Raw genomic sequence first — 144,179 nt, 5'->3', positions numbered from 1 at the left:
GAGTCTGAAGTCGCTGTGTGTGCAGACTCGAGTCCTCATCTCTGGTGCTCATACAGAGTTTATTCTGCCCACCAGGCTTTCTGTGCCACTGATGCCACTGGAAACTAATACAGGCGCCTTGATTGGTCAGCAGAGGCCGCACTTGCACCGGCGACAAAAAACCTCGTGTCAGTCACTGTCCCATCTCCTACAGACTCACGGCCAACCGTGTGTCTGTGTAGGTGCCCGGCTGACCGATAGCAGAGCTATTTTAACCACATCTTTTGTTGTGTTACCCCGAGGTTAAAGACTGCACGACGAGACTGCCGTGCAGACAATGCTGCTCCAGCTAGATGTGATGGAGACCTGGCTTGTTTGCACCGAAGATGTCAAGAACTCACTACGGACTTTATCACAGACAAATAATGAAGACAACTCCAAATATTTTTTGCTAGTTATAACTTAGTTTCATTTCATTTTGTGTATGTATGATTTGTGTGAATCCTATTTATTTAAATTATCCTTCAGGCCACAGAAGGAGGACGGAGGTCCCTGCTGAGTCTGGTTCCTCTTAGGGTTTCTTCCTGTAATTTTAAGGGAGTTTTTCCTTGCCACTGTCGCCCTTGGCTTGCTCAACAAGGGTTTGGTCTGTAGGTCCTGGATTCTGTAAAGTTGCTTTGAGACGATGTTCATTGTTATTTTTTTTTTTTATACACCAGTGCCCCTCATACCACTACAGTAAATGCAGGAAAGAGTGGACATTTCCTCACATCCAGTTTTTTCATGCACACACTGGTGCTAAACGTCCAAAAATAAGATGGTCCATGTCACCATTTCTATAATCTGAGAAACGTCATGCCAGAGACAGGCTCGGATGATCTGGGACCGAACAAGATGGCCATGATTGATGTCTTCTCGCTTTACCAGTCGGCACAGTGAGCGCTGGCAGACTGGGCTTCACTCCACTGGATTCACACATACACACACACACACACACACACACACACACACACACACACACACACATACACACACACACACACACCAGGGAGAACATCACTGTCATTCAACCTAAATGCTGGAGCGAGAGCGCTTTGCTCTGAAATTCTCCCTCCGGGCACGAGTTCCCCTCCACAGTACTGAAATCAAGAAAACCTCCCTCAGATCTGCTCAGGATTTAAGAAGAGGAGTCAAACCGGCTCACCACTCCTCTATATACACCAATCAGTCATAACATTAAAACCACCTCCTTGTTTCTACACTCACTGTCCATTTTATCAGCTCCACTTACCATATAGAAGCACTTTGTAGTTCTACAATTACTGAATGTAGTCCATCTGTTTCTCTGCATGCTTTGTTACCCCCTTTCATGCTGTTCTTCAGTGGTCAGGACCCCCACAGGACCACAACAGAGCAGGTATTATTTAGGTGGTGGATCATTCTCAGCACTGCAGTGACACTGACATGGTGGTGGTGTGTTAGTGTGTGTTGTGCTGGTATGAGTGGATCAGACACTGCTGGACTGAGAATAGTCCACCAACCAAAAATATCCAGCCAACAGCACCCCGTGGGCAGCGTCCTGTGACCACTGATGAAGGTCTAGAAGATGACCGACTCAAACAGCAGCAATAGATGAGCGATCGTCTCTGACTTTACATCTGCAAGGTGGACCAACTAGGTAGAACAGTAAGTGGACACGGTGTTTAAAAACTCCAGCAGCGCTGCTGTGTCTGATCCACTCATACCAGCACAACACACACTAACACACCACCACCATGACAGTGTCACTGCAGTGCTGAGAATGATCCACCACCTAAATAATACCTGCTCTGTGGGGGTCCTGACCATTGAAGAACAGGGTGAAAGCAGGCTAAAAAGGTATGTAGAGAAATTGATGGACTACAGTCAGTAATTGTAGAACTACAAACTACAAAGGTTCAGTGGGTTCTGGGTTTGATTCCCAGGTGGAGTGGGTCAGATCCTTTCAGTGTGCATGTTCTCCCCGTGTCAGTGATGTCGCGATGTGAGGAGCCTTTCCAGCTGCTGGTACCGCTGAGCTGCTTCACTGTGAAAGTTACTGTAGCGTTTTCATCTGGCTAATTCACTGATTTAAAAATCAAAAATTTGTTTGATTGTATAAACAAAGCAAGAGAACAAAGAAAAACTCGAGACAGAAAGGTATTTATATCCCATAATGCTCTCTGACTGACAGATTCCATCTTGCACCCAGAACGGCACGCCGAATCTCAGCACGTCAATGCCGATTTCACAGATGGAGCACGTTCGGGATTCAGACACGAGGGACAAAGAGCAGCGGAGGACAAAAAGACCAGAAAGAAAAAAACGAAAATTATTGATCAGACAAAGACGTTGCGAGTGATTACAGCATAAAAGAGAAGATGCAGAGAGGCATTTATGAGATTAAATTAAATATTGATCAGCAGAATGAAAAAGTGCAGAGGGAAAAGTTTCAAACCGTGACAGAATGTCTGCGGGGATCAAAAAGAATAGAAAAGAAAAGACGATAAAGAACGTTCGTATTTGGTTTCTTCATCTTTAAGAACCACTTCATTCTGACCGGGGTCACTGTGTGTCCAGACCAACCATAACCGCCGGGAGCAATCGAGGAACATGCCAATTAATCAGTGGGTAACATTAATTGCCCACTATGTGGAGTACCCAGAGGAGAACATTTCAAACTTCTCAAGAGACCAAAGGTGAGGTTCAAACCCGGGTCCCAGGGACCCTGCACGGCTGCAACACTCAGAAACACAGAGCTGCTGGTAGGAGATAGACACGAGGAACTGTGTGGATTACTGAACGCCTGTGTGAGACATTTATAAGGACGATACCTAAAATCACAGCTACACAACATGACCAAAAGTAATTGGACGCCTGACCATGAGCTTGTTGGACGTCTCATTTCAAAAACAAAAGGTATTAAACAGGTAGAGTGACCTCTGTGTGATCTTTCTGCTAGAATAACAGCCGATCTTCTGAGAAGGTTTCTGACAAGACTTTAAAGTATGGTACAGTATGTCTGTGGGAATTTCTGCCCATTCTTTCTAAGGGTGACAGTATTTGTATGGCTGGGCACTGATGTTGATGTTCCAGTTCATTCCAGAGCTGTTGAGTGTACTCTATGCAGGACACTAAAGTTTCTTCAAGTCTTTATAGTGCTCACTTTGAAAGGGCCTTCCCTAAACTGTTGCTGCAAAGTTGGAAGCATATATTTCCTTTTATATCATTGATTCATTCCATCTGTTAGCGATTGAAGTGGATGTAGAAGGGGTGTCCCAATACTTTTGTCCATGTGACCACGGCTTTCCTCCAGGTATGCCAGAGTCTACCCACCTACCCTACCCCCCCCCCCCCCCCACACACACTTCTCAAAAGCATGCAAAAGGTGGATTGGCTTTGTTAAACGATGACCTGCAATGAATTGTGCCTGGTGTTTCAAGTCTGAAATCTGATCAGCATAAAGCAGCCTTTAAAAATAAAATATAAAATTAATAAAACCTTTTTACAGAGACTTTCAGAGATTAAAAAGTGCGAGTGATCACATTTATTCGTGTTAATATTTTACTTTTGCAAATCTGACAGCCGTCGGACGCAATGAAGGCGCTCGCTCGACTCCCAGGCGTATATTAGGGTTCGAGGGGAAGATAGAAAGTGAATAAGTGGAAAGAAACGTAGTGAGAGTTATGAGTCTAAATTAAATATTGATTGCAAATTAAAGGCTTTTTTTTTTACCACAGTACAATAAATCTGCTCATTCCACTCAAAGCGGTAAAGCAGCTGGAAGAGTGGGTGCCGCACGTCAAGATGAAGTAGATCCTGAAAATCTGGGTTCTTAAGTCAAGTCAAGTCAAATTTATTTACATAGTGCTTTTTATAATATACATCGTCTTAAAGCAACTTTACAGAATCCAGGACCGACAGACCAAAACCCCCGTTGAGCAAGCAGAGGGCGACAGTGGCAAGAAAAAACTTCCTTAAAATTACAGGAAGAAACCTTGAGAGGAACCAGAACTCAGGAACTCAGCAGGGACCTCTGGTCACCGCCTGTTAGGAGTTTGGTATGCTCTCCTGGTGTCTATATGTCTTCCAGAACATGCAGAAGGTGGACTGGCTGCTCTGAATTGTTCCTCAGTATTTCCAAGAATGGGCATCTTCTCCAAAATGAAAATTATTGGTGCATGATGGGCGTGTCCTGCTTGCTTTGAAGCTCTTTTTGATTTGGTTTGATAATATTACCTATTCATTTGGAACCCATTCATATTTTTGAACTAGCTACACCTAAACTAAAAGTATCTGGACGCCTGACCATGAGCTTATTGAACATCCCATTTCAAAAACACTCATTTTCTTAACTGCTTATCCAATTAGAGTCTCACAGGGGAGGTTGCTGGAGCCTATTCCAGCTTTTCAATGGGCGCAAGGCACACAGTAACACCCTGGATGGTGTGCCAGTCCATCGCAGGACAGACATGCATACACACACACACATTCACCTATAGGGCAATTCAGTGTCTCCAATTAACCTGACTGCATGTTTTTGGACTGTGGGAGGAAACCGGAGCTCCCGGAGGAAACCCACACGGACACGGGGAGAACATGCAACACTGGAGACACTGGAGTTTCTTTACACTGAGCTTTTCTTGCTTTGTGCACAGGGGACAGTCATGCTGGACCATGACCTTCCCTATACTGTTGCTGCAAAGCTGTAAGCATATACGTTAGATTTACATTATAAATCTTATTAATTTATTAATAAGGGCTTAAAGACGTGCATTAAACAATAAAAGGGGTGTCCCAATACTTTTGTCCACATAATGTAAAATCGGTCAGCTAGAGCTCCAGATTGGCAATTTAATTGATATAATAAATTTATAAAGTACTTCGCATAATTAGATATTAACAAAATATTAAATATTAACAATATTATCCAGAAATATCGGGTCGTTTCTTTTCCCTTTAACTCCAGAAATCTGTCAGTGACTCACACTGGTAATTGTGCCAGTAATTTGGAGACATAAATCAGGTTTTATGTGTATGTACCGTTTTGTAACGTTTGTTTTGGGAGCTTGTTGGGAAATTATCCTGCTTTTCAACCCGTTTGCTAGTGAATTAGGTACAATACACAGCCAAAAGTATGTGGACATGAGCCATGTGCATTAATATAGAGTTGATTTCCCTCTGTGTAACTGAAACGTATTCTGGAACATGTTGGGGGATTAAAATTCATTCATTCATTTTCTTATCCGCTTATCCAATTAGGGTCTTGGGGGGTGCTGGAGCCTATCCCAGCTTTTCAATGGGCGTAAGGCACACAGTAACACCCTGGACGGGACGCCAGTCCATCGCAGGGCAGACACACACACACACACACACACACACACACACACACACACACACACACACATACACAACCATTGGCGGTCACTGAAGCAAAGCTGTGTTCTATAAGTCAGGGATTCACATTTAAGAGGGTATAGTTCACACTAACCACCTTAAGTCCTTATCTGTGAGAAGTTTCACTGTAACGAAGGTTGTTTCCAATGAGAAACGGATCTAAAGAGAAGCGAGAGCAAGTTTAGCTGATAATAAAGCAGGGACCGGACATTACAGTGGACAGATGCTTGGCTGCAGCGGGGTATTGACGAGACTCCAGACCCCTGCTTCGACTGTCATCTGCGGTCAGTGGGAGGCTGAGGATGACGAGGGAAGGAAGAAAACGGGGCAAAACAGAGCAGCAGTGTAAAATTTAGTGGGAATCATCCACTCATCCATGTCAGTCTGGTTAGAAAGGTGTGATCACGGGTGTGGATGAGTGTGTTGAATGTAGCACCTAGTACAGAGTCGTATTTCATTTTGCATTCACTAAGAGAATTTGGATCAATAGGTAGACTTCATTTTTCTGAAAACACACATTCGAAGTACCTAAAATAAATGTGATTGTTATTTTATTTATTTATTTATTTATATTTTAACCCTTACAGAAAGGACCTGGATCATTCCACCTGGGAATCGAACACAGAACCTTCTTACTGTGAGGCAACAGTGCTACCCACCGCCCCCTGTTTTAAAACACTCACTCACTCTCTTACTTTCTTAATCGCAGACACACACACACACACATTCAGCTATAGGGCAATTCAGTGTCTCCAATTAACCTGACTGCATGTTTTTGGACTGTGGGTGAAAACCGGAGCTCCCAGAGGAAACCCTTCCAGAAAGGACCCAGACCACTTTACCTGGGAATCGAACCCAGGACCTTCTTGCTGTGCTACCCACCGTGCCACCCAGGGAATTGTTAACATTTTGGCTTTTTGTTAGTGTGAAAAACGCTTTACAGTGCATGAGTGTAACGGGTAGAGGCTCACCTTAATACATTAATAATTTTGCTTAATATTGCAATTTGTAAATATCATTACTGATAATGATCCTGCTTTTTCTTTGTTAGTTTCTTAAAATGGAGAGTTGCAACACAGCTAGTCATGATGTTTGGGAAATGAAAATGTCTCCTTATTGGCAGAAAATGTTTCTATTTCTCTGGTTGGGACTTTAGCCCACCAAATTAAGAGCTGGACTTTAATCTGATTAAATATCACCCAGATAATCTGGAAACAAATGTTGTAAACCAAATTTATTTGAAAAACATCGCAATATCACTCAGTGCTAGCTAACAGGGAAACAATGAACACAGCCATCCAGCGCGGGAAACGAAGTCGGCTGTGCTGTAGAGCCTGAGGTAAACAGACGGCGTGTGATTAAACAACACAGTACCGGAGAAATCCTCTCTATCTGCGAACGCGATCAGCCCTCGGATGTCCGACAGCACTGATCGGTTCTGTTTCTCTTTAATAACGCTCATCCCTCGTTTAATCTCGAAATTAAAAGGCGGATCGCACCGAACCGGCTTCTTCTTACAACGTGCACAGACTAGGCACAGAGTTGCGGCACCAGCCTGGCTTTAATGCTTCCACACAGCTGATCACAATGATTGCTGATTAGTATTAGGACTCTGGGGTGTGAACTAAGTCCTCAAACATACACCAGCCTCGCCCACACCTTCCTCTGCTGTACCGGGACGTTACAATGAGAACTGAACTCTGAATGCAATGCACTACAGTTGGGTTCATCCCAGCTAACAAAATTACATTCTATGTAATGAGGGTTACACTTGATAAAATACAACTTGTGTTGAAGCAATTTGGTGAATAATTTAAAAGCTATTGAAGTTAATAATATGCTGAATACTTTAAATGCTATTGAAGTTATGAATAAAAATCTGTTTTTTATTATGTAAAAAAGGGTAAAAGTGTCAGTATAATAGTTGTAGTATATAATGTGGGTTACACTTGATAAAATACAACTTGTTTTAGTGAAATTTGATGAATATTTTAAAAGCTATTGAAGTTATTATTATGCTGAATACTTTAAATGCTATTGAAGTTATGAATAAAAATATGTTTTTTATTATGTAATAAAGGGTAAAAGTGTCAGTTTAAGAGTTGTAGTATGTAATGTCGGTTACACTTGATAAAATACAACTTGTTTTGGAGCAATTTGATATCACACACATACTCCTTTAAATTTTTGTTAATTTAAAAACATTAAAAGAACGTTCATATAACGTTACACATCAAACAGAACATTTATCAAGGTCACATAACGTTTATAGAATGTTCTATTAACGTTATTGTGAGAACGTTTGCTTATAACATTAGGAGAACTTTTACATAACGTAAGTGAAAGTTGTGGGAACGTTCCCTGTTAGCTGGGATGGTGTATTAGTGCAGTGGTTCTCGACCAGGGGGCAGCAAGTCCAAAGTGGGGTACTTTTGCTTTGTATTAAAGAACAGAAAATCAATAGGCTGTATGAGCGATTACTTGTGATGTCATATAAATATACACTGATCAGCCATAACATTAAAACCACCTCCTTGTTTCTACACTCACTGTCCATTTTATCAGCTCCACTTACCATATAATTTAGAAGCATTTTGTGGTTCTACAATTACATTTAACTTATGTATTAGTTATATATTAATCTCTTACTGTGGGAATCCCCCAGCCTTAGGCTATATAAATGCACTTTTGACTAAACAGGCACACATTCCAACAGATATACTGTCCTTCAGAGTCTCGTGAGAAGCCTTCTCAGAAGAGCGGATGCTCTTCCAGCTAAAAGATCACACAGACGTCGCTCTACTTGAATACAATTCGCTTTTGAAATGGGACGTCCATCACACACACACACACACACACACACAAAAGCTTGCGTCTTTATTTCTATGTACATATTTCTATAGATAAAATCCTCCCGCCTGCATTTTTACCCGCCTTTGAGGATCGACTTTGGCATTCAAGGTTCTTCTTTCACAGCGTTGTTCTAGCAGGCAGGAAAATATAATGTGTTTAACGTGAATTCACTAATAAAGTGTGTGTGTGTGTGTGTGTGTGTGTGTGTGTGTGTGTGATAGTTGAAATTGTATTAATTCTTCCCCTATTTTCTATTTTTCCTTTACTTTCGGCTGCTCCCTTTAGAGGTCACCACAACAGATCTGCGTCTCCATCTCGCCCCGTCCTGAACATCCTTCTCTGTCACGCCCGACCACCTGCATGTCCTCCACCGCACCCACCTCATCCAGCGCATCCTCCTCGATTTCCTGGATTCCTTTTACTGGCTGTTCCTGAATGCAGCTGCATGAAGCGTCTGTGTCAAAACGCACATCATGTTGAAGATGCGATCTGGTGATTTTTTTTTTCTCCCTTTCATGTTTCTGTCAAGAGGCCACGTGAGCATCGTGTCAGATACTTCTGATAAGAAATGCCAGCCGGTGCCATTTCGACACGCCAACGCTGGCATCCTTTTCCGTACAGACAGATGTTTCATAACATAAGCGCTCGGTTTTGGTGAAAATGACGTTTTTTAGCATTTAGCAGATGCTTTTATCCAAGGTGACTTACAGTAATGTGACAGTTTATAGTCTGAGCAATTGAGGGTAAAGGGCCTTGCTCAGGGTCCCAACAATGGCAACCTGGCAGTAGTGGGGCTTGAACCAGCGTTCTTTTGTTTACTAGTCCAGTACCTTAACCACTAAGCTACAACTGGAATGATATTAAAATGTTTTTTTAAGAGGATTCACCCATTCACCTATTGGGCAATTCAGTGTCTCCAATTTACCTGACTGCATGTTTTTGGACTGTGGGAGGAAACCGGCGCTCCCGGAGGAAACCCACACGGACACGGGGAGAACATGCAAACTCTGCACAGAAAGGACCACCTCGCCTGGGGATCGAACCCAGGACCTTCTTGCTGTTTCAAAAACAAATGCTATTAAAACAGAGTGAACTCAGTGTGTGATCATTTCAGCTACAACAACAGCCTTTTCACAAGACTTTGAAGTGCAGTATGTCTGTGGGAATTTGTGCCGATTCAATCCGTATGGCTGGGTACTGATGTTGGTCTAGGAAGCCTCCGTCGATGTTCCGGTTCATTCCAGAGCTGCTGAGTGAGGCTGAGGTCAGGGATCTGTGCAGGACACTGGGGTTTCTTATAGAGCTTTGCTTTGTGCACAGGGGCACAGTAATGCTGGAACAGGAAAGGGCCTTCCCTAAACTGTTGCTGCAACATTGAAAGCATATAATTTCTTGTATATAATTGATTAATTACACCTGTTAGCAATTGGTGTGGCTGAAAGTTTATAATTTAGAGGGGTGACGATAACTGGGTGGGGCACACTTGGGTGCTTGCACGCTATTCACATGTTCCAGTCCTGGCCAGGCGTCCACACAAACATAATTGGTCGTGTTTGAGGGAGGAAAGGTCGAATGGGGTCTCAAATCGGCTCTGTCTGAGAAACAAGCTCTGGAAGGTGAAAAGAAGTGGCTGCAGATTGGACACGTGTTGCAGGGGCGTGTGATGATCCAGCAGTCCTTGATATCAGACCAAGAGTTGGGAAGAAAGGGAGATACAGGGGGAAAGATAACAAAAAAGAGAATTTGCACGGGTATCCACATACTTTTGGTCATATGGTGTATGTAATCGTGAACATGGTAAACAAATGATGGCTAATAAGGAAATAATGTGAGATTTGTTCTTTCTTTCACAGATTTGACTCTGTTGGACATAATCCAGGCTTTGCGTTTGTTAATATGACTGTTCTCTTTTTTTTTTACAGCCTGGACTTAGCAGGAAACGCCATCCACCATCCACGGCTCGCTCATAGACAATAAAGCCGACTGTATTGGAGTGTTCTGTGTGAAGAGAGCCTGCAAACAGCAGGCTGTTGTTCCATTCCTTCGTCAAGGACATCTAGAGGTCGGCGAGCCCATTCACACTCCAATTTACATTGATCAGCTCCCTCAAGTGCTGCTTATGGTGTTTATACGGCACCAATTTCGGCGCGAGCAGGCTATAAATCACCCGAGGACCGATCCTGAATTAAATAAAACAGCTCCCCGGGGGTAATGGAGCAAAAAAAAAAAAAACTAAACGTGGGTCTGCTTGTTTGATACACAGGAGTGCAGGATATAGAAACGTTGTATAGGAGAAATTATTTATAGAAATAAACGTACATGAAAGATTAGAGACCTCTAATAGCTGCTATCTACAATATCTGTTCATTCATTCAGTCTGTTTTATCACCGCTTTATCCTGGTCAGGGTTGTGGTGGGTTTGATGAACTGGAAACCGGAGCATTCGGAGGAAACCCCAAACAGACAGAGGGAGAACATGCAAACTCCACACATAAAGGACCCTGGCTACCTAGACGGAAAATCAAACCCAGGACCTATTAGTTGGGAGTCATATATAGTTATATAAAGGAAATTACAGCTGTACCTCGTAACTAAACGTCCCCTAAACTCGGCTTGAGTGGTGCAGTAAATCATCATCAAAGTGCAAGCATGAGCTGAATCTGCATTAGTGTGGAATAAGCGTCAGATCCAGGGTTACAGCTCCACATGTATCTGTGTTTATCTGGATTTTCCTCCCTGTTTCACTTTTAAACTTGTGTTACAGCTCCAGCTTCTGAGAAATTGTGAGAATCAGAATCAGCTTCTCCCAGAGTCTAAAACGCTTCTGGTTCAAAATAAAGCTTAACGTGGTTTAATGTAGTAAAAGAAGGAGACAGGAGCACTAAACTTCTCTTCATTATTACTGCTCATAAGTTCTCTGTGCTAATGAAATTCCTAGCTTATTGTTTTAGTACAATAAGTCACGTTAAGATAAGATAAGATAAGACTTTATTGATCCCTTTAGGAAAATTAACTTGTTACAGCAGTATGAGGACAGGAAAAAACAGAAGGAAATACAACTAAGTAAAAAATATTGCACACATAGTGTGTAGTTATTTACTCTTAAAAAAATATCAAAAAAGTAATATATACAAAAGTATATATATATAAAAGCTTTAAAAGTGGTTTTACATTTACATTTACTTCTTCTGCATTTAGCAGATGCTCTTCACACGTGCTTCCATAGTAAACATTTCATTTCTCAAGTTTTAGTAAACAACAGTCGAAGAACAAATCTGCTGAAACCTGTTAGAACCAAAGTGTGTGTTTTTTGTTTTTTGTTTTTTTGTTTTTGGAAAATGGAAGAAAAATGTTAGTAAATAAGTACAAGTCAGCTTAAGTGCTTAATAAAAAGGTGGGTTTTTAATCGTTTTTTAAAGACAGCAAGAGACTCAGATGTTCGGACAGACAGAGGAAGTTCATTCCACCACTTGGGTGCTAGAACAGAGAAGAGCCTTGAGGCTTGTCTTCCTTTAGTCCTGGGTGGAGGATCAAGTCGGGCGAGACTAGTGGCTCGGAGGTTGCGTGGTACAGAGCGGGGTTTGATTAGACCACGAAGGTAGCTCGGGGCTGGTCCATTTTTGGCTTTGTAGGCGAGCATCAGTGTTTTAAACTGAATGCGTGCAGCTACAGGAAGCCAGTGAAGAGAACGCAGCAGTGGGGTGATGATGTGGCAGCAGTGGGGTGATGATGTGGCAGCAGTGGGGTGATGTGGCAGTGTTTGGGCTGGTTAAAAAACAGACGGGCAGCTGCATTTTGAATGAGCTGCAAGGGTTTAATAGTGGACATGGGAGCTCCTGCCAGGAGGGAGTTGCAGTCGTCCAACCGTGAGATTACAAGTGATTGGACCAGAATCTGGGTAGCTTCCCTGGAGAGAAATGGTCGAATCTGGTTTTGTCGCTTCTCATGTGAATGCGCCGGTACTGAACGGAATACGGTCAAAAACAACCTCATTATTTTACATGAGCCTAAAATATCTGCAGCTCCACGGGACCATGGACGCATTAACAGGTTTCCCAAACATCCTTATGGGAAAAAATACCTTGAAACTCGACGTCTTTTAAACTCGATGCCGCTCCCAGAGTTTCAAGGTAGCGCTGTATTTGCTTCTGATTTTGTAGCAACAGTTTAGGGATGGTCCTGTTCCTGTTCCAGCATGACTACACCACTGTGCACAGCTCTGGAATGAACCGAAACATCAACATCAGTGACCAGTCATACAAATGCTGTCATGTTTTCACCGACCGGGCACAAATTCCCATACACAGACATACTGTACCTTAAAGTCTTGTGATTACATAGAGGTCACTCAAATGGGATGTCCAGCAAGCTCATGGTCAGGTATTCACATATTTATTTGGACCAATGAAACTAATCAGACTTGTGTTTACGACTTTACCCTAAGTAAGCAGAACTTGGCAGTTTTACATGAATCACCCACAGAATATCAGGAGCGTATGGTGCCGCCACGCTGTTTGTTTTCGCTTCATTAATGGTAGCGTCGTTGTGCAAGAAACGTGGATAATTAGCGTGTTAATTACAGCTGACCTTCTCCCGTGCTGAAGGAGGCGTCGAGTCTCACAACATCTGCCGGTGCGCTCCGTTTTAACCAACATTTAACGAACTTGCTGCTTTCGTGTGCGTACCGAGTGTAATATACAGAGGATACCTGACCGAGGGGGCGGTCGGCGGCCCTACTGAGCTTAGTGTTCCCCGGAAGACTCTCTGTGCCAGAGACGCTGGCACTCAGCAGATCTCAGCACAACGTGAGGCTACAAATCTACAGTAATAAGCAGCCTGCTGTGCTGCAAATGTTTTCTGCTGAAAAGTGTCGAATCGACACTCCGGCGAGCAGGGTTTCCTCGAAACTGAGCGGCGTCAGTGCTGAGAGTGTGGTCTGATCTCCCAGAGCCGCTCGGATCTCGGGCCGTATGTTCGACCTTGAAACCGGAGACCGGAGGGATGGACAGAGACAGACTGCTCGGAGAAGCCAAGCATGCAAAAACCGCTGATACACCGATCAGCCATAACATTAAAACCACCACCTTGTTTCTACACTCACTGTCCATTTGATCAGCTCCACTTACCATATAGAAGCACTTTGTAGTTCTACAATTACTGACTGTAGTCCATCTGTTCCTCTGCATGCTTTGTTACCCCCCTTTCATGCTGTTCTTCAATGGTCAAGACCCCCACAGGACCACCACAGAGCAGGTATTATTTAGGTGGTGGATCATTCTCAGCACTGCAATGACACTGACATGGTGGTGGTGTGTTAGTGTGTGTTGTGCTGGTATGAGTGGAGTTTTCAAACACTGTGTCCACTCACTGTCCACTCTATTAGACACTCCTACCTAGTTGGTCCACCTTGTAGATGTAAAGTCAGAGACGATCGCTCATCTATTGCTGCTGTTTGAGTCGGTCATCTTCTAGACCTTCATCAGTGGTCACAGGATGCTGCCCACGGGGCGCTGTTGGCTGCATGTTTTTGGTTGGTGGACTATTCTCAGTCCAGCAGTGACAGTAATGTGTTTAAAAAAGTCAAAAGAGCATTTTTGTAGTCATTCCAATTCATCCCAAAGGTTTTGAAAGCTGAATTGAGGTCAGGGCTCTGAGCAGCCCACTGGAGATCCTGCAGATTATTTCTTTTATAAAGTAGATTTTATAAAGTCGACATCTTAAGTGGGGTGTCTACACACTTTTGGCAATGGTGTATAATTGGCTGAAAACATTCATGGCTTTTATTTTAAACCAGTCGCATTTTATTCATTTATTTTTACCAAGCGCTTCATTCAAGCTCTTACAGAATGTTTGGGATGAACTGGAGCCCCAACTGCTACCCGATAGCTCTCAGAGCCTCACCTCAGCGAAATCTAGCTCTAAGTGTTTTAAGTCTGGACGTTATTCTCACTGTAATACGAGGATCAAATCCATAATAACGGCTGTGAGTTTAAATGCGATTTGAATGCGATTCGATGCGACACACGACACGTGATGATTCACGACGGAACGATCGGCGCCGCCCGAGCGTCCACATACATTTGGCCGTGCTGTGCACTCGACCGCCTGAATAAAATGGAAGAAGTGCCGATCGATGAGGTGTCTGGGACTGACAGGAAGAGCAACCGATGATGATAGAGGCGAGGCGAAACCTCATTGATTGGCACGGCAGGAGCTCTCGACTACGTCAGCACTAATAAGTTCGATTGCTCGCCGATCGAGCCGCCGGCCCCGGGACGTGTTTAATTAATGACCGGGAGAACATTTCTGTTTAGGGTTTTAACGGGAAGCAGGGAGGTGAAGCAGCGACCCCTCGATCCGTCTGGCCTGGCAGAGAGAGAGAGAGAGCGAGGGCGTGATCGATAGATAAATTGAAGAAACGTGATAGCAGCGCCGATCATTCAGAGATGCTAATGAGAATACGGATTGCTCTGCTAGCACCGCTACAGCTGTTTCTTCTCTCGTCTGTTCTGGCCTGCAGAAAGCATCGACTGTGCATCGTCCAGACGACCAAACCATGATGTTTACGAAAAACAGGAGCGCAAGAACCGAAATCAAACGCTTAAAATCAAGGACTTCAGATAAACAGACGGATTTGAATCTGTTCCAGCAAGATTGTGCTTCTTTGTTGATATTATTATTATTGTTATTATTTTTAATATCATTAATGCAGCCCTGGGATGTCCCGCTCTTCCAAAAATAAAGATCTCTCTCTATTCTTTCCCTCCGAGCCTTTATCCGAGACTCAGGGCCACCCCACGAGCGAGCGCATTTAACCCTGATTAAATGGAGTGCTTAGCAATAGATGTCTCATCGACCCAGACCATCGCTCTTAATTCTACGCCGATATGCACTAAACAATTCATCTTAAAATATGCAATTCGTCTCAATTATTAGCGGAACGAACCTGATTTATGGAAGTGGACGAACAGAAGCCGTGCATAATCTCAGGGACCCTGCGCTCCCGCTAATGGCTCTTCTGAGTAGGAAAAAAATAAAGTAAATAAATTAATCTGACAAAGACTCAAATCTTTTTAGTCGTTTTTAACATTTAATTTTGCCTTTCTGTTCTCATTTCTCAACCTTTTATTCTCTTAGTTGACCTGTCTGTCTACTGATCTGTCTACATAGACGAGAAGAGGGCGTGTCTAAATTCTTAGATTCCTAAAAATGCTCTTACTGAGACGCCTTAATTCTGAGTGATGATCTGACCAAAAAACGAGGGAGCGTCCGATGTTTCCTCAGCACTAAAGACAATCCCAGCATTCAGCACGGTACGACTTTTCTCACATAAAACTACAAACGTGGCAGATGAATGAAATGCAGAGCAACCGACGGAGCTCTTTTCAAATATAAATAAAACTGTCGTTGATTTTTAATTTGTATAAAGGTGTACACTGATCAGCCATACCATTAAAACCTTACCACATAGAAGCATTTTATAGTTCTTCAATTACTGACTGTAGTCCATCTGTTTCTCTATATGCTTTCATGCTGTTCTTCAATGGTCAGGACCCACACAGGACCCCCACAGAGCAGGTATTATTTAGGTGGTGGATCATTCTCAGCACTGCAGTGACACTGACATGGTGGTGGTGTGTTAGTGTGTGTTGTGCTGGTATGAGTGGATCAGACACAGCAGCGCTACTGGAGTTTTTAAACACCTCACTGTCACTGCTGGACTGAGAATAGTCCACCAACCAAATATATGCAGTAAACAGCGACCCGTGGGCAGCGTCCTGTGACCACTGATGAAAGTCTAGAAGATGACCAACTCAAACAGCAGCAATAGATGAGCGATCGTCTCTGACTTTACATCTACAAGGTGGACCAACTAGGTAGGAGTGTCTAATAGAGTGGACAGTGAGTGGACACGGTATTTAAAAACTCCAGCAGCGCTGCTGTGTCTGATCCATCATACCAGCACACCACACACTAACACACCACCACCATGTCAGTGTCACTGCAGTGCTGAGAATGATCCACCACCTAAATAATACCTGCTCTGTGGTGGTCCTGTGGGGGTCCTGACCACTGAAGAACAACATGAAAGGGGGCTAACAAAGCATGCAGAGAAACAGATGGACTACAGTCAGTAATTGTAGAACTACAAAGTGCTTCTATATGGTAAGTGGAGCTGATAAAATGGACAATGTTATGGTTGATTAGTGTAATTATACGAGTTCAGGCTCGTCAGGGACAGTTTAACCGTTTTCGGTACATGGAGGGAGACGTTACGTTATGGGTTGTGCCGCCTCAGCCCGTCGGTTTGAATGGTCTGAGGCTAACAGTGTTAGCTTAGTAAGCTAAAACTGTAGTGCGTCTAAATAATCTGCCTTATGAGTTCCATGTCTTATTAAAATCCTCTCTACTGAGGTAGTGAGGCAGCTCACCAGGTTTTCAGACAGACCTTAGGATTCGAACCTTGTATCTCCAGATCTCATCAGCGCAGGGCTAGAGTACTTTACAGCTGTGCCGGTGTAGCGCCACGCTATCCTCCTTGCATCTGTCAGGTCAGGTTCGATTATAAGACTGAGCGATAATAGAGCATGATTTATTACTCCAGAGATCTCCAGAGTGTTTCCAGCGTTTCAAAGCTCAAAGCTCCGGTCGACGCCTGGCATTGAGAAGCTGTTTGATCAAGAAAACTCTAAACTCCAACCCAACAAACTCCAGAAGACCTTGAGCTGAAGTTGCTTCCTGATGGAGTTTGGATCTCGTGTGTGTTGTTGGCTCCAGATGTTTGCAGATGAGTGCACACACATTTGACTGGGGCGTCCAAATATTTATGGGCACCTTAATATAAGCTTGTTGGACACATTTAAATGTACATACCATTGCCCTCTTCTTAACCCCTTTTTGCATCCATAACAGTCTTCACTTTTCTGTTAGGCCTTTTTAAAAAATTTTGGAACATGTCTTTGAGGATTTGTTCACATTCAGCCACTGATGTTGGGTTCTGTCCTCTGAGGAGGTCACTGAGTCGTGGTGGGTCTGATTCGGTGGGGGAAAAGGCCAAAAGCGCCCCGGACAGGTCGCCAATCAATCACACGCTCAATCTCTAGTAACTCCAATTGACCTCACTGCATGTCTTTGAACTGTGGGAGAAAACCCACAGGGAGAACATGCAAACTCCCCACAGAAAGGGAATTGAACCCAGGACCTTCTTGCTGCGAGGTGACAGCCCTACCCACTGCGCCACTGCTCCGCCAATCGATACCAGATTATTCGACCTGATCACCTGATCGATGTAATAGAAGCTTTTCTTTCCTTTATGCTTTTCTGTGACTGAACCCAGCAGTCTGAGGAACCCAGAGGAACCAACATCGATTTTCTTCCACCGCTTGGAGCCGCAGGACAAATCGGACATTAGAACAAAGCTCCGTGACTCCCCGCTGGCTGATTTCTCAGAAAGTCTGATTAACCAATCTACAGATGAACAAACTGTAACTCCAGTGCCATCTGTGGGAGCTGCAATCACACACAAAGCCACTGAAGGTGGAATGTTGGGAAGAAAAGAGCCAGAAATCAATTTAATTGCTCGAGGGGTCGATTTTTATGGCTCGGCAAGCAACGCCAAGCTTCACCTCATGACTCTGAGGTATTTTTATTATTACTATTATTATTATTATTGTTATTATTACTACTACTATTATTGTTATTAATATTACTACTGTTAATATTACTTTTGTTATTATTGTTATATTTATTATTATTATTATTATTATTATTATTATATTACTATTATTATTATTATTATTACTTTTATTAATATTATTACTAGTATTATTATTATTATAACTATTATTATTATTATAAATATTATTATTACTTTTATTATTATTATTTTTTCTATATTATTATTATTAATATATTATTATTATTATTATTATTATGATTTATATTATTATCATTATCATTTATATTATTATTAATATTATTATTAATATTAATATTATTATTATTATTATCATTAATATTATTATTAATATTATTATTATTACTACTACTAATATTATAATTATTATAATTATTATTATTATTACTATTAATATTACCACTGTTAATATTACTTTTATTATTATTATTGTTATTATTTTTATTATTATTGTTGTTAGTGCTATTACTATTATTATTATTATTATTATTTTATTTACCAATGTTATTACAATTAGTATTATTTTAATTATTAATGTTATTATTATTATTTTTTTTATAACTATTATTATTATTACTATTATTATTATTATTACCTTTATTGTTGTTATTATTATTAACATTACTACTATTACTTGTATTATTATAATAATAAAATCAAAAATTTTAAATCTGGACGTCCATTCCTTATCAACATCGTTACACCTGCTGAGGAGTGATGGTGCACAGCAGGGTGCACGAAACCCTGATGGGCAGATTTTTGGAAAGCAACCAAAGAGAAATGTCTTAATACTTATAATAACAGCCACAGATTTTTATCTTTATTATCTTTTACCTTTTAGTACGATGACACCCCGATTGTACATCGTCCAATACACTGGATTGTCTAACACATGCAGGAAATGGGAATTTCCACTCTATATGATAAAATGTGCTGGGCGCCAGCGTCCCATCAGCATCAGATCGAGCTTTTGTTGCAGAACTCGGCGGAAAGAGCTGGAAGAGGGAGGAAGGTGAGGTAAGAGAGGCATTTTGGATGAGTGACAGTATGCCGGGGGTAAAGACAGAGAGAGAGAGAGAGAGAGAGATCAGGAGAGATATTGATGGATGCTGAGGATGGCGAGGGGGGGGGGGGTATGGCTGTTTTTACGATAAGACATGTTGGAATCAATCCCATCCAAATACAGGAAAAAAGAACAAGAGAGAGAGAGAGAGAGAGAGAGAGAGAGAGAGAGGGTAGCTGGGTGTGTGAACTACGATTCAAAAGTATTTCAAATTATTGAATTTATGCATTTCAGCCACAACTGTCGCTAACAGGTGAAATAAATCAATTACATAAAGAAAATCTATGCATCCAACTTTGCAGCAACAGTTTAGGGAAGACCCTTAATTCATTGTAAGAGGGTGCAGGTGGTAGACTGGCCTGTCTGCAGTTCTCTCACTAAAAACATGTGGTTAGGCCTTTCATCGTACTAAAAGGTAAAAGATAATAAAGATAAAAATCTGTGGCTGTTATTATTATTAAGACATTTCTCTTTGGTTGCTTTTCAAAAATCTGCCCATCAGGGTATCGTGCAGCCTACTGTGCACCATCACTCCTCAGCAGGTGTAACGATGTTGATAAGGAATGGACGTCCAGATTTTAAATTTTACATTTTATTATTATAATAATACAAGTAATAGTAGTAATGTTAATAATAATACAAATAATAATAGCAATAATAAAGGTAATAATATTTATAATAATTAATAATATAGTAATAGTAATATTAACATTAATAATAGTAAAAATAATAATAAAAAATCTGCACTCTCTTACTATGAAGCCTAGCCACATGTTTTTATTGAGAGAACTGCAGACAGGTCAGGAAAACTGTGGCTAGGCTTCATAGTAAGAGAGTGCAGGTGGTAGACTGACTTGCCTGCAGTCTCACTGAAATGTAAGACACAATATGCCAACCTGTTATAAAGGCTGGAGATATTTTCAAGCAAAAACATTAAAACTATGCAGGGGTGTAAGAAATGGCACAGGGCGCACGGAGAGTGCCCATGTCGACCCGGGTAGGGGAGCAGGGATGTGGGTATTAATGGACTCCAAGATTCCCAGCGTGTAATGACTCCGATTGATGGGTTATATATGGAAGAGTTGTGCATTACCTGGTTCCGGTCTCGACTTCTTTGGTATTTGGAGATAATGGACAGGAAACAAACAATAATGCATCACCTCTCTGAACTTCTGGATATAATCGACACAAGGCACGACTTTGTTTATGGCTGAGTCAGAGGCTAATGCATTAGCGGGCACCGAACACACGTAAAGTGCAGCATGCCGCCTCACGTTCGACTGCCGCGGACAGTAAAGAGGCGTGTTAGCCTATTCCATCGATTTGATCCAATTTTCCGTTGCCGCTCTATCCGGAGTGGAATCCCATTAATCTGCTCGGAGGCTGAAGGTAAGCGGCTTCCGAGGCGGCATCAAAAGGTGGGTACGTCTCCCTCAAAAACATGCTTTAAACAACCAGCGGTCAAATATGATGTGATTCAGAGCTACTGTTATTACCAGAGTCATGTACCCACTTCAATTTTACACCTCACGTCTGTTGGCTTTGTGCACCATATGGCCAAAAGTATTTAGACACCTGATCATGAGCTTGTTCTACGTCCTGGTAATCCTAATCAGGGTTGTGGGGGGTGCTGGAGCCTATACCCAGCTCTCAAAGGGCGCAAGGTACACAGAAACACCCTGGACAGGGCACCACAGACACACACACACACACCTAAAGGCAATTTTAGTAGCTCACTAAGTATCTCACTAGTATCTCTAATTCACCTCACTTGCATGTTTTTGGACTGTGGGAGGAAACCCTCACAGAAAGGACCTGGACCGCTCCATCTGGGAATCGAACTCAGGACCTTCTTGCTCCCTGTTTCAAAACACTCACTCACTTTCTTAACCGCTTATCCAATCAGGGTCACGGGGGGGGTGCTGGAGCCTATCCCAGCTTTTCAATGGGCGCAAGGCACACAGGAACACCCTGGACGGGGCACCAGTCCATCGCAGGGCAGACACACATATACACACACACATACACACACTCATTCACCTATAGGGCAATTCAGTGTCTCCAGTTAACTTGACTGCAAGTTTTTGGACTGTGGGTGGAAACCAGAGTTCCCGAAGGAAACCCGCACAGAAAGGACCCGAGAAGCTCCACCTGGGGATCGAACCCAGGACCTTCTTGCTGTGAGGTGACAGTGCTACCCACCGAGGCATCGTGCCGCCCCCTGTTTTAAAACAAATGGTATAAAAAATATGTGACGTCTGTGAGATCTTTTCAGCTAGAACAACAACTTCTGCACATCGCTTCACATAAAAGTGTCTGTTTAATGATGTAAAGTGCTCGCTGTGGTTCTGTATGTTCCATTCTAGTGGTGGTTAATAATTTCGATCTATCTATAACAGCGTTCAGGTTTCTAAGAGGTCTGTGGCAAATCATCCTGAAGGGTTTTGCGCTGGTTGCTGAAATTCCTCCACACCAGACTAATATAAATGAATAAATATTATATCAGTGTGTGTGTGGGTGTGTGTGTGTGTGTGTGTGTGTGTGTGTGTGTGTGTTTCATATTTCATATTAATTTACCCAACCCTTCAGGGGAAACAGAATTTGCGGCCTCAGGTTTACAGGTTAAACTCATTAATTGAGGTTTTTGAATTGGGTGCAAATTCAATTTAGCATTTGATTTTTGAGTCTCTCTCTCTCCCTCCGTTTATTTTTTACGAATTCGACTCCGTCGTCTCCACGTTAGTTAATTCGGCTTCGGCTTTTTTTCAACTTCGAGGTGCTTTACAGGCGCGACGTGTCGCCGGATCAATCAGCGGAAAAACAACAACGGAAGCGATAACGAGGTAAATGTAGCGACGTCAGATAAAGGCACGCTGCCGCTTTTAAAACAAGTGAGATTAACGCTGTTCCTGAGTGATTTCTGTTCCTCTCTGCTGTAAATCAGGTGCCGCCTCACGTTTACAACAACGTTCGTTTCATGAGATACAGAGTCTGAAAAAAACTTACCAAAAGCATCAGCGAGACCAATTCTGCCAACCAGAGTTGACCCAGAGACTTGGTCGTGGCCTAAAAATGACTAATCAAGGTTAAAAAAAAATACTAGTAGACATACAGTACGTATTACCAAAAGCATGTATGTGGACACGCCATTCCAAACCCTGGACGTGAATATTTTACCCCCTCTTCCTTGTGTGGTTATACTAGCTTTCACTTTTCTGGCATGGCTTACAAGATTTGTTGTGTTTTAAGGAACTTGTGCCCAGTCGGTCAGTGTGTTCATGGCGCTGATTGCAAAACACTTTTGTCTACATATTTTGGCACACACACTTTCACTTAATATGAGGTTTTAATAAGTCTATATTGTCTATATTGACTATGGGAGGAAACTGGAGCATCCGGAGGAAACCCACGCAGACACGAGGAAAACATGCAAACTATGCACAGAAAGGACCCGGACTGCCCTGCCTGGGGATCGAACCCAGGACCTTCTTGCTGTGAGGCGACAGTGCTACCCACTTATATATATATATTTTATGATTGCGGCTCTTGGGTGGCACGGTGACTCGGTGGGTAGCATTATCGCTTCATAGCCAGAAGGTCCTAGGTTTGATCCGTTTGATCCGGAGCCGTCTGGGCTCTTTCTTTGTGGAGTTTGCATGTTCTCCCCACATCTGTGTGCGTAATTAGAGCTAGTAAAGTCCCCCTAGGTGAGTGCGTGTGTGTGTGCCATGTGACAGCTGGGCGTCCTCTCTGGGGTGTGTCCTGCCTTTCGGACCCACTGTGACCCTAAATAGGTTAAAGCGGTGATAAAACAAATAATGAAGTTATAATGTTTACACACTTTGGTTACATTCCTGACAGGACAGGTAGTTACTGGTTACACAAGATTCATCAGTTCAAGTTTTTAATGGACAATTTTGTATCTTCAGTTCACCTCACTTGCACGTCTTTGGACTGTGGGGGGGTTAACCGGAGCTCACAGAGAAAACCCATGCAGACATGGGAAGAACATGCAAAATCCACACAGAAAGGACCCATTGGACCTTATTGATGTGTGGCGACAGTGCTACCCTGCCAGTGTTTTTTTAAAAGTAGAAACAGATTGAACGTTGGTTGAGTTTTGTTACCAGTACATTATAGGACCGTAAAGGAAAGAAGGGGAACTGTAGGAAGAAGGTGGGTGTGTGGATTCATCACGGAGGACAGAAGGGAATGATGGGTAAATACTGTATGTACGCAGTCAGTTAGGAGTTGGGAGGAGTTTCAGCCGCATCCTTTCTCCCAAGCCTCGATTATTCCGAAACTCCTCTATAAGAAACACGAGGTGAGGATGGGGAGGAGGGGATGAGATGATTAATGAGTGCTATTAATAACAGAACAATAATCTTTGCAAATTGCTCGCAGATAAAAAAGATCATCATTAGAACGTTAATAGTCATTAAGTTCGTTTTGGTGAGTAAAGTTTAGAATAAAGAAATATTAAAAATGCAAAACTATTTCACTGGGATACAAACAGCCAGCGGGAATCTTTCAGTTTTGGGGCTTTCATTTGGAATCTGCCGCGTCTGTTAGATCGTTCTGTCACTTCTTTACGAGATAATAAAGCTGCAGCGCATTTACTCTGAAATAATCTGACATTTCTGGTATAATAATCGGAAGGTTGCTGGTTATAGCCCCAGACTGCTAAGCTGCCACTATTGAGCGAGATCCTTAATCCTCAATTGCTTGGACTGTAAGCTGCTTTGGAGCTGTTGGACTGTACAGTGGTGCAGTGGGTAGCAAGAAGGCTGGGAAGACACAGAAATGGTCCTTTCTGTGTAGAGTTTGCATGTTCTCCCTGATTCCTCCGACAAGCCCAAAGACGTCCAGTCAGGCCAATTGAAGCTACTAGAAATTGTTTTATATGTGTGTGTGTGTGTGTGTGTGTGTGTGTGTGTGTTCTGTGATGGATTGGCAACCTGTTTGAGGTGTTTCCTGTTTTTACCCAACAAACCAGACCCACCGTGACCAGGATAAAGCAGTAATAAAACAGACAATGTATGAATGAATAAAAGCCTCCAAAAACATGCCAAAGGTGGATTGGCAGCTCAAACTATAATTGTGTCTATGTATTACTGAGAATACAAGTGTATCAGTGTTACCTTGGTGTTGATGAATGCCCCGTCTGTGATGTTCCAGCCCTGGGAACGCTCCTGAAAATATATGGACGCTCGCTCCCGAGCTCTGTCGCCACCGAACCAGAGAACCTTCGGCTCCAGACGTCGTCAGCACAAAGGGTTAAACGAGCCGAGCTCCTAACTAGGACCTGAAGCATCTCTGCTGCTCTGCGCTCTCAAATCCTACCAGTAGAAGCGATCTAAACAAACACAAGCAGTCTTTCACATCGTGCTAAACTCCAGGGAACGTCGGAAACCTGTTCAGAAGGAAATCAGCGGCTCCATCTGAGAGTCGCCATCACCGATCCGGTTTTCTGATCCAACAGGATTTAAATTATGCAAATGAAAGCGTCTTGATAACACAAAGTAGATAATTAGATAAATATTTAATGGAATAATAAATGAAGCAATTTTTGAAAACGGTTTTCACTTGGCGCGTTCAGGAGGAGAAAAAAAACCTTCTTGGTTTAGTGCTGCGTGAGGAGTTTTGGATAAATGAACTCGGAATTAAAAAAGCTTATTAGCAGCCGTACGACGCTCTGCTGGTGGAAGCTCATTCAGCTCTTCTAATTCCGGCTCGTCGTACACCGCCGGGAGAGCCGTGCCACGCTCCGTATACTGTACTGCCAGAAGTTGGACGTCTCATTTCACAAAGAAATGGTGTTAAAATAAGAGTGACCTCTATCTGAGAAGGCTTCTCACAAGACTTTAAGGTACACTATGCCTGTGGGAATTTGTGCCCATGGCGCTCAGCCATACAAAAAGCTGTTCAGTGGGGCTGAGGTCAGGACTCTGTGCAGACTGGAGACTCTATAAACCGAGCTTGCTTGCTTGAACAGGAAAGGCCCTTCCCTAAACTGTGGGAGGTAACCCATACGTATATGGGGAGAACATGCAAACTCCACACATAAAGGACCCTGTTCGGAATTGAACCAGGTGGTGAGAGCGCTACCCACTGAACTTTTTACCCAGAAGACCCCACAGTAAACTCATGAAAGCACTTAAGTGGTTTAGGTACTGAACTAGTCTCAGTTGATGTTCCGATTCATTCCAGAGCTGTTAATGGAGCTGAGGTCAGGGCTCTGTGCAGACTGGAGTATCTTTAAACCAAGCGTGCTTGCTGGAACAGGAAAGGCTCTTCCCTAAACTGTTCCAAAGCTGGAGAGGTGCCTCGATACTTTTGTCCTTATACTGTAGTGTAGGTCCTGGGGGTCGAGGTTCAGCTCTCAAAAGTGAGGCGCACTTTTGGGCTTGTGGTTTTTAGCGAGGTTTTATTGTGTTTTTTATTGATTTCTAACTGTTTTCAATTGTATTTCAGTGTTTTTATATTATATTTGTGTTATTTTTAGTGTGTAAGCGTCAAAAACAACCCGGGACCATGGACGCATTAACAGGCATCCCAAACATCCTTATGGGAAAATTACCTTGAAACTCAATGTCTTTTATTTCTATTTTATTTCTGCATTTTCTCCCATTTTATCATAGTCAGTTTGTCTTCTGCTGCTGGAGGATCCCTGATTGCAGTCCAGGTGGGTATATTGCTCCTCACGCCTCCTTCGTCCCACACGCAGCCCTTAGCGGAACCCTTTTTTCACCTATGCATTCCGCACAGACGCCTCTCTATCCGCCAATCAGGGTCCTTACACAGCGTTTGAAGACCCCACCCACATAGTCCGGTCATCCCTCCCTAGCAGAGACTTGTCTGCTGCAGGCACTGCCAATTACGCCCACTAGATGGAGTTCAGAATCTCGGAGCCGGTGTGTTTGCGGAATATCTCGCCGTGCCACCTGGGCATCGAAACTCAACGTCCTTAAAACTCAACGCCACTCCCAGAAGCAAACTCAGATTAAACTTGCTTTTTTTATATGGGCACGAAGAAGTCACCACTAGCGGTCAATTATTAACTGTAGTAAGAAATTAGGAGGCCATAATAACGATAAAATATTATAGATCTTTCTACATCACTAAGTGGGATGCTGTAGAGATATTCTGTCTAGGTAACCAGGGTCAGAAAAAAGAAGACCCACAGAAAAAGAAGAGCTGCAAAAGTGACTGAAATCCCATAACTGTTATGACGTTATGGCGCAAACTTTTGAGCTTTGATCCTGAGTGACGCCTGCGCACTACTCACCGACGTTTCGCTGATGAATTATTTTTCGATGGGCCGAGCAGTAAATGAAATGTAATTAATGCACGTGCTAATTCCTGTTGGTTCTCCGAACGCCTGTCTCTGAGATGTTATCGAACATGGCCGAGCTGAGCCGAGCACCTCCAGGGATAGGTGTCATTCAGGAGTCATCTAATTGACATTCGAAACTTGTCCCCGCGTCCTCTCGTCCTCGCCGTGGTGTCATCAATCTGTCGGTGACAGCAGACGGTGCGGCCGTGCTGGGGCTCCGATCGCCCCTCTGACCTTGTGAGGACGAGGCTTACAGTCGGAGACGGACTGTAGATGTGTGTGGTGCTAGTACGAGTGTATTGTAGTAGTGTGTGTGGTGCTGGTACGAGTGTATTGTAGTAGTGTGTGTGGTGCTGGTACGAGTGTATTGTAGTAGTGTGTGTGGTGCTGGTAAGAGTGTATTGTAGTAGTGTGTGTGGTGCTGGTACGAGTGTATTGTAGTAGTGTGTGTGGTGCTGGTAAGAGTGTATTGTAGTAGTGTGTGTGGTGCTGGTACGAGTGTATTGTAGTAGTGTGTGTGGTGCTGGTACGAGTGTATTGTAGTAGTGTGTGTGGTGCTGGTAAGAGTGTATTGTAGTAGTGTGTGTGGTGCTGGTACGAGTGTATTGTAGTAGTGTGTGTGGTGCTGGTACGAGTGTATTGTAGTAGTGTGTGTGGTGCTGGTAAGAGTGTATTGTAGTAGTGTGTGTGGTGCTGGTAAGAGTGTATTGTAGTAGTGTGTGTGGTGCTGGTACGAGTGTATTGTAGTAGTGTGTGTGGTGCTGGTAAGAGTGTATTGTAGTAGTGTGTGTGGTGCTGGTACGAGTGTATTGTAGTAGTGTGTGTGGTGCTGGTAAGAGTGTATTGTAGTAGTGTGTGTGGTGCTGGTAAGAGTGTATTGTAGTAGTGTGTGTGGTGCTGGTAAGAGTGTATTGTAGTAGTGTGTGTGGTGCTGGTACGAGTGTATTGTAGTAGTGTGTGTGGTGCTGGTAAGAGTGTATTGTAGTAGTGTGTGTGGTGCTGGTAAGAGTGTATTGTAGTAGTGTGTGTAGTGCTGGTACGAGTGTATTGTAGTAGTGTGTGTGGTGCTGGTACGAGTGTATTGTAGTAGTGTGTGTGGTGCTGGTAAGAGTGTATTGTAGTAGTGTGTGTGGTGCTGGTACGAGTGTATTGTAGTAGTGTGTGTGGTGCTGGTAAGAGTGTATTGTAGTAGTGTGTGTGGTGCTGGTAAGAGTGTATTGTAGTAGTGTGTGTGGTGCTGGTAAGAGTGTATTGTAGTAGTGTGTGTGGTGCTGGTAAGAGTGTATTGTAGTAGTGTGTGTGGTGCTGGTAAGAGTGTATTGTAGTAGTGTGTGTGGTGCTGGTAAGAGTGTATTGTAGTAGTGTGTGTGGTGCTGGTAAGAATGTATTGTAGTAGTGTGTGTGGTGCTGGTACGAGTGTATTGTAGTAGTGTGTGTGGTGCTGGTAAGAGTGTATTGTAGTAGTGTGTGTGGTGCTGGTAAGAGTGTATTGTAGTAGTGTGTGTGGTGCTGGTAAGAGTGTATTGTAGTAGTGTGTGTGGTGCTGGTAAGAGTGTATTGTAGTAGTGTGTGTGGTGCTGGTACGAGTGTATTGTAGTAGTGTGTGTGGTGCTGGTAAGAGTGTATTGTAGTAGTGTGTGTGGTGCTGGTACGAGTGTATTGTAGTAGTGTGTGTGGTGCTGGTAAGAGTGTATTGTAGTAGTGTGTGTGGTGCTGGTAAGAGTGTATTGTAGTAGTGTGTGTGGTGCTGGTACGAGTGTATTGTAGTAGTGTGTGTGGTGCTGGTAAGAGTGTATTGTAGTAGTGTGTGTGGTGCTGGTAAGAGTGTATTGTAGTAGTGTGTGTAGTGCTGGTACGAGTGTATTGTAGTAGTGTGTGTGGTGCTGGTACGAGTGTATTGTAGTAGTGTGTGTGGTGCTGGTAAGAGTGTATTGTAGTAGTGTGTGTGGTGCTGGTACGAGTGTATTGTAGTAGTGTGTGTGGTGCTGGTAAGAGTGTATTGTAGTAGTGTGTGTGGTGCTGGTAAGAGTGTATTGTAGTAGTGTGTGTGGTGCTGGTAAGAGTGTATTGTAGTAGTGTGTGTGGTGCTGGTAAGAGTGTATTGTAGTAGTGTGTGTGGTGCTGGTAAGAGTGTATTGTAGTAGTGTGTGTGGTGCTGGTAAGAGTGTATTGTAGTAGTGTGTGTGGTGCTGGTAAGAATGTATTGTAGTAGTGTGTGTGGTGCTGGTACGAGTGTATTGTAGTAGTGTGTGTGGTGCTGGTAAGAGTGTATTGTAGTAGTGTGTGTGGTGCTGGTAAGAGTGTATTGTAGTAGTGTGTGTGGTGCTGGTAAGAGTGTATTGTAGTAGTGTGTGTGGTGCTGGTAAGAGTGTATTGTAGTAGTGTGTGTGGTGCTGGTACGAGTGTATTGTAGTAGTGTGTGTGGTGCTGGTACGAGTGTATTGTAGTAGTGTGTGTGGTGCTGGTAAGAGTGTATTGTAGTAGTGTGTGTGGTGCTGGTACGAGTGTATTGTAGTAGTGTGTGTGGTGCTGGTAAGAGTGTATTGTAGTAGTGTGTGTGGTGCTGGTAAGAGTGTATTGTAGTAGTGTGTGTGGTGCTGGTACGAGTGTATTGTAGTAGTGTGTGTGGTGCTGGTAAGAGTGTATTGTAGTAGTGTGTGTGGTGCTGGTACGAGTGTATTGTGGTAGTGTGTGTGGTGCTGGTACGAGTGTATTGTAGTAGTGTGTGTGGTGCTGGTACGAGTGTATTGTAGTAGTGTGTGTGGTGCTGGTACGAGTGTATTGTAGTAGTGTGTGTGGTGCTGGTACGAGTGTATTGTGGTAGTGTGTGTGGTGCTGGTACGAGTGTATGGTGGTAGTGTGTGTGGTGTTGGTACGAGTGTATTGTAGTAGTGTGTGTGGTGTTGGTACGAGTGTATTGTAGTAGTGTGTGTGGTGTTGGTACGAGTGTATTGTAGTAGTGTGTGTGGTGCTGGTACGAGTGTATTGTGGTAGTGTGTGGTGTTGGTACGAGTGTATTGTAGTAGTGTGTGGTACTGATACGGGTGTATAGTGGTAGTGTGTGGTGCTGGTATGAGTGTATCGTGGTAGTGTGTGTGGTGCTGGTATGAGTGTATTGTAGTAGTGTGTGTGGTGCTGGTACAATCGGCCAAGAGGCCTCTGTTAAAATTGGTGCCAGTGTCCACAGTCAAGCAAGCTTTGTATCATTGCTGATCAGGGTCTATGTGGGTCCGATACATTGGGCAGGAGGACAGGAAACACCCCAGACAGGTCGCCAGTCCATCCCAGGGCACACACACACACACACACTAGGGGCAACTGAGAAGCTTTAGTTAACCTGACTGCATGTCTTTGTACTGTGGGAGGAAACCAGAGCATCCGGAGGAAACCCATACGTATACAGGGAGAACATGCAAACTCCACACAGAAAAGACCCTGTCAAACATCACACAAACACACACACACTTATGGGGCAACTGAGTATCTCCAGTTAACCTGACTGCATGTCTTTGGACTGTGGGAGGAAACCAGACGTATACAGGGAGAACATGTAGGGCAGTTGTAGGCTAGCGGTCAAGATACTGGACTAGTAATCGAAAGGTCGCTGGTTCAAGCCCAACCACTGTCGGGTTGGCACTGTTGGGCCCCTGTGCAAGGCCCTTGACCTTTAATTGCTTAGATAAGGTACTGTCACAGTACTGTAAGTCGCTTTGGATAAAAAAAGCGTCTGTTAAATGCTGTAAATGTAAATGTGATGTATTTTTGATAACGAATTTTAAGGATCAATCATTTAATCACAGCCTGCGTGTGTCTTAAAGATGTTTGTATTTTTTTCTTTTATTTTAAAGCTTTTAATGTTATATAAACGCTTTGTTTTTAAGGTTAAGGTTGTTGTTCTTTTTGCTCGTGTGATGTTCTAGTGTAGACACGGTGAGGAATACCGCAGTACCTTCACCGCTTCTCTATAAATCACTTCAGTATTCTGTCCTCGCTTATTTTCTCGCCCTCTGATTGGTCACACGGACTGTCTAACGTCCCGCCCCTGACGGTGATTGGCTGTGAGGTCTTTCCCCGAGCTGTCAGTCAGCTGTAGTGCAGACTCGGGTTTACATTCTGGTACATGTTAACGACGCGCCGCCACTCGGCTCGGCTCGACTCGACTCGACTGGACTCGGCTCCGCTTGAGCCGCATTCTGGGACAGAACCAGGACGAAAAACATAATAAGGGCTTTTTTTGCGCAGCTTTGAGCGTGTGTGGGGGGATGCTGTGCGGGTGCACGGAGGAATATTTACGCGCGTGAAGTGTGCACATATTGGTGTTCTTAAAGAGCGTCACTTTGGAGCGGTGGTGTGCGGTAAAGGAACGCGGGGAACGCTGTCTGCTTCCAGGACAATATTTTGGACCATCAAGAGGTGCAGGAGACCGACCGAGGAGCGCAAACATCACAAGGACGAGCTGCCCAAATCGCCGCATTTTGCACCATTTGGTTTGGCACGATGCTTCACGCGAGTTGCGCGATTTCGAGCTGGATGTGCGTCTTTGCGGCTTTGCTGCTGGCGCTGCTGCTGCACGAAGGTAAGTCGCAAAAGTATCGCGTGCTAGAAATACCGAAATATGCCTCGCGCTCCATCTCTCATCCTCGCGCTCTCTCTGGAGTGCGTCTCGCGCGGCGTCTTCTGCTCTCGCGCTCACCGAGTCGCATACTAATGCGCCACGCTCGCGCTCCCGTCCACGTGCCGGTGCATCACGCGCAGCGTTCTGTATTTTAAATAATGCAAGCACCTGTTTTATCATGTTTTTATTAACATTTATACAACTTTTTCTTTCTTTTCTTGTATTTAAAACGAGCGAACCTGCTGCAGGATGCTCGTGTGCTTGCAATATTTTATATTCATATCTAAATTCCAGGATTTAAAGCATAACTGCTGCACAATTCCTAAGAATTCCCATATTTGGGATTTCCCCCCGTGCTTCCATCCTTCATCTTAGTATAAACAGCCTTCAAGGGCATCAGTTCATTCACTGAGGGTGCAGCAGAAACCAGTTGACTATGAGTTACACTCAGTGCGAATTATACAGTGATAATTGGAGGGGTTCACTTTATTATTTATATTTGCTAACTAACGACCCCTGGAACTGTTCTTTTTACCTTTTTTTGGGAGGGGGGGTCCAAGTATTGATTAGGAAGTTCCAATCAATCAACCATGGTTACCCTGTGTGATGTGACTATAGAGGTAATGTTTGGTTTTGATGAAAATCCCTTTACACCTTGGTCCATTTTTTATTAACCTTATTATCTTTTTTAATCAATTTATGCAGCATTTTAATGTGATCTGTAGTGCTAATGTTACCTATCAAGCTACTCAAACTAGGAACACAACTCAAGTAACAATGGAGGGATTAACTTTATATAATAATTTATATATTAGCTATATATTAGCTTCTGACCATGGTTACCCTGTGTGACCAATGTTTGGTTTTGGTGACATTCCCAGACATTTACACCTTGGTGCATTTTTATATTTTTTATTTTTCACACACACACACGCACACACACACACACACACACACACACACACACACACACACACACACACACACACATGGTTACCCTGTGTATAGTGACAATTGGAGGGGATAACTTAAGATATTAGCTAACTAACGACCCCCTCAAACTGTTCTTTTTCCTCTTTTTGTAGGGGGTACAAGTATTGATTAGGAGGGTAAGACACCTCAATCCCCACTGTAATTCTAATCATGTGATGTGACTTTGAGGGAACTGTACATTCCATCCTTCATTCCAGTATAAACAGCCTTCAAGGACATCAGTTCATTTACTGAGGGTGGAGCAGAAACCAGTTGACTATGGGTTACATTTAGGGCGAATTATACAGTGACTATATTATTATTTATATTAGCTAACTAACGACCCCCTTAAACTGTTCTTTTTACCCTTTTTTTCAGAGGGGGGTCCAAGTATTGATTAGGAAGGTCCAGTCAATCAACCATGGTTACCCCGTGTGATGTGACTTTGACAGAACTGTAGAGCTAATGTTTGGTTTTTGGTGAAAATCCCTTTACACCTTGGTCCATTTTTTTATGCTGCATTGTACATATATATATATATATATGTGTGTGTGTGTGTGTGTGTGTGTGTGTGTGTGTGTAAGAAAACTGATTATAATCTTTTTTAAATGGATCATACATGGTTACCCTGTGTGATGTGACTGATGGAACTGAAGTGCTAATGTTAGCTAGTCAAACAAGGAACATAGCTCAAGTATAGTGACAACTGGAGGTAGGGTTGCCAACTTTCAGAACTGGAAATAAGGAACACCCTGGGCTGGCGGGTTGGCGGAAGGCGGGTGGGGGGTGGGATGGCGGGTGTTTACCTGTTTACCTTAATTTTAATGTGAAAAAAAATTTGTATAAGAAAACTGAATACAAGCTGCTGTAATTGGTTGTTACATGGTTACCTTGTGTGATGTGACTTTGATGTAGTGCTAATGTTAGCTAGCAAGCTACTCAAGCTAGGAACACAGCCATACTCAAGTACATAAACACCCACACCAACACGTTTTCATCAATGCCAACCTAATTTCACACATTGTTGTCTTCCAAAGTGTATAGGTGCAGTTTATCACAGCGATTGCCAACATGTTGGTGCCGATGTTAGGCTGCAGAACATCTACAAGTGTACATTACAAGTACAGGGGTTGGACAAAATAACTGAAACACCTGTCATTTTAGTGTGGTAGGTTTCATGGCTAAATTGGACCAGTCTGGTGACCAATCTTCATTAATTGCACATTGCACCAGTAAGAGCAGAGTGTGAAGGTTCAATTAGCAGGGTAAGAGCACAGTTTTGCTCAAAATATTGCAATGCACACAACATTATGGGTGACATACCAGAGTTCAAAAGAGGACAAATTGTTGGTGCACGTCTTGCTGGCGCATCAGTGACCAAGACAGCAAGTCTTTGTGATGTATCAAGAGCCACGGTATCCAGGGTAATGTCAGCATACCACCAAGAAGGACAAACCACATCCAACAGGATTAACTGTGGACGCAAGAGGAAGCTGTCTGAAAGGGATGTTCGGGTGCTAACCCGGATTGTATCCAAAAAACATAAAACCACGGCTGCCCAAATCACGGCAGAATTAAATGTGCACCTCAACTCTCCTGTTTCCACCAGAAATGTCCGTCGGGAGCTCCACAGGGTCAATATACACGGCCGGGCTGCTATAGCCAAACCTTTGGTCACTCGTGCCAATGCCAAACGTCGGTTTCAGTGGTGCAAGGAGCGCAAATCTTGGGCTGTGGACAATGTGAAACATGTATTGTTCTCTGATGAGTCCACCTTTACTGTTTTCCCCACATCCGGGAGAGTTACGGTGTGGACAAGCCCCAAAGAAGCGTACCACCCAGACTGTTGCATGCCCAGAGTGAAGCATGGGGGTGGATCAGTGATGGTTTGGGCTGCCATATCATGCTTAGCTTAGCAATGCTATAGTGAATAAATGTGGGTAGTAACTCTACATCCTCTCTATTACATTTGTTTTTATTACGTTTTATATTTAAAATAAAATTTACTTTTTTAAGATTTGCATTTTTTTGCATCTCGTTACCCCTTTAAGTGCTCAAATGTCAAAATTGTGTGTGTTTATTGGAAATAGTTCTGAGATTAGTATGTGGGGGTCGCTGTAGCGGCCGTACGTCTTCTTCCGTGCTCAGGGTGTGAGTGTGTTTATCTCCGGCGCGTCATGGCAGATCAGTTTAGTTCAGCACCTTGAGAGCCAGAGCTGGACTGGCAGTACAGACGTCTTTATGAAACTTTAATAACTCTGTGTTCCATTTGGTAAGAGGTCGAGCTAAAGTGGGAACAGCTTCAGGACTGATTTGTGGGTGAGTCTGTCACCCCACTGAGTACTGAATTTTAGGAACAGCACCTGCTTTGAGAGCGTTCCTAGCCTTAGTTAGCACAAGAATAGCACAAATCCAAAGTACCCGGCACTGTTTAATCTGTAAATTAATGTAATATATGACATATATGCCCTTATATCAATAACAGTTTTTCCATATTTGTTACCTGTAAGGTGATATATTATTATAACATACTTGTATCCTCTGGATATATGTAGATATAAGTTTATAACATATATGAAATATCCATAATAAAATGTGTATGTACATACGTATATATATTAAACATATATCTATAGGACATATATTTATATTTTACATTTTCAGCATTTAGCGGACACTTTTAACCAAAGTGACTTACAGTTGTGACAGCATACAATCTAAGCAATTGGGGGTTAAGGGCCTTGCTCAAGGGCCCACCAGTGGCAACCTGGCAGTGGTGGGGCTTGAACCGGCAACCTTCAGGTTACTAGTCCAATACCTAGTCCACTAAGCTACAACTGCCCCTTACTGCCCCATTTTTTTACATATATGTCAAAAAATGTATTACACATACATAAGCATACATATTTCTATAGGCCACACATACTGTATATGTCAATATATGACATTGTTCCAGTTTCTAAAAGGTCTCATATATAGTTTGCACAAATATGGGCATATATATATATATATATATATATATATATATATATATATATATATATATATATATATATATATATATATATATATATATATATATATATATATATATATATTATATTTTTTTTTTTTTTTTTTTTTATGTATTACAAATGTATTACATTTGCATATGGGATGTGTTTTTGTGATGCTGGCTGTTGGATTTGCTATTTTATTTCATGTAGTGAAGAAATAAATGTGACCATGAGCAACCCTGTGTCATGTGACCTCGAAGAGACCATAGTTAGTCGTTTGGTAAATATAATATGTAATATAGTGTCTGTTAAAAGTCTGGTTTGCTTTTTTTTTTGCTCATACTTTCAGGGTTTTCTAATTCGCAATGTTTGTATTAACTCGGCTTTTGTATCTGGTGCATTTTATTCGATCTGTTGCTTTGCTATAGTAGAATATTGATCAGCAAACAGCTTTGTGATTTTTCTCTGTGCTGCATTGATCTGTGTTGAGAAACAAAAGCGTAACAGTCAAATACTGAACACTGAATAAAAATCAGAATAGTAGCTTAATAATAAACAGGTTTCTGGAGCTAAGGTGAATAAATCAAGTCGTTTTTTGTTGACATGATAACTATGTTCTGTGTACGAACAAACAATGTATTTTTACTCTGGATTGTTGCCTCCTTGTTCAGGGATTAATAAGTGAGTCTTCCATATTACATTTACGGCGTTTAGCGGACAAGTGGCAACTTGGTGGTGGTGGGGCTTGAACCAGCGACTTTCTGATTACTAGTCCAGTACCTTACCCGCTAAGCTACCACTGCTTCTGAAGCTAAGGTGAAAGAGGAACGTCGTAGCCTAGTGGTTAAGGTACTGGACTAGTAATCAGAAGGAAGCTGGTACAAGCCCCACCACTGTCAGGTTGCTGCTGTCGGGCCCTTGAACAAGGCCCTTAACCCTCAATTGCTTAGACTGTATACTGACACTGTACTGTAAGTTGTTTTGGATAAAGGCATCTGCTAAATACTGAAAATGTAAAATCCTGGTTTTTTTTACTGAGCTTATATTTATGTTTTCCACTTATAGACTATTTATTTATGTTTTGCACTTATAGACTATTTATTTATGTTTTGCACTTATAGACTATTTATTTATGTTTTGCACTTATAGACTATTTATTTATGATTTCCACTTATAGACTAGTTATGTTTTGCACTTATAGACTATTTATTTATGGAGTACATTTCTCAGTAATAGTAATTGATTGTTTAATGACTAAGGACATGATAATTTCTGTTATATATTATTTATTATTTCATGACAGTATCACAGTGTTTGTGTTTTCTCCATAATGCTACACAAATTATAATCATTTATTTTCCGACTGCTGGTGCTGATTATTATTTTGCTGCATGATACAGGATGTTGTGTGTGTGATGAGGCAGGGCATAATGTGGCATGACCGTGGAGAGGCAGCTCTCGGGGTCATTTGCCTCGCCTCTGGTTACTTTCTGTGAGCGTTTTTTCCCACCCAAATGCATACCAGCAGTTTGATTGCCTGCTTCAGATCGCTCCGAGGTCTCGGTAGGTCAGCGGGGATGAATCGGCGGCCTGTTTAGGGTGCATTAAAATTCACTCTTTTTTAAAAGTTCTGTTTCTTGGCTCAGTCTGAAATGCCTCGATCGTGTGAGCTGCTGTCAGGGAGACGTTTGTTCTGTGGCATTTTGTCACTGAGGGTTTTACATTCCTGCGTTTATCCACTTCATTTATTGGGTGGACCAATCACAGAACTGCTTTGCTACGTTGACCTCTAGGAAGGTGGAGCATCGAATTGCATAACAGTTGATCCATAATCTATAAATTATTATATAATATGTTAGCAATATGTGGCTCAGATGTCTTGCTCTACATACATCGACCAGATATAACATTCTGAGCACTGAGAGGTGAAGTGAATAACACTGATTCTCTCTTCATCACGGCACCTGTTAGTGGGGGGGATATATTAGGCAGCAAGTGAACATTTTATCCTCAAAGTTGATGTTAAAGCAGGAAAAACGAGGGCCAGATTGTGATGGCTAGACGACTGGGTCAGAGCATCTCCAAAACTGCAGCTCTTGTGGGGTGTGTCCCGGTCTGCAGTGGACAGTATCTATCAAAAGGAGTCCAAGGAAGGAACAGTGTTAAAAAGCGACAGGGTCATGGGCAGCCAAGGCTCGCTGATGCACGTGGGGAGCGAAGGCTGGCCCGTGTGGTCCGATCCAACAGACGAGCTACTGTAGCTGATAGAAAGGTGTCAGAATACACAGTGCAGCGCAGACCAGTCAGGGTGCCCTTGCTGACCCCTGTCCACCGCCGAAGGCACCAACAATGTGCACATGAGCATCGGAACTGGACCACGGAGCAATGTAAAAGAAAGCAAGCCGGCGGAGGCAGTGTGATGCTTTGGGCAACGTTCTACTGGGAAACCTCGGGTCCTGCCACCCATGTGGATGTTACTTTGACACGTAGCACCTACCTAAGCATCGTTGCAGACCATGTTCACTAGTTCATGGAAACGCTATTCCCTGATGGCTGTGGCCTTTTTCAGCACAAAGCAAAAACGCTTCAGGAACGGTTTGAGGAGCACAACGACGAGTTTGAGGTGCCTCCAAATTCCCCAGATCTCAATCCGATCGAGTATCTGTGGGACGTGCTGGACAAACAAATCAGTTCCATGGAGGCCCCACCTCACAACTTACAAGAGTTAAAGTTAAAGACGGGTCAGCAAAAGGGGGACCAACACAATATTAGGAAGGTGGTCATAATGTTTGGAGTGTCGGCATGTTTATGTTTAAGTAGCTGTACAGCTTCACAACATGTAAAACTCAATCCGATGTTACTCACTTCAAGTCAGTTGACAGAATCGTTCACACATTATTCACACTCGGCTAAACTGTCGGCTCATTCTAGTCGTGCCATCGGATCAGAGCACAGATTTGCCAAAACAAGATAAATAAATTGATCAAATAAAAAATACCTAGCTGACAGTGGGTTAGGACCGAACCCAGAGCCACGGGACCCACGTCACTGCATGCCAGCCACTCTACCATCTGCGCCACCACGCAGCTCGGTCCGTTCACTTTCAGTTTATTAACTCACGTTTGTTATTAACCAAAAATGACGCCGGATAACGTCGGAACTCTGGAATGCATCAATCTCTCAGAAAGACATTCTCATATTCTGATCATTAATCACCGCCGCATCTGTTTATTCACTATCATCACTTAATTAACTTTTAATTTTATCATTTTATCACTAATGTCTCTGTCTAAATGTTGCTCGGTTTTGGTGCAAATCCCAGTCTGTCCATTTTTTATTCTCGCTCTGTGTCTTTCGATGTGAAAATATCTTTTTTAATAAGAAAACTGATTATACGCTGCTTTAATTGGACGCCACTGCATGAAATCGGGGTTGAAATAAACAAATTAGCACTTAATTACCAGTCTGATGTTGGGACAGACTCCATTTGAACTTTACAAGCGCGGGGCGCTGGGCTTGTGTGAACTGGAAATGTGTAAAAGAGTCACGACCTTATTCATTTTATTATATTTGGTCCTGAAACGCTCGATTTTCGTTCTGCTGGAGTAAAACTCTGGCCGACTGATGTTTTTTTTTCCTTTCTCAGAAGCGAGATGATTCAGGTCTCGGTTGCTTTTGCACGTCTGGGTCGAATTAGCTTGATTCGTGGTTCGACCAGCTGCGTCATCGCATTTATTCAGTGATTCATTTTCATTCATTATGTGGATGATTTAAAGTCTAGATCACTATGGCTGGGATCTGGGGATCCAGGGTTTGGATCTAGGTGGTGCTATCGGCCTGTCGGGCTACTGCATGGACATGATTGTGTAATGTCTGGGGAAGGGTTGGGGGCTCTCAATGCCTGGATTTGTGTCAGGAAGGGCATCCATAGTAAAAATGAGGACCAGATCTGCTGTGGATGCTTTTAACCAAACTAAAATTACAAGTATAGCAGAATCTGATCCAAGAACAAAGCCTAGCAGCTTTATTATTGTGTAACTGGTAGCGTTGGTGCCGTACAGCTTTGGGGTTCCATGGACCCGGGTTGGATCTTCACACTTGCCTTCGAGTGAGCCGACAGATCCCCATTTGTAGCTTTAATCAAAAATACTTGCAGACAAGTCCAGTCAGTTCAGTTAAGGGTCATTCTGAAGGACCCAGTAGTGTTTTGCTTGTATCCGAACTCACAACCTTCCGGTCATTGGTACAGCCGAGCTACTGGTGCATCATCTAATCATGTTCTCCATCGTCTGGTCTACAAGTCCAACAAATCTCAGCTGTGCTATCGGCCAGTCGGGCTTCTGCATGGACATGATTATCTAATGTCTAGAGATAGGGGTGAAACAGCCTAGCCATTGGAAGACACACTTGTCAATGCGCTCTCAATGCCGGTCCCAATCCCAGATTTGTGTCAGGAGGGGCATCCATAGTAAAAACTGTGCCTAGTTTGGTATGAGGACCAGATCTGCCCAACTAAATTTCTAAGTAAAGCAGAATCTGATCCAAACACAAAGCTGAGCAGCTGTATTATTGTGTAACAGACAGTGTTGGTGCCGTACAGCTTCAGATTTTCAGGGTTCGGTCTTCACATTTGCCTTTGAGTAAGCCGACAAATGCCCAATTCTGGCTTTAATCAAAAATACGAGACAACAGTCCACTCAAACATAAACCTGACCAGTTAAGGGTTAAGGGTTGTTCTAAAGGAGCCAGTAGAACTCACAACCTTCCAATCATTGGTACAGCTGATTTACTGGTGCATCGTTTAATCATTTTCTCCATCATCTGGTCTACAAGAGTCCTTGAAAACCTTGAACGATTTACAGACCTGATGTATTTATCCACCTACGCAGCTCAGAAATACAGATTTCAAAGTGCTGCCGATTGGTCAAGCTGGTTTTTAAAGTTTTGAGGATGTTTATTGCGAGAGTGGAGAAAAATAAGAGCCACTGGTGGAGAAAACACAATTTAGCTAGCGTGACCCTTCGCCGCCCACAGCGGAGCAGGTTCTGGAGAGCTGGAGTACACGGAGATAAAGCAGGCGATCGAGAGAGAATGACACCGAGGGTATTGAGCAGATTGGGCCGCCTGCTGCTTCTGGAAGGCGTACGTCGGCGAGGCTTTTGTTTTTTTGTTTTTTTCGAGATGAATGCTAATTACACCAGAACACATCCACCCCCCCTGCTCCTAAATCCCTTCCCTTCCAACCGACAGCATCTCCTCCCGTCCCGCAGCAGCCTCCTTCTCTTCCATCTCATCCCTGACTGAATTAAGTAGGTCAGAAGCTCTGCCGGTGTCGATTCTGCATTCTCCGGCGGTGCGAGAGCGATTCGAACCAGGCGGGGGACGTGCTCTCACCTGCATCGGTGCGGCACCGCCGACCGCCTCGATACGCAGTACGAATCCTTACGGTAGCGAAAAATAATGAAGAAAACGACTCTGACCTGGAATGCTTAGAAGATTTGCTTTAAAACTCATGGGTGGTGCTTTTGTAATATGTTTTTCATCAGATTTGAATGCACAGAAGCAGAATTATATGAATTCTATTCCATAAGACTTCTCTGGCTGGCTGGATTTACTCTGGACTGCTTAGTATTTGTGTTTGGAGGCAGGCTAACCTTGCGATTATTGATTTGAGGTCTTTTTACTACTACAGATGCTAGAATTCCCTTCTGTATTCGTCTGTGTTGCTATTTTCACTCGCGGTTTTGCCTCACGAAGGTATTAAATGTACCAGAGAAGGTGGGAAACATGATCCCATTATCACTTTAATAGGGAGAGTTTTACTCTGGGAATACTGCAGGATTTCATTCATGAAGGTCCATTAAAACCATAATAATAATAAATAAAAGCTGTAATTATTCACCTGAGACTGTAGGTAGAACACCAAACCCCTCTTGTACCCAAGTACTGGACAATCGTTCCACCAATAAGGCCAATAAGTGGGGCCCATGTGTATGTGACTTGTTAGCCAGCTTGGCATCCGAACTGGAAACCAAATCCCATCATCATATCAATCAGGAGAGTTTTACTTCAGGAATACGACTGGATTTCATTCATGAAATATCTTTAAAACCATAATAATAATAAATAAAAGCCGTAATTATTCACCTGAGACTGTAGGTAGAACACCAGACCCCTCTTGTACCCAAGTACTGGACAATCGTTCCACCAATAAGGCTTGTCCTTACTCCAACATGGGGCGGAGGGGTGCACAAGTGGGGCCCATGTATATGTGAAAATAAAAGCTGTAATTATTAATCTGAGACTGTAGGTGGAACACCAGACCCCTCTGTGTTACCCCGACCATTGTTGTTTCACCAGTAAGGTGCGTCCTTACTCCAACATATGGGGGGCACAAGTGGAGCTCATGCATATGTGACTTGTTAGCCAGCCTGGCATCCGAAGTGGAAACCAAATCCAATCATCATATCAATCAGGAGAGTTTTACTTCAGGAATACAACGGGATTTCATTCATGGAGGACCATAAAAACCATAATAATAATAAATAAAAGCCATAATTATTAATCTGAGGCTGTAGGTAGAACACCAGACCCCTCTGTGTTACCCTGACCATCGTTGTTCCACCAATAAGGCGCGCCCTTACTCCAACATATGGGGGGCACAAGTGGGGCCCATGCATATGTGACTTGTTAGCCAGCCTGGCATCCGAAGTGGAAACCAAATCCCCGAATTTGGCCGAGGGATGAAGACCGACGACAGGGCGGCAGGATTTGAGAAAGAGGTTCGATGCCAACCCTAACAGATGCCTCCTCGTATAAATCCACCCCCACCCCTCATCCCTCATTTTTTCTCGCGTCTTCTCTTAACCTACCGACCGTCGTATCCGGGCCGAGCCGCTGCCTCTTAAGATCCGTCATTCCGAGGCAGGAGGCAGAGGAGGACGCCTGGCACGGTACCACCTCCGAGACGGAGAGCCGTGCCCGGGCATGATGCCCGGAGTCGTGTGTGCGCACCTCTCTGCACCTGTTGGACCGTGGAGCAGCAGATTTGAGCTGTTTCAGACCTGGGTGACATTACGAGACGTCGTCTTGGCAAGCCGGCGGCGCGTAATGAGTAGACGTCTTCTTTCCGAACGACGGGTCGTGGACTTACATTTTTATTTAAGCTTATTGTATTAAAATAATCTTGATTCTTGAGCGCTAGTGTTTTAGTTGCAACGTCAAGGTCACAGGGTTCAATTTTCTTAGTTAAGCCTCATAGAATATTATTAGTGTACACCGATCAGCCATAACATTAAAACCACCGTCCATTTTATCAGCTCCACTTACCATATAGAAGCACTTTGTAGTTCTTCAATTACTGACTGTAGTCCATCTGTTTCTCTACATACCTTCTTAACCTTCCACTCTATTAGACACTCCTACCTAGTTGTTCCACCTTGTAGATGTAAAGTCAGAGACGATCGCTCATCTATTGCTGCTGTTTGAGTCGTTCATCTTCTAGACCTTCATTAGTGGTCACAGGAAGCTGTTGGCTGGATGTTTTTGGTTGGTGGACTATTCTCAGTCCAGCAGTGACAGTGAGGTGTCTACTACTGTGTCTGATCCACTTATACCAGCACAACACACACTAACACACCACCACCATGTCAGTGTCACTGCAGTGCTGAGAATGATCCACCACCTAAATAATACCTGCTCTGTGGTGGTCCTGTGGGGGTCCTGACCATTGAAGAACAGCATGAAAGGGGGTAACAAAGCATGCAGAGAAACATATGGACTACAGTCAGTAATTGTAGAACTCCAAAGTGCTTCTATATGGTAAGTGGAGCTGATAAAATGGACAGTGAGTGTAGAAACAAGGAGGTGGTTTTAACGTGATGTTCCAGCTGTGTGTCTTTTTGGAGGTGCAACCAAAGGTCACTAGGGTTAAATCCTCTTAAATCAGGCTTGCACAAGGGTTCAAAACAGGTTATTATTTATATATTTTCATCAACAAGCCTTAAAAAAGGAATTAACTACAACCATGTTCATGCAGCATTTCCAGGAAAGGCTTTGGACCTGCTGGACCAGAAATGGTTTCAGCTTCTGTTCCTTGGCAGTTCTGCAGGATTCAGACCTTTCCCGATATCTGAATCATTTCCCGGGCAGAAATGTCAGCCAGGGTGCTTGAGGCCGGCGTGAGCGCTCGTCTCATTGTCCTCGATCGCTTCGCAATTAGATCCAGGACAAAAAAACCAGGATCACGGTGCAATGATTATTCATTACTATAATTACAGTCATTAGAAGTCTGGGGAGATGAGAGAAACGCCGATGAATTCGGGTCGCGGGTGGCGTGGGATGAGTTCATTCGGCGTGTTTAATTACTGTAATACTAGCCACTTCCTCCTCCTTTGATCCTGCCTTTTACAGCGGTACCTTAAAAACTCGACGTCAGTGGCGTTGGGAGTGGCGTTGAGTTTTAAATGCGTTGAGTTTCAAGGTATTTTTCTTCTTAAGGATGTTTGGGAAACCTGTTAATGTGTTCCATGGTCCTATGTAAAATAATTAAACACTAAAAATAACACAAATATAATATAAAAACACTGAAATACAAAAAAACACAAATAAATACAAATAAAAATACTAAAAAGCTGCACTTTAGCTTTACTTCTTTATTGTTTCCTTATGCTTCTTAATCGTGGAGATCTTGGAATACCGTGTTCCTTAGCGAGTACCGGCGCATTCACATGAGAAGCTTAACGTGACTTATTGTACTAAAACAGCGAGTGAGGAATTTGATTAGTGGAGGAACTTATGAGCAGTAATAATGAAGAGAAGTTTAGTGCTCCTGTCTCCTTCTTTTACTACATTAAACCACGTTAAGCTTTATTTTGTAACCAGAAGCGTTTTAGACTCTGGGAGAAGCTGATTCTGATTCTCAGCGTTTCTCAGAAGCTGGAGCTGTAACACAAGTTTAAAAGTGAAACAGGGAGGAGAATCCAGATAAACACAGATACATGTGGAGCTTTCAGACTGGATTTGACGGTTATTCCACACTAATGCAGATTCATCTCATATTCGCACTTTGATGGCGCAAAGCAAAGATTTCAAGTATAAGTTACCACTGTACTTGGATATCGGCAAGGACGCGGCGCCGAATACAGGTCCTAAAACGATAGGAGGACCCAGAAATGTTCTTACAGGAGCAGCACACTCACAGCGTTTGGCAGAACGAATACAGTCCAAGCAATCGAAGGTTAATGGCCTTGCTCAAGGGTGGGGCGTGAACCAGCAAGCTTTGGAGTACTAGTCCAGTAAATTATGATAAATGTAAACTAGTTCGCTAGATAAGAGCGTACGAGTCGATAAATGCGCCGAGGCCACCCAGAGCCTAAAAGAACGTCTATATATTTATCAGACATCGGCGTCCAGGCTGCAAATGGTCTCCATCGATCCAGCAACGGTTAATCTTGCTCAGGCCCGAGTGCTGGAAAAAATGGACATAAATGCTTAATGAGATTGTACCTGGTTGTGGATTGAGCTGTTTTTGGAGAATGGTTGGTCTCTGGGGTCTGTGTGTGTGTGTGTGTGTATGTGTGTGTGTGTGTGTGTGTGTTTTTGGGTTGCTTTTTTTTCTGACTTCATTATGTCGGACAAGGCCACAAATCAATGCGAGGTTTGGGTGTCGGACTCTACGAGCGAGGAGTGTGTATGTATATATGTGTGTGTGTGTGTGTGTGTGTGTGTGTGTGTGTGTGTGTGTGTGTGTGTGTTTCCTGCTGGTCGACGCAGCACCGCTCACGTTCCGCAGTCATTTTTAACGCTGAGATATTAAACGAGCACAAATCCCACAGGTACGCTCCACTTCATAATTGTATGAATAATGACCTCATTAGCAGATGAAAATGTCACCAGCATATTTTAGGGTGGATTTTTTTTATTAATGTATTATTATTAACGTACACGCAGTCGAATGTAACGTGAAGTCCGACACCGGTACCGAGACTCGCTCTTATTTCATCGTTTATCAAAAGAGAGCGGGTCTCACTCTCGATCCTGTCAGTCGTGATACATCAAGTCCGATCCGTCTGGCGCCGGTCGAGGTTTCGTTCGTGATATTAAAGATTCGTTTTGCATAAAACGCCGATCAGTTTCCATCATTTCGTCAAACCCTCTGGTAACCCCCGTTACGTAACCAGTTCCCTTTTTTTCCTTTGATACTTGAAATTGCATGAACAATCAGACAGGAAATAACGAAGCACATCTACGATGGAATGCTACAGAGAGAAAAAATAATAAATACATATTATTTTACACCATAGGAGTATCAAGGCCCACACCTCTAGACTACCGAAAAGCTTTTAACGCCACACCCTAGTGCATAATATGCTCTTTAAAATTCACACCAGTTTTTTTTTGTATGTATATGTGTATATGTTTATTTGTGTGTGTATATACACCTATAAGGCATAACAATATGACCGCCTTTCTAATATTGTGTTGGTCCCTTTTTTGCTACCAAAACAGCCCTGACCCATCCAGCAGGCATGGAGTCTGACACCTTTCTATCAGAACCAGCATGAACGTCTTCAGCAGTTTGAGCTACAGTAGCTCGTCTGTTGGATCGGACCACACGGGCCAGCCTTCGCTCCCAACGTTTCTTACTTGGAGCACTTTTGATAGATACTGATCACTGCAGACCGGGACACACCCCACCCAAGAGCTGCAGTTTTGGAGATGCTCTGACCCAGTCGTCTAGCCATCACAATCTGGCCCTCGTCAAACTCGCTCAGATCCTCACGCCCATTTTTTCTGCTCCTAACATCAACTTTGAGGATAAAATGTCACTTGTTGCCTGATATATCCCCCCCACTAACAGGTGCCGTGATGAAGAGAGATATATGTACAAATCAACACAATTATGACTGAATACAATGTGAGCGATTGTGAGTCTTGCTCAGGGGTCCAACAGTGAGGGGTCTGAACTGTCAGTCTTCTGATTACTAGTATTAGTTCTTGTTGATGTTTAATCTGTATAAAGGAGCACGAGTGTCGTTTATTTGTAAATTCAGGCTCGTCAGGGACAGTTGAAGCGTTCTCGGTACACGGAGGGAGACGTTAGCTGGCGTGTTAGCAGGTTGTGCCGCCTCGGCCCGTCGGTTTGAACGGCCTGAAGCTAACTGTGTTAGCTTAGTAAGCAAGTAGTGCCTAAGTACTAAGTAGTGCGTCTAAATAATCTGCCTTATGAGTGTGATGTCTTAATAGAATCCTCTCTACTGAGGCAGCTGATCAGGTAGCAGTAGGCAGCGAGGCAGCTCACTAGGTTTAGAACTGAAACCGTGAAGTAGAGACTCACGTTCGCAGTGGTCAGGTCCCGCCGGAGCTGTGTCTGCTACGTCCCATTATATAGAGACCACAGGGCAGACACGGGACTAGCTGTAAAGATTACTTCTTTTTTAGCGAGAGGATCCCCAAGGAGACGCTGGAACATGTGGGCAGAGATAGCGGAGTCTGGAATGATCTGCTCATCTCGCTGCCACTGCTGCTGAAGCCTCGTAGCTTCTGTAACCCTACCTGTATTACTCAGAAACGTTAGCCTTGTAGCTTCTGTAACCCTACCTGTATTACTCAGAAACGTTAACCCTGTAGCTTCTGTAACCCTACCTGTATTACTCAGAAGCGTTAGCGTTAGCCCTGTAACTTCTGTAACCCTACCTGTATTTGTCTGAAACGTTAACGTTAGCCTCATAGCTTCTGTAACCCTACCTGTATTTGTCTGAAACGTTAACGTTAGCCTCATAGCTTCTGTAACAGTGCCTTTATTGGTCGGAAACATTACCGTTACCCTTGTAGCTTCTGTAACCGTACCTGTATTACTCAGAAGCGTTAGCCCTGTAGCTTCTGTAACCCTACCTGTATTACTCAGAAGCGTTAGCGTTAGCCCTGTAGCTTCTGTAACCGTACCTGTATTTGTCTGAACTGTTAACGTTAGCCTCATAGCTTCTGTAACCCTACCTGTATTACTCAGAAGCGTTAGCCCTGTAGCTTCTGTAACCCTACCTGTATTACTCAGAAGCGTTAGCCCTGTAGCTTCTGTAACCGTACCTGTATTTATCAGAAACGTTAGCCTCGTAGCTTCTGTAACTGTACCTGTATTTATCAGAAACGTTAGCCCTGTAGCTTCTGCGCTTAACTATAAAGCACCGAACACGGCCGGGTCGAACCTGCAGTTTTTGGACTAAAGCAGAAACTCGACATTAAATCTTTGCTGAACGATTCTGTCAGGCCGCATCGTCGATGTGTTCATACACAGCGGATCAATAACGCCGCCGTTCGGTTCCAATGAATTTCCATCGTTTGTGAGCTTTCTGGACTGAAGCCAGATCAGAACCCGATTTGATTTTTAAAGCCCGGCGGGGGCCGTCAGCCCGATTCCTGTTTAATAGGAGCTCAGCGGAACGACGCGGGGCAGAAAAACGTCGCGTGATGGTTCGGCGTAGCTGATTTTCTGTCGTCTCTGACAGCCGGTAGCGCCGGGCCTGACGCCGAGGGCGGGAGAGACGGATGAAAACGCCAAGGCTAACGCCGAGGAAAACAGATCGATAAATATTTCAGCAGCTGCAGCTTTTACACTGGCAGACACCTTTCCAGGTGAGGGGGGGTGAAGGGGGGGTACGAGGGTAATTTTAGAGTGAGAGCGTCTTCAAGAAGGAGCGTCCTGGATAAACAGGGAGTCTGTAGTGACAGAATTCAGACCTGAAAGCTGAAATTACATTCCGATTAATGGAAAACGCCGCACGCAGTCGCATCCGTGACCGACCGAACGACCGCTTTGCTCCTGCAGGGGGCGACACATCAGTTTTAGCTCATCAGATCCAAAATATGATCACTCACTTATTATTTATTCATTTCATCTAGTCAGGTTCATGGTATATGTTCACAATCCGAGTGGTCAGTCTACTACTGTCGCCTTACAGCAAATATGTCTTGGGTTTGATTCCCAGCTGGAGCAGTCTGGGTCCTTTCTCTGTAGAGTTAGCATGTTCTCCATTTGTCTGTGTGGGCTCCGGTTTCCTCCTACAGTCCAAAGACGTGCAGTGTGTGTGTTTGCATATGTGTCCTGTGATAGACTGTTACTCGTCCAGGGTGTTTCCTACCTTTTGCCTAGTGAATTACACCCACCGAGACCCTGACCAGGATGACACAGTGGTGAAACAGACAATGAATGAACGAGGATGGACACAGGTCTGTCTTTCGGGGCTGGAATAGGTGCAATTTAGAGAACCAATACACCTAGTGGTTAAGCTACTGCACTAGTAATCAAAAGGTTGCTGGTTCAAGTCCCTCCACTGCCAGGTTGCCACTGTTGGGCCCTTGAACAAGGCCCTTAAACCTCAATTGCTTCGCTTTGGTGTCTGCCAAATGCCAAAAATGTGAATGGGCACGGTGATGATCTCTCTTCTCTCTTTCATATCCTATATGGCTAAAAGTATTTGGACACCTGACCGTGATCTTGTTGAACATCCTACAGCTGCTCATCTCAGGAGGCTTCTCACAAGACTTTGATGTACAGTACGCCTGTGGGAATTTGTGCCCATTCAGTCAAAAGATGAGCATGACAGTAGGGCTGGGGACTGACGTTGGAAAGAAGAAAGCCTCAGTTGATGTTCCAGTTCATTCCAAAGCTGTTCAGTCAGTTTCTTTAAATCGAGCTTTGCTTTGTGCACAGGGGCGGAGTCATGCTGGAACAGGGAAGGACCTTCCCTAAACTGTTGCTGCAAAGTCGGAAGCATGTAATTTCCTTTATATAAGGGATTTATTCTACCTGTTAGGAACTGTTGTGTCTGAAACACATGAATTTAATAATTATAAATATATAAATTATAAGTTCTGGTGACGGTCAAGATTTAGACGCCTAACGTTCTCCATATGTGAATACCGGATCAATACCAGCTTGGCATTTGGTGCCCGTCGCTGCTATAGCGCTGGCGGTGCTATAGGGATGGCGAGACAGAATAAAACACCGCTCCGTACGATGGAGGAGGGGTGACGTGAAGAATTGGCCGTGGCGCGTTTTTAAAATTGGCGTCGGGGGACGAGACAGACGGCGAGCGGCCGGGGTGAAGAGATGAGAGATGAGAGAGCGCCGGGCGGATTGATTCGAAGGCGAAGACGCTACGCGCGCTCGTAAACGATGGATTTTTTCAGACCTGATAGGAAAACGTTGGCGAAGAGGTGTGGGTGCGGCGTAAATCCTCGGGCTCTCTCGGAGGGGCGCGGTGTTGGCAGTAAGTGACGTTTTTTTTTTGAACGCCACTGTGGAACGGCGCGTTCCTTCTGAATTAGCCTGTCGTTCTTCTGAGACGTGCCACAGCTACACCATTAGCCTTGATAATCCCTGTTGCTGAAACATTTGGATGCCAGGTGCTCAAATTTTGGCATTTTTGGGTCAGCGAGGGCATAGTTTAGGGTTTATATGCTGTGTGACACCCTTGCCAGTTCCGTTATTTTATCGTGATGCCTCATTCTGTTTTAAAAACTCTGGACTAGAAATCAAAAGGTCACTGGTTTAAGCCCCGCCACTGGCAGGCTGTTACTGTTGGACCCTTGAGCAAGGCTCTTAACCATCATTTGCTTGGACAGTATACTGTCACTGTACTGTAAGTCGCTTTGAGTAAGAGTGTCTGTTAAATGCCGAAAATGTAAATGGGCACAGAGATGATCTCTCTATCGTATCCTTCACTGACGTACTCTAGGTGGCCAAAAGTATTTGGACACCAGACCATGATCTTGTTGAACATCCTTCTTCAAAAATGGTATTAAAATAGATCAACGTCTGTGTGATTCTGTCAGCTAGATAATTGTGTATCTCCAGTTAACCTGCCTGCACGTCTTTGGACTGTGGGAGGACACCGGAGCTCCCTGAGGAAACCCACACAGACACGGGGAGAACGTGCAGACTGCTGTCAGGAACGACAGGGATTCGAACCCAGGACCTTCTTGTTGTGAAGGGAAATGATTGTATCGTGATGCCTGATTCTGTTGTAAGCTCAGAACATGAAGAGTTCTTAATGAGGACAGTTAGTCCCGTTCTCAGAGCTCTGAAGCCTCCCTGGTTTAAACCTGATCTGGTTTTGGCTCCATCGGCAGCCGGAAATGAACTTTTGATATTTGAGGATATTTCTGGTTTATCTGAACAGTCTGAGACTTTTGGCTCGAGGTTTTGTCCCAATTCCCCATGTAGTCCACTTCACTGGGTGATTGGAACACACCCCTGGACTACAGGACAGTTCTAGTCGCTCTAATAGTTTATTATTGGTTGCTTGGGATGAATTATTTGTAATATTTGCTCACAAAATGACTCCGTACTCTGAGCATAAGTATTAGGACGCCACTTCTAATGAATAAAATCACGTGTTTTAGCCATAGCAGTTGCTAACAGCTGAAATAAATCAGTCATATAAAGGAAATCAGCTGCTCAGTTTCCAACTTTGCAGCAACAGTTTAAGAAAGACCATTTCCTGTTCAAGGCTTCAGAAGGAGACCGGTTCGTGCCCCTCAGGTCCGAGCCAGACTTTAGAGTCCCCGTGAGGACGATCGTCCGCTGCAATTTCCTCGACGCTGTCTTCATTCTGGCCTTAAGAGATATTGCGGTGGAGAAAAGTGCCGATAGGTTTTTCACAGCAATAAAGCCACGATATTAACCTCACATTCAGGAAATGGGACTTCAGCCAGGAGGACGTCTCAGCCAGGGTTCATCCCTGGAGGAGTGAGGGGGGGTTCAGCTAATCAGTAATCTGTTTGTTTTTCTACTAAATATGGTTTGCAGATGCTTGTAGAGGACGTGAGTGGTTTGTATTTTGGGAAAAACAGTCGGAAAATATGACACAGTACAAAGTAATCCTAAATAGCTACGATCTGGGTTCGAATTTTACCGATGCTGTCGACCGCCTTGGCATCCGCATGAAGGATTGATGCCAAGTCCAAGGTGTTCCTGCCCTGCGCCCAGCGTTTCCCATTGGAACTGGAGCAGCCGTGACCCTGACCAGGATACAGCGGTTGATGAAAAGGAAGAACGACACATTACAGCAACTTTAACTTTATTTATTTATTTATTTGTGTAGAAAGTTAAACGTCATGATGTGTTTATATTTGTGATGCTGCCTCATTATTCCTTCTTGTTGATGATTTGATGGGAGTGTAGTTGTCTACAGCTGCTGACTTCTCTGTGCCTAGTTCTGGGCAGTATGGTGGTACATTCGGTATACCAGATTTGATTCCTCATACAGTATGGATTTTTCATATACTGCCATACCGTAACATAGTTAATACAACAGCTGTAAGCTTCAGGAGGCAGCAGATCATATAATATTGTTCGAAAGTTCTATGAAGCGCCGTGCAGATTAATAGTTAGCCAGGTAGTGTTAGCATGACAGTGTTAACAGATGAGAGACGTTTCCTCGATATGGTGGAAAAAAAATAAACAAAAACAGATGGAGGATGAAGAGAGGAAGACCAAATATATGCACAGGAAGAACCTGCCAAAGAAATGAGGCGTGTCAGCAGTTCAGAACACAGTTTAAAAAACACGATACTGTTACAAACAACGACATTACAAACGCAGTAACGATCCACGTATACAAGGACACGATTCCTCTATAGATAGTCGAGAAAGAAGCTTCAGAGCGATAATTAAAACTCTGGATTCCAGGTTTGTCTTACAGGGTGAAAATACTTCAGGTCAGTCAATAAACCAGCGCATAAGCGAACTGGACGCGAAGTCGTCCACTTTTCTACAACAGACCAGTGGTCAAGTTGTACAGTGGAGTTTTATTAAAACGTGGTTTTATTTGTTAAAGAGAGAGCCGAGGGTCATTGTATAATACTTATATATTAAATAAACAATAAAAATGCATTGTTATATTTATTGCAACTGTTTCACACGAACTGAGAGGCAGTTGTAGCCTAGCGGTTACAGTGCTGGACTAGTAATCAAAAGGTCGCTGGTTCAAACCCCACCACTGCCAGTTCGCCACTGTTGGGCCCTTGAGCAAGGCCCTTAACCTTCAATAGCTTAGACAGTACACTAGTAGTATACACTACACTTAATGCACAGTACTGTAAGTCGCTTTGAATAAAAGCGTCTGCTAAATGATGCAAATGTAAATGTACTGATTCCATCATATGCTGTGTCATTTTTTGGGGCCGAGCAAACCTTATAGTTTTGGAGCATTGGAACTGGACCCGCCGTGACCCTGACCAGGATAAAGACAGCAACTTCAGCTTCATTTATTTATTTATTTGTGTAGAAAGTTAAACGTCATGATAACATGATATCGTTTACCCTTGTGACACGGCCTCATTATTTCTTTTTCGTTAATGCTTCGATGGGATTGTAATTGTTTACAGCTGCTGACTTCTCTGTGCCCATATATTCTGGGCTAGTTTTATGGAACTTTTAACCTTATACATTTAAAAGCTGCTAGACGTTCTTTTCCCTCAAATACTAATATGTACGAGTGAACGACGCCGGTGTTGTTTCAGCGTTTTCTCTGCGTCTCATATCTGCGCCTCTTGTTTTGAAAATCCTCCTTCCATTTTCAATGTCATTAAACAAAAAGGCAATTTTGTGTGTTTAATTAATCGTGATGAATCCGGTGCCGTTATGAGCTGTTTGGGCGGATTAGATTTTCACGCTTAATGAAATTCTTCCTTTTTTTTTACTTAAATTGGATCGCTGGTGTCGCTCGAGTGTGTGCAGCTCGACGCCGCTCGTACGGCAGCTTGGAAACAGAAGATTCAGATTGGTGAGAATGTTGCTGTGAACATCATCATTCATTCACTGTTTGTTTAAGCAATGTTTACCTGGTCAGGGTTGCGGGGGGTCTGATTTATTGGGAAGCACCCGGACAGGCCGCCAGTCCATCACTTGGCAAACACACATGAACAGCTCTGGAATGAACCGGACCAGCAACCTGGCAGTGGTGGGGCTTGAACTATCGACCTTTTGATTACTAGTCCAGTACCTTAACCACTAGGCTACAACCGCCCATGTATCACATAGCGGTCACTCTGTTTTAATACTGTTTGGGTTTTTTTTAATGGGACGTCCAGTAAGTTCAGGGTCAGGCCACATATTGTGAGTGACCCAGCAAGTTTTTTAAGGTAAAAAAAACCCCCATAAATATTGTTCAAATCCCCTTGAATGTGTCCGTATACTTTTGGCTGTGACTGTACGTGCTAAACCTGCACAATAAAGGTTGTTTATAATTGAAGTGAAATAAGCCGTTCATTCTCTCTCTCTGCTTATTTAATATCACAGATAACATATCGTACAATTTTACACAAATAAAACCAATAATTTCTTTCTTTTTTCATGTTTTATCTCTCCGTCTCGCGGGAAACGTGCGCGAAATGCGGAATAATGACCGCCGGCCGAGCAGAGCGGCGCTGACCTTTTCATCGGCCGCTCCGTACAGACGTTAATAAAGGCGTTATGGAGGTCAATTAACTCGGCCAATATTGTCATGATACGGTCCGCTTTGTGCTGACTGGTCAATATGAATTGAGCCGAGCGTTCGTCGGTGTTTGTCTGCGTGTGATTCAGCTCTCGTCGCTGCTCTACTGCTGGCCTGAGCTTCATTCGGACGTCGTGTCCAAGTTTTTATTTTATTTATTTTTTTTTTATTTTCAATTCTTCGTGCACACAGGATCTGTCAAAAGTTCCAGATAAAAATGGATCTGTTTACCACCGAGCCCTTAATTCAGGCGCCGCCACAGCTTAGATAAAGTGGGCGAGATCCATCACGGTCAGGCCGAGTTGATAACCACGGGTACGACGTTATGAGTAAAAACAGACGCCTGAAAGGACGGCGGCGCTTCCACACGGTAAAACTGGAATCAGTTGGACGTCGTTCTTTACGTTAATGAATATTCATCAGTATTCTCGAGTGTCTTAAAAATATTCATCATCCAATCAATCTGGGTCTGAGTGAAAACCGAGTTTTACGTCATCCTACCCTCCTGAGAAGAGGGCGTGTCTAAATTCTTAGGCTCCTTAAAATGCTCCTACTGAGGCTCCTTAATTCTGAGTGATAATCTGACTGAATAATGAGGGAGCGTCCGACGCCTCCTCAGCGCTAAAGGCAATCCCAGCATTCAGTGCGGCACGGTCAAGAAAGCCCCAGTTGATGTTCTGTACCATACTGACAGACCCCCAAAAGGTATTTATTCTTACTGATGAACAGATTTCTTACACAGGAGTTTATAATAATAATAATAGTAATAATAAAAATAATAGTAACAATAATAATAATAATAATAATAATAATAATAATAATAATAGTAATAATAATAATAATAATAGTAATAATAATAATAATAATAATAGTAATAATAATAATAATAGTAATAATAATAATAATAATAACAATAATAGTAATAATAATAATAATAATAATAGTAATAATAATAATAATAATAGTAATAATAATAATAATAATAATAGTAATAATAATAATAATAGTAATAATAATAATAATAATAACAATAATAGTAATAATAATAATAATAATAATAATAATAGTATATTGTAATCTAGGGCAGATTGAATGTATAATGAATGTTTTTCCTGTATCACAGCTTGTTTGGAAGTTGGGGTCAGAGTGCAGGGTCTGATATTGTACAACGACCCTGGAGCTGAAAGGGTTAAATGCCTTGCTCAAGGGTCCAACAGTCCAACAGTGGCTGCATGACAGAGCCAGGATTAAAACCCACAATCTTCCACTGAACAGTCCAAAGCTCCACCCACTAAGCTCCCACTGTTCCACTTCTGGAGTCTGAGTAGTTTTAAGGCGGTGTAAACGCTGGATGTTCACCGATTGACCAAAAACCGTCCCTCCAAATTAATGAAATACTCAAAAATGCAAAACACAACATCGCATTAATCAGCCAGATTGTAAATGCCAGCCTTTCACCCTGCCCGCGCCGGCGCTACGTACGATGCTGCGGTAATTCGTCAAGGAAGGTTTTAATGAAGCCGAGGTCGTGCACCACACTCCGAATAAATGTGTTGTTCTGCTGTGCGGCTTCTGTCTGGCATTTAAATGAAACATAACACGAATGTGGACGAGTGCGAGCGGCTGATGCTGATCGTTTAGATTATGCTGCTCATTTCCATTTTCGATTTATTTCTAATGAACGACTTAAATAAAAAATAAAAGCAGCAGTTCTGTAATGGTACTGATTCTGAAAAAGCTTCTGACAGGATTTTGAGGGATGTCTGTGTATTGGAATTTGTGCCCATTCTGAAAGCAGAGCATGTATATGACTGGGACTGATGTTGGAAAGAAGAAAGTCTCCGCTGATGTTCCGGTTCATTAGACCCCAACCTTATTCCATTAGACCCTAACCCTAATCCATTAGACCCCAACCCATTACACCCCAATCCTAATCCATTAGACCCTAACCCTAATCCATTAGACCCCAACCCATTACACCCCAATCCTAATCCATTAGACCCTAACCCTAATCCATTAGACCCCAACCCTAATCCATTAGACCCTAACCCTAATTTATTAGACCCCATCCCTAATCCATTAGACCCTAATCTATTAGACCCTAACCCTAATTCATTAGACCCTGACCCTAACCCATTAGACCCTAATCTATTAGACCCTGACCCATTAGACCCTAACCCTAATCCATTAGACCCTGACTCTAATACTTTAGACCCTGACCCTAATCCATTAGACCCTAACCCAACCTTAACCTCAGCCCTAACCCATTAGACCCCAACCACAATACATTAGACCCTAACCCATTAGACCCCAACCCTAATCCATTAGATCCTGACCCTAACCTCAGCCCTAACCCATTAGACCCAAACCTCAGCTCTAACCCTATTCCATTAGACCCTAACCCAACCCTAACCTCAGCCCTAATCCTATTACATTAGATCCTAACCCCAACTTTAACCCTTTTGGAATCTTTATTACCAGTCTGAGCGGAGTAAAAGTGGGCGGAGTAAAAGTGGTGATGATACTGGTTATTGGTATACTGGACGTCCCAATACTTTTGTCCATTTAGGGTATGTTTACATGTAAAAACTAGGGCTGTCAAACGATTAAAAATTTTAATCGCGATTAATCTCAGAATTTCATATAGTTAATCGCGATTAATCGCATTTAAAAAAATCTGTGTAAATGTTATAGAAAACAAGGATTTTTAAGTGAAATATTACAATTAAAATGGGGAACACATTTTAGGCTAAATGTACTGATGTTAAATACTGCTGGGACAAGAGAAAACTGTAAGGGAGTTTTATTCACTCACATACTAGGCAGTAATACTATCCAATGATTTAATGGACGTTTCTACACGAACTGAGTGTGTTTTGACCCTTTGGGGCTTCCATAGTTCATGGACAACGTGCTTGACTCAGCTGTCCGGTATTCTTTACCGTAACAGAATAAGTTAATAAAAGTGTTCTGCTCCCGACAACTTGTGAATATAGCGCGTATTTATTTCTTTATTATGCAAGTGCATTACTACGACACTACAACGCATGGTTACATTATGTTAACAAACCGCAAATGAAAAACGGTGGCAAGTCCGACATTAAAACGTTGGTTCTACCAGTCAAGTCTCAACATGAACTAGAATTTGCGTTAACGGCACTATTTTTTTTAATTGCGTTAAATTGAGATTGCGTTAATGCGTTATTATCGCGTTAACTTCGACAGCCCTAGTAAAAACACAATAAAATAATCGAGTCATCTAATGTTTTGACACTGTTTTTAATAAAGTGGACTTTAAACCGTCCCTATTTTTTTGGAGTAGCTAAAATGTGACCAGGAGGTCAAACTAAAAAGGAAAAGTTTGAAATTGATGTAATGGTTTGGACGCGGCCTGAAAAACAAAAGTTAGTTTGATGAATGCAGACCGAACTAAACGATCGTGGAGAGTACCGAGTCGTCGGGGCTTTTGTTCTGGTAATCCGAGTCGTTTGGGCTGTTTAGTGAAGCCGGACGACACAGTAACGAACACAATGGATGATTTTCACGTTTGGAAACGAAGAGCAGCGTCGTCTGTAATTACCGTCGACTCGCTTTGAAATTCAAATGCACCTAAATCTGCGTTTAAAGCTTTGTCTCTCTCCGGGCTGAAAGCTCCATCTTTTCATTCAGCCTGGCATCAGGTGGTCCGGCGGTGAGGGTTTAGAGTGCCGCCGTGTTTGATCTGTGCTTGTTGTGTTTGTGAATAATAGGAAAACATCGTCGATCAGGAGCAGCGGGACATTAAGTGTCGTTAGAGTTTAAAAGTTTTATATTATTTTACCTTAAACTTTAGAAAATACTTCAGTAACTGAATATGAATTATTAAAACATACAAATTTAGTTTAAAAACCCTCTAAATTAGGAGTTTTTGGGACGTTAATTATGGGACACCAATTTACACTGAAAAGCTTTGTGCTACAGATTTTTGTTAACCCTAAATTTAGCCCTAATCCAACCTTTAGCCCTAACCCACCCCTAACCCCAGCCCTAACCCCAGCCCCTAACCTCAACCCTAACCCTAACCCCAGCCCCTAACCCCAGCCCTAACCCTAGACCTAACCCAACCCTAACCCTAGCCTTAACCCTAGCCTTAACCCCAGTCTTAACCCTAACTCCAGCCCTCACCCTAGCCCAGACCCAACCCTAACCTCAGACCCAACCCTAACTCTAACCATCACCCCAGGCCTAGTCCTAACTCAACCCTAACCCCAGCCCTAACCCTAGCCCAACCCTAACCCCAGCTTTGACCCCTAACACATTTGACACTAACTCTCCTAACTTTAACCCTAATCCATTTGACTGTCTTTATTACCAGTCAGAGTTTCACTGGGGGGAGTAGAAGTGATGATGATACTGGTTATATAATCATCTATAAATCTTAAATAGAATTTGATCCCACACACTCCTGCGTGGTGACAGGAAGACACGCTCCGCCGGCCGTGTTCATATAAACAGTCTGACAAGCACACGTGACAGGATTTATTTCAAAATAGTGCAGAGGTGACAGGCGCGCTTATTCCATCCAGTTAACGTCAACTCACTTACCCAGTTACCGTCAGCTCCGTACCGCAGGAGTGTCAGAACTCACCCGGCGGCGGGTTTAATCACGGCACAAAACAGATCCAATACCCACGAGTCTCGCAACATCAGTCAGTCATTGTACCAGAGTCACACAGTAATGATCGGCACCATCTGCACCATCTTTATACCTGTTTATATATCTGTATACCTTGGTGGCTCGGTGGGTATCAATGTCGCCTCACAGGAGGAAGGTCCTGGGTTAGATTCCCAGGGGTAGACATCTGTTCTTTCTGTGTGTAGTTTGCATGTTCTCCCTCGTGTTTGTGTGGGTTTCCTCCCACAGTTCAAAGACATGCAGACTTGTAGTGTACAAGTGTATGTACAAGCGCCCGAGGCCTTGGCATGGCCCGGCACCCTGTCCAGGGTCCTTTCTCACACCAAGCGGACCCACCGCAACCCTGACCAGGATATGTGCAGGATATTAAAGCACCAACCTGATTTTTACTGATTTATACTGAATGTACAGCGCTAGCCAGCGCGCCACCCACTCAACCGATGAGCAAACGTTACCCAACACACGTACACACACACAGCGGGCGCATGGTTATGTCAGAACCATCTGTCGGCCTCTCGTGGGCAGAATGAGGTGGGTATGTCAGGGCGCTGTCGAGTGGGCGAGACCCCTCACGTCCCTCCGTCTCCCGGCCTAATCAGAGCGTCTAGCTTCTCGCCGCTCCACTCGCTTCACGCCGAGGTTAATAGGAATGACACGCATATTAATAACGCCATTATTACCATGGAGACTGGCGCATGTTTAAATTTGTTACGATCGTCGCCCCCCTCCGAGGCATCGGTATGTTAAAGTTCAGCTCCATGACTCCTCTCGCCTCTGACCCTGGACTCGGAGACGCGTCAGACGGAGAGGACGGCTAGGAACTCTGACCTGTCTGCTAATTAGCGTCCATTATCAGAGAGTCGGGTAAAGACTTAGATTAGCTTCGTAGGATTAGCCTCCGACGTGGAATGATTACTGATCCGGATCGGGGACCGTCTAGGAACTGTACGTACGATATCAGAACCTTACATTTCATGACACGGTACCTGTGATAATGTTACACGTATTTTAAGTGTTTTTTTGAGGGAATCAGTCAGTTTTAATGGAGGTCGTACTGCCCAGTCACAGACGGAGGTGTGGACCAGTGATACCAGTCACTGACTGGCCATCCTGCATGCCATCCTAACCAATTTTACAGATTCTTTTCCTGTCTTGCACCACTGTTATTTTGTTTGATGAATATTAAAACTCAGACTCACATCAGACCCGGCCCAATCCAGCACAAGACCCCGATCAGACCCAGATAAACCCAAAATTAGATCCAGATTACAAACTGGTCAAACGTAGACCCGTACTGTATATAGCACAGGTTAACCTTGAGTTGAATATAGATTAAACCCAGATCAGTCACCATGTATATAATGAAGGTTTTAATACTATAAGCTTTGCTCGACCCCACAAAATGACACAATATATGATGGAATCAATACAAGTGAAACAGGTGCAATAAATACAATTGTTATTGTTTATTTAATATATAAGTATTATACAATTACCCTCAGCTCTCCCTTTAACAAATAAAACCACTTTTGCAAACTCCACTGTACAACTTGACCACTGGTCTGGTGTAGAAAAGTGGACGACTTTAAATCCATCTGCCTCCAGTTCGCTTATAACGCTGGTTTAGTGACTGACCTGAAGTATTTTCACCCCGTAAGACAAACCTGGAATCCAGAGTTTTAATTATCGCTCTGAAAGCTTCTCTCTCGACTGTCTATAGAGGAATCGTGTTTTTGTATATGTCGATCGTTACTGCGTTCGTGATGTTGTTGTTTGAAACAGTCGTGGCTCGACAGACCGTGCAGTATAGAGTGTTTTAGTCTGTTTAAACTGCCCATATGCCTCATTTCTTTGGCAGGTTCTTCCCGTGCACATTTGGTCTCCCTCTCTTCATCCTCCATCTGTTTTTGTTTATTTTTCTAATAATAATAATCCAGGGCAGATGTTATGCCTTTATTTTTCATATACACATGTACACTACAATAAATTCTTTATTATTAAGATTTTTACGGCGCCCCTGGAGCAGACAGGGTTAAGGCACCTCAATCATGGGCCCAACATTGACTGCATGGCAGAGAATCCAAGCCACGACCTTCTAGTTGGTAACCCACAGCTCTACCCACTAGGCTACCACTAATGGTTAGCGAAGTCAAATCAGAACAACCCAGATCATCCCAAACCTAAATCCAGATCAATTTCTGCCCCAGATCTTACACAGACGAACCCAAAATTAGACCCAGACGTGCAGATGTGCATCTTATCTTGTACTAAATAAAACCTGACTAAACAGAGTCGAGCCTGTTGTGGCAGGAGGAGACTGAGAGACTGGGGATGAAGGACGCGGGCGCTCGGAGAGGGTCGAATAGCTTCTCCTTCTGCAGAGAAAGCACTCGAAACCCCCTCAGGAGTAACACCGGCCCTCCACCCCTGCACGTTACGCCTCCATCCAGCCTCCAGTCGGGATCACACACTCGCTGGCTGTTTAAAAATTCATCTCTGTGGTTTTTAGGTCATTAAAATGTCATCAGTCAGGATTTTATAAATGAAATTCAATATTCATGGTGGGGTTTTTTTTGTTTCTTTTTCTGGTATTCTTGTACAGAGGAACGTAGAGTTCGAGACCCTCCGATGTGCCTCTCGATTCCTCCAGTATCCGGCACCATGTGGTTTTAATGAAACTTGTTTGTACATATTTTAGCGGTCAAGCCATATCTGTGTTTGTTAGCAACTTGATCCTATTTTTGTTGGAGGGATTTTGAAGTTTGGCCAGCACCGAAAGCCTTTCTCACACACCACATACACTTACATTTTGTATAAAGAGTGAGGGGACCGAGTTTCAGACCTCAGAAGCCCACTCGTGAACGAAAACGGGCCTACGGTCGCACTGGCACATGGTGGGATGAAGGATAGCTGTTTGGTGAGGTTGTTTCTCTACATAGCTTATTAAAAATCTATTCTGATCACTGCTATATATATATATATATATTAGAAAGTGATATCATTACCTTGAAACTCAACATCAGTTGGTTCTGGGAGTGGTGTCGAGTTTTAAAGACGTTGAGTTTCAAGGAATTTTTTCCCATAAGGATGTTTGGGAATTAAAACCACCTCCTTCTTTCTACACTCACTGTCCATTTTATCAGCTCCACTTACCATATAGAAGCACTTTGTAGTTCTACAATTACTGACTGTAGTCCATCTGTTTCTCTGCACATATTGTTAGCCCCCTTTCATGCTGTTCTTCAATGGTCAGGACCCCCACAGGACCACCACAGAGCAGCTATTATTTAGGTGGTGAATCATTCTCAGCATTGCAGTGACACTGACATGGTGGTGGTGTGTTAGTGTGTGTTGTGCTGGTATGAGTGGAGTTTTTAACTACCGTGTCCACTCACTGTCCACTCTATTAGACACTCCTACCTAGTTGGTCCACCTTGTAGATGTAAAGTCAGAGACGATCGTTCATCTGTTGCTGCTGTTTGAGTCGGTCATCTTCTAGACCTTCATCAGTGGTCACAGGACGCTGCTCACGGGGTGCTGTTGGCTGAATATTTTTGGTTGGTGGACTTTTCTCAGTCCAGCAGTGACAGTGAGGTGTTTAAAACAAAAAGCATGCAGAGAAACAGATGGACTACAGTCAGTAATTGTAGAACTACAAAGTGCTTCTATATGGTAAGTGGAGCTGATAAAATAGACAGTGAGTGTAGAAACAAGGAGGTGGTTTTAATGTTATGGCTGATCAGTGTATTTTTAAGTGATTTCAGGACCGGCGTAGGTTAATGAAACGCTACGCCGCTGGGCCAATTACTAAGTTAAGAACCGGCGGCAGTCCAGCGATAACGAGCTGAAAGCTAGCCGTAGCCGACGTACATAGGCGTGCGTGGGAGCGGGTGATGGAGATCGGTCAGCAGGGCAGAAGCGCTGAGCTCAGCGAGGAGATACCGCCGACTTACGCCATCGGATTCCTCTCGTGTGTCGCTGGTATGAGGAGCATTTCTGGTCCAATTTGGTCCCATATTAGACCCAAATCCATCCAGAAGGTCCCAGTACTGGACCAGAACTGTATAATCAAAAGTATTGGGACACCACTTATTATTAAACTCACGTTTCAGCTACAACAGTTGCTACCAGGTGTATAAATTAATTATATAAAGGAAATTATGTGCTTCCAGCATTGCAGCAACAGTTTAGGGAAGGTCCTTAATATGAATGGGCACACTAAATGGGCACAAATTCCCGCAGACATGCTATACTGTCTTTTACATTTACATTTTCAGCATTTAGCAGACGCCTTTATCCAAAGCGACTTACAGTACTGTGACAGTGTACTGTCTAAGCAATTGATGGTTAAGGGCCTTGCTCAAGGGCCCAATAGTGGCACCCTGGCAGTGGTGGGGCTTGAACCAGCAACCTTCTGATTACTAGTCCAGTATCTTAACCACTAGGCTATGGTTTGCCATTATACTTTCAAAGTCTTTTACGTTTACGTTTTCGCCATGTAGACGCCTTTATCCTAAGCAGAACTGACAGTAAACAGTTTAAGCAATTGAGGTTTAAGGGCCTTGCTCAAGGGCCCAACAGTGGCACCCTGGCAGTGGTGGGCTTGAACCAGCGACCTTTTGATTACTAGTCCAGTATCTTAACCTCTAGGCTACAAGAAGAGCTTTTCTCAGAAGAGCTTTTGAAATGGGACGTCCGACAAGCTCACGGTCAGGCGTCCAAATACTTAGATAAACCCGAGATTGAACCCAAAACTGACCAATCAGCTACAGGCTCGGTCCGATACCCAGATTAGAACCGGATCAGATGTGCGTTGATCCCGTTAAACCGTAAGCAGCTCGGCACGTTACATCCCCGATTAAAGAATCGGCATGAATGAAACCGGATCGGATTTTTCCGAGAGTACCCGACTACTCCGGCTAATGCCGTAAAGCGCGGCTGTAATTACGCCGCCCGCGCGTCCTGTTAATCCTCCGTCACCTCTCTTCCGCCGCCCGGCACAGCTAACGGTGCTAATAACGCCTGAATGTAATCTAGCGCTGATCTGTGCTCTTGGCTCTCGTCGGAGCTGTGAGGCCTTTGTGTGGCGTCGCGGCGTCGAGGTTCTCCTCACCTCAATTACATTCTCCAGTGGAGCAGGATGGGTAATCCCTGCTCTCACTGTCCCCCATTCCATTTCACTTCAGATCCTTTATGCTACATTCTCGTCCTCTCGCGTTCGGGAGTCGCTGATGCTGTCGTGTCTCTCCGGCCACCCTGAAATCATTTTGCTTCGTCCTAAAACAGGGTTTGAACCGTCGGATGCGTCAGATCCCCTAAAACTGGGTCAGATCTGCCAGTATGGGTTTAAATCTGAACTGTGATCAGACCGAAACCACCAGGAAAACCATTCTGTTTTGGTAAAAAGTAGTTATGTCTAAGATATCTTTGAGAGATCCTGACACAAAGAATCAAGATAATGTAGGTTTGGACTTGTGTATATACACCGATCAGCCATAACATTAAAATCACCTCCTAGTTTCTCCACTTACCATATAGAAGCACTTTGTAGTTCTACAATTACTGACTGTAGTCCATCTGTTTCTCTGCATGCTTTGTTACCTCCTTTCATGCTGTTCTTCAATGGTCAGGACCCCCACAGGACCACCACAGAGCAGGTATTATTTAGGTGGTGGATGATTCTCAGCACTGCAGTGCCACTGACATGGTGGTGGTGTGTTAGTGTGTGTTGTGCTGGAATGAGTGGATAAGAGTTTTTAAACACCTCGCTGTCTTTGTTGGACTGAGAATAGTCCACCAACCAAAAATATCCAGCCAACAGCGCCATGTGGGCAGCATCCTGTGACCACTGATGAAGGTCTAGAAGATGACCGACTCAAACAGCAGCAATAGATGAGCGATCGTCTCTGACTTTACATCTACAATGTGGACCGACTAGGTAGGAGTGTCTAATAGAGTGGACAGTGAGTGGACATGGTATTTAAAAACTCCACTCATACCAGCACAACACACACTAACACACCACCACCATGTCAGTGTCACTGCAGTGCTGAGAATCATCCAGCACCTAAATAATACCTGCTCTGTGGTGGTCCTGTGGGGGTCCTGACCATTGAAGAATGACATGAAAGGGGCTAACAAAGCATGCAGAGAAACAGATGGACTACAGTCAGTAATTGTAGAACTACGTTGTTATGGAACCAGAACTTTTCACCAGAGAAAGAGAAATGGAGCGTCGGAGCAAAAACAGTCCTCGTGCCTTTGCTGCGAGCTCACGTTTACCCCGTTAACAAATGAATCCCAATTTACCGCGAGCCCCGACAGACTCCCGACGAGCAGAAACTATAAATACGACCGAGCGAGCGTCCCAGACACAAACAAGGAACGAAAGGCGATGCAGAATTAATCAGTACACCCAGGGTTCCAGCTTCCCCTCCCTCCTCCTCACTTATTTCGTCGATTTTCTTCCCTTGATCTCTTGAAGGTAAAACCGTCAACACTAAATTGAATTAAAAAGCGTTTTTTGATATCCGCCACACAGGTGATGAGTAAAATTGTCAGGATCTGCCGACAGCGGGGCTCCTTCCATTCCGAAGCGCACCTCTGTTTCTCGGCTCCAGATTGAAATCGGTCTCTTTATTCCTCCTCTCTTTTCGGTTCGTCTTCTCTTCCCGTCCCTGGCGTCTCACTTTCTCGTATCTTCTCTTTTTACCCCCTCCTCAGCCATCCATTCACGCCAAACTCTCTGAAGAATTTGTCCGAATTACCTGTCATTGTTGCCAAAACGTGCAAATAATTCCAGAAATTGTTGTTTCCTTTTCACACATCAGTTCTTACATTTCTTTATTCTGTCGGGATCATTTTTGTGATATTTTTTAATATTTTTTGGGTAAAAAAACCACCTCCCTTTTTCTACGCTCACTGTCCATTTTGTCAGCTCCACTTACCATATAGAAGCACTTTGTAGTTCTACAATTACTGACTGTAGTCCATCTGTTTCTCTACATGCTTTTTTAACCTGCTTTCACCCTGTTCTTCAATGGTCAGGACCCCCACAGGACCACCACAGAGCAGGTATTATTTAGGTGGTGGATCATTCTCAGCACTGCAGTGACACTGACATGGTGGTGGTGTGTTAGTGTGTGTTGTGCTGGTATGAGTGGATCAGACACTCCATGTCCACTCACTGTCCACTCTGTTAGACACTCCTACCTAGTTGGTCCACCTTGTAGATGTAAAGTCAGAGACGATCGCTCATCTATTGCTGCTGTTTGAGTCGCTCATCTTCTAGACCTTCATCAGTGGTCACAGGACGCTGCCCACGGGGCGCTGTTGGCTGGATATTTTTGGTTGGTGGACTGTTTGGGAGGTGTTTAAAAACTCCAGAAGCGCTGCTGTGTCTGATCCACTCATACCAGCACAACACACACTAACACACCACCACCATGTCAGTGTCACTGCAGTGCTGAGAATGATCCACCACCTAAATAATACCTGCTCTGTGGTGGTCCTTTGGGGGTCCTGACCATTTAAGAACAGCATGACAGGGGGCTAACAAAGCATGCAGAGGAACAGATGGACTACAGTCAGTAATTGTAGAACTACAACGTGCTTCTCTATGGTAAGTGGATGCCAGCACGCTTGTTTCTGGATTGGATGCTTTAAGATAGGGTGGGTGCTTTGCTCCAGGGTCCTAGAGTGCTACTGTTTAACTGTTTAAACCTACCTGTCTCTTTATAAGGAACTCGAACCCTGCTTGTACTTGAGCTGTTGTCGTTCTTCAGCCTTTTATAAGTGGACAATTTCTGATCACATGACTCTGTTGGCTTTATATTCATAAAGCTCATGTATAGATAAATTGAATAAAGAAAGTTCTCCTGCCCTTCATGGTGCCACACGTAGGCAGGGTTGGCACGTTCACCGAGCTGAGAGTTTCTCATCAGTTCATGTCAGACCGTGACTGTAAATATGCCGCGTGAAGTGCCTGAGGTTCCTCCATAACTCACATCAATGTGTTTTCTCAAGTGTGTGTGTGTGTGTGTGTGTGTGTGTGTGTGTATCAGCTCGAGAGCCTCAATCTCCACTTTCTGAGCCGTAATCAGTCCTCGCTCAGGGGTCACAGGTGCTCCGCCGCAGATCAGCATGGCTCGAGCGGCCCTAAAAATCGAGAGAGAGAGGGCCGGCGTGGGCCGCGACCAAAACCGACACGATTTACGGAGCCCGCACAGCCAAATCACGAGCCGGGCGAGACGGAGTAAACGAGGACGAGATATTTCTGGACTTTTTAACGAGCCGCCGGGGAGAAAACACTCCAGCTAGCGTCTAAACTCAAGGACCGCTGGTTTAAAAGTGACCCAGTTTATCAAAGAGCGCTGTCGCTCAGCCACACTCGCGTCTCAGAGAGAGAGAAACTCGCCCGAGGACCGTGTTTACTTCCAAAAATATATATAATACATAAAATCTAATAAATAAACAAGAGAAATCACGAATTATAATGTTAAACCGTAAGAAAACATGCAAATCATCAACATTAGAAGACAGAGACAGGTGGCACAGTCTCAGACTCGTGAGTTCGAATCTCAGCTCTGCTACCGGCAGGCTGGGCGCCCACACGGATGCCGGATGGGATTCTTCATCGGGGGGGTTGTTAGTTACGACTCTTGTCGGTCAGGAATTGGATACTAAATTGGGAGGAAAATTAGGGAAAATTGCAAATAAACAGAAAGATTTTGGGTCTTTTTGAAAAATAAGGAATTATTTAAGACTTTAAATTAATGAAATGTAACGAATGTGGTGGTAATCGTTAAAACATCATCACTTCCTCGTCAGTTTTAATTTTACAAATAAAAGTTAACATTTCCTTTTTCCTTAAAGCAATGAAACACGTATTTAAAATATTAAAAAATGATTCTAGCCCAGAACGTGGCGTGAAAGCACGGACGACGTGAACCGTTGTTCTCCCTGTGGACAGAAGGTTCAGCTCTGGTCAGTTTCAGCGGATAAAATGGAGATAAAATCATTTCCATGTACAGTTCTCCACAGCGAGTCTCCGGCTCGTTTAGCTAATGGTGGCTTATACAGAACTCACACTGGGGTCGCTGTTCTGAGAGAGAGAGAGAGAGAGAGAGAGAGAGAGAGAGAGAGAGAGAGAGAGACCAGCGGGCAAACTGAGAGACTGGAACACTGGCACCTAGATTGGCACAAACTCATAAAAATGCAATGAAAAAGAAGCCATTATAACATGTTTAAACAGTGAATTAAGAATTAAAATTGGTATGAAAGTGATGAAGAAAGAACAAAAGAAAAGAGAAATAAGACTTTCACTATTATAACATGAATTAAAAGTAAAATAAAGGGCAAAGGAAAGAGAAAATAGTATTATAACATTTATTAAAAGTAAAATAAGAAGTAAAATTGCTAGAAAATTGAAGAAGACAGAAAGAGAAGAAACTGTCAGTAATTATTATAGCATAAATTAAAAGTAAAATATGAATTAAAATTGGTAAAAAAAAATTGAAGAAAAAAGGACAAAAGAAAGAGAAAAGAGACTGTCAGTATTATAACCTGTATTAAAAGTAAAATAAGATTTAAAATTGGTAGAAAATTAAAGAAGAACAAACAAAAAGAAAGAAAGCATCAAGAACTCATTTTAAAGCTGAATTGCATCAACGATCTGCCATCTGATATGTGTTTAATAGGGGCTTGAATTGAGGAACATGCCAAACTCATCTTACACAGACCTTCCCAAACCAAACACTGTCCAGAAATGCGAAAGCATCATATATCCTACACAACAGTGTCAAAAGTATTTGGACGTCCGATTAGTAAAATAGAGCAGGCATGTGAGAAGTACTGTACAGTATGTCTGTGGGAATTTGTGCCCGTTCAGTCAAGAGATGACATCATTTGTAGGTCAGGGATTTGTGCAGGACACTGGAGTTTCCTTAAATCGAGCTTTCCTTCATGTCTTTATAGAGCTTGCCATGCTTGAACAGGAAAGGGCCTTCCTTAAACTGTTGCTGCAAAGCTGGAAGTATGTCATTACCTTTATATACTTATTATACCTGTTAGCAACTGTTGTGACTGAAACATGTGAATTCGGATGTTAAAAGGGGCGTCCAGATACTTTTGCCCCTGACTTCGATCCTGCTCTGATTCGCCTCTCGCCACGCCCACGTTTCTGTCTCTCTGAAACGGGGTCATACAAAGTCCACCAAGCGCGGCATCCCAGCATCCCGCCGAGATCGGCGTCCCCGCCGGACGGACTACAAAGCGAGGAGAAGCGCTGGGGGGGGGGAACAGCGGCGGCACCCAAACACTTCTCCTCTGATTAAATGTCATCGGCGTAAAGAGCATCCGGGAGGAAAAAAAAAACGAATAAACGAACTAATCAGTGTGAAAAGAGGAACACGAGTTACGCTAACGAGCTCCTGCAGAAATGTGTCACCGCGCTGCACCGCGTCGAGTCTCGCCGGCTCGGTTTCACCTCTATTTATGGTGAAACAGGTCGGGGACGCGGCACGAAAAGGAGGAATTCTGTCCCGGTCCTGAATCCGGATCAATGATAGATCACAGAACGCCGACGGTCCCGTGTAAGATTTCTGTGTTGTTTGGAAGACCTGAACGTTTACGCCCGGCTGCCTCGGACTCTCTCACTCTCTCTTTATTTGTGTGTTTGTTTGTTTGCTTGCTGACATTAAGACGACACGGAGGCGGCGCCGCTACCCGCGCTGATTGAATACGGAAGCCAATTTCGGGCCCAGACGGATGAACAAAAGAAAAAAAAAAGAACGAGAATAACGTGCGTCTCTGCCGCCCGCCGAGGCTCGGCTGCCCTTCATGCTTCCAATTTACTACAGTACGGAAATCCTGCGTATGGGAAACGCGACCCGACGACTTCTTCTGCGCTTCTGATAAGCGCGGCTTGTTTTTCAGGACGAGGCGGAACAAACTTCGAATAGATTTTTTCTTTAAGGAAATAAAACGTATCAGAACTCCACAGAGCTCAGTGCTCAGAATATTAAAGCTGGAACTTGCTTAGAAAATGAGGAACATCCACAAAATTCTGTCTGCAGGCGCAGAGACGCTGGACTGAAACTGAAAAGCCTCGTATTGATTTTTACTATTTTATTCATCCATTTTCTCCCTTTTCTCCCAGTTTGATGGTGTATGAGAGGTGTATATTCTCCTGACACGCCCTCCCTCCAACTTATTATTATTCGCCCGTACTGGTGGATTCACACATGAGGTTGGAACCTCAGTTTACTAACCAGGGTCCTTACACAGCCTAGAAGACCCCACCCACTTTTTTGTGTCCGATCTTTTCCTACGAAGCAGACTAGTGGACGATTTTGTCTGCTGCTCTGTCTGCACTGCCGATTGTGCCCACTAGGCGCCCATCCCATCGGTAGCAGAGCTGAGACTCGGTCTTTCAGGTTCACGCGCTGATCTCCACATTCCTCCACTTCTGTACAGGCGCCTCGGGCTACTAACCAGGGTCCAGCAGACAAAATTGCCCACCAGTCTGCTGGGTGGGAAGAGGCCGGACTCATTAATGGGTGGGGTCTTCAAATGCTTTGTAAGGACGCTGATTATCAGACAGAGGCCCTGTGAAGAAGTGGATGAGCCTCATGTGCAAGTCCGCCGAAGTACAGGCGAAAAAGAAGGGGGCGAGGACTGCGCACACGTCAAAAGGGGTGTCGAGCGGGCGAATATACCCTCCTCGAATGATCCCTCGTAAAAGGGTTAAAATGCATAAATACATAGGAAAAAAACACAATTGGGCAGTTTCTGAGGGAGCCATTCTTCCCGATGCCGCTGCGATATACGATCTCCAGAACTGGCCTGCTCAGAGCCTGGCATGGCTGTCTGTATGGGAAGCCAATGTTGGCAGGTATATTGGCAAGAATAAGTGATCCTGACCAGGATAAAGTGTCGCAAATCATAAAAATAAGCGGGTACCTTAAACAGCAGGTCAGAACTAGCAACGCCACCAGTGAGCATCAAAAACACGTAAACAAAACCGTACAGACGTGTTGATTTGAGCACAGCAACCTGAACGGAACCAACCCAGAAAAAACACACACCAATTATACAACATTAGGGTTTGGCATTAATCTAATTTTAGGTTACACTGCGTATAAAAAACGACATTTTAAAGGAAATAATCTCGTGAATCATCCTCCCTTCGGCGACGGCTGCTAAACGCTTTCTGTCTCTGTCATCGCGTAAAAGAACTCAAGATGTGGAGCAGCAAACATCACATCGAAACGAAACAAAGCAAAATATACTTAATTAATAACAATTATTTTATTTTATTTAACCAGGAAAATAATCTCACTTAATGGTGGCGATCTGGTCCCACTGTGGTTTACAACATGTACATTTGGATTTTCAGCATTTAGCGGACGCTATTATCCAAATCGACTTGCAGTACTGTGACAGTATATTGACCAGGCATAACATTATGACCACTGACAGGTGACTCGTCATCACGGCACCTGTTAGTGGGGGGGATATATCAGGCAGCGAGTGACATTTTATCATCAAAGTTGATGTTAGAAGCAGGAAAAATGGGCGAGCGTGAGGATCTGAGCGAGTTTGACGAGGGCCAGATTGTGATGGCTAGACGACTGGGTCAGAGCATCTCCAAAACTGCAGCTGTTGTGGGGTGTGTCCCGGTCTGCAGTGGTCAGTATCAATCAGAAGTGGTCCAAAGAAGGAACAGTGGTAAACCGGCGACAGGGTCATGGGCGGCCAAGTCTCACTGATACACGTGTGGTCCGATCCAACAGACGAGCTCCTGTAGCTCAAATAATGCTGGTTCTGATAGAAAGGTGTCAGAATACACAGAGCATCACAGTGTGTTGCGAATGGGGCAGCAAAAGGGGGACCAACACAATATTAGGAAGGTGGTTATAATGTTATGCCTGATCGGTGTATATTGTCTAAGCAATTGAAGGTTAAGGGCTTTGCTCAAGGGCACAACAGTGATTACCTAGCAGTGGTGGGGCTTGAACCAACAACCTTCCAAATACTAGTCTAGCACCTTAACCACTGGCTACAACTTGCGTTCCAGTACAAGTTCATTTTGTGTTTATGTGCCTGTTAAATCCGTTTATTTAATTATGATCATTTTTCTCTGCGACCCATTTCTTTTGGCTCGCCACCCTCAGACCCAGAGTTTATAAACCCGTTCTTCATCCTTCTTTGCTAATAATAAAGCGAGCGAGTCGTGCCAACAGGAGACACCAGGGGACTCGGTGGATGAACAAATCATCAAACGCATCCTGAACCCCCTCATAACTCTTCAGGGAGCACTAACACCACGGCTAACACCATCCGGAGTGGGATTAGCGCACTGCTGCTGTCTCTTATGTGTTTTCTTAATTAAATTCTCAGCTCTGGAGTGGGTACAAAATAAGGCTGCTTTCATGTCGAAGAGCTGACTGGCATTCGAGTACCATGAACGTGGCATTTTATTCTTTTAAATGAATAAAAGTGCTAAAATCAACACGTCTGTTCGGTTTTGTTGATGTGTTTTTGATGCTCGGTGGTGGCACTGCTAGTTCTGACCTGCTGTTTTTTACAGGTACGCGGCCATTTTCATGATTTTTGACACTTTATACTGGTCAGGATCGCTGTTTAATATGCCAGTATACCTGCCAGCGTTAGGTTACCATAAATAGAGCCATGATATTCTCCATGCAGGCCCGTCTCGGAGATCATATTTTGCAGCAACATCGGGAAGAGACCCCGTCCCACCTTCCCTCCCTCAGAAACTGCTCAATTGTGGGTTTTTTCTATATTTATTGAAGCATTTCTCCCTTTTCCTCCTCATTTAGCGTAGCCAATTAATCTTCCACTGCTAGGGATCCCGATTGCATTTGAAGGGAGGGTATGTTCACCTGCTCCACGCCCCCTCCGACGCGTGCGCAGTCCTCGACCCCTTCCCAGCTTCCAAAAGAATGTCGTTGTACCGTACACGTGTATTTACCAGTCCAGTCTTGCTCCAGTCTGCTTGTTTAATCGGACACTCCAAGGTCTTACAGTCAGATTTACAGACAGTAATTGAGGTGGTCTTGAGCTTGAGCTCTTCCTAGCTTTAGAAAAACGTGGGAGCACATAACATTAAAACCACCTCCTTGTTTCTACACTCACTGTCCATTTTATCAGCTCCACTTACCATATAAAAACACGTTGTAGTTCTACAATTACTAACTGTAGTCCATCTGTTTCTCTACATACATTCTTAGCCTGCTTTCACGCTGTTTTTCAATGGTCAGGACCCCCACAGGACCACCACAGAGCAGGTATTATTTAGGTGGTGGATGATTCTCAGCTCTGCAATGACACTGACATGGTGGTGGTGTGTTAGTGTGTTGTGCTTTTATGAGTGGATTTTAAATACCGTGTCCACTCACTGTCCACTCTATTAGACACTCCTACCTAGTCGGTCCACCTTGTAGATGTAAAGTCAGAGACGATCGCTCATCTATTGCTGCTGTTTGAGTCGGTCATCTTCTAGACTTTCATCAGTGGGTACAGGGCGTTGCCCACGGGGTGATGTTGGCTGGATGTTTTTGGTTGGTGGACTATTCTCAGTCCAGCAGTGACAATGAGGTGTTTAAAAACTCCAGCAGCACTGCTGTGTCTGATCCACTCATACCAGCACAACACACACTAACACACCACCACCATGTCAGTGTCACTGCAGTGCTGAGAATCATCCACCACCTAAATAATACCTGCTCTGTGGTGGTCCTGTGGGGGTCCTGACCATTGAAGAACAGGGTGAAAGGGGGGTAACAAAACATGCAGAGAAACAGATGGACTACAGTCAGTAATTGTAGAACTACAAAGTGCTTCTATATGGTAAGTGGAGCTGATAAAATGGACAGTGAGTGTAGAAACAAGGAGGTGGTTTTGGCTGATCAGTGTATAAGGACCATGTTAGTCTCTTTGGATCCTTGGTCGTACACCATCTTGGTTTCCTTCTCCTAGACATTGTGACTAGACTAATTGTGTCTTTTGCCACACGTCAAAGCCAGTTGCACCGTTAGGACCAATTGTTGGCTATTTTGGTACCATAATTCCAAGGCAAACGTTCGTTTGTTAGAAACGCTTAGTCATTCATCACAGATCCAGCAGTCGAAGCGTCTTAAACGAGGCGGCTGTGAGCGCCGGATGAGCGCGTTTGATCCGACAGCGTGATGTCTGATTGATTCCAGATTACGGGGGCCTCGGCTGATCGGCCTTCGCCTGAGCTCCGGGATAAATTGAAATAAAACCGCCGGCTTTGTCAGCCGAGTCCCGGTGGCGATTCTCCCCCTGCGTCTCCGCTCGGCGCTGAAGAGCGTCCGACCCTTTTTAGCCGGGATCTGCGAGGAGTAAATGGACAGGCGGGATGAAAAAATAAATAAAGAAAAAAAACGCTTTGGCCATTTGTGAGCAATTTCTGTCGGGCGGCTCGGACAAAAAAGCACTCGTTTTAAATCTCTGCTGCCAGTTTTCAGTGGTGAAAAAAAAAAAAATTGGGCAGAAAGAGCAGCTGAAAAATAACCAATCCACAGCACGACAGAGATGGAGTCTGAGGTCACGATTTGGGCTTAAAGCGCCACTTTCAATGTGCACCGTTCGGTAATCTTCACCTCAAGGTTCCAGTGCAGACGATTCGTACCAGGCGACGTGTGCTGGGGGTTTTTGTGTTCTATTTCTCAAAGCCATAAAGGCTAAATACTGAACAAAAATGAGGGTTTTAAAAGTGCAGCCTGGTTTTATGAAGCCTTGATTAAAAAAAAAAAGCGCAATAACGTGGGTTTTAGAAGATTGAAGGTCTAGTGTGTTCGCCTGAGATGCTCTCGGTAGAGCTGTCCCAATATTTATGATAAATTAAAATCCCTAATTCAAAACAGCATTCATCAGGCAAGAGTTGGGTAATTACGGTGACTGGATGATACCAATTACCTCGTTGTGGGTGGCCTGACAGGTCTACTTACCAGGCATAACATTGTGACCACTGACAGTGGTGAGTGTGATGCTTTGAGCAACCACGTTCTGCTGGGAAACCTTGGGTCCTGCCATCCATGTGGATGTTATTAGACATCGTTGCAGACCATGTTCACCCGTTCATGGAACCGGTATTCCCTGATAACTGTGGCCTCGTTTAGCACATAGCAGAAATGCTTCAGGAACGGTTTGAGGAGCACAACAACCAGTTTGAGGTGCCTCCAAATTCCCCAGATCTCAATCCAATCGAGCATCTGTGGGACGTGCTGTACAATCAAGTCCGATCCATGGAGGCCCCACCTCACAACTTACAGCAGTTAAAGGATCTGCTGCTGGCATCTTGGTGCCAGATACCACAGCACACCTTCAGAGGTCTTATGGAGTCTTGGCAGCAAAAGGGGGCCAACAGAATATTAGGAGCACGGTGGTGCAGCAGGAACCTTTAGTTCCTGTCTTTGTGGAGTCCCGGTACAGCTGGTGTGGCCTCCATACCTTCCAGTCCCATTAGATCTGGTGTGGCTTCTTGCACAGGTGTCTAAATACTTTCCGAATTCACAGTATTCATTCATAAAACTCCATTTGTGGTATTTGTCTCCTTTTTTCCTGACCTGCACGATCTCAGATACTCACAATGACGTCAATTAATAAACAGACGCTCCACCAGGTCCAGCTCTTCAGGTTAAAATCAGTTTTTATTTTAATAACCTGCTGTTTTTGTTTTAGAATCGTGTTAAAAATGGACGGGTAGGTGGAGGTTTGTTCAGAGCTGGGCAGATAATCCCTCTATAATCAGCCACTTACCGTGTTAGAAATAATTCCATTATAGAAGTGTGATCAGTCGGCATTATCCAGGCCGCGGGGATCCGAGGGGCCGCAGGGACGCGGGAGATTCTCGAGGATCGTCTCGCTCCGCCGGGCCTCGTCCTCCCGCGTCGCAGAAGGCGGTGTTGGCTATCGATTTCTGCACGGGAAGTCCTGCTGAGCTTCTGCTCAAGGAACCTGAATTATTTACCCATCGTTCCCTGAGCTGCTACCGTGCAGAGACTCTAGGACGCATTCAGAGTCAGATCAGGAGTGTTTGGTTTAGCAGCCAGAAACAGTGTGGAGCCTTCAGAAACAAAATCTTAGTAAGCTAAAACTGCTGTGACGTAATTGCCATAATGGCTGTGTAAGGGGTGCGTCTAAATAATCTGCCTTATGAGTTCCAGGTTTTATTAAAATCCTCTCTACTGAGGCAGCTGATCAGGTAGGTAGTAGGCAGCATGGCAGCTCCTACATCTAAATGTGTACAACATGTGCTTTAATCATTTTAAGTACCAAAAAAGCCAGTGGAGGATGTGCAGCAGTGAGGTGATGAGGCGTGAGGATGCATTTTAATTAGCTGTAGGAGTCTGATGATGGACTGATGATGGACCGGTCTGTTTGGAGAGAGGTAGAGAGGTATGGTGATGGAGAGAGATTCTGGTCTTGAGATGATTACAGGCTGGACAAGAAACTGACGTGGTGAAATGTTTCTGATGGATTGTTCGGTCAGTCCAGAACTACGCTGAGTTTTCTTGTGGGAACGTGGATGGTATCTCCAGGAATCTACACCAGCTCCATCAGACTGGGGTCAAGCGTGGGGTAATGAGCTGAAATCCTTAATGTGATATTCTCCAGCCGTGCCGAGATACGAGTCTGAGGATGGACGAGCTGAGAACGAAGCTTCTGCCTTAATTTAAAAAATTTAAAAACATTTAAAAAATGCTGCATGAACTAAAACACAAAAACACAAAAAAAACAGGATGAATTGAAACAAAAACATCTAAAAAAACGCAGGATAAACATTAGGAAAACGCTGTCTTAACTGAAACGCAAAAAAAAAAAACGCAGCATAAACTAAACAAAAACATCTAAAAAAAATGAAACACAAACATTAGGAAAATGCTGCATTAACTGAAACACAAAAATGCACTGAGACGCAACACACACACACACACACACACACGAGTCTGTCAACCCTGTCTGTGTAGGTGTTAAATTCAGCCTCCACCAACGTCAAGTTGAATTTATCAGGATATCTGATAAACACAAAAACATCTAAAAAACTTAACTGAACAAAAAACATCTAAAAAACGCAGGATAAACTTAAACAAAAACAAAAAAAACGCAGGACAAACTAAACAAAAAACATTTGAAAGTCACAGCTTTTGGCCATCCAAAAAAACTCCTCGTAGCATAAGGACAGTTTAGGTTTTTTTTTCTGACCTTGGCGGTAAACTAGCCTAATGTAGCCTAAAAGAAAGATGACCAGCGTTCTCGCTAATGAGCAATTAGAAGGCCACGCTAGGTTAAACGACATAATAAAACCTTCTACACCATCAAATGAATAATCTGTGTTCATGTCCGTATATTTTTGACTTGATTGTCAAAAAAACCCCAATAAAATTACAAAATAACGCAAATTTACGTTTCTTTTAGACGTACGATGAAAACATTTGACGTCAAAGACCAGTTTCTCCGCTCACGTCTTTTGATTAGCATTAAGCGAGCGACGCCGGCGTGAAGAATCTCTCTAAAGCCTGAATCTGACGCCGTTGTGGCGGACACGGACTGGACGGAGGGCCGCGAGCCTCGCTCACAGCTCATGTCGTCATTTATCTTCCGCCGGCGGCTCCAGCGTCACGCCTCGCGGCACCTGCTCGCCTCACACCTTCCAATTTGTGTCTGTAATCCGCCGAGGATCTCGCCCACCCCTCACCCGCCCCCCTACCTCCTCTCTGCTCTCCGTACCGCATTCTGTAAATATCCGTGCCCAGCGTGGGTCTGGTGGCGCAGATGCACCACGCGCACTGGGACGCAACACACACACACACACACACACACTCAAGTCTGTCTAGCCCGTCTGTGTAGGTGTTAAATTCGGCCTCCACCAACGTCAAGTCGAATTTATTTCCACCAGCCGCGTAATTCTTGTCGAGGTCACGGTGGGCACCACATGACAGGCAGGGCGCCAGTTCATCGCTATGTGACACTTTTACTCACTCACTTGTACCGAGGGTACGGTGGCGGCCGAGTCACGTCACAACAACGTTTACAAAGCAAACAAAAACTCAGAACACAACAACAGCGTTACAGGAAAAACCAAATACATCACCAGGACAACAGCTTAAAAAACGCTGCATTCACTGAAACGCAAAACATTAAAAAACGCTGCAAATGTTCCCCTAGTGTCAGGGAGCAATTCTGTCGTGAGCGACCTTGAAATGCAATGTTTTTTTTCAGTTTATGCAGCGTTTTCTTTATTTATTGCGTTTGTTTATGCAGCGTTTTCTTTATTTATTGCGTTTGTTTATGCAGCGTTTTCTTTATTTATTGCGTTTGTTTATGCAGCGTTTTCTTTATTTATTGTTTGTTTATGCAGCGTTTTCTTTATTTATTGTTTGTTTATGCAGTGTTTTAATTATTATTATTTAATTAATTAATATATATTATTTAATTATGCAGCATGGTCTTAAAATATTTTTGTAACACACCCAACAACTCAACAATCCAAACACCCACCAACTTAACAATCCAACAACTCAAAACCCAACACACCCAACAACTCAACAATCCAACACACCCAACAATTCAACAACCCAACACACCCAACACACTCAACACCCCAACACACCCAACACACTCAACACCCCAACAACTCAACAATCCAACACACCCAACAACTCAACAATCCAACACACCCAACAATTCAACAACCCAACACACCCAACACACTCAACACCCCAACAACTCAACAATCCAAACACCCAACAACCCAACACACCCAACAACTCAACACACTGAACAATCCTAACACCCAACACACCCAGCAACCCAACCCACACAACATGTAGGTTGATTTTTAGGCCTGCATTCCCAGCAGAGCACGAACGTTTACCAGAACTCATCTCTGAAGCTTCCAGAACTCTGTGGTCTGTTTCTCTCTCGTGTTTTGGAGGACTAACTGGTCACGTCTCAGGACGGAGCCTCATTAGCGCTAATGCTCAGTGTTACCACGGCCAGATTTGTGTTTTTGTGCTGAAATGCTGAAGTCTTGGTGTGTTTTGGTGTTTCCATTAAAACAGGGACGATTTATTTTGTGCTGATTTTCAGAACTGGCACGATGTGATAGTTGTTTAATGGAGCACAGACAGCGTCGCGCACCGCTCCCGGTTCATGTGTGGATCCACTGATAGTAATTTAATCCCCCAAATGTTGTTTTGGGAAAAAAACAAGCAAATCAATAAAGACCGGGGGGCGTGAGGGGGGCATGAGGGGGGTGATAAAGCCGGTGCCACTAACTTGTGCGCGCTTTAATTGTGCCTGGTCGCTTCTGAAGTCTCGGCTCGGTGATTAGTTCCCACAGATCGAGGGCCGTGCCAAGCGCTTCTTAATGAACGTGTTTATTTAGCTCGGTCGCACACCCTTCCCCGACCACCGCGGCTTACACACACACACACACAGCAGTGCTAATGTGCCAATGTTAAGCTCATAAAACATTAATAGCATGACATTTCCGCCGACAAACGAAGCGCCGCTGTCACGTGGCGCCGGGAGAGTCTGCCGTGATCCGAGGCCGTGCTAGCACCAGCCTCCATTAACGTGACGTTTCGTTTTGTTTTCGCTAAATACGTGTCAGGACGCACGAGCTGACGGCTCCAGCGTGCAGTCATTAACGCGTCGCTTTCCAGATGCAGTAGCAGCACATCTGTATTGTGGTCGAAAACTAGTTTCCTCCGAACTCCTGTAAACATGCAGAAGATGGATTGGCTGCTATAAAATGCCCCCGGGTGTAAGTAAGTAAAAGGGAAAGGAGTGTGTGGTGCCCGGTGATGGATCGGTGCCCTGTCGTGCCCGTGTTTTTGCAAGGGTTTCTGGGTGCACAACAGTTCTGATGTAAAGAAATGATTACTAAAGATAAATAAATAAATTCATTCATTCATCAAAAATCAATCATTAAATACCGCTTATCAAATTAGGGTCGTGGGTGGTGCTGGAGCGTATCCCAGCTTTTAAATGGGCGCAGGGCACACAGTAACACCCTGGATCACAGGGCACACACACACATTCACCTATAGGGCAATTCAGTGTCTCCGATTAACCTGACTGCACGTCTTTGGAGGAAACCCACACAGCAACAGGGAGAACATACAAACTCCACACAGAAAGGACCCGGACCGTCCCACCTGGGGATCAAACCCAGGACCTTCTTTCTGTGAGGCGACAGTGCTACCCACCGAGCCACCGTGCCGCCCTCCGCCAGACCTTTCAGAGCCAAAAAAACTAGGGTCAGGGTTTTGTTTTGTAATAATTTGTATTTATTTATCTGCAGTACGTTTTAAGCCTGGTCAACCTGTTATAGCGATCTAAAGGAAGTTAGACATGACCGGTTTGGTCTTCGTTATCGTTCGTCTTCGTTATGTGCCACTTTGGTCAGGCAAGGTGGCACAGAGGCAGAAAAAACCCTCAAAGAAGAGCATTTGGTGTCTGCCCCTTTTTTGCGAGTCTCTAACTGAATAGAAGTTACATGACCCTTGTTTAGCCGAACCCAGGAACCATGGTAACCCGGTAACGTGTTGGTCTGCCACCAGGATGCCGTCGTTGACACAGCGCGGACCATCCGAGTGACCCCCCGAACCCAACACCGGCACACGACTGGCATCCCTGGCACCCGCGCTCATAGTTTTAGTGTGGTTTTAATGGCACCGCCTCGCCCGAGAGGACCGCTGGCATTTACATTTCTCACACAGCTCGTATTAAGAGTGAAGACCTTGCTCAAGGGCACCGGTGACACCCGCCCAATCACACCGCGCTCATCCCTTCATCCTGGCGCATGATCAACTGCCTTCACGTTTCCTGCCTATTAGCAGCCTCGGGCTCCGTTCAAGGACGTTCCGGAATCACCGAGTGGTTCTGTCCGTCATTTTTACATCTTTTACATCGAATATTTACATTTTTATTATAATTTCATTCTCTGCATTTAGCGGACGCTTTATATCCGAAGCGACTTACAATACTGTGACAGGTCTAAGTATATGATGGTTAAGGGCCTCACTCAAGGGCCCAACGATGATTACCTGGCAGTGGTGGGGCTGGAACCAGCAGCATTTTAATTACAACTTTTTTATTTCTGCATTGTTGTCCTTTTATCTCCCACTTTTTACGTAGCCAGTTCCTCTTCCTCTGCTGGCGCCCCAGATGGCGTCTGAGGAGGGTATATTTGCCTGACACGCCCTCCCTTCGTCCCCTTCTTATTCGCCTATATTTTGGTGGATCGGTGTATGAGGTCGGTCTCGCTCATGGAGCGTCACGCTCTAATCTCCACGTTCCTCCACTTCTGTACAGGCGCCTCGGGCTACTAACCGGGGTTCTTACACTGCGTTGAAGACCCCGCCCACTTTTTAGTGCTGTTTTTTCCCACCCAGCAGACTAGGGGCCGGTTTTTGTCTGCTGCACTGTCTACACTGCCGATCGTGCCCGCTAGGGGGCGCCCAGTCGATCGGTAGCAGAGCTAAGATTCGAACACAGATGTTTGGGTGTTGGACTGTTGTGAGCACTGCAGTGACACTAACATGGTGTGTCGTCCTTTATGAGTGTAGCAAGTGCAGCAGTGTTGTTGGGATTTCTAAATCATGTCTAAACCGACTGACCTCTTATTAGGAACAGGGTTGTAGGTGGACTCTTAGAGACCAGAGCTGTTTCCTTACTTACACCATGCATGAAGTGGCGCCCTATACGGGGTAATACTGCCACGCCTGGTGTTTCCTGGTGGAACCAATCCCATCCCGACACTGACCAGGGTAAATTCTCTACAGTGCTTTGATAATCCTCTGATCTCATTGTTCCTGTAAGACCTTCAAAGCCTCCAGTTCTAGAGGCAGCAAAGCAGCCCCACAACATTATGGATCCTCCACCATGTTTCACTGTAGGTAGGGTGCACTTCCATTACATCGTCTGTAGAGCTCTAGTTTGGCTTCATCTCTTGGTAGAACATTTTCCCTGATGAATTCTGGTCGGTCTGTGTACGTTTTGGCAAAGTTCACTCGCCAGGATTGGAACCATCACTCCACACGTCTCCAGCTCAGCCTAAATTCTTTGGATTGTGGTTTCTTTGCCACATTGTGCCACATTTTGCCTCTTTATAGGGTTTTGTGATAGATTTTGGAAGGTTCTTGATGGTTCTTGAGTAGAAAAGTTCTTGAAATCATTTGGAACCGTTGAAGCCTGGATGTTGACGTTTTTGGAGACGGTCTTGTACCATTTATACCGCTTGTGCTTGGTGATGATTATCATTTTCGCTCTGCTTAGTGGAACCATGTCCAGGGTATTATCGCCTCACCTGGTGTTTTCCGGTGGAAACGATCCCACCACGACACTGACCAGGGCAAAACAGTCGATGAAAAGGCAAAATGTACCTGCAGACTTCAGGTACATGACGCCTCTTTTCAATCCGGTTAAATTTGGAAGCGGCGTCGAGTCGAGAAGAGCTTTCAATCGCCGCAGTTCCATCAGTGAAAACAGAATCCTTGACACGAGGTCGTGTATTCACCCGAGCGTTCAGAGCTCTCCCGGGGTCGGTACAGAAACCCTCCTGTACCTGTGAGAGTTCATTTATGAGCGGTGAGAGATCGTTCATCTGCTGCTGCGCCGTGAGATGGGAATGAATGAAGCTGCTGCTAACGTTCCAGTCACAAGGACGCGTTCGGAAAATTTCAATAAAGATTTCTGTGTGAAGCTCGTCTGTGTGAGAGAGTTTACATTTTATAATCTGCTCTTCTGTGTCCTCTGCCATAACATTAAAACCACCTCCTTGTTTCTACGCTCACTGTCCATGTTATCAGCTCCACTTAGTTCTACAATTACTGACTGTAGTCCATCTGTTTCTCTACAAACTGTTTTAACCTGCTTTCACCCTGTTCTTCAATGGTCAGGACCCCCACAGCACCACCACAGAGCAGGTATTATTTAGGTGGTGGATCATTCTCAGCACTGCAGTGACACTGACATGGTGGTGGACACCATGGACACCTCACTGTCCCTGCTGGACTGAGAATAGTCCACCAACCAAAAATATCCAGCCAACAGCGCCCCGTGGGCAGCGTCCTGTGACCACTGATGAAGGTCTAGAAGATGACCGACTCAAACAGCAGCAATAGATGAGCGATCGTCTCTGACTTTACATCTACAAGGTGGACCGACTAGGTAGGAGTGTCTAATAGAGTGGACAGTGAGTGGACACGGTATTTAAAAACTCCAGCAGCGCTGCTGTGTCTGATCCACTCATACCAGCACAACACACACTAACACACCACCACCATGTCAGTGTCACTGCAGTGCTGAGAATCATCCACCACCTAAATAATACCTGCTCTGTGGTGGTCCTGTGGGGGTCCTGACCATTGAAGAACAGCATGAAAGGGCAGTAACAAAGAATGCATAGAAACAGATGGAGTACAGTCAGTAATTGTAGAACTACAAAGTGCTTCTATATGGTAAGTGGAGCTGATAAAATAGACAGTGAGTGTAGAAACGAGGTGGTTTTAATGTTATGCCTGATAGGTCCAGGTTCGGGTCCTTTCTGTGTGGAGTTTGCATGTTCTCCTCGTGTCTGTGTGGGTTTCCACCGGGTGCAAGCCAAATACATGCAGTGAGGATAAGTGTGTGTGTGACCTGTGATGGACTGGCGATCGGTCCAGGCGACCTGGTGTTTAAGAAAGTGAATGACTGAATGAAATGTTGATCAGTATTGATCAGTATTTGCGATTAACGTGTTTAACTTCTGATGATCCTGTTAAAAATTTCCCACAATGCTTTGATTTGTCTGTAATGAGATCAGCGTGGATGTACGAACCCCCTCCCACACAAATTCCGCTCCATCATTAGCTTATCAGCGTGACAGAGATAAAGCGGAGCGTTACGGCTGGAAGAACTCGCATCGATCTATTTCCCGCCGTCCTCGCCTCGAACCCGCTGACGGTGTACAACAAAAACCCAAACATTGGGGGGGGGGGGGTGCAGGGGTGTAAGGAGGGTACGAGAACTGAACCTTCAGCTTTTTGTTTCCCTCGTGGGAACAACAAGAGGGGAAAAGGGTTCAGTCATGGTTACGAGATTTAATCCCAGTTTATGTTTGCATACTATACGCACTATGTGGACAAAAGTATTAGGACACCACTTTTATTTACTGAATTCATGTGTAATACAGGTGTAATCAATCATTTAGGGAAGGTCATTTCCTGTTCCAGCATGACTGTGGCTCTATAAAGACATAAAGAAAAGCCTCAGACCTCAGGCGACTCCCAGGTTGCCACTGTTGGGCCCCTGAGCAAGGCCCTTAACCCTCAATTGCTTAGACAGTATATACTGTCACAGTACTGTAAGTCAGTTGGATAACAGCATCTGCTAAGTGGTGTGGTGGGTAGCACTGTCGCTTTAAGGCAAAAAGGTCTGATCTGGGTACTAAGTGTAGTATGTAGTATGTAAGCTAGAAAAGTGTAAAATTTTGGAATTCCTGTGAGTTTTTGACCCTTTTCCAGTCTCACATCCTCCTTAGTTTCTAAAAATCTGTAGTCGCGCCCGCTCGACCCTCTGACTCGCCGACAGCCTGCCAATTCTCACAAGCCCCAATTTCCTCATTTCCCTCGCCATCTCCGGCTCCTCTCATCTCGTCTTCTTGTTCTTTTACTTCTCTCCCGTTTCTCCCTCTCGTTCCACGTTCCAGGCCCTCGACCCCCTCCGGCTCTCAGCCTCCTCCAGGCGGGACGGCGAGTGGAGGAGGATTAGCGGCGCGGTCGCTCACCGCCACTCGGCGCGCCTCGAGCCTGCGGGGATTACATCAGGATCTCATTAGACGCCCGTCAGGTCCGCGCTTGACGTCTGCGTTTTAATAAATCTGCGTCTCCTCTGCGTTCGTAAAAATAGAAACGCTCAGAGTCGCTCCGTACAGGCTGTTTAGGGGAAATTAGCATGAAAATGAGCCGCTTGTTTGTTTGATTTATTTATTAATTTTTACAGTAGAAAGGAAATATAGAAGAAGCCGCGGCTCCTGAAACTAAACTCGACACCGGACGCAGCACGTTAGCATCTCGCCCGCGCGGCACAGTGTTGCTTTGAAATAAAATATTTATTCACGCCGGGCGCGTCTCAGCCGTGTTGCGTCAGTGCTGCCGGCGCCGAGCGCGGAGGTGATACCGAGCCGTGATTACACAACACTTCACACACGCTGTCCAGCCAAAAGAGTCTGAACACCCAGCCAGACGCTCGCTGGACTCTTCCAAAACCGGAGGCATTTATAAAGGTCCTCACATTCAGTCAAGTAAAGCACATGAATGTCCAGCTTTTAGTAGGAGGTTTAGAGTACCAGCCTCTAAGCCAATAGTGTTGTACAGCTTGCTCGACTGTGGACACTGCTACCCATGTTTCATGGCTTCTAATTCCCGGCAGACCTGTTGTTTGTGGTTCTTGATTTACATCTGACCATGCAGACAAATGTCCTGTCAGCATAAGCTGAGTGCAGTATGCAGTATAAACTGAGTGTAGTATGCAGTATGTATTAAGTGTAGTATATAGTATGTAGTATGCAGTATATACTGAGTGTAGTATGCAGTGTGCAGTATATACTGAGTGTAGTATGAAGTATATATTAAGTGTAGTATACAGTATGTAGTATGCAGTATATAGTGAATGTAGTATACAGTATATACTGAGTGCAGTATGCAGCATATACTGAGTGCAGTATGCAGTATATACTGAGTGTAGTATACAGTATATACTGAGTGTAGTATGCAGTATACACTAAGTGCAGTATTCAGTATATACTGAGTGCAGTATGCAGTATATACTGAATGCAGTATGCAGTATATACTGAGTGTAGTATACAGTATACAGTATATACTGAGTGTAGTATGCAGTATATACTGAGTGTAGTATACAGTATATACTAAGTGCAGTATGCAGTATATACTGAATGCAGTATGCAGTATATACTGAGTGTAGTATACAGTATATACTGCGTGTAGTATGCAATATATTTTGAGTGTAGTATACAGTGTATACTGAGTGTAGTATACAGTATACAGAATATACTGGGTGTAGTAGTATACAGTATACAGTATATACTGAGTGTAGTGTACAGTATACAGAATATACCGAGTGTAGTATACAGTATACAGTATATACCGAGTGTAGTATACAGTATATACTGAGTGTAGTACACAGTATGTAGTATATACTGCGTGTAGTATGCAATATACAGTATATTGAGTGTAGTATGCAGTATACAGTATATACTGAGTGTAGTATACAGTATATTCTGAGTGTAGTATGCAGTATACTGTATATTTGAGTATAGTATGCAGTATACAGTATATACTGAGTGAAGTATGAAGTATATTTGAGTATAGTATGCAGTATACAGTATATACTGAGTGTAGTGTACAGTATGTAGTATGCAGTATGTACTAAGTGTAGTATGCAGTATACAGTATATATGAGTGTAGTATGCAGTATGTACTGAGTGTAGTTTGCAGTATGTAGTATATATGAGTGTAGTATGCAGTATGCAGTAGGCGATTTGGAACACAGCCCATGTGCTTGATTATTGGTGAATCCAGCCCCCCATCAGACTTTCAGATGAGTTCAGGTTCTCCGACAGCCTGGATTAGAATTCCCAGCATTCCCTGCAGCAACATTACTCCATTATCGATATGAATTAATCATCAAAGCGCCTCTCGTCTGGACCAGAGTGAAGAAACGGCGATTTGTTTAAACCTTTTTTGAGTAAGTAAGTAATGCAGTGGCTCTCAGTCCCGGTCCTGCTCGAACACACCCCATTTAACCCCGTGAGGGGGTCGTTAATGAGCCCGTCAGGTGAGCTGGAGGCAGGAGAAACACTAAAACATGAGCAGCGAGGACTAAACGAGAGGATGGAAAAGTACCGAAGGAATTTATCGAGCCCCCACCGCACATTTTCCACGCGTTGATGTATAGCGGTGATACGGCGCGCTGTAAAGAGGATCAGAATCCGCTGTTTGTTTATATAAACCAGCCGCCCGCGCGGGCAATTACATCTCCAAACGAGCCCTTAATTAGTTAATTGTTTTATTAGGCCGATCGCTCCCCAGACGCTCGGCGTGGCGAGGCTGTCGTTTATCTAAGGTGGGGACTGGAAATGCCGAAAATGGAAACAGAACCCGACGGCGTCCGCCGGGGCGTCGCCTCACCTGTTCCAGGGGTGACCTTCAATTACTAGAACTGCGCTGATTAATCAACCACGCAGAAGGGCATCGTTAGGACAGGAGACTGTTCAGTACCGTCTGTCCGGTCCCGTTCATGGTTGGGCCAAAAGTATGTGGACACTTGTTTTATTAGTGGACGCTTTTATCCAAAGCGACTCACAGTTCTGGCTGAACACAGTTTGGGCCTTGCTCAGGGGTCCAACAGTGGCTACCTCTCAGTAGTGAGACTTAAACCTGCGACCTTTGGATTACTAGTCCAGTACCTCAGCTGCTAGCAGTTTAGGTGTTTCAGCCACACTACCATCAGGTGTATTATATGCTTCGAATTTGTAGCAACAGTTTAGGGAGGGGTCTTTTTGTCCCAGCATACATACATTATAGAAGCCAATCTCCTACTGAGTCGCCTCATTCCGACTGAATGATGACGGAGCGCCCGGCGCTTTCTCAGCGCTGAAGGCAATCCCAGAATTCAGTGCGGCAACCAACGGAGTTCTTTTCAAATATGAATAAATTCTCGTTGATGTTTAATTTGTATAAAAGTGTCGTTTATTTGTAAACTCAGGCTCGTCAGGGACAGTTTAAGTACTGTAACAGTATACTGTCTAAGTAATTGAGGGTTAAGGGCCTTGCTCAAGGGTCCAGCAGTGGAAACCTGGCAGTGGTGGAACTTGAACCAGCGACCTTTTGATTACTAGTCCAGTACCTAGGCTACAACTGTCCTGCTTAGTTTTTATGCCAAATATTCTCGCATTATTCTTCAGGTTGATTAGGACGTTAGGACATACCGAATACTCGATTAGTCCCCTACTCGTGCTTATCACATCAATAAAAAGTCGGTTTTACTCACTTACCTCCCCATTTTCCAACCTTTCAGTCCTCATTTTCCTCCGCCGCTCAGCGCCCAGGCTCCGGCGGGCCTGCACGGCTCAGAAATGATGCGGGGAGATTTATAGAGATCGACGGGCCTTACACCGGGAGGTAAAACGAGAACCCGTACCGCGTTTTTTCTCCACCTCTAAAAGGATGAAACAATTTCTTAAAGATTTTTAGATCAGATTAAGGGGATACACTGCTGGCTCGGGCGGTGCACGCGCAGGTGAATGCTGGGAAGACTAAAATAAATACGGAGCGAGGGTAGGTATCACGTATCCAGATGCAGACGTGTACGGTTAGTCATGGTCAGATACAGAAGCGGAACGTGAGTGGTGGTGAGGTGGTGAAAATCGGACGTAGTGGAAGATAATGCGTCCAGGCACCGGACCGAAGTTCTTGAGTAATGTTGACCTGAATATCAGTTACCGAGTCTGTAGGGAGTCGTATCGTCTCTGTAGCACAATAAAATTACATACATTCAGTATATACTAAGTGTATTTTGCAGTATACATTATACACTGAGTGTAGTATGCAGTATGTAGTATATATAGAGTGCAGTATGCAGTATATACTGAGTGTAGTATGTACAATATACTGAGTGTATATATATGTGGTATATACTGAACGTAGTATGTACTGTGTAGTATATAGTATATATTGAGTGTAGTATGCAGTGTATACTGAGTGTAGTATGCAGTATACAGTATATACAGAGTGTAGTATGCAGTATACAGTATATACTGAGTGTAGTATGCAGTAGGCAGTATATACTGAGTGTAGCATGCAGTATGTAGGGCGGCCAATTAAACTCCCCATCCATAAACGAGAGCTCGTCAATGACCCTGACTGACCGGTGCCACTAGAAATGACCACGGTAAATGTTGTGAGTGAGTAAATGTGTGACGTTTTATCTATAGTTGTTAAGAATTAAGCACAGAGTACATTTTTAAAATAGAAAAAAATCTTACTGTTCTGTGTTTGTGAAGTATATTGTGTTTTTAATAAGCACCAAACTGATGTGGTAAATAAAACACTTTGCATGAGAATTTATTAAATTTTTATAATATTAAACACGTTATGGAACTTATTGGCTCCGCGTACGTGTATAAACGGCACCGGGCTTCTTTTGAACCACATATTATATATGATTGCAGTGTCTTCTGGGTAGATTTTGATTAAAACATGTCTGAGATTCTCCAGAGAGAAGGAAATAAAAAAGCGGAGTAACGGCGGCGTTAATAACGGCGCTGGAATGTTCCGACGCTGCTGGCGAGTTCGTATCATGTTTTAAAGTCGAATAATGCAACTTGTGCCGCGGCGGGGGTGTTAATACGTCCCCGTCGCTGGCAAAACACTAAAATCATTCTCTCTCAAGGACGAAATGTGTGCACTTGACCGAAAGCGGCTCGCCCGCCCGTCCGCCCGCCTGCCCGCCCGCCCACGCTCGGGCAGCTTTTCAAAACTAACTGGCGGTTATGCAAGAAGCATTCAGAGCGATTCGTATCGCTGGAACTTTTCTACCCAATCGTGTCGCGTCTGTACTCATGGGTGGCATGGTGCCTCACAGCGAGAAGGTCCTGGGTTCGATTCCCAGGTGGAGCGTTCTGTGTTCTTTGTGTGTGGAGTTTGCATGTTCTCCCCGTTTCCGTGTGGGTTTCGTCCGGGGGCTCCGGTTTCCTCCCACAGTAACTGTGTGTGTGTGTGTGTCCTGTGATGGACTGGCGACCTGTCTGGGGTCAGTACCAGTACTACACTATAGTACCAGTACAAAACTATAGTGCCGCAGCTGATACAGTACCAGTACAAAACTATAGTACCAGTACTACACTATAGTATGGCACCTGTTACCAGTACTACACTATAGTACCAGTACAAAACAATAGTGCCGCACCTGATACAGTACCAGTACAAAACTATAGTACCAGTACAAAACTATAGTACAGCGCCTGATACAGTACCAGTACTACACTATAGTACCAGTACAAAACTATAGTACCAGCACCTGTTACAGTACCAGTACTGCACTTTAATACCAGTACAAAACTATAGTACCAGTACTACACTGTAGTATGGCACCTGTTACCAGTACTACACTATAGTACCAGTACAAAACTATAGTACAGCACCTGATACAGTACCAGTACTACACTATAGTACCAGTACAAAACTATAGTACAGCACCTGATACAGTACCAGTGCTACACTATAGTACCAGTACAAAACTATAGTACCAGTACAAAACTATAGTACCAGTACCTGTTACAGTACCAGTACTGCACTATAGTACCAGTACACTATAGTACCAGCACCTGATACAGTACCAGTACTACACTATTATTTTATTTATTTACCTTTATTTAACCAGGATGATCTCATTGAGATTTAAAATCTCTTTTTCAAGAGAGACCTGGTCAAGAATGTACCACCACTATAGTACCAGTACAAAACTGTAGTACCAGCACCTGATACAGTACCAGTACTACACTATAGTACCAGTACAAAACTTTAGTACCAGTACAAAACTATTGTACCAGCACCTGAAATAGTATACTATAGTAAACTATAGCCGTACTAAAAACAGTACCTCTACTAAAACAATAGTACCAGAACCTAAACAATAGTATCGGTACTAAATCTATTCCAGCACCTGAAACAGTTTCAGTACATGAAACAGTACCAGTACTAAACTATAGTACCAAACTCCTCGGTTCGAGACTCGACATTGCCACCGGTCAGCTGGGCGCCATCTAGCGGGCATAATTGGCAGTGCCTGCAGCAGACACGTTTCTGCTAGGGCGGGGTGACCGGACTATGTGGGCGGGGTCTTTAAACGCTGTGTAAGGATCCTGATTGGCAGATAGAGGCGCCTGTGCAGAATGCATGGGTGAAAATGGGTTCTGCTAAGGGCTGCACGCGGGTCGAGGGAGGCGTAAGCAGCGATATAACCACCTCGACTGCAATCAGGGATCCACCAGCAGCGGAAGACAAGTTGGTTACGATAAAATGGGAGAAAATGCAAAAATAAAATAGAAAAATAAACAACTATATATATATATATATATATATATATATTTGTATATTGTTACATATTCAGTACAGAGACAGATCAATAAATCGATGAATAGATCGTCCTCGTGTTCCTCTCTTGCTGTTATTGATCGTTCCTCCTGATTCTTGTTCCTCGGCAGGTTTGCGTGTTTATATTCTGTATTTTCTGTTTCTCTGTATTTTCTGCTCTGTGTCTGAATTAAAACCGCGGCGGTCATCACTAAACCGTTTATGAATTTCTGAGTCGGCGCTAAGCAGCGCTTCACGTCGTCATTAGCGAGAATCATTTCTGCGCCGGGTCGGTGTGATTAGCGCGGCGACTGAAATGAGCCCCGTGTGAGAGTATTTATTTCTATACTCACTTTCTCAGAATGTTCTTTGTTCTATTCCCGCTCTCGTTATTCGTAGCGAGACGCTGATGAAGAGAGCTCTGGATTTGAAAGCTAAGTGCTTAGCGTGACTCACCTGTAGAAGCCCGAGGATTAGCGCTTAGCACATCTTTTGTGTTTTAGCGCTGGATTTTCTTCAGACAAATTGAATGTGCTAATCGGATGACTGAGCCTGACTGAGCCGCCGGCGCTTTCTGACGTTCTCAAGCCTCCGCGGGACTCCGGGACGGCTAACGCTAACAGTGGACGCCGTGACAGTCTCTTTGTTTCTGTGACTTCCATGCTAGTCTGAGTTCCAACTGTTCCAGTACTAATACTGTAGTACCAGCACCTGAAATAGTACCAGAACTAAACTACAGTAGCAGTATAGTACACTACACTATAGTACAATATAGTACCAGCACCTACATAGAACCAGAAACTAAACTATAGTACCAGTACTAAAACTGGACCAGCATCTGAAATAGAACCAGAAACTAAACTATAGTACCAGTACTAAAACTGGACCAGCATCTGAAACTGTACCAGCACCTGATACAGTACCAGTACCACATTATAGTACCAGTACTAAACTATTGTACCAGCACCTAAAATAGAACCAGAACCTAAACTATAGTACCAGTACTAAAACTGTACCAGCATCTGAAATAGTACCAGAACCAAATCTATAGCCGTACCTGAAACAGTACCCTTACTTGAAACAGTACCAACACTAAAACAGTAGTACTTGTACTAAAACTACAGTACCAGCACTAACTATACAAGCACCTAAAATAGTACTGATACTGAAACTATACCAGTACTAAAACCATAGTACTAGTACTAAACTATAGTAAAAGCATCTGAAATAGTACCAGAATCAAATCTATAGCCGTACTTCAAACAGTACCAGTACTAAAACTGTAGTACCAGCCCCTGAAATAGCACTAGTATCAAAACTATAGTACCAGTACTAAAACTGTCCCAGCACCTAAAACTGTACTTGAAATAGTACCAGAACCAAAACTTTAGCTGTATCTGAAACAGTACCAGCACTTAAAATAGTACCAGTACTAAAACTCTACCAGCACCTTAAACTGTACCAGCATCTGAAATAGTACCAGAACCAAAACTATAGTACAAGCCCCTGAAATAGTACCAGTATTAAAACTATAGTACCAGTAGTAAAACTGTACCAGTACTACATTGACATTTGGGGCATTTAGCTGACGCTTTAGTTCAAACAACTGAATACAGTTCAAGCAATTGAGGGTGAGGGGTCTTGCTCAGGGGCCCAGCAGTGAGAACTTGGTAATGATGGCGCTTAAAACAACAACCATCTGATTACTAGTCCAGTACCATAACCACTGAGCTTTCACTGCCATAAATCTACTAAATGAAGCATAAAAACGGAGCGTCCACATACTTCTGGCTTGTAGTGTCCTCGTCTGAGCTCCTAAATACTAATAAACTGAAATAAAGCCGCCGCAGTTCCTCTGATATCACAGCTGGTGGAGCGGTGGCACCGAACTGGATGTTTTGGCGATGGTGCAGATTAAAATGCCCGTGGGGGGGGGGGAGAACCTTCAGGTTCCTCTTAATTATCAGCTTGTTAAAACACGAGGGGGGGAAACGAACCCCAACACGACCCCCAAAATGATCTAAACAGGGTGTCGGCCGCACCTAAACACCATCAGATGTGCTCCTGACCACCGGGGCGTCCAGATCCCCGGGAGGACCCTCAGCTGGAGGCATCCCAGCATGCTCGGCACGGTGCGGCCGCCTGAGCCCATTAAGTACGATGATGTTTACACTCCCAGATCTCACCGAGGCTGAGAAATTCAATTATCGTCATGATTATGATTTAATTAAGACGCTTTTAAAGCGGTTCCAATAAATATGTGGACACCGACCGGACCATTACATTTTGGAGGTGTCTGTGGGAGATGGTGATGGTGCATATTTGTGATGCCCAGGCTCACAGTCGGCATTCCAGTTCATCCCAAAGGTGTTTAGTGAATGTAATGCAGCACAGTTCTGCCATTTTTCTTTTTAGAGTCCGTGTCAGTTTCTGGTTTTCTCCTGCCTTTTAAAAACATACCGATAGGTGGCTTGGCCTCAGCAAATCCTGGTGTGAGTAAGTGATGCTGCTGTCCAGGTTGTACGTCTGGCATGCATTAGGTAAATCAGAATTAAGATCTGATATGTGGATTAATAAATATAAATCTAGCACGGGAAATAGTACCAGTACTAAAACTGTACCAGTACTAAAACTGTACCAGCACCTAAAATAGTACTAGTACTGAAACTGGACCAGCAACTAAAATAGTACTAGTACTGAAACTGGACCAGCAACTAAAATAGCACCAGTACTGAAACTTTACTAGCACCTAAAATACTACCAGTACTAAAACTGTACCAGTACTAAAACAATAGTACCAGTACTAAAACTATAGTATCAGCACCAGCACTATACTGTACCAGCACTATAGCTTTAGTACTGAAACTGTACCAGTACTAAAACTATAATACCAACACCTACAATAGTACCAGTACTAATACTATAGTGCCAGTACGAAAACTATAGTGCCAGTACTAAAACTATAGTACAGGCACCAGCACTATACTGTACCAGCACTATAGATTTAGTGCTGAAACTGTACCAGTACGAAAACTATAATACCAGCACCTGAAACTGTACCAGTACTAATATTACAGTACCAGTACTGAAACTGTACCAGTGCCTGGAGTAGTACCAGTACTAAAACTTTAATACCAGCACCTGAAATTATATCAGTACTAATATTATAGTACCAGTACTGAAACTGTACCAGTACTAAAACTATAATACCAGCACCTGAAATGATATCAGTACTAATACGATAGTACCAGTACTGAAACTGTACCAGTACTAAAACTATAATACCAGCACCTGAAATGGTATCAGTACTAATACTATAGTACCAGTACTGAAACTGTACCAGTACTAAAACTATAATACCAGCTCCTGAAATGGTATCAGTACTAATACTATAGTACCAGTACTGAAACTGTACCACTGTAAATGATATTTTGACGCTGTTGCCCCCATTGCTCCTGTTTTTGGCGTCTGTGTTCGGGGGCGGAGGGTAACAAGGGTAACGAGGGCCCTCGTTCACCTCTCCAGATTGCTGGATGAGCAGCAGCTGCCGCCAGGGGGGAGAAACAGGAAATCGAGTGGCGTCCAGAAAGAATGATCACGGTTCTCTGAAGCAGCGAGGTGAAAATGAGGGAAAAAAAGAGCGTCTGATGAGGAATAATCAATACTGAGCTGGTTTCAGACGTGGTGCTGCGCCGCCTCATCGCCGTGTGTCCGCGGTAAGCGGTTTAATTATGCGGGCGCCGAGCGTGTTAGGCGGGGGCAGGAGGGGTTCGGAGGGCTTGTTTGTGGAGGGTGAAGGTGAGAGCCGCTGTTAGCCGAGCGTCTAACACAATTAAATTACAGAGCGGCGCGGCGGCGGCAGAGCTAACCGCCCGGCGCATGCGGTGAGATTATTACGGCTTGTTTGGAGGTCGGGGTCAGAGCGCAGGGTCTGAAGCTGTGAGGGTTAGGGGCCTTCCTAAAGGGCCACTACTCGCATAGATTTGATTAGATTTGGACCTATGGCGTCACGCGTTCCTTGATAGCTTGACCATCACCGACATGCCTGTTGACGTTCCTGACTAAATTACCAGCATGTCCTCCAAAAATAAGGAAAAGTCCACTTCTGTTCTGTTCTGAAACTGTACCAGCACCTAAAACAGTATCAGTACTGAAATTATAGTACTAGTACTAAAACTATAGTACCAGCACCTAAAATAGTACCGGTACTGAAATTAGAGTACCAGTACTGAAACTGTACCAATATAAAAACTATAATACCAGTACTTATACAGTGTATACTGTACCAGCGCCTAAAATAGTACCAGTACTAAAACTACCAGCACCTAAAATAGTACTGGTACTGAAATTATAGTACCAGTACTGAAACTGTACCAGTGCCTAAAATAGTACCAGTACTGAAACTGTACCAGCGCCTAAAATAGTACTGGTACTGAAACTGTACCAGCACCTAAGATAGTACTGGTACTGAAACTGTACCAGCACCTAAGATAGTACCAGTACTGAAACTGTGCCAGCACCTAAGATAGTACTGGTACTGAAATTATATTATAGTACCAGTACTGAAATTGTACCAGTATAAAAACTACCAGCACCTAAAATAGTACTGGTACTGAAATTATAGTACCAGTACTGAAACTGGACCAGCGCCTAAATAGTACCAGTACTGAAACTGTACCAGCACCTAAAATAGTACTGGTACTGAAATTATGGTACCAGTACTGAAACTGTACCAGTACCTAAAATAGTACCAGTACTGAAACTGTACCAGCACCTGAAATAGTACTGGTACTGAAATTATAGTATCAGTACTGAAACTGTACCAGTACCTAAAGTAGTACTGGTACTGAAATCGTAGTTCACTTGTCACAAAGAGATCAAGTGTAACTCAGAAAGGAGACTGTTAAAGACGTTTGTAGACGTACCAGGGGTCTCACGCCAGTTAAACAAACCCCGCACCATTATAGAGTTACCAGCAGCTGCTACGGTCCCCTGTACCAGTTTTTCTGGCACCTCAGTGTACAAAATAAGGTCTTATTAGGCAGCGATTGAAATAATAACCCACTACATGCTTGTTTTCTGTCTCGTCCGTCCATAAAGCCGCCCCAGACCTCAAGTGTTTACATTTGCGTACGTTCAAATTGTGGTTGTGATGTTTAATAGTGAATTCAGAAACTAGGACACCTCCAAACCCTCAAAAAGCTGCTTAATTTCCATCCATATGTCACTGTGATGGAAAAATGTATTAGCATCTCTAAAAGGACATGAAGAGAGGTCTGGAGGAGACTGTCGGGGAGCAGGATCGACTCGAACTGTGTCAGCGATGAGCTCGGAATCTAAAAACCCTCCTCCCCTCCCTCGCCCCACAGCTTAACCCCCTTTTCCACTCGGCCCCGGTGTCACATTCAGCTAGCACGAGGGTCTGCTCCGAACAAGGCCCCCTTTCTGCCTCTATCTGTGGGAAAATTACGGAGGGGTGCCGGGGGGGACTGGTGATGGGCGAACGGGGACAGAAGCTTAAGAGCTCTGGCGTGAGGAGGGAGATGGAAGGAGGACGCACCACTCCGTGCATGCCAATGAGAAATGCGCTCAATTAGCGGCGGTTTACGGCCCTGACGGTGATCGCTCCGGACAGGCGGGTGGACCGGGGCCCTGCGCTGATTAAAATTAGGCTGGACAGGAGCAGGAAGGGCACAAGGTTTAGAAATCGTTACGAGAACAGACGGGTTGGCATGTCCTTGTGGTCTAAAAACAATCGTTTGTACTTTTTTGTGGTTGTGGTGGGAGGGTTATGCCACAGCAGATGCAGCAGAAATCAGAGTATAATGAGGGTAAGGTGGCGTCTGGTTGCACAGCGGGTATTATTGATGCTGCACAGATTGAAGGACCTAGGTGGCATTAAGTGGTTCTGCTGCTGACCTATACCATGCCAGATAATAGAAATCAAAGCATGATGATGGTGGTAGATTGACGCAGTAGGTAGTTTTAAGGTGGTCGACATGGGTTTTCTTTGGGTGCCGGTAGATTAATTAGCCACTCAGCGACTTACATTTGTGACTGAATTGAAATCGAGTGATTGAGCCCAGCAGTGGCAACCTGGCAGTAGAGGGGCTGGAACCAGCAAACTTCTGAGTATAAGTCCAGTAATTTAACCGCTGCATTACTACCGTCACGGAATGAAAGGGTGATAGACAATGTCCAGATTGTACTGGGTCAGAAACCACCCAGACCCCCGAATACAGATGGATGGATTGGATTGATGAATGGATGGATTGGATTGGATTTAGTGGATGAATGAATGATTGAACTGGATGAATGAATGGATGGATTGAATGAACAGATGGATTAGATGGGATCAGTTGATGATTGGTTTGAACTGGATGGATGGATTGGATTGGAATGGATGAATAGGTGGATTGGATTGGATTGGATGGAATGGAATGGAATGGAATGGATTGGATTGGATTGGATGAATGGATGGATTGGATTGGATGGAATGGAATGGGGTGGATTGGATTGGATTGGATTGGATGAATGGATGGAATGGATTGGATTGGATTGGATTGGATGGAATGGGATGGAATGGGATGGGATGGATTGGATTGAATGAATGGATTGGATGGAATGGAATGGAATGGGATGGGATGGGATGTGATGGATTGGATTGAATGAATGGATTGGATGGATGAATTGGATTTGATTGGATTAAATGAATGGATTGGATTGGATGAATGTATGGATTGGATGGATGAATTGGATTGGATTGGATTAAATGAATGAATGGATTGGATTGGATTGGATGGATGTATGGATTGGATTGGATTGGATGAATGTATGGATTGGATTGGATCAATTGATGATTGGTTTGAACTGGATGGATGGATAATTGCATTAAATTGTATTGATAAGATAAATGGATGGATTGGATTGATGATTAAATGAATGGATGGATTGGATTGGATAAATAGATGGATTGGATAAATTGATGATTGGTTTGAACTGGATGGATGGATTGGATTGGATTGGATTGGATTGGATTGGGTGAATGGAACGTTTAGACGCTGTTATAAATCCTTCGCTGACAGATTCCTGTCTGAATGCTGTGCGGGTAACGTCAGTCAGAAATCGGCGTTCTGTAAAATAATTGAACTGCAACAGACGCAGAAGAAAATAAACTGGCATTAACGTCTGAAAGGTCAGGTTGAGCCGACGCTTGTATCTCTGCGTCCTGTTTTTTGGCGTGAAAGGCCGGTGATGGACGGTTTTGACGTCCAGAAAGAGAGAGAACGAGAGGACGAGAGCGTAACGAGCATTTCCCGGACTTTAATCACGCCTCTCTTGCCTTGTCTTATTTATATATTTATTTTATCTCATATATATATTTTAGACTGTCCCAAAGCTGTGCAGCAACTCAATTACGGTCCAGAATTGTCCGTCTCTGCGCTCGCGTCGGGTGTCGAAGGACGAACGAGGAACGCAACAGGAAAAAGTCAGCGTTTCAGTTAGCGTTCTGTGTACGGCGGGCGAGGGGTGCGGGCGCGGGGGAATATGATTGGCACGGTAATTAAGACGAAGAGGCGAGTAGGAGGGAGAGAGCGGCGGAGAGGAAGAAGGCGGAAGCGGGTTAGTCATGTCGGCGACGCGTTTGTGACAAGATTACAGAGAAGGAAACAGAAGCCGGTGACAGGAGGGACGGACACGGGGACGCGGGGGCGGGGGGACAGGGGGGACGGGGGCTGCTGGCAGGCCGTCACGGCAGACGTTGTTTGTTTAGGCCGACACTGAAAGTGCTCTTACACATGCTCGTCTTTTCAAAGTGTGTAAGAACACCTTTAGTATTTTTTTATTATTTTAAAATTTTTATTATTATTGTTATTATTATTATTTTCAAGGTGTATAAGAATGTTTCAGTATTTTTTATTATTTTAAAATTATTATTATTATTTTCACGGTGTGTAAGACTGCTTTTAGTGTTTTTTTATTATTTAAACATATTATTATTATTATTATTATTTTCAAGGTGTGTAAGAATGTTTTCAGTATTTATTTATTATTTTAAAATGTTATTATTATTATTTTTAGGTGTGTAAGAACGCCTTTAGTGTTTTTTATATTATTTAAAAATTATTATTAATATTATTATTATTATTATTATTATTATTATTTTCAAGGTGTGTAAGAACACTTTCAGTATTATTTATTATTTAAGAATTATTATTATTATTATTATTATTGTTTTATTTTCAGGGTGTGTAAGAATGCTTTCAGTATTATTTATTATTTAAGAATTATTATTATTATTATAATTTTCAGGGTGTGTAAGAACACTCAGTATTTTTTATTGTTTTAAAATTATTATTATTATTATTGTTATTATTATTATTATTAATATTTTTATGGTGTGTAAGAACACTTACAGTATTTTTATATTATTAGTAGTATTTATTTATCATTTTTGACCGCTGCTCTATTCTGTTCATGCCCCCCCCCCCCCACCCCCCACCTCAACCGGAACATCAACATCAGGGTCCAGCCATATAAATGCTGGCATCTTTTGACTGAATGGGCACAAATTCCCACAGACAAACTCTGCTTCAAAGTCTTGTGAGAAGCTCTTCTCAGAACATAGAGGTTACTTCATTTTAATAGCATTTGTTTTGGCAATGGGACGTCCGACAAATTCACGGTCAGGTGTCCAAATACTTTTGGCCACAGTTCCTGACCCCGAGACGGAGTTCCTGACCCCGTCTGGCTGCGACTCGCCGGCTCTGCGGTTTAACAGATGGTAAATGCGCCGAAACTTTCTGATTGGCTTCTCGTGCGCCGCTCTCGGGCGCCTACGCGGAATCTGCCGGCGCTTACATAAAGAGTCACTCGTTCAGATTCAACCACGTGTTCACGACGGCCACTTTTGCCTCACACACACACACGAGCGAACGTACACGTCCGGCAATGCGGCAGATCCCCCCACCCTTGCTTGTTTCCATAGCAACAAGCTCCGGTTTTCTGCCTCTGATAAGTGGAAGCTGACAGGAAGTGCGAGCAATGCGCCTCCGGGGGGCACGCGACCGGGGCGGGTCGGGCGGGGCGGGTTCGGGAGTGTTTGTGTGTGTGGAGGTGGTGGGGGTGTGTGTGTGATGTGGGGATGCCGGCGGGGGGGTGAATCAGGGTGATGAAGGAGCAGGTGTAGGATGGAATAATGATGGACCTCCGATTGTCTTCCACCTCCCCGCCACTCATGTTTGGCGCCTCCCGCGGGGAGCCAGGTTGATTGGCACCCGAAACATTTACTCCCTGTTTAAAGAGCTCTCGGGCGCACGCCCGCACCCGTGCCGCCGGTCGAAGGTTCGGAGACGCTTGTTTTGATTTTACCGGACTGATTTCGACTTTGAGACATGTTGAATTTAGTGAGTCTGAACGGATCATTCACTCATTCATTGTCTGTTTAACCTCAGCTTTATCCTGGTCAGGGTCTCGGGGGGTCCGATTCATTGAACAAAATGCAGGAAACACCCTGGACAGGTCGCCAGTCCATCACAGGGCAGACAAAAGTATCGGGACGCCCGTTCTAACTACTAAATGCATGTGTTTCAGACACCCTAACAGGTGTAATAAATGAATTCAAGCTTTGCAGCAACAGTTTAGGGAAGGCCCCTTCCTGTTCCAGCATGATTGTGTAGCTCTATAAAGACATGAAGAAAAGCTCAGAGCACAGAGCCAACTCTGGAATGAACCAGAACATCAATTGAGGCACAAATTCCCACACATGCTGTACTAACGTCTTGTGACGAGCCTTCTCAGACAAGCAGCTATATACCTACAGCCAGAAGGATCACACAGAGGTCACTCAGGACGTCCGACAAGCTTATGGTCAGTCGTCCGAATACGTTTGGCCACATAGTGTAGTTTTACCTGTTATTTCGATGCTGCTGGGCGGCACGTCGCTTTAGGAACCAGCGCAGGAGTAAGACGTGCTTTATAATGTTCAATATGAATGAATAAACAAACGCTGCCATTTAATTCAGTCCAGAAACTTCCTGACCGAGCGTTTTTATTTGACTCCGACACACGTAAACAGTTTGATATTTACAGACGACTGCATTACTCGGAATATGCTAAATCGTGAGGTGCGTGTACGGTCGTGCCGCGAGGCTTCAGGTGGATTCAGTCTGCGGTCACACGGCTCGTGATGGATGTACCGCCGGCTCCACCCGACAGACGTCCAGAGGAATCTCTCATGTTTTCGGGGCGCTCTGCAGACCGCTGTTTATTATCTAGCTTACCGAATTACCGTTTTGTCTGTTTTGTGAAAACGCAAACAGATCCACTGAATATCCACAAAGTTAAATCAGTTCATCTGGACACAAGTTTGTTGTAGAGATACGTTTCGTCGCTCAATCCGAATGACTTCTTCAGTCTGAGCTGGTGGTGGATACCCCGACCTTATATGCAGTCGATTTGCATAACGACCGATCACCACCCATTGCATAACAATGGAACCGGTGATCAGGTCCATATGCAAATCACAGTGACCATTAATTACAATGGTCATGTGTGTCTTTCACACATGATTGGGGTAACGCTCCTATTACGGCGTTGTAAGATGGTGAGAGACGTACTCTCAGGCCCCCTCCCCGGTTCAGAGATGGTCGTTCCCTCTTCACATAGATGGCCTCTTTGACTCCCCGTTCAAACCAGCGTTCCTCCTTGTCAAGGATCTGCACATCTTCATCATTAAATGAGTGGCCACTGGCTTGCAGGTGGGTGTAAATCCACTGAATATGCGTGTCAATCTGGGAGAGCGGTGTCACATTTCCAGTATCTCTGTGCTCTTAGCGCTCCTGAGCTCCCAGAGCATGTGGAGTATATGTGCCACGCCCTTCTCTCCGAGAGAGCTCTGAGCCTCAAGCCTCATGATTGGTCCCTTGCCTCTAATTGCTGGCAGCTGCACCTCGTCTGGGAGGAGGAGCTTGGGGCGTTTAAGGAGGCAGTTTATGTTCAGACATTGGAGACTATTTTGGATTCTGATCTGTTTCCTGTGCCTTTGCCTTTGCTATTGTTTCCCAACTCTGCTTGAATTCTCTGATCTGGTTTGTCCTAGTTTTTGCCTTTGTCTTTTGGTTTAGTCCGATTTCTACCTCACCATGTACTGACCAACACTTGTCTCTAGTCTTGTCTTCCTTTATTTATTTTAGGCATTCTTGTATTTACTGTAATGTTGTCTACCTGCACGGTACTGTACTGTCTTGCACTTTTTGTTCTATGTTGCACCCTGGACCTGGAGGAACGTTGTTTCAGTATGTACTCGTATATTGCTGAAATGACAGTAAAACCTCTCTTGACCTCTTGATTTAGTCTGTTTAGTCCTGTTTTAGTTTGTTTACCCTGTCTAGTCATGTTTAGCTTGTTTGTCTTATTCAAGCCTTGTTTAGTTCTCTTCCTGTTGGTCTTAAGTTCATTCTTGTCTAGTCCGGTCTAGTTCTTGTTTAGCTTAGCTTAGGGTTTAGGTTCATGTTTCATGTGTTTAGATAAGTGGTTAGGAGTAGCATAGGTTTCTTGTATGTTTAGATTAGTTTTAAGATTTAGCATTAGCATTTAGCTTAGTCCCTCTGTGTTTAACCTTTAGCTTAGCATAGGTCATGTGTTTGTATCTGTGTCTTGTCTTGTCTTGTGTATTCCCCTGTGTTGTTTTTGATAATTATTATTATTATTAAACAGTTTGTTATTTACATCTCTGCGTGTGTGTCTGCCCCTTTCCTATCCCGTCATAGCCCATATAGCGTTACAACCGGAGTGGTCGATAGCTTCGTCTGCTCTGGTCAGTTCACTGTGCCATTACACCTTAATGGTAATGAGCGTTTTATTGGGCAGTAAGTTAAAAAAAATGCATTTCTGTGTGAGCCAGGGTGAAGAAGTGGACGCACAATATGGTCAAAAGTATTTGGACACCTGACCATGAGCTCACTGGACGTCCCATTTCAAAAACAGATGGTATTAAAAGAGTGACCTCTGTGTGACCTTTACAGCTAGAACAACAGCTGCTCTCCTGAAAAGGCTTCTCAAGACTTTGCAGTATTTGAAGTCTGTGGGAATTTGTGCCCATTTGGTCAAAAGCGCATTTGCATGTCTGGCCCTTGATGAGCTGTTGAGTGGGGTTGAGGTCAGGGCTCTGTGCACATGGGCGGAGTCCTGCTGGAACGGGAAATGGCAGGCGCCTACACGGACAGCGATTGGCTCGTCCGAGGCAGGGACGGTCAAAAGGATTCCTTATAACTGCTGCAGTTACGACCTCTGCTGGCTGATTGATGGCGCTGCACAGAGACGGGGGATAACGGGGACCAGTGCGTGACTCTCCGCACCAGCCTGGTGTAGGTGAAAAGAAGCGGTCGGTACTGCACATGTGTCGGAGGGGGCGTGTGTTAGTCACGGCTCTCCTCGGTCAGGACTGGAAGTCTGCAGCAGTAGAGGTGCTGGATACGACCACATTGGGGTAAAAAATGACCACTTCTGACCTCAAACGTCCTTGAAAAGCAGACGTTATCTGAACACTGAGATGAAATCCACACCCACGTTCACAAACAGACCGAAATGCTCCCACACACTAAAAGCTTCTTTCCTTTTGAGCAAATCGAGCGATTGTGAATCGAAGCACGTTCAATCACTCGACACGTGAAATATCGCACGCTCGACACGAGCGGGTCAGGAGGGTGAAGGACCTCGCCTCTTATAGAGGAGCTTCCCTGCATTCATCTCGTCCACCTCGTCCTCTCGCTTCCCCTGACCTCCTTCTTTTAATTCAGCTCGCTCCGTCGCTGCTGCATGTTGCTCTTAATCCTCAGTAAGTCGCTTTATTGTATTTATAAGCTACATCATGTTTCCTTAGAGAAGCTGGAAAATAAATAAACATCCTAAAGCCTCGACATAAATGGCCAGAAGTATTTGGACACCTGACCATAAACTTGACATCCCAATACAACGCAACAGTATTAAAACAGAGCGACCTCTGTGTGACCTTTTTATCTAGAATAACAGCCGCTCTGCTGAAAAGACTTTGAAGGGCAGTATGTCTGTGGGAATTTGTGCCTGTTCAGTCAAGATATGACAGCGTTTGTATGGCTGGACGCCGATGGATCACTTGATGTTCCGGTTCATCCCAGAGCTGTTGAGTGGGGCTGAGGTCAGGACTCTGTGCAGGACACGAGCTTTTCTTCACGTCTTTATAGAACTTGCTCATGCAGGAACAGGAAAGGTCCTTCCCTAAACTGTTGCTGCAAAGTCTGATATATATATATATATATATATATTGGATAGTGGTGGTGTCAGACCTGTGTACTGCACAAAATACACCATAAAATGCCATTTTTTATTTGTTGTGGTTGATGTGGTGGCTCAGCAGTTAAGATACTGAACTAGTAATCAGAAGGCTGCCGGTTCAAGCCCCGCCGCCAGGTTGCCATGGTTGGGCCCCCTCAATTGCTTGAATTGCCTTAGTAAGGGGAAAAGCGCTTGCTAAATGGTGCAATTGTAAATGATACGCTTTTATTCAAAGTGACTTACAGTTATGACAGTATACAGTTTAAGCTATTGAGGGTGAAGGGCCTTGCTCAAGGGCCCAACAGTAGCAACCAGGCGATGGTGGGGCTTGAACCAACAACCTTCTGATTACTAGTCCAGTAACTTAAGCACTTTGCTACAACTACCCTATGAATGAATGAATTTCTATTAGGGGGCGCCACAGTGCACTGATGCAACTTGCCTCTTATTGATCCGGGCTTTGGACTTGCATTTAGGGTGAACTGATATCTGTCCCCACCCCCAGTGGCTAGGATTTGATCCCAGCCCAGGATTCGAACCCCCAAAACTCAGTTACTGCTCTGCGTGGCTCTTACTGTTCCGCCACATGAGCTCACAGACGTAATAAACTATTTTTATTTTAATAAAGTACAAATGTGCCCAGATTTGAGTACCTCACCCCTTTTATTTCTCTGTCTTGTCCTTGCTCGGAGTCTCTGTACCCCCCCTCCACCTCCCTCCCCAAATCTATTTGTCTCTCTTTTCATCCCGAACTGAGATGCACACCGTTTCAATTTGGCACCTTGGGCGTCCCGGGTCCTTCCGCCGCCCTGAGCAAACGCGATGATCGATTTTACCTTCCTGACCCAAACCTGTGAGAATGTGAGGACGCCACACTTTGCCAACACACTGCGTACCGGTTATCACCCGTACACGTAACCCCATTCTGACCAGCCCCAACCGTGACCGTGATCGCCCTCGAACCGAGTTCGGTCTGTCACGGCGATGACGTGCCTGTAATACACGTCAGCGCTGTCAGGGTGTCTATTTATTTCACGATCAAAAGCTTAAGAAAATGAAATGTATTTTTTATTTCGGGACGGTCAAGTGGGGGTCACTTTTCCCCACCCGCCCTTTACTTTACTGTGGGCGTGGTGCTTTTGGGATTATGCACAAGAATCTGTGGGAATTTGTGCCCATTCAGTCTAAAGAGCAGATTTGTATGGCTGGGCACTGATGTTGATGTTGCGATTCATTCCAGAGCTGTTGAGTGGAGCTGAGATCGAGATTGGAGTTTGTTTAAATCGAGCTTCCCTTTATGTTTTTATAGAGCTTGCTCATGCTGAAACAGGAAAAGGGCCTTCCCTAAACTGTTGCTGCACAGCTGGAGGCGTAATTTCCTTTATATAACTGATTTATTCCACCTGTTAGCAAATACTGTGGCTGCAACACATGAATTCAAGAATCAAAAGGGGCGTTCCAATACTTGTGGTCATGTGTTACACCTATATGATTATTACAGACCTCTGATCTTTCAATTGCTTTGATCTTTTAATTGCTTTGATCTTTTAAATGCTTTTAAAATGGAAAAATGTAGTACGGTGCATACATGAGTCCAAACATCATACTGAAATACTGATATATTCAATTCCAGTTTAATTATCTGTGATGATTAAAGCGGCATGTTCCACACTGGTGCCGCACAACTTCAGTGAGTCAAGTTTGATCCTCGCCTTCACTGGTTTCTTTCCAGTTTTCCACTGGGTGCTGCTCCATTTTGCCCCCAGATGTGAGTGAATAAATATGTAATGCTCTTTAATGTACTGGTTGGACTGGTTCTTGTCTTTGGTGTATTTTTGTGTTTTCTGTTTATGCATTTTTCCCAATTTAGTCATATCCAATTTCCCAATTCCCTTCTATTGGTGCAGACCTCCATTCTTGATTAAGGAGGGTCGTCATGCATCCCTTCTGACACATATGCAGTCCTGACCGCTTCTTTTCACCTGCATGAGTCGGGTTCACATATGGAGATCTGTATTGCGCATGGAGAGTCACGCACCTCCATCAACCTGGATGAGGAAACCCTGTTCAGCTAATCATGTGTCTGTGCAGGTGCCCGGCTGGTTGATAGCAGAACTGAGATTCAAACTCGAGCCAGTTCATGGTGTATTTCTACCCTGTTTTCAGGACCTTTAGTACCTTCTCGTACACCCCTGCGTTCCTGGAGTACCTCAGGAGGAACGTGCTCCTGACTTGCAGAGTCTCGGCTCCTGATTAATTAACGCTTTTCTTTCTTGTTCACATCGATTTCTTACGACTGGCGGCTTTACCGTGTAAACCGTCTCGTTTCTGTGAAGTCTGGAATGCGCCGCTCTCCTGGCAACTAATAATCGCCGCTGCCGTCCGCCCGCCGCTCCCGGCCTGCACGCCGTCCACTAATTACCGCCACCGGAGCAGAATTATTCCTCCTGTGTGTTTTCGCCTGCACGGTTCCCTTTTGTGAGCGGTCCGTCTAGCTCGTGTGTTTCTTATATTCCGATCTGGTAATGAGGCTTCTCGTCGACGTCATGTGGAGCTCGGGCCCGACGCTAATCTAACACCCTCTGGGACAGGAGCGCCAGACAACGGCAGGTTACGATCGGGTTGGAACAGAATTACAAGTGTTAACTGGTGGATCTTGGACGTGCGCAATCTCCAGGTGACGGAATGGCTTGGTGAGGTTTTATTTAACGCCGCGCTGTACTGAGACTCATTTTTAAATCCGTGGAAGGGGGCAGGGATGCAACCGATGTCCTGGTTATTGTTTATTGCGTAATACATTTATTTTCGTCGGGGCAGAACGTTCCAAACCGAGCTTCCATGCTGCAGTGACGTGCAGACATTTATTTTCCTGCTGTAGAATAAGTAGCTCTGGCTTGTTTATCTCTTTTCTTCGAGTGTTCATGGTGACGTGAGGTCATTAAATATATGATTTGACATGTTTAGTATGTAGGAACTCCTGTAGCGTACAGGAAACCCTGACCTCTACCCTGCTGTGAGCCAGGCTGTCTTGTCCAACATCAGTGCAGGTTTTTTTTTTGCATACTCAACTAGAGTCAAGACTGTTATAGTGTCAAATTTTGTGTGTGTATATGTTTGGGGGGGCTCTGTTTTAATACCCATATTTTAGTATTAGCTGTCTAACAAGCTCATGCTCGGGTGTCCACATACTTTTGGCAATGTTGTGCAATTCATAGGCGAATGAATTTCAGGTTTTTCAGTAAATATGTACAAGCAGCAACTGGAGAGTCCGAGTCGCACGTGGTCGCACACACAGCGACTTCAGACTCGACTCGGACTCGTTTCAAATGACTTGGACTCGACTCGTGACTCGCAAAAAATTACTTGTGGACAACAAAAGTCAGCAACATTAGTTACATGTGACAATTATATATATATAATCCGACATCATTCTGATCGTGTCATTTTCTGCTCACTAATGATTGTAAGAACCGCTTTCTGAACCAATCAGAGCTTCTGATTGTAATTGTTAGTAAGAAATGCTGTTATTTGCATTTATTCAGTTTGCGTCACACAGATGACGTGGTAATGAAACGCTCGATCGGCTTTCTAACGACTTCCTGTTTTACTTCACAACCGGGAAAAGTTTGGAGGTTTTTAATTATAAGCACATTTACAAAATAACGGATTCTATTCCTAATGGGACACACGCTTATAAATTTAATAGCATCTGGAAGAACAGAAGCTCAGGTAAGCAGTATTATGGATTTTTTGCTGTGTTTGGGATTTTGGACTCTAGTCTAAAGACTCGTGACTCGACTCGGACTCGTATTTTGTGACTTGTGAACATCTCTGGGACAGAGTGAGTCCAGTGCTACCTGGATGCTAATCAGATGGACAGGACGCCACACACTCCTATGGGGAACTTTAGTATCTCCAGTTAACCTGACTGCATGTCTTTGGACTGTGGGAGGAAACCGGAGCGCTCGGAGGAAACCCACACGGACACAGGAACACAAGGAGAACATGCAAACTCCAAATAGAAAGGACCCCAAACTTGCTGCGAGGCGATAGGGCAACCCACCGTGCCACTATGAGAGTGATTTTAGTGCAGCATCTTCTCCGTGTACATGTTTTGGGAGGTGGACAGTAATTGAAGTACCTGGAGTAAACGCACACGAGCACGGATCGACCCCAGGATGCATTTTGCTGAATCGTCCGCTTTTCGGCAGGATTTCAGCACCAGATTGCAAATTCTTAATAATTCCAACAATGACCCAAATAATCCAAACATGTTTATTCTTTCAGCATCCCACAGTCGATTCCTCACCCCGATCTAGCAATGACGGTTCTAGAGCCAGAACATCAAAGCAAACGCCGAGGAGAAATCAAAGCCTTCCTCACTCTGAACTTCCTCATTTCTGAAGTTCTTTTTCTGTTTGCTTGATTTCCTATTGATTTCCTCATGCCTCGGTCGGCCAGTAATGACGTCCAAAAGAAAAAAGAGATGCAAGAAAGGATGAGGGAAGGCCGATCGATGTAGGCGTGACCTCCTTCAAAGAAGCTCTTCTCAGCGATCATCAACAGTTCCAGTCAAAATACTTACATATTTATTAATATGGGTTTTGTTTCAGTCCTTTATTTTCTCAGCTTTACTGAAGCGAGAGAGTGAAGCGTTAATATATGAACCCGGAGGAGCAGCGTGGATGGAATAGGTGCCAGGTGCTTGTGCCAGCATGCAGCCTGGGTTAGAGAGGGAAAAGTGGCACATGCCAGGTTTGCTAGTGTCACAGCAATGCTTGCGGAGGGGTGCGGGACCTCTCGCCCCTCTTTTTTTGCTTGACGTTAAGACACTTTAAGCTTATTAGTCGAACTTGCCCTCTAATTATTCACTCTTTAACTTTGAAACTGTTTCTGACCAAAGATGGAGGTCAGGAACCTGACAGTCTTACCTCAGAGCAGCTCCGGTTGCATCACTCGCCCTTGTTATCACGAACACGACAACAACCCGGCGGCGAAACCAAAGTCACGGCCTGGCGTCGCTCGTCAGATTAAACAGAACCGGTGTAACCCGGAGTAAAGAGGCAGAATCCGTACCTGAACCTTGAAGGTTGGAGTCGCAGCCGTTACTCAGACCAGACAGGAACACCAAATCCAGCTCCGTCTGCGCTAAGCCTTTATTACACATTGTGTCAGAGATACATGATCTGTTTACTGCCGTGTCAGATCCACGGGGTGCCGGTGCCACCCTGCACCTTTCGTGCAGGTATAGTTTAAAACAGGAATAAAGAAAACACAGAGGGTTCCAACACAAAGGAAAAACACCTAGAAATCCATTCCTAAAACCCTTCAGTGTCTAAAAAGGTTCCATTAAAAAACCTTACAGGAACTTATTTTTTCTGAGACTATCTAGTGAAAAAGGTTCCAGCAGGAATCTTAATGTTTTTTATGTGTCCCTCAGTAGGAATGAACACAAAGAAACCATGTAGAAACCATGTAGAAAGCCATCCCTACACTCATACCCCTTTTCCACCAACGCGGATCCGGCTCCGTTCCCGTTCACGAACTAGCGTTCTAATCTGGCACCACAGAATACTTGGTTTTTACAGCGAGGTTTGGGTGCTTTCATAGGAGAAGCTGCTAGAACGCTTTGGTGCAAAACTTTAATTTTTTAAAGTCAGACCTGATTACATTTTGATCCAGTTGGTCGCTGATATTCGCTGATATTTTCAAAGAGATAAACTGTGTGATATGACGTGGTAAAAGTGACCTGGACAGAACGAACAACGCTTAATGTGAAAAATAAAGCGTAATGTGGCTTGTTGTACTAAAACAATGAGGGATGAATTTGGGCAGTACAGAGCGCTTATAACCAGTACAGAGCACTTATAACCAGTACAGAGCACTTATAACCAGTAATAACAGAGAGTAATTGAGTGTTTCTGTGTGGTACTTTTAGTACATTCAGACACGTTACTCTTTATTTAGTTGAAGATTTTAAGAACCAGGGTTCTTTTAGTGGAAAAGCGCTAACAGTGTCTATAAAGGTTCTTGAACCATTTGAAGAGCCTTCCAGGAAATTGTTTGACTTCTCCTTCAATGGGGGGGAACTCAAAGAGTTCCATCGAGAAATCCATTTCTACAACTATTTATTGGCTTTAAAGGTTCTGGAACTATTTAAGGAACCTTCTAGGAACTTCTTTTGTCTTAGACTTACTATCTAGGGAAAAAGGTTCCAGCTTTTCCAGGTTCATGTTTTTGATGTGTTCTTCAAAGGGGGGAACGCAAAGAGTTCTTACAACCCTTTATTGGCTATAAAGGTTCTTGAACCATTTAAAGGACCTTCCAGGAACTTTTTTTTCTTCGATTGTTTGACTATCTAATAGGAAAGGTTCCAGCGGGGACCCTGATGTTGTTGATGTGTCCCTTAGTGGAAGGGAACTCAAAGAGTTCCTACAACCCTTCATTGGCCTTAAAGGTTCTTGAACCATTTAAGGAACCTTTTAAGCCATTTTGAGCTCATTACTGTCAGATGTTCTTCTGAATCTATTGAACATTTGAGTGGTTTTGTTTTAATTCTGAGGAACACATTAGGTTTAATTAAATTTGTCTCAGAGCGTTTAGATTTAGGGACCCAACAGAGTCCAGCCAGTACTCCCATTAGATCCCAATTACTGGTATTTTCAGGAATGTGCTGTTTTCATGTCATTATCGACACAGCGTCTTCCACGGCTCAGACCAGGCATGCAAACGGCAACAAGGCAGCAACCCCCCCCCCCCCCCCCCCCCCCCCCCACACACACACACACCCCTCCCCACAACCCGGTACCTCATCCATTATTCATGAGCGTGCGCTTCCTCGACTCCCTGCGCCGCTCTGCAGACCCGGACGGGACGCACCGTGCCTCGCGTCCGCTGTGACATTTTCACATTACGCGCCACCGCCACGCTTCTGTTCCTCTGGGGAAAGAAGTAATAACTGAAATGGGCAATATCCTGGCACGGTGTCCGCACCATCCGCGCACCGGTGATCCGGCGAGAACCTGGAGAATAGAGACTTATAATGGAGGGTAGTGGAGTCCAGGACAGTCCAGCACAGGACTTCACGATGACCATCGGCGTGGTCAGCACCGTTATTTTACACCCTCACGCTTCAGGAATGGACGTTTGCTTACGTTTAGCCACTGTAGCACCACTGCGGCTGTCATTCTAACAGTTTAGGGAAGGTCTATGCAGGGCTATGCAGTTCCAGCATGACTGGACCAGCAGTTTGAGGGAACTGTCGCCTGCACAGAGCTCTGACTGCTCAGAACACATTAGGGATGAATTGGAATGCCATTTGTGGGCTGCTGCAATACCTAAGGCCCTTCCCTAAAGTGTTGGCACAGCATTGAAGCATTGAAAAGCGTGTGATCATTTTAACATGTATTTTTGTATTTGTACACCAACGTGCGTGACAAACCTAATTTGGCGAACAGGCAGATCGACGCAACCAACCGTGTGTGTGTGTGTGTGTGTGTGTGTGTGTGAAACAAAGCAATGCAGCACATAAATTGCTGTGTGAGCACGCCGCGGTCGGCGCTCGCTCTAGTGCTGCAAGGACATTAGTCACACGAGAGGCGGGAGGGCGCACCACCGCGCTCACGAGGACAGACCGGCGTTTAAATAACCGGGCAGAAAGGATCTGCTGCCGTGATTATTACCGGCTCCCCAAAACCTGGCAGACTGAATTCTGGAGCGGTACCAGGGTGGAGACCTTCAGAACCCGAACATCTGAGACTGAGATCCGCAGCCTTTTAGGTGCTTAAAAGAAACGTATGAATAAATTATCTCGGTGTAGCATCCGCCGCGACAGGTTTACGACCGGTTAAGATTTGTGGCGTACCCGTGTGCCGCGCGCTCCTTTCCAGTGCTACTGTGCTCGTACAGTAATAAAATTACACCTGAACAGACCCATCACGCCCCCTCGATGCCCGCAGACCATCAGGAGCCTGTTGATCCATTTCATCCTGATTTCTATAAAGAAACAAATCGACTCTAAGTGTCTGTGTGGATGCCTGGCCGCCTGTTAGCACTGCCGAGATTCAAACCAGTTACCATAATAGACCGCTGTTCCATCCAGGCGCCTCACGTGACTCCATCCTTTACTTAAAGCTTCCTAAAGATTTGGTTTGCTCTGCTTTTGCTCCGTCTCCTGAGCAGTTGTCACAACCCGCCAGCAGAGGTCGTATTTTCAGCAGTTCACATCACTTCCTCAGACACCAGGTCAGGCTGATAGCATAGCTAATATACACAAACTGGAGATCGACTGGTACCTTCTGTCCGAAATAACTCTGGATCTTGAACTGGTTCCGTTCAGGATTCTTAGAACCTTGGTGTTCGGAGAACCGGCCACGTTTGCACCAGTTTTTATTGGAACCGATGATGCGTCATCTACAGAGGGCGCTGCACATCTCAAAACTGAAGTGAACTGTAGTAAGGAGCTGGCGGAGCATTTGTGCTGCTGTATTCATGTGGCCAAAAGTATGTAGACGCCTGATCATGACCTTGATAAACATCTTATTCCAAAAACACGGGCATTGAAATCGCCAATAGTCTTTACTCTCGTCAAAAGGCCTTCGACAGGATTTAGGATTTAGGATTTAGGATTTGGGAGTGTGTCTGTAGGTTTTTGCGCCTGCTGTTGGACAAGAAGGCCTGGCTCACAGTCAGCCTTCTAGTTCATCCCAGACTTATTCAGCTTTATATTAATGGCCAGATATTAGAGCCTCCGCCTTTCTGCGATGGTTTAACTTTGGGGATTGTTTAGAAGGAGTGTCAACGTACTTCTGGTCATTTTTACATTTGTTACAATTACGACTGAATACAATTTAAGAAATTCAAGGGCAAGGGCCTCGCTCAGGGGCCCAACAATGGCAAATTGGTGGTAATGGGGCTTCCCAGTAAGCTAAAACTGTGGCGATGGGCTGAGAAAGTCGATGGCTTCATCGCCATAACTAGAGCGTCTCAATAATCAGACACGAAGTGAACTGTAGTAACTCGACACGCCCATGGACGTCCTCACGATACGTTCTAAAAAAACTCCTTTAGTTCCAGATAGGAACAAACGTTCCCGGTTGGAACTGTTAAACATCTTTGGGATGAATTGGAACTCTTATTGGAATGCTCAGATTCCTTCAATCACACTCCAGAATCTTCTGGAAAGCTGTTAAAGCCTCATAAACGTGAAGGACCTCGTGTTGACGTCAATGGTTTTGGAATGGGACGTCCAACCAGCAGGTGTGAACATACTTTCGGCTATACGGTGTAGAATAGAAGAGCTTTCGACTCTTCAGCTGTCCGGCTAACTGTAGCCTGCCTGTTGGTTCTGGCTTAGACGTGTGTTAACAATGTGCAGATCGGTAATAAGCGAACGCCTGTATGGAACTACGTCAAGTCTGGGACTCCGCCAACCAAGCGCCAACTCCTCAGCGCTGTGCCAGGTCTCGCTGGCAGCTGAGGTGGTCCTGGCGTTCCTCTGTCTCTCCGGTCCGTCTGTGAAGACCTGGCGTCGTCTCACATGGATCCTGGCCACACGTTCTTCATATTTTATTCAAATTACAGGATGTAGCGGATCAGTGGACGTTTCTTCAGCGCTAGCGTTTGCAATGTAGCAAACAGGACGCCGGACAGGACGTCAATCCATTGTGGGGGGCCCACAGACACGGGCTTTCTGTATCGATGCCTGACTGGCTGATAGCACTACTGAGGATGCGCCACCGTGATGCCCTAATCATTTAACGTCATAAGTAAGGGGGGACACAATGACTAACATGCGCAGTCCCTGGGCCACTTCTTTTCACCCGCCAGTGATGGATTCTCACAGAGAGCCGCATCGCGTCCAGAGAGTCACATTTACATTTTCAGCATTTAGCACACACTTTTATCCAAAGCGACTTACAGTGTACAGTTTAAGCAATTGAGGGTTAAGGGCCTTGCTCAAGGGCCCAACAGTGGCAACCTGGCAGTGGTTGGGCTTGAACCAGCGACCTTATGCTCACCAGTTCAGTCCGTAGACCACTGGGCTACAGCTGCCACGAGTCACACACGAGTATGTAGGTGCCTCAACCCGCCAACGTAATTTCAGGGCATAATTTCAGCAGCAGATAAACCCACTCGCCTCACAGCTAGAAGGTCCTGGGTTCGATCCCCAGGCGGGGCGGGGCGGGGCGGTCCGGGTCCTTTCTGTGCGGAGTTTGCATGTTCTCCCCGTGTCTGCGTGGGTTTACTCCGGGAGCTCCGGTTCCCCCCCGAGACCCTGATTGGATAAGCGGTTAAGAAAGTGAGTGATAAACCCAGTTCACCTCTCTTCCTCTCTTCCAGGTCAGGTTAATAGCTAACGGTTGGTTTGTCTGGCCACTGACACCCAAGCGCACACACAAACTGGACTGGAACCAGTTCCACACTGGTCAAAAAGCGAGAACTGAGAACCAGCACTGGAACCAGCACCGTCGTATCCCTCTCGGATCCGGAGCGCCCGCCCCTCTCCCCCGACGCGGCGTCCTCAGAGGTCACTCTGCCGCCTCCGTATCTGTTTAATCGGTGCCGAGTTCATGAAGAATCAATCGAGCGATTAGGATTTAATGAGACGCGCTTGATGTGCATTCGGGCCGATTTAAGAAGTTCTATCCATCATCGCCGACGCTCCTTTTCAGCTCCGTTCCTCCGCCTGACGCCTCTAAACGATGGTAGGAGGAGAAGCGAAGGTTCTCTTATTCAAATCTAATTGCAGACGATTTAGCTTTTTCAATCAAACAGCTCTCAGACTAGCTGACTGTCTAAATACTTACGGTCATATCGTGTACATTTCAAGTACGCTAATGATGTTTAGAGTTCACCGTAAATCCGTTCTCCCGACAGAGAGCGACACACCCACGACACCCCGCTTCCAATGTCCGTATCCCAGCATCCTGCAGTCACGCCCTCGGATTCATCCGGCTGTCCGGTAACAACCCGTGACGCACGGACACGCCTCCAGCATGCCCCAATGTAGGGCTGTGTTCTAAACGGAGGGGAACGTAACTGTCCTGTCGTGTTCGTGTAATGGATTTCCTGCTAATTGTACATTGATGACGCTGCAGTATCCATGTAGCCAAAAGTATGTGGACGCCTGATCACAACCTTGAAAAAACACGGGCATTTAAATGTCGTCTCCTCTTGTCGCCAACAGGCTTTACTCTCTTCAAAAGGCCCTTGACAGGATTTAGGAGTGCGTCTGTAAGTTTTTACGCCCCGAGCCTGGCTCACAGTCAGCCTTCTAGTTCATCCCAGACTTGTTCAGCTTCATATTTTTGGCCAAATATTAGAACCTCCACCTTTCTGCAATGGTTTAACTGTGGGGATTGTTTAGAAGGAGTGTCCACGTACTTCTGGTTACAATTACAACTGAATACTGTTTTAGAAACTAAGGGGCAAGGGCCTCATTTAGGGGCCCAACAGTGGCAAGTTGGTGGTGATGGGGCTTCTTAGTAAGCTAAAACTGTGGCGGTGGGCAGAGAAAGTTGATGGCGTCATCGCCATAACTAGAGCGTCTCAAAAATCAGATTCTAAAGTTTGATGCTTGTTAGAAACTACTCTACTTAGTGAGCTGCCCTGATGCCTACTACCTACCTGGGCAGCTGCCTAGGTTTTGAGACAGACCCCAAAGTCCTACGATGATCCGACTCCGTGTATTGATCAGGTAGAGAAGCGAGTACTTTGTGCGTAGCAACACACGGCTGCAGTCCGAGTACAGGATATCAACACGCTTTAGAAAATCTCAACCAGCTGAAACGTTAAACACTGCGGCGCTGAGCGACTGAGTAAAAACATCAGATCGGGTTCTGACGAGCGGTGACAGGAAGGCCGCGGGTAGTCGTTAGCACATAATGCCGTTTGTGAGGTGGTTTATGGGTTTATGACCAGCGCTGGGTGAAGCGGCCCGAGTAAAAGCGGGAGGAAAACCGAGAACGGCGGGCGAGGCTCGATCAATTATTAATGCCGTGCAGATTAGCAGGGGCGCCAACGAATGCTGCAATGATCACCAACCACTCCAAAGAGAGAGAGCGAGGGGGGGGGGGGGGGGGGGTGAGAGTGAGAGTGCATTAAAGAGAGAAGGAAGGAAAAAAGCACAAGTAAGAGAGAGAGAGAGCACATAAAAATGACTTGAGAAAGAAAGAGATGATGAGAGAGTGAGAGAGAAAATGAGAAAGAGAATGAGATCATTCATCTATCCATCGTTATTCATCCATCCATCCATTGTTATCTATTCATCCATTTATCCATCTATCTATCTACTGTATCTATCCATCCATCCATCATCCATCCATCATCCATCCATCCATCATCCATCCATCATCCATCCATCCATCATCCATCCATCCATTTATCCATCCATTCGTCCGTCGGTCCGTCTGTCTGTCTATCTATCCATCCATCATCCATCCATCCATCCATCATCCATCCATCCATTTATCCATCCATTCGTCCGTCCGTCCGTCTGTCTATCTATCCGTCCATCCATCCATCTATCTGTCCATCCATCCATCCATCCATCCATCCATCTATCTATCTATCTATCTATCCACTCGTTGTGTCTCCAGCATAATTTTTTGGTACTTTATGGCACCAGGATTTTTTTTACCACCCACGAGAAAAAACAGTTAAAAGTTAAAAAGCCAAACGGGAGAGAAAATAAATCTTTTTCTCTCATGAATAAAGAACAGAAAAGACTTCAGTGTGAGGGGCCCGATCCGGGAGAGACCAGATTCAGGCCCTGAAGGGACCAAACGGGGGTCTGAGATTAACTACAGCAGTGAGAGAGAGTGTGTGAGAGCAGTGATGAGACTGAGAATTAGTGAGACGTAGGTCCAGAGAATCCGGGTTCAGTCCTCGCTTCCTTTGTCTTGCTCACTAACCTGTATATATCATTTTTTAAAGCATCCAATCCACCTTCTGCATGTTTTGGAGAGGTGTTATTGATAAACCCAGAGGAAACCCCACAGAGATGAAGGAGAAACACCCGAACCCCCTGACAGGGACTGTAGGAGGGATTCAGGAAATTCAGGGTTTTTATACCACAGAAAAAGAAGTAAATATATCGGTCAGCTCACGTCAGATTTTCATCTTAAGCCCGAGGGTCCTCAGCTCCGGTTCCTCTCTCTCTTTATCCACCCCTGTTCCTCCTCCTGCTCCTGCTCCTGTGTGTGTGTGTGTGTGTGTGTGTTCAGATAAGATATGGAAATAAAGCCAGGCCCTGTGCCACTGCCGAAATCACACACCAAAACAGGAGCGCGCCTGACGCCCCCGGTCATGCCCCACCGCTGGCTATTAGCATTTAACCCTTAATGCACCTACAAACCAACAACCACCTAGTCAAACAACCCCAGATACTACTTATTACCCCTCCAAACCACCCCACCACTATTATTAACCCTTACTGCTCCTCCAAACCACCCCACCACTATTATTAACCCTTACTGCTCCTCCAAACCACCCCACCACTATTATTAACCCTTACTGCTCCTCCAAACCACCCCACCACTATTATTAACCCTTACTACTACCCCTTACCCCTTACTACTGCTCCTCTAAATCAATGCTGGAAGACAGCCCTAACGCTCACGGTATCAGGATGAGGGGGGACTCGGCCCACCCGTCAAAAAATCAGCGAAACGTCTTTTGATGGATGAGGGTGTAACGCGCTCTGACAGCGCTGTGACGCGCACCCTGATCCCACTCCGAAACAGGAACATGACTGAATCATTACCGCTTCCCTCCGACGCCTTGCGCCTCTGCGAGCGTGAGCGGCATGTGTGAGGCGCCGCTCGTTGTTTTATTTATGCTCGGCTCGCCGCTGTGAATGCAGGAGCGGGTTTTCGGGAGGGAAAGAAGGCGCGGGGGTAAATACGAGTCGGTGGAATGTCTCCGGGGCGGTCGTGTGTCTGCGCTCTTTATGTAATCAAGCGGATGAGGTGTCCGCCGGGCGCCGCACGTTTTTGATTACGCCCCTCTTAATACATCTCGAGCGCCGGTAAACTGCAACGTCGGCGCGGACGCTCGGCGCGATCGTGGACGGCTCTGACACAAAGGAAATTGCCAGTCATATTAGCCACCGGCGGACGCGGTGGATCGTGCACCTTCTCATATCTCTGATTTATAGATTTTTGCTCAGGCGATCCACTAAATCATTCCACAAAAATAAATAATCATTCAGCGCGGCGAGTAAGAGCGGGTTTTAAATTAAAACAGCCGACAGCCCGCGGTTTTACCTGCGCTCCTCTCATTTAAATACAAATTGCCGAAGCGCTGAGACGCCGCGACAACCTCCGGCGTATGCCGAGCTGCCGCTTTATTAGGGTTAACAGGCGTACGCACCCAAAACTGCTCTGACCCGTGACGAAATGAACCCCGCTGGACCTCTGGTGGAGTCCCGGGATATCAAGACGTTCATGTGTGATCCTATAATTGAGATCTGGGGAATTCACTTGCTCAGACCCACTGCCAATCCACCTTACGCATGATTTTGGAGGGTAGAAGGAAACTGATGAACCAGGGAAGAAAACCAGGGTTGTGCACCACCTACACTACCTGCTGTGCCACTGTGTAGCCCATATCTATCCTAATCAGGGTCGCGGTGGTGCTGAAGGTCACACATGCACACACACACACACACACTTTGTACTGTTGGAGGAAACCGGAGCACCCGGAGGAAACCCACACAGTCACAACGAGAACCCACACACTCCACACAGAAAGGACCCGCACCGCTCCACCTGGGATTTGAACCCAGGAACTTCTTGATGTGAGGTGACAGTGCTACCCACCGAACCCACCCATAAGTGCTTACTCGCAATTAAGAGGAACCAATGGAGGAACCTAGAAGAGCCAATGCACCTACTGGCTCGTTTTTGGCACGTTAGAAGAAACCAAAGTTCAGGTTCTTCAGGAGAACCCCATGTGGACACGAGAACGTTCCAATAAGATTCCTTTCTCATCCACCTATAGATACACGTGAATAAAAATAAAGGCGTATGATTGGCTAGAGCTGATGACCTTCTCAAGCAGACATAAATAGGGTTGGTATGACTGTGATGGCCGCAGCTTCTCCCTACTCAAGGGTCTTTGACTCGAGGTCGTAGCCATAAATTGAACATTGGTGAGGACTAAATGTGCCAGGGGTGGGAGGGGGGTTTGGGGTTCCTGTCGTGTCGGACGTGTTTATTATTTATACAGTATATACAGTATATATTTATATATATATTTATATATTATTTATTTATATCAGTATTTTAGAAGGGGGCGCTTGGGTATCACTACTGCTGAGATCTGGGGATCCAGGGTTTGAACCTCAACTGTGCTATCAGCCAGTCGGGCATCTTCATGGACATGATGGGCTTATGTCTGAGGGAGGGGATGGCCAAAACAGCCTAGTCATTGGTAGGTGGACTGTTCAGTGTGCTCCAAGTGCAGGTCACAAGCGTCATGAAGGGCATCCGGCATAAAAAGTGCAGAGTCTGGTATGAGGACCAGATCCGCTGTAGCAACCCCTAAATATATGGGGGGGGATTGGGTGGGGGGGGTGGGGGGTATTTTGAGCATATCTGAATGTAGCATATCTATTATAATAACGTCTATAAACAGAAACTAACGTTCTATACCCATAACGCCGTCATCAGCTAATGGACAGTGATAAAATCAGATAAAATGGACAGTGAGCGTAGAAACAAGGAGGTGGTTTTAATGTTATGGCTGATCGGTGTATAAACATAAGGCATGTGAAGGATTCCTCTTCAAGGTCAGCCAAGGTCATCGCAGGGTTTTGTTTAGGAAGTGTGTATGCATGGACGGCTGTCTGCTCTCTCTCTCTCTCTCTCTCTCTCTCTCTCTCTCTCTCTCTCTCTCTCTCTCTCTCTCTGTGTCGGTGTTATCCGGTTCTATCTCTCAGAGGTAATTCTCTTCTGTTCTCGGAACGACTGGCACGGTACTGCATTATCCTGACAGCCCGGGGCTTTTGGGGTGCCGGGCCACCCCCCTACCCCTCCGCTCCTCACCCCCCCCTCCGCTCAGATCAGCGAAAGATGCATCACGCGACATGCCCCTCGCTTACAGGACGATCCTTTATACTGTATCTCTGCTCCCGATCAATGCGGGACATATAATACCTCAAGCTGCATCCATTCATCAGTGTCCAGAAGTGGAGCGGAGTGAGGAAACGGCTAGCAGAATAAATACCGGCCGCCAGTTTCACCGAATCTCCCAGCCGTCACGTCTGTGACATGTGACTCTGTGCTTTGAGCTTCTGCTTCTCTCGGTCAGTGGCTTCAGTTTCTGGCCGTCGCTGATTATTAAGAGCATGGCGTGGTTGCGGCGAGCGAGATTCGACCGGTGTGTCTTTGTGTCCTTTGTAAATGATTCGGTTTATTTAGGTTTACGGCATTTAGCAGGCGCCTTCATTCAAAACGACTTACAGTGCAAGCATTTAGGGTTTAGGGCCTTCCTCAGGAGCCCTTCAGTCACAGCTTGGTGGTAGTGGGCCTTGAACCAGCAACCTTCTAATTACTAGTTATTAGAATAGAGTAGAATAGAATGGAATAGAATGCCTGTATTCATCATATATTCAGATACATGTGTACAGTACATTGTACGGCACCCCTGGAGCAGACACGGTTAAGGGCCTTGCTCAAGGGCCCAACAATTGGTATGTGAGGCCCAGTATCCACGTTCCTCCACTTATGTACAGGCACCTCGGGATACTAACCAGAATCTTTACACAGCGTCGAAGACTTTGCCCACCATTTAGCCCCGTCTTTTCCCACACCGCAGACTAGTGACAAACCAGTTTTGTCCGTGTAGGCACTGCCAATTGTGGGGTACCCAGTTAACCGGTAGCAGACCTCAGGGGTGCCTGGGCTCAGTAGATACTAGGCAGTAAAGTACGATGCTTTCTTTATTTTTATTTTTATATTAATTTTTTTTAATTATGATGCTTCCGGTGTAAACACAGCACGATGAGCGATCAGCGTTTCGGGCGACAAGAGGAGAAAATCCTGCTGAATGTAGGGTCACATTTTTTCTCTTGTTTTTCGAGGCTTGTTGAGGTTTTTTTTGGTGTTATTTCTTGTAGCTTTTATTATTCCATCTCGCTCCCGTGACTGTAGCCGTAGATGACAGCGCTTTTATTTTAATGGTTTAAAACCACTCAGTTCTCATCATGTGACACCTGACGTCCAATGATCTGCACTGAGCCATCACGGTGGCTGTAGTATGATATTGATGGGAGAAAAACACTTTAACTAGAGTATCGATCACCAGAAGCAAAGAGGAATTTGGGGCCTTTTTCTCGGAGTGAAAATAGAGCTTAAAGGGTTACGATGCTGGACGTCCGCGGGCGTGAACGGAACACGTAGCGCTGTAGAATGCCGCTGTAAGTGACTGATGTGTATCTGGGGAGGGTAATGATGCACCACGGTGCCATCGGCTCTCCTAAATATTTTACAGCTGCGGCGTGTGCGCTCGGGTCCGAAATTGCATATTTGTGTCTTTATTTTCCGGCGAAATTCTGCACGGTCGTTCAGGCGGAGTCGCATTACGAAATGGTCTCTCTCGTATCTCCAGAACTTTGTAAGCCGGGTGGCGTTTATCAGAAAGCTGCGTTTCATGAGTAAGAACCACCTAAAAGTGCAGCTGAAGTTTCTGTTTTGCATGGCACGATGATGTAAAGCTCATTCGACTGTGGACAGTGTGGCACAGGTTCCAGATTACACCTGATTATTCAAACTCGTTTCAAAGAGGCTGCTGTAATGGGTGCTGTGAAGCTTTCCTTATCTATATGGGCACACCACTTTACCAGACGTGCCTGTGCTGCCTTTGTTTTTTGTTCATTTGTTTACCTGGGGCGCAGGGGGGGCATATTTATTGGGGGGGGGGCTAATATTTAACTTAAAGTGCCCCCCCCTTAATTTTCCTTCTAATTTAGTCATATCCAATTTCCTCGATTGATGAGGCAGGCCGTGACTGACACACACCCCCTATGTCACGTGTGTGGTAATGACAGCTTCTTTTAACCTGCATGTGCAGCGCCATCGATCAGCCAGCAGAGGTCATAATTGCAGCAGTTATGTAATAACTCCCTCAGACAAGCCAATCATCGTCTGTTTAGGCGCCCAGCCGGTCGATAGCTCAGCTCAGCTCATTAGTCGATGATTAAAACTAAGGATCGAACCCAGGTCTCCAGGACCCGTGTTTCTTTGCTTCATCTACACAACCAGCTGGTCCACAGAGAAATAATGAAGGTGATCGATGGCTTTCCGAAAATAAAATAATAAAGTAGGGCAGCAGACGCTGACTCTAGACACACACACGCTCACTCACACACACACTCACACACAGACTGGACTCCTCCACACGTGTCCAGACTTCAGTAAATTGGAAGTGGATCCACTGAGCTTCGTGACTCCCTCTCAGACCCTCTCTGAAGCTCTCGAGCGCCGCTCATCGCCCCGCGAGTGGCACCCGGGGGCCACCGTCCATCTGTGCCGTCCTCTGCAGGCTCTGAGATACGAGCGTGTGGCGAGTCGCCGGCGTTAATAAGATCAGACGTATTGGAATTGGAACGGAGATCCGTCCGCTGGTTAATGTTTAATCCTCTCGCTCGCCCGAGGCCGCGAGCATCTCATAATCCTGCAGCCGCCGCGCCCGCTCTTCATCACGTTGGTGGCGGCGGGAGGCGCAGGCGTAAATATTTAATGGGCTGCTGGGTGCCGCTGGTAATCGAGTGTGTGTGTGTTCGCTTTCCATCCGTCCTTTAGTACAGAGATTAGAACCCGCTGGGCTGCAGACCACAGCTGGGCCTGTACCTATGTAGTCATATCCAGTTCCCTATCACAATTCCTCTGCAGGCGCCCGGTCGGCTGAGAGCAGAGCTGAGATTCGAACTCAAGAGCACGTGCACAGCTGATCGCTTTTTTTCACCTGTCGGGGGGCGGGGTCTCACAGGTCACAATGCCAACCGGGATCCCCCGCACCATCGACAAGGAACCCTGTTTCAGTGGTCGTACCTCCCCCTACAGACACAGCCAATCGTGAGTCTGTGCAGGCGCCTGGTCGACTGATAGCACATTTAGCTTCACATCTCATTTAGCCGACTTGTTTTACACCTTATTTTAGCTTCTTTTAATAACCGTGTGTTTTATTTATTTATTTATTTTTAGCATCTTTTAGATGTGATTTTAAATAAACGCCTGCAAGTTGAAACGCCAGCGCTGTGGAATTGTGGGAATTATCTCTTGAGAACATGATGCAGTTTGGTATTAAAGCTAGTAAAGTGACAGCTCGTCGGTGAGAGCGGCGTCTCATCGAGCCGCGCCGATTAAATCTTCCACCCATCACGCTAGCAGGTAGCCAAAAAAAAACGCAAGGTTATATCAATTTAGCTGGAGCTAGCGTGCGATGGTACGGCGTCTCTCTCGCACTTTGCCCGCCCACGGTGCGTTCCTTCTTTCTCTCGCAGGATACTTTCTCTTCTCCACCACCATCACCCATCTCTCTCTCTCTCTCTCTCTCTCTCTGTCTGTATTACTGATTCATTGCCTGTCGCGCTCTCTCACGTCGGCGTTCTCGCTCTCGCGCTCACACACTCATGCTGTATTATTAATGCTGAAGGGTGGCGGATGTGCACCGCCGGGCTCCCAGGTGTTTTCGCACCCCGCCTGTGATCCTTAGCGGCTCAAGGCCGCGTCTGACAGCGGGGAGCGAGGCGGAGGATCTTGTCTCGCGGCTTTCTTTGTGCTCTCGGCCTCGTCTCAATCCGAATACCAATGTGCTACCGGCGCGTTTCCTGTTGCGCGCTCGCGGGTTCATGCACTCGTTTCGGGTTTAAAGTGAATACGGGGGTCCACGCTTGTTTAAAGTTTTGGGACGCCCCTTTAAAATTTTGAATTTGTGTGTTTCCGCCACAACAATCATCAACACATGTAAAAAAAATACATTCCATAAAGAAAATTATACGCTTCCAACTTTGCAGCAACAGTTTAGGGAAGGACCTTACCTGTTCCAGCATGATGTCGGCCCCACTGAACAGCTCAGGAATGAACCGGAACATCGACATCCCTTCCCAGCCATACAAACACTCTTCTGTACTACTGAACAGGCACAAATTCCCACAGACATACTTCAAAGTCTTGCGAGAAGCCTCCTCAGAAGAGCGGCTGTTTCAAGTCTGGTCTGATTCTCTCTCCAGTTCGAATCCCTGCAGTTGCCACCGTTGGGCCCTTGAGCAAGGCCCTTAACCCTCGATTGCTTAGACTGTACACTGCTGGATAAAAATGTCTGCTAAGTACTGCAGATGTAAATCTAGGGATGTGCTGCCGGCCTGGCCGGGTGCCTAACGGGCACAGTTTGCTGTGGTATATACAGTATGTTCAGCTCTCTCTGTAAGACTCGACCTCTTGCGGGTGAAAAGATGTGGCTTGTAACTCCTGGGCCAGGTCAGGCAGTCTGATGATCTGCAGTAGATGTTCCAATTCATCCCAAAGGTGTTCAACAGGCCGTTAAAATGTCTTCAGACCAGCCTTGTCAAACCGTGTCGATATGGACCACACCTCGTGCACAGGGAAACATTCAGGCTGGGACAGCGAGGGGCCTTCCCTAAACCTTTTTCACCAAGCTGAAAGCATGTGATAGCCTCGGCTCTCCTGGTCCAGGTCAGGTGGTCTGATGACCTGCAGTAGATGTTCCAATTCATCCCAAAGGTGTTAAACAGGCTGTTAAAATGTCTTTAGACCAGCCTTGTGATGGACCACACCTCGTGCACAGGGAAACAGTCAGGCTGGGACAGCGAGGGGCCTTCCCTAAACTTTTGCCACCAAGCTGGAAGCACATGATGGTCTCGGCTCTCCTGGGCCAGTACGGGGGCGGTGCAAGCAGCAAGAGGATTGCAGTGGCGGGATTGGCATTGACAGTCTGCTTGATTTTGTGCCCTGTTAAGGAGCTGAAAGCCGAATTAAAACGGCGTCCGTATATTTTTGGGCACGTAGCGGGACGATATCCCGTACTCCCAGTGTAATTTAGAGGGTATTAATGCCCTCATTAAGGGGTATTTACTTCGTGTAAATAATGCTTACATGTGCTTTATGCTGATGATGCCAGCCTGGCAAAAACCTCCGGCATGCAAAGTGTACTTAATACATACAGGGAACGGATGATTGCCAGTATTCCCAGTGCCCCTCTGTGTGTGTGTGTGTGTGTGTGTGTGTGTTGGGAGGGCTAGGTATTAGAATCATGGGGTGCCAATTGAGCTGTGGAAATGGGAATTGAGTAGGGAATAGGGACTATTCCCTCACACACACACACACACACACGCCTCCGCTGTGTTGTTTGGGGGCTTGAGCTTATGCACACATCATCTATTTAACATCTGTGTGAGTGTGTGTGTGTGTGTGTGTGTGTGTGTGTGTGTTTCCTCGCTCTGGTGAGTGTGCGGGGGAAGGCACCGAATTAAATTAACCCCAATGTGCTACCTCAATGAACCTCGCGGAGGCAAAAAGTCGCTTCAGCTGGCGCAATAAACACACACACACACACACACACACACACACACGTAAGCATAAATACACACTTGCTTTATTAAGCCCTGACCTCAGGCTGATTAAAAGTCCTTGGGATGAATTGGAATGCCGATTGTGAGCTGAGATTTGAACCCTGGTGGCAGCGGTGGTATAAATCCTTAGCGTTTGTCTGTGGGAATTTGTGCTCATTTAGTCAAAAGAGCATTCGTCAGGTCAGGCGGTTGGATGACCTGCAGTAGACATTCCAATTCATCCCAAAGGTGTTTAACAGGCTACTAAAATTTCTTCAGACCAGACTTGACCAGACCGAGTCGCTATGGACCACACCTTGTGCACAGTCAGGCTGGAACAGCGAGGGGCCTTCCCTAAACTGTTGCCACCCAGCTGGAAGCACATATTTAATATCTGTGATTTTAAACACTGTTTGTGTGAAATGATCAGTAATTGTACCCAACCTGATGCCAATCCGACACAACAATACGCCTGTGTGTCATTTGTATGCGTGCCCGCGTGCGCCCGCGTACGTGATGGCATCCCTGGTGCGGCCGGGCCTGTCCTTTCATTTCACGCTCCGCCGCCTCGCCGCGAATCCTCTTCCCGCGCCTCATTATCGGGCCCCTTCTACAGCGAGCGGGCGGCCCGCACGCCCAATCATTATTCAAATACACGGAGGTGTTGGCACACTCCCCTGCCCGTGTACCCATTACTCTGTCCTCACAGATAACCGAGTTAGACCTCCGGTGCGAGGCGCGGTGCTCGAATCAGGCTGACCAGACTCTTCCTGTCTGTGTTGTTTCTCTTGCAGGACCCGGCGGCGTGCGTGCGGCGGAGTTCGGAGGTTTCCCGGACAACATCACCGTTCAGGAGGGGCAGAGCGTCATCCTCAGGTAACACACCTACAGGTTCACGCTTTTGGGGACGATAGCATACCCCCCTTTACTTTTGCTTATAGGTACAGGGGTCAGAGAGTCAGGCCACTCCCCTTTTACTTGTAGTCATGTAGTCATACAGGGGTCACAGACTCAGGTCACACCCTCTTTTACTGGTACTGTAGATACTAGGGTCACAGACCATGCCCTCTTTTACTGGTACTGATAGGTACAGGGGTCACAAACTCAGGTCATGCCCCCTTTTCATGGTACTAATATGTCACAGATTCAGGCTACGGCCTTTTACCTTGTATTGATAGATACAGGGGTTGCAGATTGAGGTCATGCCCACTTTTAGTGGTACTTAAAGGTACAGGGGTCACAGAGTCAAAGATTCAGGCCAAGACCCCCTTTTACTTGAACTCATCGGTCACAGGGGTCACAGACGTCCCCCTTAAATTTTACTTATAGGTACAGGGGTCACAGACTTTCAGATTTATGCCATGTCCTATTTTAATTGAACTCACAGGTACAAGGGTCACAAACTCAGGCCATGCCCCCCTTTTAGTGGACCTTTAGTGGTACAAAGGTCACAGGGGTCACAGACTCAAACCAAGTCCCCCTTTTACTGGTACTGATAGGTACAGGAGTCACAGATTCAGGCCACGCCCCCTTTCACTTGTACTTATAGGTACTGGGGTCACAGATTCAGGCCACGCCCCCTTTCACTGGTACTCATGTCCCCCTTACCTTGAATTGATAGGTACAGGGGTCACAGACTTCTAGATTATGGCCATGTCCCCATGTACTGGTACTTGTAGGTTCAGGTGTCACAGACTTACAGACTCAGGCCACACCCTGTTTTACTTGAACTCATAGGTACAGGGGTCACAGACACAGGCCATGTCCCAATTTTACTTGTACTAACAGGTACAGGGTTCACAGGGGTCACAGATTCAGACCACGCCCACCTTTTACTTGAACTAATAAGTACAGTGGTCACAGATTTAGACCACGTCCTATTTTCTTTTTGTCCTCCTTACCTTGAATTGATAGGTACAGGGGTAACAGACTAACTGATTTTGGCCATGTCCCCCTTTTATAGTACTTATAAGTACAGGGGTCACAGATTTAGGCCATGCCCCCCTTGTCTTGTACTAATAGATACATGGGTCACAGATTCAGGCCATGCCCCCTTTCACTGGTACCAGTAGGTAAAAGGGTCACAGACTCAGGCCACGCCCTTTTACCTTGTACTGATAGGTACAGGGTTCACAGACTTACAGACTCAGGCCACGCCCCTTTTACTGGTACTTATAAGTACAGGGGTCGCAGATTTAGGCCATGTCCCCCTTATCTTGTACTAATAGGAACAGGGGTAACAAACAAAGACCATGTCTGCCATTTATAGTACTCATAGTTACTGGAGCCACCGACTCAAACCACGCCCCCCTTTTACTGGTACCGATAGGTACAGGAGTCACAGGGGTCACTGAATAAGGCCACGCCCCCTTTTACTGGTACTAATAGGTACAGCAGTCACAGATTCAGGCCACGCCCCCCTTTTACTGGTACTGATAGGTACAGGGGTCACAGACTCCACACACACCCTCTATTTTTCTGGTACTGATAGGTACAGGGATGAACATCCACATTCACAACTACAGCAATTGGTGTCCTCAGTTCCCAAATTATCGAATAAATAATTAATGAATAGGGAACAGAACACGGTACACAGTGGCGTTTGTGTCCCTGTCCTAATCTTTTTGGAACGTTCATAAAATTTGAAACAAGGATATTTACAAAAACAATGACGTCGATTAGCGAAACCATTAAATAAATATCTATAAGCTGTTTGTAATTAAATGCAGGTTAAAAATGATCTGCAGTTCCTCACGCTGTCCCAACTTTTTATGACCTGGTTTTGTACATCGTGTCTCTTGTTAAACTCGGCGACTTTCACACTGGTTCTCATCACCATTCCCTGCACACGCGGCACAGACGGGACTCGACTTCATATCATCAGTCGACTGAAAGTCAAAGTGGATGAGAAGTGGAACACCGCGCTCTCTCCAGGGTCCCGCCGGAGACGTTTCTGTTTCTGCTGCGTAGCTCCTGGAACTCAGTACTGACATCTAGTGGCGGAACACACACACTCACACACACACACACACACACACACATACACCGATCAGCCATAACTTTAAAACCACCTCCTTGTTTCTACACTCACTGTCCATTTTATCAGCTCCACTTACCATATAGAAGCATTTTGTAGTTCTACAATTACTGACTGTAGTCCATCTATATCTCTACATACTTTTTTAACCTGCTTTCATGCTGTTCTTCAATGGTCAGGACCCCCACAGGACCACCACAGAGCAGGTATTATTTAGGTGGTGGATCATTCTCAGCACTGCAGTGACACTGACATGGTGGTGGTGTGTTAGTGTGTGTTGTGCTGGTATGAGTGGATCAGACACAGCAGCGCTGCTGGAGTTTTTAAACACCGTGTCCACTCTATTGGACACTCCTACCTAGTTGGTCCACCTTGTAGATGTAAAGTCAGAGACGATCGCTCATCTATTGCTGCTGTTTGAGTCGCTCATCTTCTAGACCTTCATCAGTGGTCACAGGACACTGCCCACAGGGCGCTGTTGGCTGGATGTTTTTGGTTGGTGGACTATTCTCAGTCCAGCATTGACAGTGAGGTGTTTAAAAACTCCAGCAGCGCTGCTGTGTCTGATCCACTCATACCAGCACAACACACACTAACACATCACCACCATGTCAGTGTCACTGCAGTGCTGAGAATGATCCACCACCTAAATAATACCTGCTCTGTGGTGGTCCTGTGGGGGTCCTGACCATTGAAGAACAGCATGAAAGGGGGCTAACAAAGCATGCAGAGAAACAGATGGACTACAGTCAGTAATTGTAGAACTACAAAGTGCTTCTATATGGTGAGTGGAGCTGCTAAAATGGACAGTGAGTGTAGTTTTAATGATATGGCTGATTGGTGTATATACACACACACACGGTGTGATTCAGCAGTGTGTTATTTATTCTGCGTGAGCGTTATAGTGAGTCACAGAGCTCATCGTACACGTCAACACAGTGGAATCAGGTTTCCTGCAGGGACGCACCGGCACGAGACGAGTACGGATCGTAAATCTGATTTATAAACACTCAGAATGTTTAACGTAACCTGATCAGTGTCCTTACTGGAATCTGTATTATACACACTGCAGCAGCAAACCGTGACCCCTCTAACACCCCCCCACACACACACACACACCTGAGACTATATCATAAAAGCTTAGAATGCTACTTCTCAGCAATGTAAATCATTTTTAGCTTAAATTATGTTTAGATAAATTATAATACAGAGGAACCTCGATTTACCGGACTAAATAATGCGATTGTCCAAAACCTGTGTGTGCCCACAAAAGGGCTAAACATGCACGTGTGATCATCAGTATAATGAGCAACGTAAATACTGTAGATATAGAAATATGACATGTACAAGCTGTAAATAAATATTAATACTGGTGAACTGTACTACTCTGTAGTCTGAAGCGCTGCTGGTGGTTACTGGAGCAGTGCTGGTGCAGAACTAAGCACTAAAACTTGCAAAAATATAGCATAAACACTGAGAAAAAGGCGAGAACAGAGCGAGCCCTCCGACGAAACAAAGCCACCATACATCACTCGTACAATGACTGAACTGCTGATCTTGATACACTTCTCACGGGAATTTTAAACAATCTGATTGGACATTCGGTTTTCCAGATTTTGTCCGTTAAATCGAGGGTTCACTGTATTTATATTTTGTTATATTACAAGGCTGTAGGTGAGGGGACAGTGGTAGCCTAGTGCATAGAGCTTTGGGCTATCAATTAAAAGGTTGAGAGTTTGAATCCCAGCTGGGGCCCTTGAGCGAGGCCCTTAACCCTCTCAGCTCCAGGGGCACCAAACAAAAGACAACCTGCTCTCTGAAGAATTTAATTGTAAAGTCCAAGCTAGGGTTGGGCGGTATGACGGTATTACGATATACCGCGGTATTCAAAAATGGTGACGGTATTTTTTAAATGTGAAGCGCCAAATTTCTGCTTCGGGTTTACCTTGAAAACTGAGACTTTAGGACATTCGCGCATCCTCAGTAAGGAAGGGGTGGGAGGGGTAGGTGGTTGGAGCTCACTGATTGGCTGTGTAAGGTGATAACACAGACGAGTGAAAAGCCACACTGGCTGGCGTTAGCTGTGAGCTAACAAACAGAAACTGGAAAACGGCTCGTCTTTTAATTTTTCAAAATCAACATTTTTTATCAGTTCAACCGGAAATGAACACAAGCGCGTGCATGCGCGGACATGTACTTATTTACTAAATATATCTTCAGTGTAAATCGAGCACAAGTGTTGAGAATATGGAGCAAACAGTAATAATAACGTTACGCCCAATCCGCTGTTCTGACTTTTGTGTCTGCTATTTTTTTCCTAAATAAAAGCGCTATTTTAAGAAAAAAAGAATGTCTCACCTATCGTGTAATGTGAATTATAAAATATATTGTCTGGCCCTTTAAGAATGTTAAGTGCACTATAGGGCGTAGGGAGCGAGTGTGTAGGGAAGTAATCGGATTTGCACTGAGTTTGTGTGACATTTAAAGTAGCATTCTCGTTAAACCACTCAAATGTTTGGATACCGCCCAACCCTAGTCCAAGCGTATATGTATATATGACAAAAAAAGGCGTCTTCTATATAATTGCATTAAATAGTTTAGTATTTTTATGATGCTTTGTTTTCATTGTAAGGTTGCCAGTTGCAGATGCAGAAAATCCTCCCGACATCATCACTGACCCTACTTGCCCATGAGAGATCATCTTCCGGTTGTGCATTAGGAAAAAAACCCTGATCCACTCGAGCAACCGAATCTAATGAAGGCTGGTTATTAAGTTCCTAATGGTTAATCATGTTGTAACCCAACTTTAGGTCCTACAGACTAGCAATACGCTTTAAAATCAACAATACACCCCGCCGCTCTGATTCTTCGCTCAAAAGAATCCATTAAGAGTTCAAAAGAATTGATTAAAGCTTCAGTTCTCGTTGTGTTCTGTAATTTAAGACGTTCCCCCGGTATTTCTGCTGTGTCCGTTTCAGATGTAAGATCGATGACGAGGTAACACACATGGCCTGGCTGAACCGCTCCAACATCCTCTTCGCCGGGAACGAGAAGTGGTCTCTGGACCCGCGGGTGTCCTTGGTCAACAGCAACAACAGCGACTTCTCCATCCAGATCGAGCGGGTGGCCGTGGCCGACGAGGGTCCCTACACCTGCAGCTATCAGGCGCGGACCAAGCCCCGCACCGCGCACGTCCACCTCATCGTCCAGGGTCAGGCGCCACTGCTTTGTTTATCGGGTTTATGTACTGTGTGTGGGTCAGCGTTAGCGCGTTGGAGTCACCAAACACTGCATTATATTTGATTGGAAAGTGTTGTGTTAGTGTGGGGACATGAACAAATGCTATTATTTTAATGCTGTAGGGAGGTTTTATGAACGTTTTAAATGATATCTCCTAAATGTGCGATTAGATCAATGTGCAGGACACTTTGCTCAATTAAAAAATGCATTTTAAAGTTAAATGCTGGTTTAACTGCTGAAGAAGTTCATGCTGGTTCTGATAGAAAGGAGTACAGAGAGTATGGGCCAGCAAAAGGGAGACCAACACAGTATTAGGAAGGTGGTCATAATGTTATGTCTGGTCGGTGTACATAAAATGTCCTGGGGACGGAAATGGCACCGATTCGGCGGAATGACCCTCATAATGGGTTTGTGATTGATGTCCATATAAATGTGACTGAACAACCATGGTGGTCGTTTATTTTGAGTAAATCACAATAATATTCACCCCCACAGGCAGCAGAAGTGTTCTGATAATTACCCTTATCACTGTGGGTTACAGCAGGGTACCACTGGACCTGCAAAAATCTAGTTTTAATGGTCTGAATGGAATTCTGAGGCGTCGGCGCTTCATTCACACGCTGGCGAGGAAAAACAATAATGGACCTGGATAACGGCCTGATATTCCTAAAATCAGACTGACAGGAAATCTGAACGAACCTGAGTGACGTGATTTATATCCGTCACACAGCTCCGGTGATGGATGGCAGACCCTTAACCCCCGAAACCCCCAAACCTGGCAGTCGGAGATGCGTATATTCGGCATTATACTGTCACTCGTCCGTTTAGGGGAGTGAAAAATGGCCCTGGAACGCGAGCGTGTCGTGTTTCTCTTTTCTTTCTCCTGTGATACTTGTTATGGGTTCTTAACAGAAAACACTGCGCCGTGAGAGCGTCGTAAGAGGAGTCCGCCGGTAAAACGCCCGCGCTGCCCTCAATTTGAGGCTGGGTATGATATCAGAGAGAAAATAATTACACCCTCCAGTCAGGGCTCCAGCAGCGATGACCCTGCGGTGGGTCCAATTTCGGCTTCGTCTTTAAAAAAGCAGCTTCAGTCCGAGAAAAAAAGAGAAGATCTGACGTTGGATGGCCGCGGGATGAATTCTTTTGCTGTCTTAATTAAAAGAGGCTTGTTTAAATTCAAGGGTCATTTAGCTATTTGTCTGAAATTATTCCTGCAGCTTTACGACACAGGTTCTGACAATTAAAGGATCGATTTGGGATTTAAGGAAGCAACCGAAAGATATAAGAGGTGCTCGAGATGATATATTGGGATTGTTTAGGCGTCCATATAGTGCCGAAAAGCATCGGTCACACTTTATTTACGGCTGGAATACATGGGGTCTGTGTGAAAACCTGGTGAGCTGCCTCGCTGCCTGAGTAGAGAAGGTTCTAATAAGACATCGAACTCATAAGGCAGATTATTTAGACACACTACTTACAGTATATAGAGATTACACCGATTACGCCACCACAGTTTTAGCTTACTAAGCTAACACAGTTAGCCTCAGACCGTTCAAACCCGCTACCATGCCAGCTAATGTCTCCTTGACATTACACTCCTGTTTCCTAAAGTCAGTCATTAGAAGGAGCGTCTACATACTTTTGGTCACATAGTGTGCATGTCCGTTACAGGTGAGTGTCAGATTTTGACTCAGTATAAACTAGAATGAACTTGTTTGTGTTTTTCAGTGCCGGCGAGGATAGTCAACATCTCTCAGGAAAAATCGGTCAACGAGGGCGAGGACGTGAACCTCTTCTGCCTGGCGGTCGGCCGGCCCGAGCCCACCATCACCTGGAAGGACTTTAAATGTGAGAGCCGTCGCCGCGTTTCACGCCCGTCTGACGATCACATCATTTGTAATTTGTAATTAGGGCCGTAACCAGAATGATAATCATCGGCATCTGTCACCGCCGTCACCGCGCCGCTGATAATCGTGTTTGTCATTAAGGCCTGTTTATACCCTCCGCCCGCGCCGATAGCAATCACGTTGGTTACGGGCAGCCGTGACGGAGCTCGCGTTATTATTCCGCCGTTCGGAAATGTGGGTTAAAAACGAGCCGCCGTTTTTCATCTGTTATTTCATCAGAGAACTCGTGCTAGTGCCTGTGGTCCGGCATGTTATCGTGCCAAAACTGGAAGCACTTTGAGCTTGATATGAGACTTGATATGAAACTCATCAGGGATGAGTTTACGAGCACTCTTGTGGTGTACAAACAACGCTAACAAGTGCACGACGGCGGAGGAGGAGGAGGAGGAGGAGGAGGGGGGTAGCGCTGCACTACATAAAACATCAATAAGAGAGATGAAGAGGAACCAGCACGAGGTTTAAACACTCCGTTTAGGTTCGGATTGATAGCTGACAGTGCCGGACCTCACCGAAGCGTGAGGAGTGTGTGTGTGTGAGTGTGTGGTGCTGATAGTGTATCCTGATAGTTTGTGTGTGTGTGTGTGTGGTGCTGGTATGAGTGTATCGTGGAAGTGTGTGTGTGTGTGTGTGTGTGTTTCTGGTATGAGTATATCATGTACAGTGTATCACAAAAGTGAGTACACCCCTCACATTTCTGCAGATATTTAAGTATATCTTTTCATGGGACAACACTGACAAAATGACACTTTGACACAATGAAAAGTAGTCTGTGTGCAGCTTATATAACAGTGTCAATTTATTCTTCCCTCAAAATAACTCAATATACAGCCATTAATGTCTAAACCACCGGCAACAAAAGTGAGTACACCCCTAAGAGACTACACCCCTAAATGTCCAAATTGAGCACTGCTTGTCATTTTCCCTCCAAAATGTCATGTGACTCGTTAGTGTTACTAGGTCTCAGGTGTGCATGGGGAGCAGGTGTGTTCAATTTAGTAGTACAGCTCTCACACTCTCATACTGGTCACTGAAAGTTCCAACATGGCACCTCATGGCAAATAACTCTCTGAGGATCTTAAAAGACGAATTGTTGCGCTACATGAAGATGGCCAAGGCTACAAGAAGATTGCCAACACCCTGAATCTGAGCTGCAGCACAGTGGCCAAGATCATCCAGCATTTTAAAAGAGCAGGGTCCACTCAGAACCGACCTCGCATTGGTCGTCCAAAGAAGCTGAGTGCACGTGCTCAGCGTCACATCCAACTGCTGTCTTTGAAAGATAGGTGCAGGAGTGCTGTCAGCATTGCTGCAGAGATTGAAAAGGTGGGGGGGTCAGCCTGTCAGTGCTCAGACCATACGCCGCACACTACATCAAATTGGTCTGCATGGCTGTCACCCCAGAAGGAAGCCTCTTCTGAAGTCTCTACACAAGAAAGCCCGCAAACAGTTTGCTGAAGACATGTCAACAAAGGACATGGATTACTGGAACCATGTCCTATGGTCTGATGAGACCAAGATTAATTTGTTTGGTTCAGATGGTCTCAAGCATGTGTGGCGGCAATCAGGTGAGGAGTACAAAGATAAGTGTGTCATGCCTACAGTCAAGCATGGTGGTGGGAATGCCATGGTCTGGGGCTGCATGAGTGCAGCAGGTGTTGGGGAGTTACATTTCATTGAGGGACACATGAACTCCAATATGTACTGTGAAATACTGAAGCAGAGCATGATCCCCTCCCTCCGGAAACTGGGTCGCAGGGCAGTGTTCCAGCATGATAATGACCCCAAACGCACCTCTAAGACGACCACTGCTTTATTGAAGAGGCTGAGGGTAAAGGTGATGGACTGGCCAAGCATGTCTCCAGACCTAAACCCAATATAACATCTTTGGGGCATCCTCAAGCGGAAGGTGGAGGAGCGCAAAGTCTCGAATATCCGCCAGCTCCGTGATGTCGTCATGAAAGAGTGGAAAAGCATTCCAGTGGCAACCTGTGAAGCTCTGGTAAACTCCATGCCCAGGAGAGTTAAGGCAGTTCTGGGAAATAATGGTGGCCACACAAAATATTGACACTTTAGGAACTTTCACTAAGGGGTGTACTCACTTTTGTTGCCAGTGGTTTAGACATTAATGGCTGTATATTGAGTTATTTTGAGGGAAGAATAAATTTACACTGTTATATAAGCTGCACACAGACTACTTTTCATTGTGTCAAAGTGTCATTTTGTCAGTGTTGTCCCATGAAAAGATATACTTAAATATCTGCAGAAATGTGAGGGGTGTACTCACTTTTGTGATACACTGTAAGTGTGTGTGTGGTGCTGATAGTGTATCCTGATAGTTTGTGTGTGGGTGTGGATGTGTGTGTGTGTGTGTGTGTGTGTGGTGCTGGTATGAGTGTATCATGGAAGTGTGTGTGTGTGTGTGTGTGGTGCTGGTATGAGTGTATCGTGGAAGTGTGTGTGTGTGTGTTGGTGTGTGGTGCTGGTATGAGTGTATCGTGGAAGTGTGTGTGTGTGTGTGTGTGTGTGTGTGGTGCTGGTATGAGTGTATCGTGGAAGTGTGTGTGTGTGTGTGTGTTGGTGTGTGGTGCTGGTATGAGTGTATCGTGGAAGTGTGTGTGTGTGTGTGTGTGTGTGTGGTGCTGGTATGAGTATATCATGGAAGTGTGTGTGTGGTGCTGATAGTGTATCCTGATAGTTTGTTGTGTGGGTGTGAGTGTGTGGGTGTGTGTGTGTGTGGTGCTGATATGAGTGTATCCTGGTAGTTTGTATGTGTGTGTGTGTGTGTGTGGTGCTGGTATGAGTGTATCGTGGAAGTGTGTGTGTGTGTGTGTGTGTGTGTGTGTGTGTGTGTGGTGCTGGTATGAGTGTATCGTGGAAGTGTGTGTGTGTGTGTGTGTTGGTGTGTGGTGCTGGTATGAGTGTATCGTGGAAGTGTGTGTGTGTGTGTGTGTGTGGTGCTGGTATGAGTATATCATGGAAGTGTGTGTGTGGTGCTGATAGTGTATCCTGATAGTTTGTTGTGTGGGTGTGAGTGTGTGGGTGTGTGTGTGTGTGGTGCTGATATGAGTGTATCCTGGTAGTTTGTATGTGTGTGTGTGTGTGTGTGTTTCTGGTATGAGTATATCATGGAAGTGTGTGTGTGTGGTGCTGATACGAGTGTATCGTGGTAGTGTGTGTGTGTGTGTGTGTGTGGTGCTGGTATGAATGTATCATGAAAGTGAGTGTGTGTGTGTGTGTGTGGAGCTGGTATGAGTGTATCATGGAACTGAGTGGGGGGGTAGAACGGGTTTGAAGAGAGGCTTCATGGGTAGTCTCGTTTTGTGGTCATGGGCGCAGCCGCCGAACTTCTCCATGTGGAAGTGTGTGTGTGTGTGTCTGCGATAAGCACGAGATCGGTTCTGTCCATCAGGCTTCACACAGAGACAGAGCGCACTCACGCTGGAACAAAAGTATTGGGACGCCACTTCTAATTTCTATTAAACAGTTGCAAACAGATTTAGGAAAGGTCCATCCTTCGGAATGAATCGGAACATCAGCATCAAGACATAATGGGCACAAATTCCCACAGACGTACTATACTGTACTTCAGAGTCTTGTGAGAAGCTTCTCAGAAGATCACACAGACGTTACGCTCTTTTAATACCGTTCGTTTTAAGCTGGACGTCCAACAAGCTTCACACGTTCAGGCGTCCGAATATTAAAAAACATAAATAAAGCCGATTTCAGTCACCGTCGCCGTTTCTTTTTTTTATGGACGGGTCGTTAAGCGGCGGATTCCATCATCACACCCGCCGCTCGGCACTCGGGCCGCTTCAAAAATGTCTCGGCGGTGAAGGAACGGAGAAGAAAATGAAGAAAACGCTCCCGGTGTAACGTGTGTCGCATTTCTCTCTCCGTCGTTCATCTCCTCCCGTCGCCCGCTCGCCTCGTCTGTCTCGGATGTCGGCGAGCGAGTAACAGATCGCCGCTCGTGCCGGGAAGGCCGCCGTACGTCTCCGTACTTACCTTTAGAGGATCCGTCTTTTTTCGATGCTTAATAACGGAGAAGAGTGAGCAAACGAGCGTCGCCGCAGAATAATCTGCTCCGGCTCAGCGGCTGAACCGATAATCCTTTGTCTTAATCTTCAATTAGGACCGGCGCTCGCGTTTTCGGCGGTAAAACGCCCGATCTGGTGCGGCTACATGATTTAGGACGTAAGCCGCTTTGAAAAGGATGGTGTGTCGACTTCTGAAAGTCTGGAGTGGATTTGATTCTTGATGCGGCAAAACCATGAGCCGCTTCGTTCAGAGCTCGGCTTGAGCGGTAAAACATCATCAAAGTGCGAATATGAGACAAATCTGCATTAGTGTGGAATAAGCGTCAGATCCAGGGTTACAGCTCCACATGTATCTGTGTTTATCTGGATTTTCCTCCCTGTTTCACTTTTAAACTTGTGTTACAGCTCCAGCTTCTGAGGAATAGTGAGAATCAGATTCTCCCAGAGTCTAAAACGCTAAAAAGGAGACAGGAGCACTAAACTTCTCTTCATTATTACTGCTCATAAGTTCCTCCACTAATCAAATTCCTCACTCACTGTTGATGTTCCAATTCATCCCGTATCACTGGAACAGATCTGAGTCCAGACCAAACGAAACCACGTGCACTAAACATCATCCGTGTTGCCGGCGTTTTGCTCCGACCGCCATCCAGACTCTTTATCCGCGCAGGTTAAGCCTGACTGAGCAAACACGCTGGCGCTAATTAGCGCGATCTTGTCTGCGCTATGCTAAAGCTGATGCACTTTCCTCATTAGCAGCCGGAACAAATGTGGCGGAGCTGTCTCGTGTCAGTTGAGGGTGAGTGCTGACCGCCGCTGTGTTTTTTTTTTTGGCTAACAGATGGGCACACGTACGAGGGAGAGTTCCTGGACATCTTGGAGATTAAAAGGAATCAGGCGGAGGAATACGAGTGTGTCACCAATAACGGCGTGGCGCCGCCGGACACCCACCGGGTCAAGGTCACGGTCAACTGTGAGTCTGCGCTAACACACACACACACACACACAATATTAGCCACAACATTAGGACCACACCTCATACAGTTAACCACTAATGCTTATTTAAATAAATAATTTATAAATAATAAAGAATGGGTTTAGACCCTTGACGTTTACCGAGCTGTACACTGATCCTACCCCGTGTCTCCTCAGATCCACCCATGATCACAGACGTGAAGAACATGCCAGCTCAGGTGGGCAAGACGGCTATCCTGCGCTGTGAGGCCATGGCTGTACCCACCGCGTCCTTCGAGTGGTACAGGGACGACCAGAGGTAAATAAATATCATTTTTATTTGTTTATTTGTGCGTTTTACTCAAGATAAACAATTATCACAGGTAAAATGAAAATATAAGTTGGCCCCAAAATATAAAGGCAAGATAAAATTTTCAGACAGAAACATATAAACTGTTTTGCTCTGTACGTGACCCTCTCGTTTTATCTTTGAGGCTCTCGGAGGGCGACAGCGCGCTGAAGATCAAGAACGAGAAGACACGCTCGCTGCTGCTCTTCACCAACGTGACGGAGAAACACTTCGGCAACTACACCTGCTTCGCCTCTAACCGCCTGGGGGCCTCCAACGCCAGCATGCTTCTGTTCAGTGAGTACTCTCGCGTGCACTTACAGCAGCTCCGACACGCCGGGACACAGAGACGCCGCGACGGGGGCGCGTAAACACCCCCGGGGAACCGAACGCGGGTTCGCTCGTGTGTTTGTGTGCACGGAAAACGTTCAGATATTTTTAATGCATCTGCAGAGAGTGTTAGAAAGACATCTGCAGGTTATAAAGTGGTTATATTTATTAATTTGGTTTTCATTAACTGCTTCATTCTGGTCAGGGTCGCGGTCCATCCAGTGCCATCGAAAATCTGGACAAGCCAGCAATGCACCTCAAACTAGACAGCATTATGTTATACACTGATCAGTCACTGCAGTGCTGAGGATGATCCACCACCTAAATAACACCTGCTCTGTGGGGGTCCTGACCATTGAAGAACAGCATGAAAGGGAGCTAACAAAGCATGCAGAGAAATAGATGGACTACAGTCAGTAATTGTAGATCTACAAAGTGTTTCTTGATGTTAAGTGGAGCTGATAAAATGGACAGTAAGTGTAGAAACAATGAGGTGGTTTACTGGGTTCCTGTGTGTTTCTTCGGTGAGCGTTTGGGTTGCAGCTCAGTGGTGGATTGAGTAGCTGGTAGCTGTAAGATTGAATCTATTGCAAACAAACGAGCATGTAGACATTTAGATGTTTTTATAGAGCTTTAATTTGAGGTCCTTTCCTATTTCAGTATGGCACTGTGGGGCCAGTGAGGAGAGGATTAGCTCATTTTGGTTTTGGAGGATCTTGTACAGATGAACTGCCCAACATGAGCTCCCCAGTGACAGGAAATCCTGAAAGTCATGGTCCAAAATCTCCTGATTCATCCCTGTGGTGTCCTGCACGATCCTCCTCCATCCTGCGATCCATCGACGTCACGCTTCCATTCGTTCTGCTCCTCGTGTTACGTCTTTGAAGTGAACGATTTCCATCAAGCTGCCAAACCACGGCACATTACCATCCTAACCCTCGCTCTCTCACACTCTCTCACACACACTCTCGCGCTATTTCACTCGCTCTCTCTCTCCTATTATCTTCATGAGATTCACCTCGGTGAGTCACTCTCTGTCAGTCTCATACATCTTCAGGACGATTCGTACCGTCGCTCCCTCCCCCTGCATCCACGCCTGATCTCCTCATCAGCCATCATTCTGTCCTTGTGTCCTTTTTATTTAAAGAAACACAAAAAATCACCGCCTGGAGTTCTGTGTTCACTCGCTCTCTCAATTTGGGGGGAAATAAAAAATTAGCAGTCAGAAACTAACTGCTAATATTTAATATAGAAACAGGTTGATTACCTTTGTAGGAATGTAGATCGGCCTGTCGTGGTCCAAAACAAACTACAAACCCCAAATAGCATCAATAACTTTGGTGCTATTCAACCCTAGATTCAGGCAGCGATTTTTCACCTTATGTCGCTTAATGCCGAATCGCTCTGTGTTCACACCAGAAGCGTCATCATCGCCTGTCGGTGTTTTGTTGCCCTGGTTTAACTGACGGCATGTAAAAAATGCCATGACAGTATAGCGTACTTTACTGGCTCGTATCTACAGAACATATATATACTGTATATATATATATATATATATATATATATAAATTAACCACAAATCAGACACGTTCCTGACAAAAATAAAAATCCGAAAATACGCTAGCACACCAGAGCTGGGATTTCGAATACATCATATCGAATCCCAGCTCTGCCATCCGGCTGGGCTGGGCTGCAACATGAACAGCGTTTGGCTGTTGTTCATACAGGGTGGGAAGCCGGATAGGGACGTCATAACTGATGCAATTACGACCTCTGCTGGCTGGTTGATGGTGTCTGCACAGAGTCGGGGAATAATGCTGATCAGTTTGTGGCTCTCCGTGCACAAGGCTGATCTGCATATGAACTCGCCTCATGCAGGTGAAAAGATGCAGTCGGTACTGATCGTGTGTCGGAGGGGGCGTGTGTCAGTTCGCTCTCTTTAATCAGGACGGGGGTCAGCACCAGTAGAGAGGAAGCGTAACGCAATCGGGTAAAAACTGGACGTGCTAAACGAATCAGGAGAACAAAGGAGAAAATGCAAATAAATAAATAAATAAAAATCCTGGAGGAAAATCGCTCGTCTATACATGTCATCTCTGTGTAGTCCATCACTGACTGTACAGTCAACATGACAAGAAAGCTGTGTTTGTTCTTTGCGATTGTTGTGTCTGTTTGTGGACTTTTGATGCTGCGATTTTCAGTTTTAAATGTATTAATATACTGTATGTATATTTGTATGCCTCTTTAAATGGGCTAACGGTCTAAATTTAGTCTAAAAATGATTTTGCTAAACGTGGACTTTATCAAATTGCACAAAGTTAAAGTTTTATTAAGTTGTGTAGCAGACTCCGCCCACTTTCCACCGCTAACGTTGGCTCCGTCTCCTGTCGCCAGATATCACAGGATACGAGAAGCCCGGATGCCAGCGAGGTGGCGAGTCATCGAATTTAGCTCAGCTTGTTTGCTGTGTTCACAATTAGCGCCTGGAACAGCGAGAAATTAGCTTAATGACCAAGACTGAATGGTCAAATGTATATGGACACTACTTTAATTATAAAGTTTCAGTATTAGGTTCAGGTACATTTTATAGTTCATTATTAGGTTACTGCACGTTGGCTGAGTGGTGCTGGGTTCGATCCCCAGATGGGGCGGTCCGGGTCCTTTCTGTGTGGAGTTTGCATGTTCTCCCTGTGTCCGCGTGGGTTTCCTCCAGGTGCTCCGGTTTCCTCCCACAGTCCAAAGACATGCAGTCAGGTTAATTAGAGACACTAAATTGTCCATGACTGTGTTTGATGTAACCTTGTGTAACGAGTAACTACTGTTCCTGTCATGAATGTAACCAAAGTGTAAAACATGACGTTAAAATCCTAATAAACAAACAAACATTATTAGATTTAGACAAAACTGAATCTCAGTTCTGCTACCGGCAGGCTGGGCGCCTACACGGACAACGAGGGTTGGATGCCGGAGGCGATTCATTACAGATGCTGCAGTTACGACCTCTGCTGACTGATGGATGGCGATGCACAGAGACGGGGGATAATGGGGATCAGTGCATGACTCTCCGTACATGATACGGATCTCTATATGAACCTACCTGGTACTGCACAAGTGTCGGAGGGGCGTGTTTTAGTCACGGCTCTCCTCGGTCAGGAGTGGAGGTCTGCAGCAGTAGAGAAGAATTGGATATGACTAAATTGGAAAAATGCGAATAAATAAATAATTAAGCCGTATGTGTGGACGGGGGACTAACTGTTCTGTGTGTGTGCTCTGTTCGCAGGGCCGGGGGCGGTGTACAGTGGAGGAACGTCGCTGAGCGCCTGCCTGCCGGTATTCGTCTTGTGGCTCAGCCTGTCCATCTCCGCCCTGCTGAAGGTCTAAAGGACGCCGGCGCCTCGGAAAACGGATGTTAAACGACGAACCCATCACTGTGAATACAAAAGAATTATGCATTAACCCAGGAGCCATCTCTCGCATCGTGTAACCGCGCCCGCCCTGCCCTCCCTCGTCTTTCTTTACCCGCCCGCCCGCGCCGCTCGCCCCGCGCCCGGTCACCCTCTCCGTGTTCGTAGGTGTTGTGATGGTGAAGTTCCGAATGCTCGGTGTGAAACGTCAAGCTGCCGACCGGACCTCGCAGTCGTGTGTTTGTGTCGACGACGATGATGATGATGATGATGATGATGATGATGAAGGTCACGTGACCCCGGAAACAAGCTGCTCACCAGCAGGCCGCGCCGGCCTACGCTCTCTTCGATCAGCAGAAACGTACTGTGCTGCGAATGATGTCAAAACCACCTGCGCTGAGGGTCAGCGTTAGCATGGCGGAGGGGCAAGTGCGACTTTTTGCCCCCCGCTGGAGGTCTCGACCCAGGGCAAAGCATGCCAGCCCAGATCGTCCCTTCGCTCTTTTGTTTTTGTTTCCACGTCCACATCTCACGTCTACAGTGTAAATAGATCTGCAGCGGAGGCCGTCCCATAGACATCAAAACAAAACAAAAAAACCACATTTCCCATCAGCCTCTCTGTTTCCGGTGTCTCCCGCCCCCCCTCTTCTTGTCGCTTGTTGATAGCATGTACTGGTTAGCGCTGTTCCTGTTGTGACGTCCATCCGAGCTCCCCGCACTGTGTACATTTAATCTGCAAGGTTTAACTGCGCTTTTATTTTCGGTGTTAATAATAATAATAATAATAATAATAACGATGATGATGAAGATGATGATGATAATGATGATGATGTTAAGAAATATTTGAAATCAATATGAAAAAAGAAAAAAAAGAAAGAAAAAACTCGTCAGAGCCACGTGTGCAGAAATATTTTATACTTTTGCTCTGAATATTCACTGAATGGTTAAAAAAAAGTTATTTTTTATTTACGGTGTCGTGCTCTGGTTTGCCATGATACCCTATAAAAATCACGATTAGCAAAATCCTGAGCTGATTTTTACTTTTCTTATATTTTAGTGATTTTAATAGTTTTATTTTCAAGCTAGACAAGTCATTTATTTTGTTATTCTTCTATTCTTTTATTTTTGATGCCAGTTTGGTCACTATAATTTTTATCTCATTCATTCATATAATATTTTCATTTTTATTTTCATTTTTTTAAGCTGTTTTGGTCACTTTTTTCTTTTTTATGTAATATTAAATTTAATTTAATTCAACTAATGCCATTTTATTAGTTTTAAATTTATTAATACTAGTTTGAATTATTTTTATTCCTTTTTTTTAATTTTTTTAATTTTTTTGATGCTGGTTTGGTCACTAGTTTCTATTTGATGGAATACATTTTTATATTAAATTTAATTTAGTTTTTTAGCCTTATTTGTGTTTTTTATTCAGTATCTAATTTATTACTATTGGTTTTAATTTTCTTCTTTAATTTAATTGAGTTTTTAAACCTTATTTTTCTTTTTCTGTTTCAAATTTATTAATATTTGTTTTGGTCACTAATTACTTATTTTATGGAATTAATTTTAATATTAAACTTAATTTAATTTCCAAGCCATATTTGTGTTTACTTTCAGTTTCAAATTTATTAAAATTGGTATTAATTTTTGTTTTATTTTTCTTTCATTTTTTGACCCCATTTTTGTCACTAGTTTCTTTTATTATGAAATATATTTTTATATTAAATTGTA

General features: G+C 44.8%; 1 protein-coding gene across 1 annotated transcript; it reads left to right on the top strand.

Moving 5' to 3' along the window:
- Positions 1-30,605: 30,605 nt before the first annotated feature.
- On the top strand, positions 30,606-143,403 carry iglon5 (IgLON family member 5). Its single transcript, XM_062985360.1, has 8 exons — positions 30,606-30,919; positions 125,979-126,060; positions 131,200-131,432; positions 133,193-133,312; positions 138,250-138,381; positions 138,561-138,681; positions 138,857-139,008; positions 142,322-143,403. Exons 1-8 carry the CDS (start codon positions 30,841-30,843, stop codon positions 142,420-142,422), a joined length of 1,020 nt encoding a protein of 339 aa, XP_062841430.1. The 5' UTR covers positions 30,606-30,840; the 3' UTR covers positions 142,423-143,403.
- The last annotated feature ends 776 nt before the right edge of the window (positions 143,404-144,179 follow it).

This window comes from Trichomycterus rosablanca, chromosome 23, assembly GCF_030014385.1.
Source record: "Trichomycterus rosablanca isolate fTriRos1 chromosome 23, fTriRos1.hap1, whole genome shotgun sequence".
In the NCBI taxonomy this organism is placed as follows: Eukaryota; Metazoa; Chordata; class Actinopteri; order Siluriformes; family Trichomycteridae; genus Trichomycterus; species Trichomycterus rosablanca.
The sequence above is the reverse complement of the archived record's forward strand: the minus strand, read 5'-3'. Positions and strand labels throughout refer to the sequence as shown.

What these genes read in the sequence shown, in the direction of transcription:
- iglon5 (XM_062985360.1), top strand. Translation starts at nt 30,841, where the DNA reads ATGCTTCACGCGAGTTGCGCGATTTCGAGCTGGATGTGCGTCTTTGCG. An exon ending in GGCGCTGCTGCTGCACGAAG is followed by an intron (nt 30,920 to 125,978) that starts GTAAGTCGCAAA and finishes TTTCTCTTGCAG; the next exon opens with GACCCGGCGGCGTGCGTGCG. An exon ending in GGGCAGAGCGTCATCCTCAG is followed by an intron (nt 126,061 to 131,199) that starts GTAACACACCTA and finishes TGTCCGTTTCAG; the next exon opens with ATGTAAGATCGATGACGAGG.